This window comes from Salmo salar, chromosome 08, assembly GCF_965601325.2.
Source record: "Salmo salar chromosome 08, fSalSal1, whole genome shotgun sequence".
Lineage (NCBI taxonomy): Eukaryota > Metazoa > Chordata > Actinopteri > Salmoniformes > Salmonidae > Salmo > Salmo salar.
In genome coordinates, this window is record NC_138298.1 from 21,119,043 (window position 1) to 21,225,160 (window position 106,118).

Below are 106,118 nucleotides of genomic sequence, written 5' to 3' on the forward strand. Positions count from 1 at the left end.
CCAGTCATTGTATCATATCAAATCCAAAGTGCTGGAGTACAGAGCCAAAACAAACAACGTTTCACTGTCCTAATACTTTGAGCTCACTATGTAGCTTACCAGCGATTTCTGTCCTACTTTACCGATTATTTGACGGTTAGTTGTAATGGAGCTACAGCATTCCATTTTTTTTTAAACAAACATTAACCCAGTATATTGAGACTAAGCCATATCCCCACAGCCACGTCCGAGCTCAGAGCAGCATTTCCTATTAATGGCACCTGGTTTGTTTTTATCCCAAAATACATTTTTAATCCAATGCTTTGTACAATATTTGTCAGCAACTATCCACAGTACATGAATATCCTTCAGCGTGAATAAAAACAACTAGTTCCTACTACAAACTGTATATCTTGAAGCAAATATTTGCCATAACTGTGTTTGCAAAACTATCAAGAGATTCCAATAAAACCGTTAACAAATGTCATTTTTTGATTTGCAGTTTGTAAGATCTAGTGCGTGTGTGTGTGTGTGTGTGTGCGCATGCATCAGAAGACCCCAATGAGATTGTCTGAAAGAGGAAAACCAGAGGGAATGCACACAGCCCGGGCCACTGGCTTATCCGATCTGTATATATAGATCCAGGACTGGGAAAATTGGAGTAGGAGGATGGGAGGGATAGAGAGCCAGATGACTAATTAAGATGTGCCAGGAAGAGAAGAAAATGAGAGTTGAGAGAGAGAATTTAGCATGTTATCCAAATGCATGTTTATTTGTTTTGCTAATATGAACTGATTGATTTAGCTCATACAGACTTAAGAATTCAATAGATAATGAAAGAGGGATGGAGATGGAAAACAGCAGAGACAAAAACAAGAGAAAGAACGAGAATAAAGAGACATTTAACATTATAACCCCACCCCCCCAGCCACCATTGTAGACAGAATCACCATTAACCTCATTAAAAGCTGATCTGAAAATACTCCCAGATGCAAGACTGCAGCAACAGAACCCGACCAGACAGTATTACTTTTGCTCATTTTTTCTCTCCATCGCTCTCGAAAAATCCACAGCCCACTTCCAAATCTCCCCCAGATTTCCAATAGCTTTCACTGTGTAGTCGTGCCAGATAAACAGAATCTATTGGATCAGTCCCATTTCACGGCTGCACCCGGCACACATGGCGGCTTCTGTGGCCCCCTTTCTCTCAGCTACCTCTTTCCCTCTCTCCCAAAATTCTACACTCTGCTTCACATTTATTTCAGTTTTTCCTCTCATTTCTTCATCTGTTCTTTTCACCCTGCATTGGTTCTTATCGCTTTCATTTTTTGTTGTTGCCTAATCGCACTCTGGAAAAACTTCTCCCACCAAGATAGGTTAATATATTCAGATTCAAGGGAATTGAGATCGTTATCCTAATATACCAGATCAAATCACATTGTGTTCGTCATATTCTTCTAAATGCCTACTTACGGGCTCTTCCCAACAAGAGAGAAAGAAAATAGAGAAATAATACAAGTAATAATAGATACAATGAGTAACAATAACTTGACTATATACACAAGGTACCAGTACCGAGTCGATTTGCAGGGGTACGAGGTAAATGACGTAGATATGCACATAACTAGGAGTAAAGTGACAAGGCAACAGGATAGATAATTAACAGTAGAAGCAGCATATGTGATGAATCAAAAGAAGTTAGTGCAAAAAGGGCCAATGCAGACACACTGGACAAAAACAAACACAACAATTTCAAAGATTTTACTGAGTCACAGTTCATACTGTATAAGGAAATCAGTCAATTTAAATAAATTGAGTCGGCCCTAATCTATGGATTTCACATGACTAGGAATACAGATATGCATGCGTTGGTCACAGATATCTAAAAACGTTGGGGTGTGGATCAGAAAACCAGGCAGTATCTGGTGTGACCACCATTTGCCTTATGCAGCACGACACATCTCCTTTGCATAGAGTTGATCAGGCTGTTGATTGTGGCCTGTGGAATGCCCATCGCCAACATGGGGCACTCTGTTCACAACTTTGACATCAGAAAACCGTTCGCCCACACAACGCCATACAGTACATGCTGTCTGCCATCTGCCCGGTACAGTTGAAAACAGGATTCATCCGTGAAAAGTACACTTCTCCAGCATGCCAGTGGCCATTGAAGGTGAGCATTTGCACACTGAAGTTGGTTACAATGCCGAACTGCAGTCAGGTCAAGACCCTGCTGATCTCGATCCCGCAGGTAAAGAAGACGGATGTGGAGGTCCTGGGCTGGCGTGGTTACACATGGTCGTGAGGTGGCTTATGGTAGAGAAATTAACATTAAATTCTCTGGCAACAGCTCTGGTTGACATTCCTGCAGTGAGCATACCAATGGCATGATCCCTCAACTTCTGTGGCATTGTGTTGTGATAAAACTGCACATTTTAGAATGGCCTTTTATTGTCCCCAGCACAAGGTGCACCTGTGTAATGACCATGCTGTTTAATCTGCTTCTTGGTATGTCACGTGGATGGATTATCTTGGCAAAGGAGAAATACTCACTAATAGGGATGTAAACTAATTTGTGTACACAATTTGAGTAATAAGCTTTTTGTGAATATGTAAATTATCTGGGGATCTTATTTCAGCTCCTGAAACATGGGAACACCACTTTCCATGTTGAGTTTATAGTTAACCAAATAGCAACCCGGACTAACTACTTAGCAGTTTTACGGTTTGGGGTAGAAGCTGTTTAGAGTCCTGTTGGTACTGCTTGCCGTGCGGTAGCAGAGAGGACAGTATGACTTAGGGGGTTGGAGTCTGACAACTTTTAGGGCCTTCCTCTGACACCGCCTGGCATAGAGACCCTGGATGGCAGGGAGCTTGGCCCTAGTGGTGTACTGGGCCGTACACACTACTCTCTGTAGCGCCTTGCGGTCGGATGCCAAGCAGTTGCCCTACCAAGCAGTAAGGCAGCCTCCGTTTCCTGTTGTCCACGATCAGCACCTATGCCTTATTGACGTTGAGGGAGAGGTTGTTGTCTTTGACCCCCTCCCTATAGGCTGTCTCATCGTCGTCGGTAATCGGGCCTACCACCGTCATGTTGTCAGCAAACTTAATGGTGTTGGAGTCGTGCGTGGCCACGCAGTTGTGGGTGAACAGGAGGGGAACTAAGCACGAACCCCTGTAAGGTATTACAGACGGGGTCAGGGAAAAGTTGAACATTTCAGTGTAGACACTAGCCAGCTGGTCACCCACATATTTTTTTCTGAAAAGGAAAGTGTTGAGACTTCTGTAACATTGTTATGTCATAAGCTGAACGCTGTCACTAGGCTAAGTGGTCTGACTGGGGCCATGATGAAATAAAAGTCAAGGTCAACAGGTTAAGGACACCGCGCCGCAGGAGGTGGTAGACAGCTGACGCATGGCCAAAGACTGCTGTCCGAGGAAATTAAAAACATCCAGCTAGATTTTTACTATATCAAAGTACACAACTATAAGTGACAACATGGATGATTTGGGCTATACTGTAAATGAATCTCACGAATAGATGGACGGGCAGAGAGACAGGCAGACAGCCAACTTGTTCTAAGTGAGCAGCAAGACAGGCTCATTTTCATCCCAGCTCTTTCAAGTCCTAATATAAGTAATATTGGGGAAGATCCTCAACAAGAGTACTACAGTAGTATCAGTGATTTTCTTAAATTACCTCAATCTGCAGGGAGAGCGAAATAAGGAGCAAACAGACGCTGAATGAGACTGACAGAGCGAGAACGGGGCAGACAGAGGCTGACCAAAGCTCGCGTTGCAAAATAAATGTACACATGCATGTTATTCAATCGTTGCACCCACACTGCTCATGAGCGTCTGCGTAGCCAGGCGCTAAAATAGAACCTGGTTCTATTTGTGACGCTTGATGCGCTGAAAGTCCCCATCTCCCCGCTGAAAGTCGTCTCTCCCATCTCATCATTGGTTTTTAGGAGCATATACCCATTTGGGTGATTGAAAGATGAACTGAGGTCCACACTCCAGGCCAGTTGGTGGTGGTAATGCACCTTAAAGTTGGTTGCCAACTGTCATATAAAGTACAAAGAAGCCTGAAGGAGGTGCGATTACTAGAAACAAACTGTTCACCCTTTTATCTATGGATTAATTTTCAGACGACTAGAGGACCTTGTGCATTTCAGGTAAAATAACCAAATGTTTATATCCCAGGACAAATTAACTAGCAACAGCAAGCTCGCTAAATTGCCATAAATGTTTGCTTATCGACCTGTCCCGATATTAATATAGTTGGTTCAGAGTTTGTTTTGATATTTCAATCTGTGTGTCCTGATCACGTCTGGTGTGGGGGGACAAAATTCAACATGCGAGCGAGCGGTCTGGTCAGCATGTGAGGCAGTAAGATGGACACAGACGCAAAAAAGAGAGATGACAGACGAAAAGAGAAAATAAACAAAGTAAAGCGAGAGATATAAAGACAAAAGAGAAAGAGACAGGCAGATAGTAAAGACATACAGACAGAGACCGAGATAGTAAAGACAGAGCGAGAGGGAACAGAGGGGCTGTATCGTGACAGTCTGATAGTGAGAATAATTTCACCATCATTAGCTCAGCCTCGTTTGATTATGTAACCACTGCTGTCACAGCCTCCTCTTTTGCCGTCGTCATTTCGAGGGCACATCGAGCCATGACTCCTCCTTCGCCATTACTCCCCACCACCCTCCCCCTAGACACAGACCACCCTGTATTTATTTTTAACCTAAAACATCCGACCCAGCTAGTCAGCATGCCCTGCTCTCCAGGACAGACTACGTAAGAGTGGATGTCTTATGGTGCTTTCAAGACAACTGGGAACTCTGGGGGGGGATTAAAAATTATTTAAAAAACTAGGTAAAATCATGACGTCAGTGATCTTCAGGTCAGAAAGTCAGAGCTCTAGAAAGAGGCCCACGTTTTCGACTTTGCTGACCATTCAAAACAATGTTTCCCAGTCGGAGCTAGTCCCATCTTGTTCCAAGCTGTCTTGAATGCACTGAAGTCAGATTTCTGAGTTCCCTGTTGTTTTGAACTCGGCAAGACTTGGAGGCCAACGAAGCGTAATAATTATTATCTAACACTGCATCACACCCCAGTGGCCCGCTGGAAGCAGTTTGTACATTACGCCAGATGAAATCCCAAGGATTTTCACATGTGAGTGGAGGATGAGGTGGAGGGAGCGTTTGATAGAGACATCACATGGCCTGTTGATACAGCCTATGATCCTTTGGAAAATACTGTAGTCGTACAGCTGCAATAGACTGGGACTAGAGCTTTCAGTCAGTCTATCCTAATGTATAATGCAGACTTAAAGCCACCATTATAAAGTGGAAGACTAACTCTACTGCAGACAGCGGGGCTGTAGCACTGTAGCAGACTGAATCAGTGACGAAAAATCTCTGCAGTGTCTGTAGAGAAATGTCTACTGAATATCCTATGCCTAAGACTCAATAAGTAGAAAGGAAAAATTCAGTAAGACTTCAAATGATTTCAATGTACTTAACAGACACTGTTCATTTCTACCACTAGAACAAGCAGGTAGAGGTTGATTCAGTAAACAATGTCCATTTCTGAATTATTTTTGGGCCCCCAAAATGATAACCTTTGATATATTCTATTCCATTGTTCTTCCACAGAAAGTCCTGACAGTCCAACAAACTTCATTGAAACAATTCAGTAGAGTTGCCATTTTACTTTTTTTATATCAAATATTATTTTGGGAGGACCATTTCAGTCTGCGGTGTCTGTCTACTCTCCAATTATCAGAAGAATACATAACGGGGTAAAGAATAAAAATGTCTTTATTTATTTAACATTGATCAAGAGGACATCAATGTTACAAAATTGAAATGGATGCCAAGACCTTTAGAAATGTCATGAATCACTGTCTTAAATTACTTCAATTGCAATGCAAAATGAGAGAACAAAAGCTCTTAGAAAAATGAAACCGGCTTTGTTGAACGGCTATAGAATAAAAAGTATTGTGATGTGTTTAGTACACTTACAATTGTAAAAACCACTCCAAATGAAACCACTAAAAACGAACTCCGTTGACCACTAAAAAAAAAAGGGCTTTAGAATAGAATATACTTGGCATTTTGTGTGGCCTTTTAAAATAACTATATACACAGCCATAGACAAGATTAGAAAATACTGCATTTGTGGTCGTGGTAATAATAATAAAATAGTCGTCAGTCAATTGGTACAGAATAATAAAAATTATGTGAATGTCATCTAAATTTTCGTAAACGTCGAATATGGATCTATAAAACCGGTTTTCAATAAAACCCCACTTTGTTTTGCACATTCCCATACATCATTGCTGCATTGAGTTGAACATTGTCACATCTAAAGAATTGACTAGAACTTTAGATACTCATTCCATGTCCTTTCAGTAAGCCATTCCTGCAACATTTTGTTGACATTTTATTTGATCACACCCACATTGACCCTTCTAATTTACAAGATTCACATAATATTCAATCAATATAGTACACATCTTATTTGGACCAAATGTTTTCCTGTCATTGAGCAAGACATGAGGAATCCAATAAAAAGATCCAAAGCCACCCAAGGACCCCCCGCACACCAATGATCAGTATTAGTTCTGTCTAACAAGTATTATGGAGCTGCCGGCTTGGAGTATTGCTTCTTCATTCTATGTAATGTATTCTCTCTTTTTCCCCATTCAGAGAAATTTGCCATTTGAAATCACTTGTATTATTTACCAAATAATAGTCTGAAAGTACTAGGTTGTGTCAACTTGATGTTGCTGTTCCTACTACTGACACATCCCTTTGTAAATGTTGCTGGTCTTGTGTTTATTAAACAAATCACATTTTCTTTGCAACTTTGGGTAGAAAACCAATAGCTTTTGCTCATGATGAAAACAAATTGTGTGGTCATCCTCACAAGTGAAGACAGTCCTCCATGAAAGCAATTCAGGTTGTCTGTCTTAGCAGCCTAATGATTCAACCCAACAAAAATGGCAGCTCTTAGTGGGCAACACCTATGGTGCAATTCTCATAAACTTTTCCTACCACCAACACTTTGAAGAAATGGGCTAGGGTGTGACTCAAACCCTAACAAAATTATAAACTATTGCATGGCAGTCGTATGTTTTTTAATATAATTATTTGAAAATATATGTTGTGTGACTAGCAACTTGTACCATTAAACCCAACACCATTGCAAAATACTAGTGTGTGTTTGGGACTTTTCCCATTGAAGAGCATAACATTGAAACCATTACAACTGCTGTAGCCTAATGGTTTGTTTATTCACCAGGAATGGTCAAACTAATCCAGACCTTTTTTTAAAGGGAATAAACCACAGAGGGGCTGTTTCCTGGACACAGATTAAGCCTAAGAGAAGGACAACCTGGACTGCTTTCATAGAGGACTGACTTGAATTATGAGGATGGCCACAATTTAGTTTCATCATGAGCAAAAGCTGTTGGTTTTTCTACCCAAAGTTGCTAAAGTAAATTGCATGGCAATTTTGTGACATGGGACAAATGCTGTGACCCATGTAAGGACCCCACCAGATTCACAGGAAATACATTACATAGGATGAAGTTGCAATACTCCAAGGCCACAGCTCCATACTACTTGCTAGACAGAACTGATACTGGTTGTTGGGGTGCAGTTGGTAAGGAGTGTGAGGGGTATGTGGGTGGCTATTGGATTCCTCATGTCTTACTCATTGGTAGGAGGAATTATGGTCAAATGTTACTATATTTATTGAAGATCATTTAAATCCTATTATTTTAAATGTCCAATTTGGGTGCAATGAATTAGCTTAAATTCTTAGAGATAAAATAACGTTTCAGGAATGCTAATCTTAGCTGTTTGTAACTACAGAAACCATTTCAGCACAATCTGAGATGGTGGGTGTCGAAATCCTCCTTGTGCTTTTTGAAGTGGAAACGACCCGATAACTAGTCTGTTCGGACATCATTGAACGTCTAGGTCAACAAGTATGCAGAGGAAGAGTGTGAACCATAGACATACATGAACCATTCTAGTAATTATATTTCTATCGAAGGAGAACCATTCCAATATGACTGGCATGTCAGTGTACAATCAGACAACGGTGGATACCATACTTTGAAAATAAAATAATATTATTGTGGTAAAAAAAAAAAAAAAAATGCAATCAATGTGCCAATTAAATACATCATAATATACCAAAGCACCTCTTGAAGAGTATTCCAGACATTCTTCACAGAACACAACTCTTTAGCATTTTCCAAACATTCCCGTTCAGTAAATACATGTCAACTCTGTCTTGGTGTTGTAAGGCACCTTAAAATGTTACTTACTTTCCTATATCCAAGATAATGGATTGTACCTCATTGCTGGGGGACATTTATTATTATTCTGCATTAAAGTTGACGAACGTGTTGATGAACGCATAGTAGTCGCCGGGCAGGGAACGTGAGAGTTGAAGGCATAAAAGTATGAATGGGAGTGCGTCAACGTCAACTTCATGGATACCATGTATAAGGTGACCGTTGGGCGAGATACAGCCATAGATGGTGGCAGGCCAGGCGACCCTTGGGTTTGGCATACAGCATCTAGACGTAGATTGTCAGGGATGACGAGACCCCTCTTCCACTAGCCTGGTCCCAGATCTGTTTGTGCGGTCTTCCCAACAATGTTTTGCTGTATAGCAAACTTCCACGGTTTGGTATGTTTGGTAATGACTATGACCATATAAAAGTATACAACACAAACAGCCCTGGGACAAGGCTAGTCTTCCACTGAGAGTATACAGGCTAAGAGGTCTAAGGTTCTGGACTACAGCATCTCCACATAGTTTTCAGGGATGAGCCCTTTCTTCCCCTCCAGCTCTCCTTCCAGCCAGCCAGGTTCCCTGGAAGGTGCCACTGCAGATGGGAACAGAAGGTACCAGGGGACAGGGTGAGATAGGAGTAAACACACAGCATTTCATCAGTGTTAGAAAACACAGATGGTTGTGTCAGTGAGAGAAAGTTTTGCTCAGAGCTTTATAGTTGACATTTTATAGTTGGCATAGATCGAGTATATAAACACAACCATCATCTCTGCAAACACTGAAATTGTGGTGGAAATAAAAATGTAACTTTCTGTGCTCTGGAAATACTCAGCAAATACGGAAAGTGATGGGCAATGTCCCCGTGCCATGTCATCCTCATTTTGTCCGTTCAGGTAATGTACCCCATTTGCTGGGAGAATGACTCAAGAGGGTATCATTGTAGGCTGTATAAAACATGTTTGGCACAGAGAAGCTTTTCAGAGAACAGGGACATGTTAATTAGGCACTAAATGGATTAAAAACAGACATGCAGGGAGGGACTTCTCCAATCAGAATTCTTCATTTCAGTTCTGCATTGCAAAATGTTTGAAAATGTTTTTAAGTTGGTCTTCCCATGGTGCCGGACCATCTTCAGACTGAATGAGAGATGATAGGAGGTAAATTGGCAACAAAATACAGCGCCAATGGATTCCTACCCAAACTCTGTATATTTGACTAAAGTGAAATGGGCTGAGATATGTTGACGCATAACTTTAGTATTTTCTAACCCATCTCTAAAAAATGTTTACTACGTGATATTTGGCTCCCTTGCTTGTGGTGTATATTATTTCATGTGATACGATTTCTTATGGGATGGAAAACCCAATATATTAAAATCAAGCTGTGCCATTATTAAAACTATTGATAAAGTAATGTTTCGACCATGTTTGGTTAGGTATGCGCAAGCCAATATAGGTCTCTAGTCAAGAGATTGTTACCGTATGAGGGAAAATATGGCCACTTCTTTTGACAAGGGTTCTTTCATTTGTCGACCCATGCACTGCCAATTGACAGTGTGTGGCTTTGAGATTGTTGGATTCTCAATACGAGACAGTGAATCATTTTTTAAATATTTTTGGCTTGAGGACGTACATTTTATATTTTCCGTCTGAGTTAGGCACCTCAGTTAAACTCAATTGGAAAACAACCCCATACCAGATAATATTTTATTAGTAGAGTGTCTCACTTGCCTGACTACTCACCCTGAATTTTGTTCCTCTGCTCTGTTACATTGCTATATACATTCAGTCTGAATCTGACATCCTAGAAGTCATTGAGGGGAGTTGTACAAAACAAATTAAATCAGCGATTCAATCTCTAACAAATCAAAGTTGATAAAGTCATCATGGAAGCTGGCTCTGGCCCAACCCATCGGTTTCTGGGACCAATCAGAACGGTCAGAATGTGTTCACATTCTAGAAATCATAGCGCAAATCCAGACTCATCGTGGAGAAGAAACATCAGTTTGGCAAGAGGCATATGGATGGGTAGCTAGGCAAGTGTCTTGCATCTTCAGGAACCCCAGCCCATATGCATACTTGAGTAAGCCCTCAATGATAATTGGCTGGTAATACCCAGCCACGGACCCATTGCATCTTGTCAAGGACAAAATGACATATCCTCCTGTTGTAAAGACTCCTGTGTATCAAGTCCATTTCCCTTCACTGACTAGAGCTCTGTCAAGTCCCATTTCAGACGGACTGGAGAGTCACTCTACCCCTCCTCTCTCCCTCCATCCCCTCTATCCATCACTCAGTCTGATTCAAGATCCTGTTACCGGTTCCCTCACGGAATCCAATATGCCCAGCGGTTCTTTGAGATTTCAGAGTGAGCGACCGACCGTTGTCGGAGCGATAACACTTACCGGCGCTGAATATTGCTCCGACCTGGAAGGATAACTCGGATTCGTGCTCGGCCTCGCACGGGTACACCGCCATGGCTCTCTTGCCGCCGCCACCGGTGACACTGAAAAATGAAGACAATCAGTGAGCTGGCGGGGCTTTGGAAGAGAGAGGGAGATCAGAGGATTACTACACGATTCAATCTGGGCTAGGTGATCAGTACTGAAACAGCAGGGAGAAAATGAGCAAAAGGACTACGGGTATCTCAGGGGCTGGCGCAAACCAAGAGGACTTGTCTGGCCGCTATCTGAACCTGGCGAGCGAGTCCACACACCGTCCCTCTCTCAGAGACACAGGGTCAGCGTGGATAATCTCAGACTGCAGACATGCGTCAGGCCACAGCGATAGACAACCATTATGGTTCTACTGAGATAATTAGAGCGGGGCAATTCTAAAGCAGGTTTCTACACAAACAGAACAGCCGAATGGAATTCCTGAGAGTTCCTCCCCGGCACGGTTTTATGCAAAATTCTACCCGTAGTGGTTACAGACCTAGACACTGAGGCTACATTCTTAAAGTGAATGTGTGGTAAAAGGGTTGTCTAAGAAACTATATGCATGCATAGCCCTGCAGAGGTTAGAGAAGATGCTTTTCTGGCCTTGAGAAAACAATGTGTTTATTCGGCAAGGCTCGTGTTGTTTTGCCCCCTTTGCAAATAGTAATGCCTACTGCCAGTTGAGAACTATGTAGAAAACGCAGCCTTCAATACCTCATACCCTGATAAATATTTCATATACCTACACTCTGCAACAACAACAACAACAACAACGTTGGAGAGCACTGGAGACCAAAACATAATATCTATTCAAACTGAAAAACTTTTGTGGATGCCGAGTTGTCACTGCAACCATCTTCACCTGCACTTTGGGATTTGTTCTTTTGAATAGAGGGTATTCTTACGGGACTGCATCTGGAGAAACAGGCCTTTTGTATATATTAAATAACATAATGGATTGCCCATAATGACTTCGCCATGTGCAATTTCCTCAACATAATTTGAAAGCTTGAATGAATTTTTTGTGTCTGGTAGGTAAGCCCAGCTATGGATAACAGTTATGGGCTACGAGTCTACAGAGTTCCCACAGAGTCCATTCAAATACCCGTGTGTGCGCACGCGCACGCTTACCCGTCCACTGTCTTGTCCCCATCAGAACTGGCTTTGGTCAGGGCACCAGAGTTGAGCCACGAGGCTGCTACAGCGATGCAGGCCCTGCAGTCAAACAGAGGGAACAGAGGGTCAAACATCTATAACCAGATACCAAATACCTACAGTAGCATCCCAATGACACCAGACAGTGGTCTGCCAACACAACGTTAGTGACCACTGCATCCACCCAGTAGTGGGTCTTAGTCTTTTCCCTGGCCTGTGTGAAGCCTATGAATGCAGATTAACCATTCAGTTAAACATGCAACAATGTCCTCCCATCTGTATTTTACTGCAGCGAGAAGGTCTAGGTGACTGCCATCGTTAAGTTGAAAAGGGAATTCACTTCTCAAACACATATTTCAAGTTGTTTAAGTTAAACATTCCCTGTAGTCACCAACATAATAAAAAAAAGTACACAGCCATCTCAAGACAACTGCTATAATTTACACTGAAATCATTAGCAATTGTTGGGAGTGAGAGGTAGAGTGAGGTTTTAATGGCTAGTGCCCTTGAGCTGTGGGGGGGAAAGCCAGAGGGGATTTCAGCAGGGGACAGTGTGTGGCAGAGAGTAGAGGCTGAGAAGAGCACCACACTTAACAGCTAGCTATTTTCGCACGCAGCCAATTAATATTCCACCTCCAGAATCTACACAGCCTTGGCAAGGCTTACAGGAACTCACAGGTTTTGTTCTAATTACCTTTGTTTGAACAGTTTTTGTAAAAACAATTCTGTAGTGAAGGGCACATTTAGAACATTCTACACAAGTTTATTTATGTGAGAATTTAAAAAAAAGAGGACAAATTCAGTGGAGTGTTTCAAAAAAGGAAAGAGCAAAACAAAAGCAGAGACATTTTGACCCTTTGTGAAAAACAGCAGGAAACAGAATCAAGGGTCATCACTTTAGAAAAAAAAATACTGACTGACTATCAGATCATCTAAAATAAACATTAGTCTCATATTGGGGGTGAATAGACACTGGCTGTTTCTTTGATAATGCCCCCCCCCCGTCTGACTACCACACCATCTCAGGACAATTCAACAGCCTTCAACATGCTGATTGCAGAATGCTGGAGAGAGCAAATTTAGACAGAGGAACACACACACACAGAGAAAGACATAACCCCCTATGAATAAAACATTGAAAGCAGGTGCATAATTATTCAAATCTGGGGAAGTTCACAGCTGTCCTCACTTTATTATGAAGCATTGTTAGAATATTTTTGAAAATCAATGTCCTACATTTTAACCACTTATTTTACTGATATTTGACGTACAAATTAGTCCAATGGTACAAAAGAACAAAGTAAACGCAATTGACCCATTCTTCTTTTCCCCATAGGAACAACTTCCACTGTTCTCAGGACAGACACAAAAAAATAAAATAAAAAAACAGTATCACCAACTTAGAAAGTTAGAGAATGTTCTAGAAAACCATTACTAGAGGTCCTTTAGCCTGAACACAGTGTAACTGGAGGGGGAAACAATTCCCTTAACAGTAAAGCCTCCACTTCCCCACTAATTCAACTGTCCTCTATAAACTACCTGGGAGGTCACAGCCCATAACAACATCTGTTCACTAAATGGATATAAGAGGAGACACCCTATAGACATGACCATCCACTCTAAAAACAGCCATACCAATCCTATTAACCATTACTAGTAAAGATGTCGTCTTGTGCCATACGCTCTTTACTGCAAAAGTAGGGGGCAGAGAGTGTGTCTGCGCTCTTTTATGCTCTCTGCGTCAAGTCTTGTCCTACTTTAACCTCCAGAGACGGAGCAGGGCCAGCCAGGGCACAGTGGGGCTGAGGGGGACAGCCAGCGTCAAGCCGCCCTCCTTCCCTGCCCGGGGCCCATGCTAATACAGCGTAATGAGTAAATTGCTTCTAGCCGCTGCTCCCATAGAGACACTAAAATACAATTAGAGGGAGCAGCTTGGGAGGGCCTGGGGGGCAGGGGTTACAGGTGGGATGGGAATGAGGGTACACAGTCCCTACCCCTCTCTGGCCATGACTTCTGCTATCAGAATACGAAGATCGCATTTAAAAGATGTGCCTAGATGCACCAAAGTCTTTGTGGTGTGATTGTGTTCAGATCTGTCTGACCACTTCAGGTGGTGGTCAGGGCTGCATTGTGTGTGGATTTCTCCTCAGTCTGGACGCAATCACGTCATCAGCACTCCTCCCATAAGTCTCCAGAAAACGTGTGTTTTGGGACAGAGTCACCCTTTCATTATAGTCAGAGGAAATGCGTTCCTAGCGTGTGAGGAACGTGTTTGCTGGACTCAAATGCTAGCCAGCTAGCTTACATTTTGAAAAACTTTTTTGTTTGGCTAGAGTTAGCCTAACCCGTTTGTAGTAAGCTAGCAAGCAAAGCTAAATAGATTGCAGAGGTTAGCTACAGTCATCAAGTTGTTGTTGTGTTACCATAATTTGCCTATTCCAAGGTTTGTAGAATGCATACTGGCATTTTAATATAGCGGGAAAAGGGAATCTGGACACACTGTGGCCACATTTAAAATGTAGTTGTAGATGCATGACGTGTTCAGAATTCCACAATCAGAATATGAAAACTGCATTAACTCAAGTGTAGACATGGCCTCTCCTCCATCTATCCATCCCCCCCTCCTCTCTCCAACCTCTCCCTCCATCAGGTTCTAGTCAGGTTCAGTCAGTGCAGTGGATGCCGGATGGTGTGGGTGATTTATAGCTCTGCAGACAGTGTGTGTGTGTGTGTGTGGGGAGAGGGGCCACTGGAGGCTCAGCTGCTCCACATCAGCATGGGGGGGGGGGGCGGAGCGCTGCAGTGCAGCAAATCCACTCATTAACCTCAGTCTCCGTCCGCACAGCACACAGTCTGCCTATGCCAACAGCAGAACAGGAGCACTGTCACATTACCCACCTGAGGGTAGGTGCTGAGATGCACTCTTTACTGCAAAGGTAGGGGGATGGAGGGGGAAAGGGGGCAGAGTGGATGTGTGTGCGTCCACACACAGTATACAGGCACTAAAACAGGCAAACACTCACAATTGCATGTTAGTGTTTACACGAGGGTACACTCACCCACAAAAACAGATTCAAATCACACACTCAAATCGAAATATTCAGTCATAAAAGTCGTGACTTCACTACACAAGAAAAGGTTATTAATGAAATGGCAATTATGAAGATCTGGAAAAGACCTGTCGAGTAAATAGGTACTGAAATGATTACAGGATAAATGGTTGCCCTAGAAACCTGCCAAATGAACAGAGTGGAAAATGTAATTTGTTTTTGGATAAATCCAACTAAGCCAGACACAGGAAAATAACTTTTTGGGCGTGTCTCGTTAATCAAAATATCACAGAGCCTCAAATTACTCAGATTGTTTTTAATCTACAAAATGTGTTTATTGAAATATGATTACATACACTGAAATTTCAATACATTAGGAACACCTGCTCTTTCCATGACAGACTGACCAGGTGAAAGCTATGATCCCTTATTGATGCAACTGGTTACATCCACTTCAAAATCAGTGTAGATGAAGGGGAGGAGACTGGTTAAAAAAATATTTTTAAGCCTTGAGTTGTGTGTGCCATTCAGAGGGTGAATGGGCAAGACAAAAGATCGGACCCCTTTTAAAAAAAATTCGCCTAAAATGACATACCCAAATCTAACTTTGAAGGTTGTGGAAATGTGAAATTAATGTAGTAGACTATAAAACACATTAGATCTGGTAAAAGATATTACAAAGAAAAAAAACCCCGTGTTTTTCTACCATCATCTTTGAAATGCAAGAGAAAGACCATAATGTATTCTTCCAGCCCAGGCAAAATGTTGGTTTTGGCCACTAGATGGCAGCAATGTGCAAAGTTTTAGACAAATGCAATGGTTCATTGGATCAATCTTCAAAATGTATCAAGACTGCCCAAATGTGCCTAATTGGTTTATTAATAACCAAGTTCATAACTGTGCACACTCAAAACAATATCATGGTATTATTATGTTGGTGACTACAGGGAATTAAGCATGTCTAACCTTTCTGGCGCACAACAGCCGGTGAAATTGCAGAGTGCAAAATTCAAATGACAGAAATATTTAATATTCATGAAAATACAAGTGTCATACATCAAAAAAAAGCTTAACTTGTTAATCCAGCCGCTGTGTCAGATTTCAAGAAATGCTTTACGGCGAAAGCACACCATGCGATTATCTGAGGACAGCGCCCCGCATACAAAAGCATGAAAAACATTTTTCAACCAGGCAGGTGCGTCACGAAAGTCAGAAATAGCGATATAATAAATGCCTTACCTTTGAAGATCTTCTGTTGGCACTCCAAAAGGTCCCAGCTACATCACAAATGGTCCTTCTGTTCAATAACGTCCTTTATATCCCCAAAAACTCAGTTTAGCAAGTGCGCTTCATTCAATAATCCACCGGTTTCCCTCCTTCAAAATGCATACAAAAACAAATCCCAAACGTTACTAATAAACTTCGCCAAACAACGTTTATAATCAAACCTCAGGTACCCTAATATGTAAATAAACAATAAAATTTAAGACAGAATCGTTATGGTCTTTACCGGAGATAAACAAAAAAAGTGCTCTCATCCACGTGCATGAACACTACAGCAAAATGGGAGCCACTAAGAAAAACTACAAATTCTAGCAAATTTTCCCAAAAACAAGCTTGAAACTTTCTAAAGACTTGACATCTAGTGGAAGCCCTAGGAACTGCAATCTGGGTGGTTTTCTCATAATAAACATGAAAGGCATTGGAAAGAGTGGTAGGCTGAATTTTTTTATGGTTTGTCCTCAGGTTTTCGCCTGCCATATCAGTTCTGTTATACTCAGACATTTTAACAGTTTTAGAAACTAGTGTTTTCTATCCAAATCTACCAATTATATGCATATCCTAGCTTCTGGGCCTGAGTAACAGGCAGTTTACTTTGGGCACACTTCATCCAGACGTCAAAATATTGCCCCCTAGCCCAAAGAGGTTAACTTGAAATATGCTTTTGAGAAGGGAATTCACTTTCCAACTTAACGATGGCAGTCACCTAGACCTTCTCGCTGCAGTAAAATACAGATGAGAGGACATTAACCATTCAGTTAAACATGCAACAATCTGAGTTCATAGGCTTTACACAGGCCAGAAGTTAGATTTTCAGTGGAAGCATACTTAGAATAACTAGGCTGTGTCCATTTTGTAAAAAACTGAAATTCGTCCAACTGCCCATCTAAACCCCCCACAAATAAACACGCACTTTGAGAAGCACAGGGTAAGCCACAGAGCAGTGCCCTTGGATGAAGAGCAGCTTTGGTGTTAAGTGCCTTGCCCAAGGGCACAACAGCAGGACAGGAGATGATACCTGGGATCAGACACTAGCAGCCCTCCGGTCACCAGTTCAGCTCCCACTCGTTTTATAATCGTGTGGATATGGGGGCAGTCACTGTACAAAAAAAAGAGGTGCACTGCTGGTTCCCATTACTGTATGGCAGGAAAGGAATTCCACCCCACAGCCTCCAGGCCAGGTAGGGTCTGCCAATGGGGCTAACGGTGGACAGACGGAGGGAGGGGGGGACTTTCTACTGCTCCTCTTTCTGGGCTAAGAGAGACTTTCCACATCACTGATTACTGGAGGAGTGGTGGGCAGGGTCTCATATGTATAAACTGTACTCTAAAGTGACTAAGATACCTTAGAAGAGTATAATTGAGTGTAAATATTGCAGCACCCATCTCATATGTACATACTGTATTCTATATCACTCTTAGTCCAATGCTGCCACTGACATATGTATATATTCTTGAACCATTCCTTACTTAGATGTATGTGTATATGTTGTGAAACTGTTAGATATTACTGCACTCTCAGAGCTAGAAGCACAAGCATTTCGCTACACCCACAATAACATCTGCTAAACACGCGTATGTGACAAATACATTTGATTTGAGCTGGTAAGCACCAACAAACTGCCTTCAATCTGGGTGGGCAGGAAACCGTTCTATGATCCACAGCTGTCCGCCAAGAGAGGGATGGGGAGGAAGAGGAGAAGAGGCAGAATTACAGTCACTCTCCAGGTCTAGAAATGACTGCCACAGAGAGATCCAGATAGTGAATTTTGGGGGGGGGGGGGGGGGGGGGGGGGGGAATGAGCTGAGACACTGAAGTTGGCAGAGATGATAAATCACTCTACAGAAAATATTGTCTGATGTAGAGACTTAGTTGAACTTGTGTATAATGTCATTTTTTCCAGGTAAAAGCTTAACAGGTGTACTAATTAGGTACAATTCCAGGTATTGAGCAGTAAGCACCACATCAGTGACTTCAGGTTCCAGTGTTGAGGCTGATTAAGTAGAGTTATTCTAGCCTGGTCCCAGATCTGTTTGTGCTGTTTTGGCAACTCCTATGGTCAATGTCACTGTCAAGCTAAACAGGAATTGCCAAGGCATCACAAATCGATCTGAAAACAGGCTACCTACTGTACACACTCATTCAAACTCCCACGCCTTTTTTGGTGGAGAGTGACGGTGCCGTGGCCTCTGCCAGAAAGGTGCTCCCTGCCATGCTCTCGCACACACGGCAGTCTTCATAAAGGTCAGAGCTGAGCTATAAGAGTGAACTAGAATATCTCCCAAAGTCAATACTATTTACACGGCTGACGCACCGCCACCTGTCTCCCAAACAAATAATGGCAATATTCACGACCCCCTCCCGGTCACTCCTTCCGTTCCACTGGAGGAGAGGCGAAGCCACGAAGTGGGAAAACATGGAAAAAAACGAGTCTTGGTTATGTAACCCACTGTAGCTCCGTCTGTCTACCATGGCGATTTGGAGCCAAGGCTAGAGGTGCGACACACACAGAGTGTGAGAGAGACACACTTTGAAAACCAAAGAGAAATCATATTTTTCTCCTCAGTTATGTGCTAATTTTGTTGTTTTACAGCTCGTGTGTCTTGTGAGAAGAACTCATTGCACTCTGAGCATCTCAGAGAGAGGGAAGGAGGGAAAGTGGGCGAGGGGTAGAGGGAGTCAGAAAAAGTTTTTCACAAGGTGAATCTGCAGACGTGAGACACTGCAGAGAAAGAGCAGCCCAACATCTGCAGTCTAACCCAATATTATTATTAGCTCTCGCATCAGCATTCAAGGCAAGCTGTGGGCTGGAGACAACTAAAAGTAACCAAGGACTTCACAGAGAAGGGTTGGATAGAGACATATGTACGTGGAGACTGGGAAGGGGTAGACAGAGGAGGAAGTGGGCATCAATTTATTTTCTGTGCCACATTTAAAAAATAAAAAACGCATATTTTCTTGGGCAGTTTATGACACTAGCGATATATTCAGTTCAAAGAGTTTCTCAGTGACAGAGATAGAGTTTCAATTAAAGAGATATGATGGTTTGCTGTATGAATAGAGCCAGCAACACCAAAATGTCCCTATCAGTGACTAAGTGGTGTGAGTAGAGAAAACGTTCAATCCCACTGCAACATGTCATCTCTTCCAGACTGAGTTTGAGAGGGTGAAGTCAGATGGCTACAGATCTTAATGTGGATGGTAGTGGGGGGGGGGGGGGGGTAAAATAGTAGGCTTCTCTTTAGCCATGGAGCGATGTAAATGATGGCTGTTCCTATAGTGACACCACCAATCATGATACATTACTTGCAACTGAAGTTACCAGAATATCTGAAAAGACTGATGCTGAGGTTAACCTTTCCACCTGGCTACCCTGGTCAACTGCCCAGCACCCTCCACAGCAACCCGCCAAAGCCCCCACCATTTCTCCTTCACCCAAATCCAGATAGCTGATGTTCTGAAAGAGCGGCAAAATCTGGACCCTACAAATCAGCCGGGCAAGACAACCTGGACCTTCTAAAATGATCTGCCGAAATTGTTGCAACCCCTATTACTAGCCTGTTCAACCTCTTTCGTATCGTCTGAGATTCCCATAGATTGGAAAGCTGCCGCGGTCATCCCCCTCTTCAAAGGGGGTGACACGCTAGACCCAAACTGCTACAGACCTATATCTATCCTACCCTGTCTTTCTAAGGTCTTCGAAAGCCAAGTTAACAAACAGGTTACCGACCATTTCAAATCCCACCGTACCTTCTCCGCTATGCAATCTGGTTTCAGAGCCGGTCATGGGTGCACCTCAGCCACGCTCAAGGTCCTAAACATAACCGCCATCGATAAGAGACATTACTGTGCAGCCGTATTCATCGACCTGGCCAAGGCTTTCGACTGTCAATCACCACATTCTTATTGGCAGACTCGACAGCCTTGGTTTCTCAAATGATTGCATCGCCTGGTTTACCAACTACTTCTCTGATAGAGTTCAGTGTGTCAAATCAGAGGGCCTGTTGTCCGGACTTTGGCAGTCTCTGGAGGTGCCACAAGGTTCAATTCTCGGGCCGACTCTTCTCTGTATACATCAGTGATGTTGCTCTTGCTGCTGATGATTCTCTGATCCACCTCTACGCAGTCGACACCATTCTGTATACTTCTGAGCCCTCTTTGGACACTTAACTAACCTCCAGATGAGCTTCAATGCCATACAACTCTCCTTCCGTGGCCTCCAACTGCTCTTAAATGCATGCTATTCAATCAATCAATGCCCGCACCTGCCCACCCATCCAGCATCACTACTCTGGACAGCTCTGACTTAGAATACGTGGACAACTACCTAGGTGTCTGGTTAGACTATAAACTCTCCTTCCAGACTCACATTAAGCATCTCCAATACAAAATTAAATCTAGAATCGGCTTCCTATATCGCAACAAAGCATCCTTCACTCATGCTGCCAAACATACCCTCGTAAAACTGACCATCCTACCGATCCTAGACTTCGGCGATGTCATCTATAAAAAAAAGCCTCCAACACTCTACTCAAATTGGATGCAGTCTATCCCAGTGCCATCCGTTTTGTCACCAAAGCCCCATACAATACCCACCACTGCGACCTGTACGCTCTCGTTGGTTGGCCCTCGCTTCATACTCGTCGCCAAACCCACTGGCTACAGATTATCTACAAGTCTCTGCTAGGTAAAGCCCCGCCTTATATCAGCTCACTGGTCACCATAGCAGCACGCGCTCCAGCAGGTACATCTCACTGGTCACCCCGAAAGCCAATTCCTCCTTTGGTCGCCTTTCCTTCCAGTTCTCTGCTTCCAATGACTGGAACGAACTGCAAAAATCACTGAAGCTGGAGACTCATATCTCCCTCATTAACTTTAAGCACCAGCTGTCAGAGCAGCTCACAGATCACTGCACATAGCCCATCTACCTCATCCCCATAGTGTATTTATCTTGCTCCTTTGCACCCCAGTATCTCTACTTGCACATCTACCGTTCCAATGTTTAATTGCTATATTGTAATTACTTCGCCACCATGGCCTATTTATTGCCTTAACTTACCTCATTTGCACTCACTGTATATAGACTTTGCTTTCTTTCTACTGTATGTTTCGTTTATTCCATGTGTAACTGTTGTTGTATGTGTCGAATTGCTATGCGTTGCCAGGTCGCAGTTGCAAATGAGAACTTGTCCTGGTTAAATAAAGATGGAAAAAAATTAAAATAAATAAGCAGGCATTTCTCCATGTAGACCCACTTACCCTGGGCTGTCTCCTGTGGTGAGGCTGGCGAGAAGGGGAGCATGGTTGGCCTTCTCCGGAGGCGTCCCCGAGGCAGTCGACTGGGACGACACCGACTCGTTGCTGCCTAGCGACGCCTCATCCGAGTTGGAACCGACATCAGGTGACGTCGGTGACACTGAGACGAGAAGTAAGGCTGTTAGTCGTTGAGAGCAAATTGTTGGACGAGAACGTCTTTGTCCTTTATTTAGGGGAGCAAGGCTAAACGCGGCTCTGTGGATGACCCTGTGACAGCAGCTGAATGGGGCAGTGGACAACCAGGAGATCACCATGACTAAGGGACGCGACGAGGTTCCAGGCCAAGTTCACTGTCTAGTACAACTCTTAGTTCCGGTTTTTAAAACTGAGGGACAGACGATCCTAAGCAGCAATGAAAAGTTAAAGGAAGTTGCTTGTTTAAATTTGGAAGCGTGTAGTTTCCTTTCCCACCACACCGATCAAAGCAACAGGGCAGCCATTCTGGATTATGGGAGTCTATATTAAATGAGTGATGTTCAGGCAGAGTCCCCCTGGACTGCACTAAAAGCTAATGGCTGACAGTGCTGTGCTGCACTGTGGGAGAAAGTGTTTGCAGATTCTGTCGAAGACAATCATGATCATAAAAGGGGCGTTCATAAAATACTGTAGCTTTTCGGCCCGTATACAGTAGGTCTTATAGATCAGATGACACTGATTATATGAAAAAGCCATATATATAATGATTATATGATATTAGCCTCGATTGTATCGAAACAAAATCTACACAACTACAAGAAGCCGTTTCGCTGTCGGAGAAAAGCAACTGTTGCTTTGTAGGTTGCACTGAGCACAAGATGGATGACTGTCTGGGTTTTAGAGCTTCTGGAATCAGTTAATCCAGTTTTCTACCATTATTAAAAACCTTCACTACCTTCAGCTGTATAGAGTTAAGAAGAAGCATCTATCAAGAGGATATTGCAGTCAAAACAAAACTCATGTTCCATGTTTACACGATCCAAATGAGCTATTCAGAATTACTTCATTACTTTTACTAGAAAACACAGCCCAAATAGAAAATAATCAAAACCAGAGACTTCTTGTAAAATGTAACATCTGCTTTGTACACAATGCCTGGGCCATTATGCGGATTAAATTACCTTACACAAAAAAATAATCACAACCGGGTTGATGGAAACAGGAAATGCTGGTACAATTGTATAAAATGCTGGCAGACAATTTGTTTATTCGACCTTTTAATATTATTACCCACATATTTTTGTGTGGGTAAGATGACTTATGCAAGAAATGGGAGGTGGAAACGCCTTTATGCGCAAATATTGATATAATAACCATCAAAGATGATCAATGCTGTTAAGACAAATTAGAAATTATTTTGTTCTTATCCATAATAAATCTCTTTTAGGTAGCCTATCTGCACTGTGAGCTGTTGGCTAGAGCGTACATAATACCAGAATAGGAAAATTTGCTATATAAAACATAACAGTTTGTGTGACAAAACCATCAGTAGAGTTGAAAATTCAATGGAAACCATTTTCTTTGGTTACATGGGAATTTAACCGCAAATGTATTTTTTTTAATGTGCACTACGTCATCCACACAGCATTTTCTGCACAATGAGTCAGTTTGATAGAAACATGTCTGGTGGGAAAATGTGCATATCATTTTACAGATTTGACAATATTCGCATGAAAATCTGTCGCCAATTGGATGGAAACCTAGCTACTGCACAAAAACTTTATTTATACAGAAAGCGCAAGCAAGCGTTTCGTATTGGACAAGTTCAAGTAGTCTTCCATTTGATGACTAACGAATACAACTCTGGCTAATGCTAAAAGCAGGATTGAACAGGCCCATAAAAATATCAAAGCACCTGGTTCATTCGCCTGCAAATGAGACCGGATTTTCTTCCAAACCCTGGCAGTCATATCTTTTAATAACGTGTCAACATATTGTTAAAGTATTTGTTCCGCTTCACCTGAGTTTTGGCAAAATGTAAGATTTCCCATCAGAGAGAAAATAGAGTAAGGTATAAAACAAAACTTGATCGCGAATGATTTGATCCAGGAAAATATGATATTCCTGGCCCTCCAAACTGCAGTGTCCTCGGAAATCCAATACCTGTTGGACAGTTGCCCCATTGCAAATGTGTTAACACACTTCCCTTTCAAGGGGCTGAAGTTACGGCCACACAAAGACGGGTGAAAATGGATGAGAAACATCTTCCTCATTGTCCATTGTAGTTCCTCAAATGTTTAACTCATTTCATCTTTTAACACACGAGCAGCATATGTAAAAATAGACAAATCTATTGATGCCCTCAGTTCTCTCCCTTGTCCTTCAACCATTATCAGCCCCATAGAAAAAAAGCCCTTGGCAAATTATTTTTCCATGGATACAAAATCTAGGTGCGGCCGCAGCCTTCAACGTGGTCATCCATACCTACCGGGTATATTTGCCCACACATACATTTACAAATTAAAACGTTCTCCGCCAGGTAGTTAGACATCTCACTTTAAAAACATCATCCACAGATTCAGAACACAATATGGTTAAAGAGAGGACTACATATTTTTCATCCCAGATATTAAAATACCCCAATGGTAAAAGCCTGGAGCAATATGAATGAAGTGAGGGGAGTCAGTCTGATAAGCAGATTAGGCCTCCTTTAGGTCATGTTCCAGGAGGAGGATCTGATGGGGCTGGGGATCTGGGATTTACAGTAGGGCAGCAGGTCAAATCACCAGGCTCTCCTGGTAGAGCAGTGTGGGAGGAGAGGCCTGGTACAGTAGTGGTACAGCTGTCCCTTTTATATAAGTGATGATCTATAAAGCTATTGTGCAGGTTTACAAAGGCGCAACACTAGCTTCATGACTGCTTTATATAGTACGGGAACCTTTACTGGGATCGTTGAGTCACATACTTGTCATGAGAGTAGGGGTCCCTCATTCCAACCCAACCTTTCAGTAAGCCTGGCTAAGGATGTAACATTAGGACTGTCTCTTACCTGTCTGCAGGTCCACTGTCTGTGGTTATAGATGGCCAGGGGTTGGTTCTGTCTCTTACCTGTCTGCAGGTCCACTGTCTTTGGGTTATAGACGGCAAGGGGTCGGTTCTGTCGAACCGACAGTTTCTTGGACTGCCTGGTGGGGGCAGAGAGCCCTGGGGAAGACGCGCCTGGGACATCTCCAAAGATCTGAAACAAGAAGAGTAAGCGTGTGTGTGTGTGAGTGGTGGGGGAAATTACTACTCCCTCAAAGCAAAGATGGCGCATATTGAGCCGAGGCATGTCCTCGGCTGACCTTAGTAAAACGTGTGTTTTGAAGAGCTCACATCTTTGACGCAAGTCAGATAGCAAAGCACTTTAGCCCAGCAGCATGGTATCTCTAGGGACAGTTGAGATGCTCTTTGCTCACTTGTAAAACACATTGGATCTTCCTTTGCAACTTACATCAGGGTTAATATAAAGTTAGACCCCGAAACACTAAGACCAAATCCAGTCTAGGGAATAAGGAATCTGCTGAAAGCAGCATCGTGTTTATTAGGGCACCCAACAGAAAACATTTTGAAAAATGACCCTTTTCATTGGACAAACTCTGTTTCAGCTCCGTTTAGTGCCTAATGAACAGGGGCCAGAGGTGGCTAGGCGCTGCTGACCCACTGACGCGCAGTAGGTCTGGAGGAGGCTCACTGTACAGCGTGTTTACATAGGATGCGTTTACATACAGACTAACTTCAGGATGTGGAGTTGAAAGACATTAGGCAGAGAGGATCAGAGGGAGGGAAGAGAGCGAGGTAAAAGTAAAAGAAAGTTGGGAGAGAAAAAAGAAAAAGGACGATACAGTGAGAGAAATCTGATATGGTTGAGAGCAGCAGAGTTTCAGCAATCTCTCCCCCGCCCATCTCTGCAGATGGATGTGAATGTAAAACACTGTCTGCTAGCATCTGGGGGTATCAGTCTGGCGAGAAGGAGAGAGGGGGAGGGAGAGAGAGAAGGGGAGGGAGGTGCTGGGCCTGAGAGGAAAGCTAATGTCTGTCTGCAAAACTCCCTCACCTCTCGTTTCGCAGCTCAGCACTTTACTTTTCTTAAAGCTTCCAATGGTATTACATTCTGGCTCTGACACCATGTCTTCCATCACCTTGTGGTGTGTATGGTGAAGTTCTAGAACATTATTTATATGGAAGTGTCTCCTCACCAAAACTTTAATTGCTTGGTGGTTGAAGGTTGAGCGCTTTCTATTATTTGGACAATTAGAACTAGAGGAGCTCAAAATTGACGAGCAATCCATGGTCAATTCATGTTTCAGAGTTTAGGGGTACTCTTGGCATGTTATAGCTGGCCCGAATATTTAGCACAGATCACATACTAATTAGAGGTCGACCGAATAATCGTAATGGCCGATTAATTAAAGCAGATTTCAATAACAATCTGTATTTTTGGACACCGATCTGCCGATTTTTTTTTACACCTTTATTTAACTAGGCAAGTCAGTTAAGAACACATTCTTATTTTCAATGACGGCCTAGGAACGGTGGGTTAACTGCCTTGTTCAGGGGCAGAATGACAGATTTTTACCTTGTCAGCTCGGGGATTCGTTTTTGCAACCTTCCGGTTACTAGTCCAACGCTCTAACCATCTGCCTTACATTGCACTCCACGAGGAGCCTGCGTGGCAGGCTGACTACCTGTTACGCGAGGGCAGCAAGAAGCCAAGGCAAGTTGCTAGCTAGCATTAAACTTATCTTATAAAAAAAACAAATCAGTCACTAGTTAACTACACATGGTTGATGATATTACTAGTTCATCTAGCGTGTCCTGCGTTGCATATAATCGATGCGGTGCCTGTTAATTTCTCATTGAATCACAGCCTATTTCGACAAACGGGTGATGATTTAACAAGCGCATTTGCGAAAAAAAGCACTATCGTTGCACCAATGTACCTAACCATAAACATCAATGCCTTTCTTTAAAATCAATACACAAGTATATTTTTAAACCTGCATATTTAGTTAATACTGCCTGCTAACATGAATTTCCTATAACTAGGGAAATTGTGACACTTCTCTTGTGTTCCGTGCAAGCAGTCAGGGTATATGCAGCAGTTTTGGCCGCCTGGCTCATTGCGAACTGTGTGAAGTCCATTTATTCCTAACAAAGGCCGTAATTAATTATGACATAACATTGAAGGTTGTACAATGTAACAGCAATATTTAGACTTAGGGATGCCACCCGTTAGATAAAATACGGAACGGTTCCGTATTTCACTGAAAGAATAAAAGTTTTGTTTTCTAAATAATAGTTTCCGGAGTCGACCATTTTAATGACCAAAGGCTCGTATTTCTGTGTGTTATGTTAGACTTAATTCTTTGATTTGATAGAGCAGTCTGACTGATGGTAGGCACCAGCAGGCGCGTAAGCATTCATTCAAACAGCACTTTCGTGCATTTGCCAGCAGCTCTTCGCAATGCTTCAAGCATTGTGCTGTTTATGACTTCAAGCCCATCAACTCCCAAGATGAGGCTGGTGTAACCGATGTGAAATGGCTAGCTAGTTAGCGGGGTGCGCGCTAATAGCGTTTCAAACGTCACTCGCTCTGAGACTTGGAGTAGTTGTTCCCCTTGCTCTGCATGGGTAACGCTGCTTTGAGGGTGGCTGTTGTCGATGTGTTCCTGGTTCGAGCCCAGGTAGGAGCGAGGAGAGGGACGGAAGCTATACTGTTACACTGGCAATACTAAAGTGCCTATAAGATCATCCAGTAGTCAAAGGTATATGAAATATAAATCGTAGAGAGAAATATTCCAATAACTACAACCTAAAACGTCTTACCTAGGAATATTGAAGATTCATGTTAAAAGGAACCACCAGCTTTCATATGTTCTCATGTTCTGAGCAAGGAACTTACACGTTAGCTTTCTTACATGGCACATATTGCACTTTTACTTTCTTCTCCAACACTTTGTTTTTGCATTATTTTAACCAAATTGAATAGGTTTCATTTATTTGAGGCTAAATTGGTTTCATTGATGTATTATATTAAGTTAAAATTGTTCATTCAGTATTGTTGTAATTGTCATTACAAAAAAAGCCAATTAAATCAGTATCGGCGTTGAAATATCATAATCGGTCGACCTCTAATACTAATCTCAACCCTTTGTTTTGGCTCTGGGAATTGAGCCCCTCTATAGATGTAGGCAGATGACTATTTACATTAAAAGCAGATTACAGTTCTGTCATAGCATGGCTCAAAATGGGACTTAAACCCTGTAGGTTAGGCAATGGATCTTGCATGTACCCTTGTAGATGTCATCAAGAGTACCATGACATACTGGATATCGTTTTGAAGCACAAAAAGGGGCAAAGTGAGAATACCTGCTTTGTAAGTCAACTGCTGGGCAGATGGAATGATGTCAGCCAGGTACTGTAGTCAGCTCAAAGTGATCATCTCTACATTATGTAAAACACATAGATAAAAACTAATGCTTCTTATCAATAAGCTGCTTTACAGTTTCATTTGTCTTAAGAGCCCTAGCCCAAGACAAACAGGGATTTCAATAAGTTTTACTGTACTCAAAATCAGAAGAATATCCCAAATATATATATATCCTAAAATGTCACTGAAAGCAATGTCCTTAAAATCCCATTGCCAGCACTGGAGAAAAGTCTCAGCAGTGCGTTTAGCGGTGGGTTTTAGACAAGCTTTCCTCTGGTTGTAGCTTTGAGGAACAATATCAGAGGATGGGTCTATAGATGTTACTGTGGTCAGGGGGACAAGCTCAGGAGCAGTGGTGGAAAAAGTACCCAATTGTCATACTTGAGTAAAAGCAACAATACCTTAAAAATGACTCAAGTAAAAGTCACCCTGTAAAATACTTCAGTAAAAGTCTAAAAGTATTTGGTTGTAAATATACTAAAGTATAAAAAGTAACTTTAGTATTCAAATTCCTTATATCAAGCAAATCAGACAGCATCATTTTCTTTTTTCAAATGATGGATAGCCAGGAGCACACTCCAACAGACATAATTTACAAATGAAACATGTGTTTAGTGAGTCCGCCAGATCAGAGGCAGTATGGATGACCTAAAGATGTTCTCTTGATAAGTGCGTGAATTGGACCATTTTTCTGTACTGCTAAGCTTTCAAAATGTAACCAGTACTTTTGGGTGTCAGGGAAAATGTATGGAGTAAAAAGTACATTATTTTCTTAAGGAATGTATTAAAGTAAAAGTTGTCAAAAATATAAATAGTAAAGTACAGATACCCCGAAGAACCACTTAAGTACTTTACACCACTGCTCAGGAGTGCGTTCGGACGCCTGTTTCGTTCAAGAGAACAACCCAGCGGTTACCTTCTCGTGTTGCTCGATGAGGATCTCCACCACAATGTTCTGGAACTTGAGGTCCATGATGGCAGCCACAGTATCCTCCTGGGGCCTCATCAGGGTGGGACCAAACACCACACCCAGGTTGGCCACCGTCATCAGGTTCAACTTACTGTGGGCCGCCACACTGCATGGGGAGACCAGGGATGATAACAATTCAGACAATTGATTTAGAGTGCTTTTCCCTGATGTTTAAAATGTTTTACAAAAGGGGATACATACACTTTAGTAGGCCTGTATACTGTAAAGAATTTGGCTAGAAAATTCGAATTCGCTTTTGAAGATCTGATTACTCCACGTCTGACGGCTTACTAACGTCTGACAGTTTGCCAACGAAGGAAGGTGTTGCTACCACCTCGTTATGTCAGTCAGAGGTGTCTAGAACAGCATCTCTGGCTTGGCCTCATAGGTGTTAGCTAGAGTTCTGACTGACATTACCCAGTTCATCACCACTCCATAGACTGACCTTCTCTCCTAAAACTTTTCCTCACTTCAAACTCTGAACTTTTTCAGTTGCATTTCAGCCGATTCACAGTAAGTGGACGCTAAATTGGGTTGTTTTTTTTTCAATGGGAGGAATTTTATCTTGACTTTAGAATGACTGAAGAGTTGGCAAAAACTGCAGAGATGAGATTTTTTGGGATTCCCATTAGCCTTAAGACAATTGCCAAAGCTAGTCTTACTGGGTTCCTGCACACAACGAAAATGACATTAGACAAGACTACAATTTACATACATTTAAAAACAACAACATGTAGTGTGCGCACACTATCAATTCCACATACATGTCAGTACATACACACAACAAGTAGGTCACATGTGGGAGAGGCATTGTGCCATGAGGTGTTGCTGTATTTTAATATTTTTTTTTTAAACAGACCTCAAATTCAATCAATCCTTTTGAGTTATGACGAATCAAGTGAAAAGTCTAAAAAGTTAAAACACAAATTAAAATCAAAGTCATATTAGACCGGTAAAGATGCTCCTTAAAATGTATAAAATGACAAATTGTCATTCAGCAGAGTGATGTTTGAAATGCATGAAAGGGAGCCTTTGCAGACCTAAATATGTCTCCTAGTGACAACCTTCCTTTATCACATCTCTCAAACCATTTCAGACAGCGGTGTGAAATTTCAGCTTTGCCTCTCTCCCTGCAGGACAAGCTCACACATACAGTCAAACACACCCCCCCCCCCCCACACACACAGCCAATTTAAAAAAATAAAAACCCAGTCGGAAGAATTTCATGCTGGATAATCCAAATTCAATTTCAATTGCTGCACTTCAATGCCTTTTTACTTCTACTCTGAGAACCCTGGGGCAGGTTCTAAGAAATAAGATCCTCCAGACTTTGATTGCCTCAGGGAACGAGGATTATGTACTTATCTTCAATTTGCTACTATTTAGTTTGTCGTAAAAAATAAAAAGCGAGTTGCTGAGGTAAAACCTTGTAATGTTAGCAAAGATTATTTTGAAATCTCAGATCCTATCTAATCTCTGAAAGGGCGAGTTGTGTAAGCTAATGGTCCAGTTTGGAGAGAGGGGTAAACCCAGAGGAGCGGGTGGGAAATGGAGGGAGCAGTCCATTTCATTACAGGCATAGAGAACTGGTGAAGCAGTTCAAACTTCTGACTACTACTGTGGAGGGTGCTGGGCTGTTTTAAGACAGGGTGGGGAGTTCTCTGCCTGCACTTAGTTGGAACAGAAGATGTGAGAAAGGAAAGATTGATGGGAAGAGACAGAAGAGACAGGAGAGAGAAAGATGGGGGGGGGGGAGGAATGGAACAAGGATAGTGGAGAAAGAGTATGAGACCGAGGACGAGTGTAAGGATGCTAACTCACGTAGCCAGGTGTTTCATCAGTAGCCCCAGGACCAGGCGGTTCATCTCAGGCAGCTTGTGGACCAGGCAGTGGATGGCTTGGCTACGAGACTCTGGACTACCACCCTCTGTTTAAAAACAGGACAAACAAGGTTATTTGACAGTTGCTTACAGATGTGCCATCATTCTATGTGGACCATGCGGGACTCAAACCCACAACCCTGGTGTTGCCAGCACCATGCTGTAGGCGTCACCTTTATTGCTCTGCAGAAATCATTTGTTGAACCTAAATTGGCTTATAAATATCTGCGCAACTGGATTGACAAAAAGCTATTATTCTAAAAGTATGTTGAGTTAGTTAAGGAATTGAGAATTAAAAGGCTTCTATGGGAGCAGGTCCTGCCTTTTGTTTAATAGCAGAAAACCAACGAGTACGTCGACATTCATTCTGGTTATTGACTACCGTCTATGAATGCGGCTGCCACTGTATTGAAGCCATTGGACGCAGTTTATCACAGTACATTGCACTCGTCTATAAAGCCCTCTTGCATAAACTCCCACCACACCTCACTGTTAACCTTTAGACGTATAAGTTACTAGACTCCGGGATGGCTAACCCTGGAGATCCCTTCAATCTCCACAGAGTCAGGAAGCTCCGCTTGTAGTTTTTTTGCGCCGCATGTGGAATGATATGCAAAACTCCTTAAAGCTGGTGGAGTTGGTGCCTTCAGGGCAATTCAGATGGACGTTAGAAGGCTTTTTAAATGAAGAATGCGTTTCATGCGATTGTGCTTTGCTTTTCATGTTTTGTTTGCGCTTTTCATTTAGTGTAATGGGTGTATATGTATAGTGTCATTGTTGTTGATTGATGTGTATGCAGGGCTCATCTGCGAAAGAGACTGTCCTAGCCTGACTCCCTGGCAAAAAAATAAATAAATACAATTGGAATCCACCAAAAACACTTGTTTTTACAGTGCTGTACTATCCTTAGGTGGCAAGACTCCACAACGGAGAAACTGTACAGCATAGAACGAGAAGGACTTGGATTTCCCCGTGGTAATCCAACCATAGACATTTTGGATTGAGCAGCAAGCGCTCTGGTGAAGTCAGATCTCACCCTGGAAGGAGCGGTCACAGTAGGAGATGTGGAACCACCAACTCCATTCACTGGAGACACAGGGTCGTCCGTTTAAAATTTGTCAGTAGCTTTAGTCAATATTGGTGTAGTTACAGTAAGGCAATTCCACGGCAACAGAATGTGGAGACTACCATTTTATTCACTTTAAAAATATATGCCAAACAAAAACCGATGATTGCTAAGTTAAACAAAGTACCACACAACTCAATGCACAAGGACAACTTTGGAAATTGTTCACCGAAAAGGTTACAAATATACATGTAGTTGAAGAACAGCGCAGATGAAAAGTTTGGTAACAGAATGATGGCACAAAACAGTCAGTCACTGTTTAGCCCAGTACAAGCTACCATACAATAAAACAATGGCTGCCGTTTACATTGGATTAAATCAGCTAGTGTAGGCTACAACGGGTTGTTCCATATTTAAAAGAAAACAGTAAAGGGTTAACAGCAAACAAAAAGAGTATGGAGATGAACAGCAAACTTCCTGTTTGACGCTGATATTAGACATGAGTGAATTTTGCCAGAGGATATGTAGGCTACTGTTGCTGGCTATAGAGAGATAGCATTATACTACAGAAGCTACCGTGTAAAAGGGTTGTGATAAAACCCACAAGATCATCCCTTAAACATTTCCTCACACACCCACACACAGGCATCTGATGGCTACTGCCCACACACAGAAACAGCCGGCATGCACACACCCCCCATTACTAGGGGAACGACACAAATTTGAATAAGGGAATAAAGCTTCTTATGGATGCTGTCATCTTTCAGAAAATATTTATTGCTAATGCATTTTTCTGTACCTGCATTATGAGGGCATTGCAAACGGCTGATAAAAACACTCCATCATGATCCAATTATGTATGGGACTTGAGGGTAATTCATGTTAGGAGGATCACTCAGGACATGTCAGGCAGGCTATTGGAGTATATAGGGAGAGACATGTCATGTCTCTGTTCAAAGTCACTGGGCCATTTGAGGACGTTAGTGTAGGATACTAGGATTTATAGTGTTTAACAGGTGGTAACATTTCCTTTTTAAGTTACCTTAATTGCAAAGAACCAAAGGTTACTTCAAAGGCAGATGAAGGTTGAAGTGTGTGTGTGAGAGAGATGAAGACATCTCTGGGTCACATGAAAGGCTTTATAGGTACATGCTGAGGCACTTTAACTGAGGAAAACCATGAAAACATGCATTTGTTTAGACTCTAAAAGATGTGGAACATTCAAAACAGTTACGCTGGCATCCGTTTTCCATAGAACTACTGAGCCAATGAAAATGATTCATAACCAACCTAACTGAGCTGGGACACTTAGACGATGAATTGTCTCACAGACAAACACTTGCTAGTCATGCACACAGCATTTCACTCATTGATAACGTGCAATAAAATAGAGAAGTATTCCTTTGCTCTGCTCCTACACATCTGGTTTGAGAAGAGCTGTATTGCGAGTGAGGACGGCCCAAACTTACTAGCAGGGGCGATAAAGTCTTTGTAGAGTCCATAGGTCATCAGTGGCTCAGGAAGACTCCTAGAGAGACAGGAAAGAAAGAATGCATAATAGAGCAAAAGTGAGAGAAGAGCGAGTAGAAGAGGTGGAGACCAAAAGAGAGCGCAGAAGAGCGGTAGAATGGGGGGGGGGGGGGGGGACAGAAATAGACGCAGCACTGTTTTATAGGGTCTGCACACAACAATGATTAATGTGGCCGTGTCGGGGATGGAATTAGATGGCGCACCATGCCACAGTGAGATAACCAAGTTCTGAAGGTCCTTTCACGGTGCTGCACCAGGCCCTGTGCCAAGGCTACTTAGCTTCCCCTGAGGAACCAGAGGAGCAGGGGAGGAGAGAGGCTGACCCTCTGGCTCTGCAGCAGGCCAGAGGAAGACAGATGGAGGATGGAGCTGCAGGACGATTTACAGTAAATCTACTGTCTCTACTGCAGACTTAAGCCCGTAATAAAGGTTTCAGTTGACTCAACAGATGAGTTTAATTTCATCATATGATTGGACGGTTTTCTAGATTGCTTGTGTAAAAAAAAAAAAAAAAAAAAACATTTTATCATATGATGTGTGCAATGTATAAATGACAGTCACGTTAACAGCTGTAATATCTCAGTAGCAATCTAAATGTTGTCTTAATTATAATTTAGCGAGTGCTTATAAAAGTGTATTAATATGCATGGGTGAGTTGGAAATGTGTTTTTTTTTTGCATATCCCAACTCTCCCTGAGACACAATTGGAGAAAGTGGCAGACCCTGCCCCAAACAGAGACCCTGGAGAAATTAGGGTTAAGTGCCTTGCTCAAGGGCATAGACAGACTTTCCATCCTGTCGGCTCAGGGATTCAAACTAGCGACCTTTCCGTTACTTGCCCAACACTAATCCCACTGGTTGACTGTCAAGCGTAATTATGAAACAGGAAAAACTCCTTTACATAAACAAGGCAGTTCGCTGCCTGGGACCAGATCCATTTCTGCAGTCATGCCAATTTACGGACATTTTTTTATTGAACCTTATTTAACTAGGCAAGTCAGTTAAGAACAAATTCTTATTTACAATGATGGCCTACCCCGGCCGACACTGGGCCCAATTGTGCGCCGCCCTATGGGACTCCCGATCATGGCCGGTTGTGATACAACACAGGATCGAACCCGGGTCTGTAGTGATGCCTCTAGCACTGCAATGCAGTGCCTTAGACCACTGCTCCACTCGGGAGGCCAACGAGCATAGCAGTAGGCAAGAGCTCACAAATAGATCTGGGACCAGCCTGGGAGAGAGTCAGTCCCATGACCCACAGCAAGCAACATCAAACTACTTCCTGTAAGGGTTGCGGGTGGGCAGCAAAACCTGGCCAGTCACAACACACAGTGCCGTGACTTCTGACCTGCTAGCCTATCAGAGGACAAACTGACACCATTTCAGTTCCCATGCTTTTACATTGACCACTAAGCTAAAATCCTCTTTATTTATTGTCGTTCAATTGATGGAAAAAGACTTGGCTCACTCAAAGTTTATTATTTAATAGGCTATATGGCAATTGCACTGGTGAACTTGCCAATGTTTTATAATTTAATTTTGATAACTAAACCTTTTACAGCACATGGAGTACTGAACAAGCGTAATGAACTAATTCCAAAACAAGTGCAGAAGAAAGTGAAACAGACTGGCCTGGTTTAACGATAAGATGGCTATAATTTTATTCAGTAAAATAGCTCCATAACGAACCAAACCTCTAACATCCCTTCAGTTTATGCAGCACTACAGTATGCAAATATCACTCATTAGTTTCCGTTGGATACCGTAATTGCATTGGCGTCAGAATATGCAGTGCGTGTTTAAGTTAGCTAACAGAACTTTGGCTTAGCTTTTAGGGTACATTTAACTTGTTACCTTGCAGATAGTGTTTTTACTTCAAATCTAGGACTATCAGTTAAATGAATTGCTATTGGAAAAAGCAAGCAATAACTTAATCTATATAATCGATTGACACATCATTGAACTAAAAAACAGGATTCCTTTAATGTGGCATCCAACCTAATTTGAGTGATTTGATCAGAGGAGAAACAATGACACTAAAATCCCTATCATGCTAATGTATTCATATCACTGCTTTGTTGTGTGGCGGTAAATTATTACAGTTAAAATACCTGCCAAAGGCCACCATTTTGTTTTTTCACCTGGTCACCTAATCAATACATTCAAAGATGGATGATAAACTATGTGAAGCCAGGGATGCCGCTCTTCTTCCTAGAAAGTGGCCAAGACTCCCTACCAATTACGTCTCAGGTCAACAACGGATTTCCTAGAACACACAGCGAGTGGGAATAATGAAGTCAGAGAGACGGGGTCGGTTGATGAAGTGGATTGATTATGTGTCTGAATTTAAATGCATGGATGTCTATGCGGCAATGTGAATGTCCTGTTGCATTGCAGGAGTTGAGCTCCAGGAAATGATTTTATGCTTCTACCCCCGGAGTAGAATAACTTCAAACTCAGACAATGACAAACATTTAGAATAAAGTCTCCACAGCTTGCTAATTTCTAATAAGACCGACTACATGAATACATAGTCTGCTACATAATCACTAGAATATGAGTGATTGATACACAAAAGGATCCTTACCTCAAATACAGCTTTAGTGTGCTGGTGATCGTTTTCACATCCCAGTCCTCACACGTAGACAGATCCACATCGTTACTCTTCTCATCTGTAATGAAACATTCCAAAAGGTTTTAAACTACAACACACAATTAACAAATTATACAAAGCACCAATATTTTTTTTAAAAACTTTAGTAGAGTACACTCCAATTCCCATAATACCCAGAGCCTAAACTTGTTTTGTAAGTCAACTAGTGTATTGTAACTAAACCCTACGGTGAAGTGAACGGCTGCAAAGAAGCTAAAATATAAATAACGTGAATTGTGTCTTATGTGGATAAAAGCATTGCAGTAGTCTTGAGGAGCAGTTCTGCCCAGTGGCGATTGCTGGCTGGCTTAAAGTATACCCTTCTCACACTACTGAGTCAAACTGGACCGAGCCAGGCTTAACTTTACTGGGCTGACCTGATGAATAAACATGCACAACTATGGTGGATTGAGTCAGAGGTTGGTGCGAGGCCAAGCCCCAGGTCACCAGGAGGTCTCCAAGGGGTTAGACTTGGTGGGAGGTAGGTTGCTGCTCTGAGCCATTTATTTACTTCATTTGACTGTATCCCTTCAGTACTAAAACCAGAAGGGCTGTGTTTATTTACCCACAGAACAGTGGCCTGTCCAACATCAACGGGCTGGACCAAATGTTTTCCTAGAAGGCCAACAGCCAAATGTGTGTGTACACAGCTACAGATGGTGGGAGAGTGGTGTGTCTCTTAGCTACTGTAATGCGCACATCAAAATATGAACTAACCCACATAGTACTCTGTTACAGATGTATTGGGACATGACTAACTCTACACTAGTAGTAGCCAAGTCCTTTTACCTCTTTATTCCCTAGCAGTGAAATTCCCAGCTGTAAAATATCCATTCTCTATGCTAAGCTTTATGAGTTCTGTCAATCCACTGTCAGAGATTTGTGAGCACAGTGGGAAGATAATGTGATCCACTTCTGCTGCTTTGGCCTCGTTCTAACCCCTCCATTGAACTGGAGTTTTTCCCTACGTCTGTTCCAGTGAATTGTCAACTGTGCACAGGGTGGCGATCTGGTCATGACTAACTGTAACCCTCCCATGTTAGTGGGTGAGACATGAAAGGAGGTGAGGGATGAAGTAAATCCAAAGCCTTTCTTCAGGGTCTCAGCCCAGTGCTGTGTTTCGTTAACCCACGCATCATACTGAACATACACTGATATGGCTGTTGGTGAAATGCTTGTGTTTTATGGTTAACAGTGTGAGGGAATGAAAGAGACGGTTAACATGCCAAAGACAGCGTATCCAAATAAATGACTGGTGACCTAAATCTCAACTATCTCACAGAGTTACCTGCATCCATATGGTATTTGTCTGCTGGTGTAGACTGGGTTCAATTAGTATGTTGTCTTTCAGTGTGCTAATGGACTGTGAAGTATGAGTCGGCGGGTTCAGGTGGGAAGTTCGGAGTGGGCTCTGGGACAGCCTGGTGGCAGACTGGGTTTGTTGCCATTCAGATTCAGAACACACACAGCCGACTAGACACAGATGGTGTCTACTAGAGAGGGCAGTCGTTGAGGGAGAAGGTAAGAAAAAAAAAGGGGGGGTAGAGGATAAAGGGGGATAAAATAAGAACATGAGAGGATGGGGGTAGAAAGAATAGGAGAGAGAGCGTTTAGAGGAGAGAGTGGGAAGAATGGCGAGGAAATCTAATTTCCAGCGCTCCGCTGAGCGACTCAAGTGAAGTCCCTGCTAGGACGGCCGGGTGCGAGCAGGAAGGGGGCCTCTCAGGCACCCCCTGGCTATCTGAATGCCAATGCCGTACCAGCAGCACTTGTTGCACACTGAGCCTTACATCGTCGTCTAAGTCACAGGAAACCATTACTCTGAATACTACTAAGTAGATCACACAGGGTGCACAATGCCTACTGGATCAATTTAACTGTCCAGTGGTTCAAGATTTTTATGAAATATGACCTATAATTAATTAGAATATGAGTGAAATCGTTTTCCGCACCCCCTAAAATGTAATTAAGTATGTTTAAAAAAAAGCAGCTTTTGTGTGTTGGAATGGTGTGGTCATACCCCAACAGAATGGTGTGGGCGTATACCAGTCGTTAAAAACATTCATGCGAGCAGACCACCGATTGGCCAGAAAATCCTACACAGGATGACATTCTCTGACAACATAGCAGGCCTTTGTTGGAGATACAAGTTTGAGGTGGGATTTTAAAGTGTTTTCCCCTCCAATTTATGCTTTCGCCTCATACGAGTATAGGATGGAGTCAACAGCATTATTTGGACATGAGTTAACAGAATATTAACTTTTAAAAGTGATTTTCACTGGACAGTTACTTTAACGGGTGATAAATGAGCATGTCTTACCGATCATTAGGGTAAGGAGCTTCTGGACCTTGGAGCTGACCCCCACCACTCTGTATAGGCCCTGGTCATTGATACCTGACAACAGATTACATGGCCCTTAATAGCACAAACAATCATAAGAAGATGAATGGATAAACTTTGAAAATACAGTTTTACTCAAATCAAAAGGTGGGCTTCTTCACTGAGTGTACAAAATATTAAGGACACCTGCACTTTCCATGAGACTGACCAGGTGAAAGCTATGATCCCTTATTGACGTCACTTATTAAATCCACATCAAAATCAGTGTAGACGAAGGGGAGGAGACCTGTTTAAAGAACGATTTTTAAGCCTTGAGACAATTGAGACATGGATTGTGTATGTGTGCCATTCAGAGGGTGAATGGGCAAGACTAAATAGTGCCTTTGAACGGGGTATGATAGTAGGTGCCAGGCGCACCGGTTTGAGTGTGTCAAGAACTGCAACACTGCTGGGTTTTTCCACACTCAACAGTTGCTTCTTTATCACGAATGGTCCACCAGCCAACTGTGGGAAGCATTGGAGTGAACATGAGTCAGTATTCCTGTGGAATGCTTTTGACACCTTGTAGAGTCCATGCCCTGACGAACTGAGGCTTTTCTGAGGGCAAAAGGGGGTGCAACTCAATATTAGGAAGGTGTTCTTAATTTTTTGTACACACAGTGTACATGTTGCACCACTACCTGGAAACTATGAACAGTGGCCACAGCACAAGATATTACTGGATATTGGTCCAAGCCTGCCCTCATGTGTTAAATGGGAGACATCACAACATTTCACAAAACCCTCTTTACCGCTCTACCCTCTAGCCCTGGGGGGAAAATTTCAGCACGAGGGAGGTTTGAGTAAAAAAACTAAAACACAACCATTGGCCACTCTTGAACCTCTAAAACTTGATATAAATCTGTTATTTATATGTACTTTCTATGTTCAAATAACTGCCCCTTTTCTGGCCCATAAATTGCTTTTGACAGCGAAATCAGTCCGGGAAAAAAATGTGCAGCCTTCCCCTGAAATTTGAAACCCCAATCCCCCCCCACCGAGACAAAATTAATACCCACCCCTGCTCTAGCCAGTCAGCTAACCTCACAAAGTACACTTCTGTAGGCTTTATATTGTCATCATGCATCGTCTTACCTCTCGTCTCAATGGCGTTGATGGCATTCTTCAAAAATGACAATCCTACGTCATCTAGCTGTGCATCAACTGCAGAGCCATGACAGTTATTTTAATTATCCCCATGTCATTTGAATTATCACAGAGATTACATTGAAATGATTGAGATCAGGGGCTTCTAATCATTGTATACTTACTTCCACGTTCTTTTGAATAGGTTTTACCCAAGTACTGCCCAGCCTGTAAAAAATGCATTATATGTAGCGTTCCACAGTCACATTTGATATCCAAGAGGTTACCACAAACCAAGAAAAGACTTCTGTTGGCATTGATGTACCACTTTCATAGAATTGTAGTATCATTCAATAGACAATATAAACTACAGTGGATCTGTCAGGATGATGTGGTTACTCACTGGTTCTTTCCCACCCATGGCACGAATCCAGAACTTGTGGTCATCTTCCGACAGCGACTGGACCGTGAGGACCGTTCCCGGTCTGGGAACAGAACACACCGCACAATTATTTATTGTAATAGCCTTGTGATTGCTTTTTTTTTTAAATGGCGTGAGGGTTTGTTCCGTTTTTAATTATGGCTGCTGTATGACAAACTAATTCCACCCTTGGGGATTGTAAAGTACAGTGAATCTCATCTAATTCTCTATGTCAGACTGGGCCTGGGGTTCCAACAAACTACTAAGTCAATTCATGTGTCTAAGACTGATCTAGAGTCAGTCCTAAAATGTGGCAGAGGGGCTGGGCTCTTAAATAGCAAAATTACAGGAATACCTGAGCTTCATTTACCCCACTTTTTATAATAGGCTACCACATCAGGCTAACCCTAACCTGTTGCACTCCGATACCAAATACCTTACATCTGCAGGCTGACAAGCAGGCACCAGGGTTGCAACACAAATTGCTGTTGCTAATAATACCGCAGACAGAATAGCAGTTTGGTTTTGCGGAGTGACAAAAGAACTGTATCTATTACAACCAAGTGTAGCGGAGGAGCATAGAGAATCCTCTCAGCTATGTGGAGGGGCCATCTTCCATGACAAATCCTCTCCAACCCAACCCCGTGTTAGGCTAGGGAGAGCAGCTCTCTCAGCTCTACTGTACACAGGACCTGTGTGGAGCGAAGGCTCCAAGCAGAACTGTTAAATGGGGAGTGTTACTGTGTATTTGGGAAGGTTGCCAACAGTGCATGAATAAGCTACAAGTGTGGCAATGCAATCACATTTTCCAGGTCTAATGGCATAGACCTCGCCCCCCCCCCCCCCAGATGGTACTGACCGACCCCCTGGTTTATGTACTAAATGCATGAGTCCCCCTTAGTTCCTTGATGAGACGAGATACTTTAACAGGTGGTTGTGGAAAGTGTGTCTTACCACAGAGAATACATGATGACTAAAGTGATTGAGAAGTGTAATGGGTGTAGTGCGACACGACGACATACCGGTCTGTGATTTCTATATCGAGACAGAACCGCCTGTCCAGCATGTCTGTGGTTTTGCGGACGCAAGACTTGAGGGTGACCGACTCCGTCTCGCCCTGAGGGAGAGAATCACTGTTCAGACAGCCTGTTCTGATGGCAAGAAAGAGACAGTTGTTCCTTATAAAATGACTACAGACTGCACTTTTAATGTGGGTTTCAAAAGTAATTTTCGATTTGACAAATTATGACTTTAGATGTATTTGAATAGGGATGATACACACATTGAATAATCAATAATTTGATGTGCTACTTGGACCGTAATCTGTATAGCTTCCAAAACCTGTCTTTGATTGTATGGGTCACGACTCACCATCTTTCCTCCTGACCTGTGGTCAAAGGTGACCATGTGTAGGATTTTCTGTTCCTTCACAAACGTGCAGTAACGCTTCACCCAACTGGAACCAAAAGGAGGGGGCCCTGGGGACGAGAACACACATTTCATTGGAGCACAGTTTAAACTGCCCTTCACCCCTCTTGGACACACGTTGTTCCTCTATCCTTACGTTTCTCCTGGACATAGAGGTATCCTTCGCTGCTGATGGGGCTGGTCTGTCTGTACTCCTGGGGAACCTCCCTTATCCTCTTCATCAGCTCAAACACCTCCACCCGCGTGCCCTCAAACCGACTCCGTGTCTATATGGGGGGGGGGGGGGTCTTGTTACTATTGGGCCAAGCTGCAAAGCCAGCAGTAAGGTAACTTCTCTCCAAACTGATTTAAAAATGAACCCCAACCTTGTCTATTCCCCTGATATTATACTTAACCTTCATTTAAGGTTAGGGTTAAGTTTTTTTTGTCAAGTTTCACAATGTAGTACATTTTGACTACAGGGAGACACACCCAAGGAAGGAAGACACCCCTTGTGACCTTAGCTAAAATGGTTATGCAGGGGTCAATCACACAATGCAAAGCCACTGGAAAAGAAAATCTGCAGAGCTCCCTCTGGAAACTACCCTGACATCCCAGAGTGGGTGAAAGTGAAAGCTTAGGGTCAAAGAAAAGTCAAAACACTAAGACTAACCCAAACACAATTAACAATAGTGAGTGAGTCAAAAAGAAAGCGCCTCGAGTACCTAGGGAAAGTCCCAGTAGAAGCAGACCAACTTTATAGATATTATATTACGAGCCAACATTCAAATGTAGGATATGGATAACGTGGGGTGTATGTACAGTTTTGGTGATGAGTGTAATCTATAGTATTTAGAGCAATACTGTGTGTACAAGACATGTCCCTCTAGACAAAAACTTAATATATAATCCTAAAGTTGAATGATCACCTCATTTAAATGTTTGTCAGTTAGCGGACACTTTTATCCAGAATGATTTACAGGCAATTAAGGTGGCGTGCCTTGCACAGACACCTACCACCTACATTTACACCACTTTGTTTCATACAGTATACTGACATCCTTGTACTATGTGGTTAAAACTGGAATCCCTAATGGTGAAAAAGCCATGTTAGTTTGGGCTATTACAACAACAAAAAGTTACTGCAAATCACAAACACACCCCCCCGGACGTCATTGCATCTCGATAGAATAGCAGAATCTGCACTTCAAAAAATGTTGAACAAAAACAAAAAGGTGCTGGTGGTGGACAGTGGCGCTGTTTCCCCTAATGGGGATTCCATCTTTAAATAGAAATCTAATAAGACGCGGGTGATGACTAATGTCTCACATTTTGTATATTGATCTGTAAGGCTTTCTTGTAGTGGTTAAAGTCATTGGCCAGCTCAAATCCCTGGTGGTAGAAGGTGAACACGGTCTGAAAGAACGCCAGCATCTGAGGAGAGAAAGAAAACATGGGACATAAGTGTATAAATGACATTTTAATGCATTATAACCTGGGGCCGTCTACACTTTCCACTTTCATTTCTAAGGGGTTTACAGGGAATGAAGACATTGTTCTTGTTGACTTCAACTGATTTTTCACACTCACTTTCAGAGCTGGTTTATAAAACACTTCATTTGACTGCTAGGGAACCTATATAAAACACTGTAGTGTACACTACTTTACATTTTAGTCATTTAGCAGACGCTCTTATCCAGAGCGACTTACAGTAGTGAATACATACATTTATTTTTTATTTTTTATGTACTGGCCCCCCGTGGGAATCGAACCCACAACCCTGGCGTTGCACACACCATGCTGGCGTTGCAAACACCATGCTCCACCAACTGAGCCACAGTTACGAGCACTAAGTTAATGAGCACTGTAAAGGAGAACTGCTGACCAGGCTAGACAAGTACTAAAGGTGCATTCGCCAGCAGTTCGTTCACTCACTGGCTCCAAATGTCATATGATGCAAAACTCATCATACTGGCTGTGTTTCTGCCTGCTTGAACGCAGAACAGCTTTTTAATCACTCAGAGGTACAAATACAATGTAACAACAAAAAATAAGGGTGAATATTTCCTTTAAAGCACATTGGGAGTACACCAGACAGAGTGTACAAAACATGAAGAACATGACAGACTGACCGGGTGAAGCTGTGATCCCTTATTGAGGTCACATGTTAGATCCACTTTAAAATCAATGCAGATGAAGGGTCAGAGATGGATTAAAGAAGGATTTTTAAGGCTTCGAGACATGGATTGTGTATGTGTGCAATTCAGAAGGTGAATGGGCAAGACAAAAAAGATTGAAGTGCCTTTGAACGGGGTATGGCTGTAGTTTGTGTCGAACTACAACGCTGGCGGATTTCACACGTTCAACAGTTTCCTGTGTATCAACAATGGTCCATCACCCAAAGGACATCCAGCCAACTGTGGGCTGTGCAAACAATATTAGGAAGGAGTTAATGTTTTGTCCACCCGGTGTAGAGTGTGTGATTATGCATTTTCTAACACTCACTGGCTCCACACAGTCAAACTTCTTCCTCTCCTGGATCTCCTGCAGTTTACACACGTAGTCCAGAGACTCCTCCTGGAAGTGCTGTCTAATGCTCTCCACCTGGCTGTCCGCCTGCACAACAGAGGACAGAGAGAGAAAGCGAGAAAATGTCAGTTATTATTATACAGTAGAGTCAGGTCTCTACACAGACAGATGGAGATCACAGCCTAGCTTCAGTTGTACTGGATTCAGACAGTCCCAGACAGAGAAAGGATGAGCTATAAGAAAGTATTACTTTTTTGATAACTTTGGTAGAGTTTTAAGGGCTAAGACACTGATGACATTTGGTGTATGACAGCCCCCCCCCCCCAAAAAGTGACCAATCAACTGGCGAGTTTATTGTTTGGTTGACTAATAAGCTAACTGATTAGGCTACATGGTTTGTTGACTGGATCTTCACATCATCCCAGTATTTAATGTTATTTACCACTTTAGTGTAGTGTGTTCAATATGTTATTGTGTTCAATCCAGTGCATCAGTTTTTCCATTAGCGGCTGGTAGTTTCCATTAGTGCCATAGGTCGGGACTGTGCCTCGGGCCCGTCACATGACGAGTGTACAGTATAACAGATTAGTTGAGGGAGTTCAGACGGTGCCTCGCGGTTACGAGGCGGTGAACACTATATATTGTACTGTGCCCTGCTGACAATCTCTGTTCCAAACACAGAACCCTGGGGTCTGTTTAGGAGGGTATCACAACACAGAAATGTAATGCATATAACAGATGATTGGCTCTCAGGTATAATTTGGAATTGTGTCAGCTCTTTTCTTTACATTTCTACCTGAAATGTTCAGAAAGTTTAATCTCACTGAATACACCACAAGAGTCAGTGAGGGAAGAACAGAACAGTTCCCACAAGGGCAATCTATAGGATACAAAATAAATTGTTAAGTGATGGGAGTTTAGGTTATATTACATACAATCTAGTACCAGACCGCATGTCTCTAAGGTACTATATGTTAAGTTTAGTATATCCTTATACAAAGGATAGCTCCACAAGCCTTCATAGTGAAATACATAACTTTAATGATAATCAAAAGGGTTTGTTTTTCCATTACCAACCCCAATATAATCCACACTGGGTCTGTAAAGCTTGATACTGTATTTACATTCTCAGGATATCTTGAGGCGCTCCAAAAGCTACTGCCTCAGAGGTACGACCTTGGTGGCTGGTACAGAAACACTGAACATGACTTTCCTTTCCGAGCAGGAAAGAGAAACTCACTCCGTACTCTAACCCTAGGCCTGTGGACACTCACACCGCTCCACACACACACACACACACCGCTCCACACACACACACACACACCGCTCCACACACACACACCGCTCCGCTCCACACACACACACTCCGCTCCACACACACACACACAGCTCCACACACACAGCTCCACACACACACACACACACACACAGCTCCACACACACACACACACACACACAGCTCCACACACACACACACACACAGCTCCACACACACACACAGCTCCACACACACACACAGCTCCACACACACACACAGCTCCACACACACACACAGCTCCACACACACACACAGCTCCACACACACACACAGCTCCACACACACACACAGCTCCACACACACACACAGCTCCACACACACACACAGCTCCACACACACACACAGCTCCACACACACACACAGCTCCACACACACACACAGCTCCACACACACACACACACACACACACACACACACACACACACACACACACACACACACACACACACACACACACACACACACACACACACACACACACACACACACACACACACACACACACTTCAGCACAGTGATACAGAGATGAGCCAAGTCTGTGTGCATCCCAAATGTCACCCTATCCTCTACAGTGTATAGGGCTCTGGTCAAAAGTAGTGCACTATACAGGGAATAGGGTGCCGTTTGGGAGGCATCCTATGGGTCAGGATTCAGGAACTTCTCCCTAAGCAAATATTTTTCCAGACATTTTGGGGTTGGGAAGACGTTGGGGCCAGTCTTTTCGGCCTGTTTTCCATAAATATACGCACGAGAGCGAGAGTAAAAGTATTAAACAAAGTACCTCCTGTAGCTGCGGTTCCTTCTTCTTCGCTGACATGTTCAAAAGCTTCTCCAAGGAGCTGTAGTACTTCTCAGTTTCCTTCTCATACTTCTTCCTTTCCGCCTTAAAAGGGCATAGTATAGAGGAACAGAACGAGAAAGAGCATGGTAAGAGAGATAATAAGAGAAGTGAGCAGGACAAACGTCATCTTAATATTGCATTAGTTTCACTGACCAAAGGAATGTTCAGAACATGATATCAAGAGGTACACATTACAATTAAAAAGGGAGTTGGAACTGTCTCTAGACAGGCATTTTGATAAAAGATACTGTAATACCCTTTTCACATTATCGTGCCGACCCAAAACGTACTTATCTGGCTCTGATATTTTCATTTCACATTCCTCTTTGCAGCATGGTTTCTGCAACTACGGTGGATACACAACCAGGCCAGTGCAGTACAGCTTGGTTTGTCTCAGTGTTGTGAAAAGGGTATTACTTTAAATCGGTGTTCAGAGCACACAGGATTGTGCTTGTATGAGATCATTAACAAGCAGACTGCATTAAGCAGTGTAATGGTATATGATAAGAGTACCTTGGCTGAGCCCAGTTGCTCTTTTCTGAACTTCTCCAGTGGTTTCATTAGCGTTTCTGTAATATTCCTCATCTAAGAGAGCAAGAGATAAGACATGACCATATTAGGACATATTCCAAAAAAAGTGTTTCATGTATTCACAGGTACAGTGTTAGGCTGGACTTACACTCTACTAGGCATTCTCTGTAGAGGCTCCACAAGCTCAGCATGGAGACTTCAGTGCATGCCAGAATTTCTAACTTTACGGAAGCATCAGTGACGTATTGCCAAGAGGACCGCTTGAGTGTAAACCCAGCCTAAGAGGCCGCAGATAACCTAGCGGTTAGTGAAAAAGGACAAATATAAGCACCTTCCGATTAGACCTTTGGCTTTCCATTGGAATGTTACGTCAAAGGTCACAATACTTGCAGTGGGTTAACGACAGCATAAAGTCAGTGAAAATTGCCTGTTGTTGTATAACTTTTTACAAGCATCCACAACACATTCGAGTACACTAGTCCCAGTCACATGACAACTGGAAATCAACGGCGCTGTCCTATTGATCTCTCCCTGCCATATCTCCCCTCAGAATCATACCTTCCTCTCTCTCTGCTAAAGGTCCTGTTGCTGGGGGTCATGTCCATGTAAAAGGACCCACGAGCACCAACATGTGAAGCTCATAGGAGCATGTCAAATTTGGTGTCAAATCAAAGCTAGAGTTCTATATTTTTTTGTTGTTGAAATCAAGGCATATATAGTTTTGTCAACCATTTTCCCATCCTAAAAACGTTGATTAAGCAAAAGGTTTTGATTTCTGGTTTTCTTAAAAGGTATTAGAAATACATCAAAAACAGCATAATGTTGAAGTAAAGACCCCTGCCAACTAATATCAACACTTATATTTTGGAGAAAGAACTTTGCCTTGTGACTTGAAATTCCATTACTAGAAACTCACATCTTTAAGATATTTTCAAATTTCTCTCCCTCATGAGGGAGTATAACGAAAGTTCACAGAAGTCATAAGGTAGACCCATCAATTGTTTATGAAATATGAAGTGATTAAAACTTGAAATTCCATTACCAAATCAGTAACAGAGTTTCTGCAATTGAATTGGCACAAATGGGAAATCATAGTCACAAATCAGAGTTGGGTTCACAAGTTTGGACAGCACAGTAGAGTACACAGCAGAGAACACACTATAATGTACTGTACACTACTCACTGACCTCTACTATATTGAGGGTAAAAACATTAGGAACACCTTCCTAATATTGAGTTGCACCCTTTTTCCACTCAGAACAGCCTCAATTCGTTGGGGCATGGACTCTACAAGGTGTCGAAAGCGGCATGTTGATTCCAATGCTTCTTGCAGTTGTGTCAAGTTGGCTGGATGTCCTTTGGGTGGTGGACCATTCTTGACACACAGGAAACTTGAGCGTGAAAACCAGCAGCGTTGCCATTCTTGACAAACTGGTGCGCCTGACACCTGCCATTTCCAGTTCAAAAAGCACTTAAATATTTTGTCTTGCCCATTCACCCTCTGAATGGCACACACAATCCAGCTCTCAAATTGTCTCAAGGCTTAAAACCACTTCTTTAACCCATCTCACCTTTATCTACACTAATTGGTATTTTGACCAATCACATGTTTTTAGATCAGAGCTGATCTGATTGGTCAAAAGACCAATTAGTGAAGAAAATGTCAGAATTGGGATGCCTCTAAATGCAGCCATAGACCTACGTCTATGATCGGTTCAGATTTGGTCTTGTTTGGGGGCAGAGATCATTAAAATAATAGCCAGCGTGTAGGATAGGATATTGCATATTTATACCTTTGTGTACCTAGTTAGGATACATCACCATGAAGAGAATGACATATCCATAATTATTCATTTCTGGGTAGTACAGATCAGGGACCCATGATGAAATTCCGTTCCCGCAATTCCACTAGTGTAACTCTACTTCACTTACTGTAGTTCAATAACCAAAAGAGATTCTCAAAGTCAATGTGTCATGTCATAGCTGACAATTATTTTTGCAAACATCATTGAATCTTAATTCGGAGCAGCTATTTAAGAGTTTTGGGAAAACGTGAACCTAAACTTTGCATCTGCACAGTTTTTCCCAGTAAAAGTGTTTATGTAAAATGTTCAGTGTAAATTGTTAAAAGTTGTTCTTGTGAATAGAGTTGTATGGTTTGTTAAACTTTGAAATCAAGTTTGGCATACATTTTAAGTGAAAAATCGGAGTCTCAGCGCAATTCCGTTACCGTGGAATTGCCCTAGGTTGATTCCAGGACATGTCTGGGCCTGCCTGCCCACCCCACAGTCCTCTGCTGTGGCCTGCGATGTCATCCCATTCTGCTATGCTATGCTGGGGCTGAACCAGGCCCTGGTAGAGAGGGTCTATCCTTACCATGTAACCATATCTATAGCGCAAACAGTACATAACATGCATTGTAAACATTCAGAACATAACCTATTCTGATTGCAAGGGGTCAGGGAAGTAAAACAATAATGGGGTTTCAAAATGCCATACTGCATCTGTAGCTAGCTATCATATTTTAAGGGTCGCACACATTGCACCGAAGATGGATCTCCCATTCGTCTAGCGATTGTTCAGCGCGCTGTTGTGCGACTCTACACGTAAAATAGGTTTGCACTAGGTTCGCAAGTACACACTGCAGGCAAACACTATTGGTGTGTACGAGCTCTTAGAACTCTCAGAACAAGCCATAGGCTGCATTACAGGAGAATATAAATAACACTACATTATCTATGTTGCATGAGTCACCAAGAGACCACAAGATTTAGCCTAGCCCTTGATTAAAACATTGACTCCGCAACACCTACAGTAAATAGAGGTATGGAGGAATAGGGACAATAGAGCCAGGAGCCTTGAGGGATATTATTCTGTGAAACGGAGACGCCCATCTGCTGACACACGAACACCGTGACTCAACGAGAGAGGCTGGGTTGGTTGCAAACTCCAGGGTTACCCTAGGCTGCATCCCAAATGGCACTCTATTCCCTATGTAGTGCACTACTGTTGACCAGAGAAGGAATAGGGTGCCATTTAGGACACAGACCCAGTCTTTTCAAGCATGGGTAGAAAACACTAACAGGGTAGAAAACACTAACAGGCTACATTTACAACATTCAGTTCAGCTGTAACGTCCTCTATACAGTATAGCAGATGTAACTGAACTTTAACATGTCACTGTAGTGTACTAGTATAGCACTACACATCACAGTGAGTGTTGAATGACTCCATTGACACTGGTATGCCATGTCTTCTGAGGTTGTGTTTAATGGTTCTGTCCCACCGCCTCCAGAGGAGAGGTGGGGAAAGCAGACAGTGACCCTTGGACAGGTGCAGTAAAGGTGGCTCTGCCTCCTCTCCTTTGGGGCATGTTCATTAGACACCAGTCAGAAGAAAACAGACAGCAGGGACTACCCAGACTTGTCTATTAAGAAACAAATGGTTTTCTTTTCCAATACGTTTTGCTACGGTGTGCCCTAATGAACATGACCCTGGTGTTACAACAGAGGCATCGCTCAACCCTCCACCCACTGAAGAACTGTAATTTACTCACACACAGAGCAGACTTTAGTTACGCACACAGACAGAGGTATTTCCCCTGGCTTTTAAAGCAGGTCTCGACTAGTTACTGCTTACCATCAGCTCTCTTTGGTCTTCCAGATTCTTAAGGAAGTTAGAGAACTCCTGCAAGGATTCATCTGCAACACACAAAAACACACTAATAATGGAACACTAGTCACTTTAATAATGTTTACATACAGCTTAACGCATCTCATGTATATACTGTATTTTAGTCAATGACACTCCGACATTGCGCGTCCTAATATTTCTTTATTTCTTAATAACATTCTTTTACTTTTAGATGCGTGTATTGCTGTGAATTGTTTTTACATACTACTGCACTGTTGGAGCTAGGAACACAAGCATTTCGCTACATCTGACATAACATCTGCTAAATATGTGTATGTGACCAATAACATTTGACACACTGCCCCACTCCCCCCAAATAGGAGGCGAGACAAGAGACAGAACACACAAACATAAGACCACACAGAGAAAGAGAGACATAAGTACTGGTGTTTCCATCCCTCTAAAGAAGCCAAGGGTTTGGGAAATTACACATGCAAGCACTTCATTTGGTGGTAGACATAAAACCAAAAACAAAGGTTTTCAGTCTGGTTACGCTGGCAGAACCACCCAGCTGTAGGACGTAATAGCACCACACTCACCAATACACCTCTCATCGTCGGTCTTCGCGTCGCCGATGTACTCAAACTGGAATTCTCCCAGGGACTGGGCAAACTTGCGCTGGGCCAACGCAAGCTCTGAAAACAAAAAATAAAATCATTTCAAAAACAACCCTATGGATTGATGCGATTTCGGATGAGACCTTCCCTTGACGACCATATTTCGACATCAAATGCACTGCGGTCACATGTGCTTCCAATTTACAGGCTTGTATCAAGGTTTTTTTAATTAGTGGATATACTAGCTTGATAGATATTAAATCACATTTGAGTTGGACCAAAGCACAAATACCTCAAGACTGAAAAAAAACAAATAAAAAAAACAGAACAGTCATTTATTCAAGGCCTGGCTGACATGCAGGCAGTAAGGCACCTACTGTAACCTAGTGGTTAACCCACTCTGCATACATCCTGTTGCCTCTGCTGCCAGCAGACTGTAGCATCCTGTCCCTGTATAGGTTCTAAAAAAAGAGACAATGCCTACTGGTCCATTGATGGTGACAGGTGTTTACATTTGAGCAACACATTAAACATACGACCCTATAGAAATTAGCCTATATAGGCCTGGTTTAACTATGGGGGTGTGGTGGGTATTGGCCCAAGGGTTTATAATGAGCCAACTGATTTACAAACATACATATTAGTCTACATAGGCTAACCTTTGCTCTTGACCTGCTTGTTGTGTAGGAAAACCATAATAACATTATTTTTTAGGATACTAGTTTAGGCCATGCGCTAGCCTTACCATGTTGTGAGGAGGAGAAGATGGGCTGAACAACCACATTCGGATGTAGCCTGACGCCCACACGCTGCACCATAGTGAACTTTGGAGCGTTTGTTTTCCAGGCATATTGAGCCCGCTCTGTTTTCTAAACAGCGTAGACAGATATTCCCAGCGGTGTGGATCTCGGACTGGTGACAGTCCCATAAGGACAGCATGGGAGAATGTAGCAGGGTATTTTTAAGACTGGAGCTATGACTGGTATCCAGAGGAGCAGTATCATTAGCTTTGGGAGCTGGCTGGGGCTCTATGGGGAGGATCAGCTGGGAGTCTTGAATACAGGGGCTCTCAGATTCTCACTGACAATGGCGGTAGGAAGCCTGTGTTTTTATTCTAACAGTTATATTACCAGCAGGTTAACATTTTTTGTCATGACCTGGAAGCCAGCCACAACTTACGACTGAAGTCAGCTTGCAGGCGCCCGGTTGGCTACAAGAAGTGGCTAGAGCGAACCCCAGGCTGTAGTGGCGCCTCAGCACAGCGATGCAGTGCCTTTGACTGCTGCGCCACTCAGGAGGGCCCTTTACATACATTTTTATAATAGCAAATTTTGACTTTGCAGCTGGCCTAAGTGGAAATCGCTCAGTTCTGCCTCCAGGACAAGACTCTTGACAATAATAAAAGTCAACCTGCATATTGCCATGAGTCAGTGTCTGCAGTATCTTCCACACAACAAAGTATTCACTCAATACTGGGGCCTATTGATTACGTTAACATCTACAAATGATTGTAAGTCAATCTTTGAACAGAAGTTGAGAGAATTGCCACATTAAAATAAGTCACAGCCCATCACCCTCATATCAACATTGTCAACTCAGTGCATGCGGATTATAACGACGAGACCCAAAGCTAATCATGTGACTTCTGCACAATGACTGGCATAAAGTGCCTAGCCCTAACCTCTGCCTGACTGCTCCCAAGCCTGTATTTGTTTCAATCAATAGTCAAGTAAACTCCCCAAACTGATCTCAGAGCTGTGTGGACCTTAGACAAGGAAATCGATGTAGGCTGGCTAACCCTGTGCATGATTGGGCTTGTTCAACATTAAAACTGCTGACTGACCTACAAAATCATCTTGCATCATAACTAGCATACACATATGTAGATCAGTCAGGCAGTCAATTTACCCACAACGCATCATGCATTTGATACTGTTAAACAGCCACATTCTGAAACCCCACCTACTCAGTTTTGACTGATCATGTGTAAATACATTTTTACACATTTGGAAACCATTTTTACGTAGTGCTAAGACCTTGGTACGTTTGTTGTCCAAGTTACTACAGGAAACACTGTTGCCCTCTGCAGCAGCTGGAGCATTGTTTACCAGTGCTAGCTCTGAGTTAGGCCCACTTTAAAATAGCACCTGCAGGAAGCTAGCTTCTTTCCTTTTTTTTTCTCTTTTTTTTTTAAACTGGTGAGGTTATGTAATGTCGTTGTTAGAGAAGTTCAGTAGTGATGACGACACATTAAAATATGCAGAAAGTAAAGTACAAGCCAATGCACTCCTGAGCTGTTATCAAACTATGACAGATTAGCAATAGGCCAGGGGTCTTCAACATTCTTGCCCATGGACCCCCTCTGGGCAAACCAGCGACCCCCATCATTCTTTAGCAAATATTTTTAACATCACGACATCTTATCAATATCATCAGGTGAATGATAATGACAAGGAGAAGTAAAACATTTAAGTAAACAGATTTAGTAGATAGTCATTATTTTGACGTGCCTACATTACAACTAGAAGAGTAAACTAACAGCTAGAAGGGTAACTCCAAACACATTTTTGCTAAGAGCTGCTGTTTAAACAAAAGGTCAGCCATGTGTTGGCAAAAATGTATGTCCAATTTAGGAAAGCTTACCAGCAGCCAGTGGCACTTGCCACACTGGCAGCCTATTTGCGGGTGCTTATTCAAAGCCATACCCCAGCAAGTGTAATTGGCTCCAATGAGGGTAATTTGCTCAATATTAGGAGTTGAGAAATAAAGTTGACATTAGAAAGATGATATTCTCCTTTTGTACCACAGGTATATAATAACAAAATATATTGTTGTTGCTAGCTATACTCAAGAGAAAATATAAAAAGGTAAACGGCACTTATATTAACAGACCCCCTGCAGTACCCTCAGTTGAATGGGGACGCGCAACTATAGTTTTCCTTCACAGAACATGCATTAGTGCAACACATTCGGCACAAAATAGCTTCATTTTCATCAGATGACTGATGTGCAAAGCCATTTGCCTGGCAGCCACAAGTAAATGAGCTTATAATGAAAAAGGTATTTTTTAGTTAGAAACATGATGGCCATGCATAGTTTAATGTTTATCATAGAAAGAATGTAGCCAGCTACATTTCCTGATGTTTTGCTTAAAGTTCTTTCATTTTACCAGAGAGAATTAGGCTGGCTACATTCAGAAAAGTACAGGAGAAAAGTAGCTACACATTCAGAGCGCCATCTGCTGATAGAATGTCCGTTCGTGAATTCTTATCTGAGTGGAAAGTACAACTGGAGCACGAAATAGATTTTTTTTTAATTTGAACCTTTAACTAGGTAAGTCAGTTAAGAAATAAAAATATATTATTTACCCTCGCGCCAAACCTTAACGACGCTGGGTCAATTGTGCGCTGCCCTATGGGACTCCCAATCATGGCCGGTTGTGCCTGGAATCGAACCAGGGTCTGTAGTGACGCTTCTAGCACTGAAATGCAGTGCCTTAGACTGCTGTGCCACTCGGGAACCCAATAAAAAGCATTTAACATGCGTTTACAAAACGCAGCACGATACTGCGGTTTTATCTTCTAGCATAAAAACTGAATTCTGCATCAACGCGACCACTAAGTTTAACTTGCTAGTTAATCTTAGTAAGTGGCTCTTAACAAGGTGACAGGGCATCATATTGTGTTAGCTTTCTGACATGTTTGAGAAGTCAACACCCTTTGGATGGATTATTTGTACAGCTACAAAAGCTGAAGAACATGCACACATCCAGGTACTTATCGCAGGTGCTGGAGTTGTAGGCAAACTCATGGAAAACAGAAAGGACATCAGGAAGCACTGGTACATTGATACTGACCCACAATTGAAACCCATTTTTTAATATGCCCCACATATGGTTTTAAAAAAACCCAAAAACAAAACATTATAGTGGTTAAATCAGATTACCCACCAGAGAAAAAGGGGAAGGGTAATAACAAATGTGGCCAATGAGCTCAATGCAGCTTCACATACAAATGCAACTCATTTACCCACCCAGGACAAAGATTAAAGATCAAGGGCCTGATTACCTTCATGTCCACCAATGTTTACATGTTGAAATGTCCTTGTGGTCTGTCTTACATAGGGAAAGCCCATAGAAGCCTTAATAAGACACAGACCAGTGTGCACCGCAGCAATATACGGACAGGTGAGACAAAAAAAATATGAAAATCTGGTTCCTGCTCATTTAGTACAAGCTGGACATCCTATTAGTTCGCCGAGATACATTGGAATAGAAATGGTCAAGATGTCATGCAGGGGAGGGGACATTGAGAGGAAACTTCTTCAAAAAGGGAATCTTTCTGGATCCACAGTACCAACACACCGTCTCCTCTTGGCCTTAACTTGAAACCGTTTTTATAGTTTCAATGTCTAAATTGTGTTGTTTTTTTTAATCCTAATTTAATATTGTGTATGTATTATGGTAAATATTGATCACATACCCTGTGTATGATCTTATATATTGATACATTGAATGTTAATATTGCAAAACTGTTAGACATTTTTTAACTCCTGTTTCAGGAAGTGATGTCACTGAGTAATGCCCCTAATGGATGCCTGATGAAGACCTAACGGTCAAACCGTTGTTGTAAATTAATATTATTTGTACAGCTGCCACCATCTTGATTTTTTCTCCTCTCCATTCTCAGCATGGCTTCTCCTAGCCCCTCTTCTCAGCAGAGCAGGCATGCCCGTTGGCCTAGCGACTCCAGACAGACAACGTACATGTTGCTTGAGCCAGTACCGTTTAGACAAGCATGCTTCAAAACTGTGTTCATTTGCATAATGTGTATCGTTCACATTCGCTAGTAAAATGTTCAAACTCACCATTGTTGACTTTCCCCCAGAATTCAACCATGCTAAGAATTCTTTATTACACCATATTGGTGTATGAATGACATTTAAGATTAGATCTCATATGCTTCTCGATATGGCCCAACTAATTTCCCCTTAACATTACACAAAAATACATTTACTTTAAGAACAGCGCAGATGCAAAGTTTGGTAACAGAATGACAGTTTGTGCCATCATTCTGTTACCAAACTTTGCATCTGCACTGTTCTTCAACTACATGTATTTTTGAAAGTTTCAGTGGAAATTGACAAGTAATCCTTGTGCATAGAATTGTACAGTTGAACTTCGCAATTACTGGTTTTTGTTTGACATACATTTTAAAGTGAAAAATCTGTCTCTGGAAAAAAATTAAATGAGCCCAAGCCATCGTAATTAAAGACGTCTCAAGTTGGACCCAATCCATGCCTTGCTTTGACAACAGACACTTGAGTAGAGAAACATAATGGGATGGTTAGGCCTACTCATAAGCACCTAGACACTAGCCTGCTATGCCAAAGGTCCTCTAATTCCCTTACTGGTGGTGTTCATGCCAGTGTTTAACCACTGATGTGGGGACAGGAGGAATGTGACAGACAGAGACATCCCAAAATACTGCCTCTATGCTGGAGTAATAATCAGTCACAGCCCATCTTGGGGTGGGTGACTACAACTAGGCTAAATTACACAGGGAGGGGGAGAGGAGACCACCTCTCACAAACACATGATTGCATGTAAGCCGCAGCAGTGTGCTTCCTTCCTCAGACAGGCTGGCTGAGACAAGGCTCAACGAGAGATCTGACCACAGATTTTTGCAGCCTTGTGCCTGACTACTAAAAACACACCAGGGCACAGGTTGAGCATCTGTTTCAGACAAAACCCACCAACCAAGAAAGACACTTGAAGTAGTTTAACACTTTGAGAGGATCAAATCTCGAAAAAGTTACGATTCGTTAAGATTAAATAACAATAAGCTAAATAACAAATTAGCTGCTGAACCTATACGCCATAAGCCAAGGGATTGGGCATTACTGCAGTAATGTTAAAGCTCATGTTATTGCCCCGTCATGTCAGTTGTTGAGATCTGGAGGCTCCTCGTACGTCTCCTGTACACAGTGAACATCACCTTCTAGCAGACTTCTACACAGACTAAGTCGATCATCCAGTAGACTGGTAGTCCCAGTGATGTACATATGAACTGTGGTAGTAAAGTATGGGTTAATTGCCTCGATGAAGTGTTGTCAAAACAGAGGTATGGCCAGGCCAACAAGTCAGACAGGTCATTATTTTGTTAGCAAACATACCCTGCTGAACATAGCAATTATCTTTCTATCGACTGTGGAACTCCGGAGTGAGTCCAAACCACTTAGAGGGATCCAGACCTCTGAATCTGGCCAGTCCTTCCTCTGACTCTCATGGAGTCAAATTACCACCTAGTAATCAGGTTCCCACTGATTAGTTTGACCAGCTTTCATCCTCAGTCACTCCCAGCTCCCACCGAGGGCATTCCATCCAGATGGCCTAACTAACCTGTTGCTAGACCAGTCTGCCAGTACCACAGCGGGCATCAGTGCTGTGGCTGTGTTGCACAGGCTGATCCAGATTCACAACAAGCAACAGAGTCAGTGTTTGTCTCAGCCCCAGGGATATATGAAGAGATATTCTACCTAACAGAGCCAGTGTCTCATTACTTTTTGACATATGCAATAGACACACCTCATTAACATGGTATTGCTACAGTATCTGTTTTGTGTTATCACCATTATGTTCTTCGAGGTACTTTAGCTCCAGTTGGCTAGCTCAACTGGCTTAGGCTAAATGTCAACACCATGGTGATGCGGTTTTAAACCAGCACTTCATTTGTGCAACCTGAAGCAAATCAAACACTAGGACACCCTATGTGTAGCCTACCATCTGTATGTGGCAGCTCTTACCAGATAACAGGCCTAGGGGTAAACAGAGGCAGAATCCATCTCCAACAAATCTGAAGGTTTCCCTGTGTAAAAACAACTATATGCATTCTGGATAGAGTTGAACTTTTCCTCCCTAAACACGTTTAACTAACGCAGGAAAACATGTTTTGACAACATGCCACAACACCCTAAGTTAATGTCTCCACAGCCTACACTATCTGGAGAGAAGTCAGGACGCCATTTTGTTACAGCAGTGTCACATCAGCAGTGAGAAATCATTTAAAAGGCCTGATTCAGTGTTGAATTCATTTATTGACGTCATTGGGAGAAAAATCTGAATTTGTGGTTGGGAAGAGAGCTCATGGTTATGACATAGAATAGGCTAACGTAATATGATGCCCAAGCATTGAAGACATTCCTTTAAAAACGTCAGTGTTTGAGCAGCAGAAAGAAGACAAACTAACAGAATCCATGGTTTGGTGGGGGGGGGGGGGGGGAAGACAGCTGTTGGCCATTATAGGCTATTGGATAATGTGATATGACATCCCAAACAAGTGTATGCTTCCCCATGCAAGCATTCCTTTAAAAAAGGTCCAAAGGACAGGCGTAAAGAAATGACGCATTCTTTAACAGATAAGAGAGGAGTGCCTTGAAGTACTCAGCTGAGCGGAGGAAGACACTGGAGGGAGTTAGACATGAGCCAAGTGGGCCACGCTGAATTCTAGATATGATATCGATCACAAGTTCTACTATCATGACATAAAGTATATTAGGGCACAAAGGGCAGGCGTAGTGTGGATGGATGTACTTCAGATGTCCCTGTGCTTAGAAATGGCCACTTGGTCATCCAACTGGTTTCTCACTTCTTTCTGACCCGTTCCTTTCCATTCCATGTGGACTGTTCAACGAAAGTCCCGTTTCCTCCCCGCTCTTTCTCTGGTGAGGGTTCAAGGACACGGTACACAGTTTACAGTAAGAGAATGCACATGGGAGGGTGATGTCAACTGAACTGTTGAATTCCGATGACATTGGCTTGATTAGCCCCATGTGTGGTGTGCGTCCTCACCGTGACTCGCTCCCATTGATTCCTACTCTGGTTACAGCTACAAGTGGTGTCACTGACTGAATCATTCCCTTTCCCTCCCAGAAGGGTGGGTACTAGCAGAGACAGGAAGAAAGCAGCTAGCTCAACCATTACATAACACCCTTCACCCTAGCATTCTTACATCATTTGTAATACTTGAAATGGTGGAAAAACAAACCTGGCAACTGCATGTTTGGTGGTATCACAGGGTGTATAACTGCAAGACAATTGGACAGAGCAGCTGCAGGCACACATCAATGAGATATCATCAGCGGAGCAACAACAAATGTGACAGGCAAGAGGTCTGTATTTATTCGATCCCAGAGATAACGGTTATCCTACAGTGACAGAACAAATACCAAAACTTCCGCCAAAGGAAAATACATCTTGTTCCTGGTCCTAGCCATGCTGCCTTTAAAAAAAGGCAAGGCGTTTCAGTAAAACTAGCAAATAATTTCAGTTAACTGGGAACTGTCAACTTTCAGCCCCACCACTTGTCCGTGTAAAAACCAGAGACCCTGCTTGGCTGTGTGAGTCATGATGCTACGACCTTGCATTAAGCTGGTATCGTGAGCCAAGTTCTAACAGGAAAAACACTTGTTGCCGTGTGTGTGTGTGTCCATTAAGCCGGGAGAGGAGACAATGGAGTGCTACAGCTCTGGGAGTGTATTGCGTCACCTTCTAGCCAGGGTTCTCTCTTTGGTTACATTAAAACATGGAGGTGCTCTAGTCTACAGTACAGCAGGACTGACCTATCAGCATCCAGGCTGGAGCGAAAGACAACTGAAGTACAAATGGTGGGACATTTTAAATGTTTGTTGCTGGCCTCGGTCCTGGTCAGATACAGCCTAGTCTAGAAGAGAACCTACACCTACACTCGATCACTCCGATGTCAACAACTACAGACCAGTATCCCTTCTTTCTTTTCTCTCCAAAACTCTTGAACGTGCCGTCCTTGGCCAGCTCTCCTGCTATCTCTCTCAGAATGACCTTCTTGATCCTAATCAGTCAGGTTTCAAGACTGGGCATTCAACTGAGACTGCTCTTCTCTGTGTCACGGAGGCTCTCCGCACTGCTAAAGCTAACTCTCTCTCCTCTGCTCTCATCCTTCTAGACCTATCTGCTGCCTTTGATACTGTGAACCATCAGATCCTCCTCTCCACCCTCTCCGAGTTGGGCATCTCCGGCGCGGCCCACGCTTGGATTGCGTCCTACCTGACAGGTCGCTCCTACCAGGTGGCGTGGCGAGAATCTGTCTCCGCACCATGCGCTCTCACCACTGGTGTCCCCCAGGGCTCTGTTCTAGGCCCTATCCTATTCTCGCTATACACCAAGTCACTTGGCTCTGTCATATCCTCACATGGTCTCTCCTATCATTGCTAGGCAGACGACACACAATTAATCTTCTCCTTTCCCCCTTCTGATAACCAGGCGGCGAATCGCATCTCTGCATGTCTGTCAGACATATCAGTGTGGATGACGGATCACCAGCTCAAGCTGAACCTCGGCAAGACGGAGCTGCTCTTCCTCCCGGGGAAGGACTGCCCGTTCCATGATCTCGCCATCACGGTTGACAACTCCCTTGTGTCCTCCTCCCAGAGTGCTAAGAACCTTGGCGTGATCCTGGACAACACCCTGTCGTTCTCCACTAACATCAAGGCGGTGACCCGATCCTGTAGGTTCATGCTCTACAACATTCGCAGAGTACGACCCTGCCTCACACAGGAAGCGGCGCAGGTCCTAATCCAGGCACTTGTCATCTCCCGTCTGGATTACTGCAACTCGCTGTTGGCTGGGCTCCCTGCCTGTGCCATTAAACCCCTACAACTCATCCAGAACGCCGCAGCCCGTCTGGTGTTCAACCTTCCCAAGTTCTCTCACGTCACCCCGCTCCTCCGCTCTCTCCACTGGCTTCCAGTTGAAGCTCGCATCCGCTACAAGACCATGGTGATTGCCTACGGAGCTGTGAAGGGAATGGCACCTCCATACCTTCAGGCTCTGATCAGGCCCTACACCCAAACAAGGGCACTGCGTTCATCCACCACTGGCCTGCTGGCCCCCCTACCTCTGAGGAAGCACAGTTCCCGCTCAGCCCAGTCAAAACTGTTCGCTGCTCTGGCACCCCAATGGTGGAACAAGCTCCCTCACGACGCCAGGACAGCGGAGTCAATCACCACCTTCCGGAGACACCTGAAACCCCACCTCTTTAAGGAATACCTAGGATAGGATAAAGTAATCCTTCTACCCCCCCCCCCCCCTTAAAAGATTTAGATGCACTATTGTAAAGTGGTTGTTCCACTGGATATCATAAGGTGAATGCACCATTTTGTAAGTCGCTCTGGATAAGAGCGTCTGCTAAATGACTTAATGTAAATGTAAGAGCAAAGGCCGGGTACTCTTTAAAGGCTGCGCTGTTCAAATCTAGGTGTAGTCGTCAAGAGAACACAGAAATGGCCCTACACTTTATAAGGACTCGACCCGACTCTACAAAGTGGAAGAGATAAGCTACAGTAGAGCCTCTTTGAACCTAAGTGCTGTGGAATATGACAACAAAGTGCTATGGATGCATGTTTGTGTTCACACAGAGCTGGGCAGTATACCGTATTTAACGATCTACCAGTATTGATACACAGACCGGTTTGAGTTTAACTTTACCTTCTATAAACGGTGTTTGAATGTTAGGTCTGTTAAATGTGATACGCCATGTGTAACGTCCATTTGTATTGTTCACTTTGCTACTCGAGTCATCCCCCTCCACTCCCTCTCGCCATGCCACTTCCCACAGCCCTGCCGTCACTCAAGGAGCGCATGTTGTTCCGTGACCATGAGACACTTGTGTTCAGTCTATGGTCAATGCAGCGCATGCAACAATGCTGATAACGATGCAGTTTTCACAAGCGTTCTATACATTACACTAGTTTGTTTCTTTTACATCTGCAAACAGCTAGCTTGTCTTTTCTTAGCAAGTTAGGCCTAAATTGTGTTAGTCACTAATGCTAAATCGCTAGTTAGCTTGCTACTGAGTCAGTGCAAATGTAAATGGCTATATAGCCTGATAATACCAGTGACGGCATAGACCTAAAATCAGCATGTTTGTGCAACAGTATCTTCTAAATCAAAAGAGGAATACCAGAAGCATGAATATGTTAGCAACATGAAGTAGCTAAGAGAAAACATACAATGTAGCCAAAGCTTACAGGGTCCCCTAGGTAACACTTAGCAACACTTTAGTTCCTACCCTGTCACAACTCCTTCCTGGCATTTGAATTCGTTGTCATCTCAAACACTTTATTCAAAGTGTCCACTATTATATTCTAACTATAGAATTAGAATAGTCATTCTATTTCAGTGATTCCAACAGTTTTACTCTAATTCTCAAGTCAAATCGCAATTGCTACATTTGGTGAAAAATAAGTCCTAGATTTGCCCATATCGTGCAGCCCTATGTGGCAGTGTGGAAATTCTCAATTGAGCAGTGGTGTAAAGTACTTAAGTTGGCATCTGTACTTTACCATTTTTATTTTTGACAGCTTTTACTTCACTACATTTCTAAAGAAAATAATGTACTTTTTACTCCATACATTTTCCCCCTGACACCTAAAAGTACTCGTTACATTTTGAATGCTTAGCAAGACAGGAAAAATGGCCAATTCACGCACTTATCAAGACAACATCCCTGGTCATCTGCTGCCTCTGGTCTGGAGGACTCACGAAACACAACTGCTTTGTTTGTAAATTATGTCAGTGTTGGTGTGCCCCTGGCTATCTGTAATACTTTTTTAAAAAGTGCCATCTGGTTTGCTTAATAAGGAATTTGAAATTATTTACACTGATACTTAAGTATCAAAAGTAAATGTACTTAAGTATATTATTTAAAACCAAATACTTAGACTTTTACTCAAGTAGTATTTTACTCAGTGACTTTCACTTGAGTCATTTTCTATTAACATATATTTACTTTCACTCAAGTATAACAATTGGGTACTTTTTCCACCACTGTAATGGAGTACAGAAAATGCAGAAATGATAAGTGCTGAAATGTGTATTGCTTGAAGTTGAATTGAACAGTATAAAACAAAATCAGAATGGAGAAAGACTTCAAATGTTTGTGATGCCACCCTAGGATCTCTCACTACTCATAAAGCAAATGTACAACTTTTATTATTTAACTAAAAATACAGTGATATTATATTTTGGCCATATCACCCAGCCCTACACTTAGCCTCACTTAAACATTCAGCAGCATAATCCGACTGCTTATTCATGCTTCCTTCAACCCTAGAGCGCACTGCAACCGGTTACACATGTTTGTGCTGTACCTTCAGTACCACCCCAGTGTACAACCTGTTCCTCATGACGTGATGGTTTCCCCTCTGAGCAGCAGAGGAAATACAACCACACCAACCAAGCCAGTTACGGTCCGGACACAAACACCCCGTAAAGTCCCATAGTGAATTCAATGACGCCATGACAATCTACAAGCTAGTAGGACTAATATGCATTTTGACGCATCCTTTTAAAAAGTTCCTTGGATTGCTAATGACTCACTCCATGCACAGCTGTTCTGAAGGAGGAGTGGCAAACATAAGCAGCCTAGTGAAACTGGGGAGGGTGGTGGCAAAGCTGAAAAATAGCTCAGTGCATCTTAAGTGTTGAAGTGACCTCACCTCAGACTGTAGCAGGGCGGGTGAATCATTAATACATTTGCCTCACAGACAGATGTATTCATGATATTTTTCTCCGCAAAGCTGAATTTCCTGAGATGGTATTCCCAAGTAGGCTAGCTTTTGGATACTGTAATGGTTGGCCCACTGTAGCTGCAGCCTAATTAAACTACTGTACTTTCTAAACTCTACCAACTGAAATAACTATCCACTAGTCTAGTCCTTGTAGTAGGCAGAGTAAAGCCTAACTCCTTTACCCTTTTGGGAAGAAAGTATCAAAACAATAGCAACCAGAACAGCCAACACAAACAAACCTTACTCCACTGATACATTAAAATACCTGTTTGGATCAGAAGCTTTTCTATAGAAGAGTCATTGACATTTAGTGGTATATTATCAACAAAGTGAACGCTGTGTTCATTGTGAGCACTTTGTTATGATTACTACAGAGGGGTATACTACAAACAGGATCAAGGAGTTAGCCAGCTTATCTGATGTGCCACTTGGGTCAGCTGTCATCAACAGGCAGAGCGAGAGAGCTGCAGGGCCCAGGGCCTCCCGGGCCAATGAACTGTTTACACGGCCATGCCTTTCCCAATCCTTCCTGTTCCACTCGCCCATCTTTCCAGTCAGGATCCACACGCCGCTCCACTCACAGGCACCACCACTTTCCTCTCTGGAGGCCACCCTCGTTCCCCCTCTAGTTTGTTCAGAGTTCTGGGGTTTTTCTACCCCCATCAATCTTCCATGGTATTACCCTTCATGACAACAGCAGCATTACCTCATTTCTACCCTCAGGGTTCTTTAACATCAAAACATGTCTAAAAAGGTCAGCAGAGTGATTTAAGAAATTCCAGGAGCTCCTTTTGTCTCCCAGCCCCTGTACTTCCAACGGACAACTACGACAGGATCTTAATCTGAGAACTCTAGCTTTCACTCTGACTGGTCAAACTAGTTGCATAGGCTGAGTGAGATTTCCCTGTCCTTGTGTCCACATTTCTAGATCTCTGCATTTATTTTTAAATGGGAGAGGCATAGGGAGAGGCTTCAAGCAGATATGGCCCATCTGGTTTTACCTTGAAGTAACCTTCAGAGTCAGGCATTTGAAACAGTGGTTTTAAATAATTAATAAAAAAAGGTACAGGAGTTCAGAGCCACCCAAGGGAAGGAGGGTGGAGCCTTCAGCAAACTGAAACACCTGCACCATAAAGGGGACTCCTGAGTGTCATGACCATGATCAAACCCAGGTAATATACGCTGGTATCAGTTTCATAAAAGAACCTCGAGTTTTGTTTAGAATGGCACTAGACAGATAGAAAAAGTTCCTCCTGCATGACCTCACGTCTGTGTTAATGCGATTTTAATGAAAGATTGTGATGTGGCTCTTCGGCAGAATCAGTAATACGATTATAGGGGAGCGAGCCTGAGCAGCTTGCCAGACCGAATCATGGCCGTACACTCGCTCTGGCCTGCCTGCCAACACCCAGCAAAAGCTGCAAAACCTCTTGGCGTGTTTATTTTTACAAGGAAAATGTGGGGGAAGGAAAAGACAAAACATCTTAATTTGTGAGTAGTCATCAATTGACCAGAGGAAGTGTTGCCATGGTGGACTGAATATGAGGTAGGGCTGGGCGATATGGTGTAAAAATCATAACTAATGGGCGATTCATGATATACACTAAGTTAGGCCTGCCCAACCCTCTTCCTGGAGATCTACGTCCTGTGGGTTTAGTCCAGCCCTAATTTAATACACCTGATTCTACTAATTAGCTGTTCAACAAGACCTTAACTAGCTGAATCAGATATGCTAAATTATGGTTGGACTGAACCTACAGGACAGTAGATCTCCACGAAGAGGGTTGGGCAGCCCTGCACTAAGTGTACAAAACATTAGTAACACCTTCCTAATATTGAGTTGTACCCCCTTTTGCCCTCGGAACAGCCTCAATGCATTCCACAAGGATGCTGGCCCATGTTGACTCCAATGCTTCCCACAGTTGTCAAGTTGGCTGGATGTCCTTTGGGTGGGGGACCATTCTTGATACACACGGGAAACTGTTGTGCATGAAAAACCCAGCAGAGTTGCAGTTCTTGACACACTCAAACGGGTGCACCTGGCACCTACTACCATACCCCTTTCAAAGGCACTTAAATATTTTGTCTTGCTCATTCACCCTCTGAATGGCACAAGCCATGTTTCAAGGCTTAAAAATCCTTATTTAAAACAGGTCTCTTCCCGTTCATTTACACTGATTGAAGTGGATTTAACAAGTGACAAAGGGATCATAGCTGTCACCTGGATTCACCTGGTCAGTCTGTCATGGAAAAGAGACACTCGGTGTATATCTTGATATTTTCAAAGTTATGGGCGATTCACAATATATTTTTTATGTTCTCTAAATAAGCTTTGCTGCACAATTAATGAACAATGCACTGCATTTCAAACAGCCTGAGATAATCTATGCATTTAGGGTTTGTTAAATTATACCAAGGCTAAATATAAGCCTTCAACCGTAAGACCCACCAATAATTACAATATTTTATAAAAATAGTTAGTGCTTTTTGCAATAATCACTGATCTGGTTTTGAAGTTTATGAAAATGCCCTTTGTTACTAAAATTTACCAGAGCCATGCACAACTTCTGGTAGCAGCCATTATAGAATATGGACACGTCTCAAACACTCAAGCATAAGCCCAACTGCTAGTGCAGGGGTAGGCAACCCTGTTCCTGGAGCGCCACAGGTACTGACAGATTTTGTTCCAACTAGGCACCACACCTGACCTGAGGTAGAAAAAGTACTCAATTGTCATACTTGAGTAAAAGTACAAAGTAAAAGCTGTACATCAAAAGTATAGCTTTTGATGCACAATTTCCATTAACTTTATTTTTACAGCCAGGGGCACACTCCAACAAATGCTTCCTTTGTAAATTGTGTTTAAATTAGTCCACCAGATTAGAGGAAGTAGGGATGACCAGAGACCTTCTCTTGATAAGTGTGTGGACCTTTATGTCCTGCTAAGCATTCAAATTGTAATTAGTACTTTTGTGTGTCGGGAAAATGTATGGTGTAGAAAGTGCATCATTTTCTTTAGGAATGTAGTCAAAAATATAAATAGTAAATACCCCAAAAACAACTTAAGTAGTACTTTAAAAGAATGTTTACTGAAGTACTTTACACCACCTGACCAAATTGATCAGTTCAGTGATTGTCTAAATTCAACACGACTAGGGTTGCCTACCCCTGTGCTAGTGAGTAGCCAGCTAATCTTTATATTTAAAGTCTTGCCAACTTGGATCCATTTGCTTGCTAACAAGGTAGAACAGTTTAACTGTTATGAATACACCATCCTAACATAGCCTGTTCACTTTGTTTAGATCAAGTGGCCTACCTGGATAAGAAGATGCTCATTTCTCTGAATGACAACGAGTTGCCAATGCCTTATATAATGTGTCTTTCTATGCTCATTGCACATCTAGAACGCATAAGTCTAAAATGCTGCTAGCAGTACCGCAATGCTGCGTGCGACAAACTGAGCATTATTTTCCAAAATCATGTTCATTGGGAGTTGAGACATAAAAAGGGCATTGTTAAAAGGTTAATTTCCCCTCTATTACAGTAAAATAATGTCTTGTGTTTCAGTTTCCATATGACTGATTATGTTGGACGAAATCTGAAACGCAAATAGAGAGTTGAAACTGCTTGTTGTCAGAGAGGAAGAATATGCTCTCATTGTTGTTGTGTGGCAGGGGAGGTGCTTGGTGTCCGAGTGTGAGTGGGAAGGTGCACATTAGAGGTCGACCGATTAATCGGAATGGCCGATTAATTAGGGCCGATTAAGTTTTCATAACAAACGGTAATCGGTATTTTTGGCCACCGATTTGCCGATTTTGTATTTAAAAAAAAAAAAAAAAACTTTATTTAACTAGGCAAGTCAGTTAAGAACACATTCTTATTTTCAATGACGGCCTAGGAACGGTGGGTTAACTGCCTTGTTCAGGGGCAGAACGACAGATTTGTACCTTGTCAGCTTGGGGATGCAACCTTACGTTAACTAGCCCAACGCTCTAACCACCTGCTTTACGTTGCCAAGGTAAGTTGCTAGCTAGCATTAAACTTATCTTATAAAAAAAAAAAAAACAATCATAAACACTAGTTAAACTAGTAATATCATCAACCATGTGTAGTTATCTAGTCTGTCCTGCTTTGCATATAATCGATGTGGTGCGCATTCGCGAAAAAGGACTGTCTTTGCTCCGACGTGTACCTAACCATAAACAATGTCTTTCTTAAAATCAATACACAAGTATATATTTTTATAACCTGTATATTTAGTTAATATTGCCTGCTAACATGAATTTCTTTTAACTAGGGAAAATGTGTCACTTCTCTTGCAAACAGAGTCGGGGTATATGCAGCAGTTTGGGCCGCCTGGCTTGTTGCGAACTGTGAAAACTATTTTTCCTAACAAAGACAGCAGACTTCGCCAAACAGGGATGATTTAACAAAAGCGCAATCGTTGCACGACTGTACCTAACCATAAACATCAATGCCTTTCGTAAAATCAATACACAGAAGTATATATTTTTAAACCTGCCTATTTAGCTAAAAGAAATCCAGGTTAGCAGGCAATATTAACCAGGTGAAATTGTGTCAGTTCTCTTGCGTTCGTTGCACGCAGAATCAGGGTATACAGAATCTGGCTCGTTGCGACCTAATTTGCCAGAATTTTACGGAACTATGAAATGACATTGTAAGTTGTGCGATGTAACAGGAATATTTAGACTTATGGATGCCACCCGTTAGATAAAATACGGAACGGTTCCGTATTTCACTGAAAGAATAATGTTTGAGATGATAGGTCATTAATATGGTCAAATCCTTAAACTAAGGTTTATTATATTATAGTTAAGTCTGATTTGATGTAGCAGTCTGACTGAGCGGTGGTAGGCAGCAGCAGGCTCGTAATAGTCAAAGGTATATGGTTTAGAGAGAAATAGTCAACGCGTCATAATTCCTGTAATAACTTGCGGCTGAACTTGAAAGGGGTTCCTTCGTTATTTTACCGTTCATGTCTTCCATAGAGAATGTCTTGATCTACTTCAAATAAGGTCTGTTTCGTGCTTAAACCGCCTCGGCGTTTTGATACGTGTAAATCTCACTAGGTAACGTTTGTCAACATATTTTCATGAATCCACTCTACAAAAAAAGTGCTTATATTGATCAGAGTTATATCCTATGGATATCTACACAGTTATAAAATTGGCAAGGTGGTGTAAGTCTAAACCAAACAGACCTTATTTTAAGTTAATCTAAAAATATCCTATGGAATAAATGAAGGAACCGCTTTTCAGATTTTGCTAGAAGGTGTCATGGGAATTGTGACCCGCACTTTGGTAGTCAATTCTTACCATGCCCATTATTAAAATAGGATTTCCTGCATATAGAAATTACAGTTTTTGTTTACAGCATTCATCACAGGTAACTTAAACTAAATTTTTATTATTCAAACAGTTGAGTATTTGTCTCCTAAGCAGACTCTTCAGTATCGTTGTCACTTCAGAGCTGTGTGTATATATACACACACACTAAAAAAAACTATAATAAAATCAGCCGATTAATCGGTATCGGCTTTTTTTGGTCCTCCAATAATTGGTATCGGCGTTGAAAATTCATAATCGGTCGACCTCTAGTGCACATCGCACACAGCAGTGAAGGAGACGAGACCAAAAAGAAACCCCCATAAAAATTTAAACAAATAACCTTGATTCTTGCCATACAGGCATTTGGAACATTGCGCTAAAACATTAGATAGATCACCCAGCCCTAATAGAAGATACCATTATCTGAAATCAAGACAGTTTTAGTGGGTAATACTTTCTCACAAGACAAAGCTCCCATGGAGATTTCAGGATGTTCTTTGAAAAGCAGACACTCAATTATGAGAGACTAAACCCTAACATAATGAAGGGTTAAAAAAAAAGAAATAAAATGACTGACATGTTGAGTTGGGGTTGGGTAACAGGGGGGTACAGAGCAGGCAGACTTCCTATGGAGGAAACCACTCTTGAAACAGGAGCACATCCTCTGGCCTGTCCCTCCTCTAGTGGGCACTTCCATGTCACAGGCTAGCTCCCTGGCCAAAGGCCCTGTTTGCACGTTTCCTTCCAACAACAAAAAAATACATATATTCTAAGACTTTCCGTTGCGGGACATCCCCTCAGGCGTAGGACTGGAAAGAGTGGCCCAGGGCCAAAGCTGGACCAGAGTAACTTGGGATTTTGGAACTTGAGCAAGACAGGGAATTCCACTTGAAGATCCTACAGCAGTGGCTGGCCCAAGAGCACAACATTCCTCCTCCCTAGTCCCTACCTTATTCAAACTTCAGCCTTCATTCAGCCTGGTTTCAGATGTTTGTGCTGTATAGCCAACTTCTACAGATCTGGGACCAGGCTACAGTTCATCATTCAATGAATGATATTTATACAGGCAGTGACACCACATCTCTGGATGTTTACTGAAGATTAGCGTAATGCTGAATCTGCCCTTGACAAAATTGCTTTTAATGTTGCCAGAAGCTGATGGGAGGCTCACATGCCTTGAGGATTATATGCCATATTAGAGAGCCCGAGTCACTCCTCTGATCAACAACATGGTCTGATTTCAAATGGTGATAAATGACGATTATCTCACTGAATCCCAGCCAAGCCTCTTCTTGTCAACCACAAAAGCAGAGAGGCTAAAGGCAGATAAAACAAAGTCAAACAAGTACAGCCAATTGCTGAGACATTTTACTCTGATCTCAGACACAGTAGGCAGGTTTCCATTGACCCAGGTATATTTCGACAAAGCAAGGTGGCAATTTTTTTTTAACTAAAAACAGCAGATATGAGAACATTAACGCGCAATTTGCCTAAATGGGTAATGGACACACTTCAAATACTGCATTTTTATTTGAAAATTGTTTTTTGCGAGAGAAAAAAAAATGTTAAGGTGTGACGTCATTACGTCCAGCTGTTTTTAAATGGACGGAAGATGGTTAAATGGAATCGCACCCTAGCAGGCAATTGTCATCCATTTTCTATGCAAACCTAAATGCCATCAACAAACAAAAAGTTAATGGAAACATAGCTAGTGAGGGACTACAGATGGGTTAGCTGACAACGTCACAAAAACAATGCACACGCTTCAATGGGGCAGAAGTTTGAGTTGTTGCGATTCTGGAGGGCCAGATAGCTACCAACAATGACGAGGAACTGCCATGTGGTGAATCGTAAGTGACTCATTTCAGCTAGTTATGGCCATTGTTGACAATGACACATTTCATGTCAATGCTAACAAGGCAACAAAAATGCTAGCTAGCTAACCAACAACTGCAACGATGTATTTGAGACAAATACATTTGCTCAAGGAGCACTTATGTTTTCAATGAACATTGAAGACGAAATATAGTTTACATGTTATCAACAATCTAAGCCAACCCCGTCTGTTTTGCCCCATAGTTGCGCACACGTCGATTGTTGCGGCTAAACAACCAACCCGTCTATTCACTGCAGTCGGTCTCACGAGACCTAGCAGCTGTCAGTCGATATGCTGCTGTGTCTTAAACACAGTAGATCTGAAGTCAATGTAATGAGAACTTGGCGTTGGCTCATGACTGACTTCACGCAGAGAAGTGAGTGAGTGCACAAAGCTGACACTGTATATACTGGAGCAGCTTAGAGGTGTAAGAGACAAGTAAAGACACCACATGCCACTTTACGCGGGCCCAGACTGCCGATCCCATCTTATTTATCGCTTAATAAGGACATAAAACCAGGTACACACTGCTACCTAAAATAAACGCTGTTCTTGATCTCAGACAAAGATGATCTTGACCCTCTGTTCAACCCACTTTGTATCAACTACAATCACGTGTCTAGCTAGCTAACTTGGCTAAGGCTATAGTGTAGAGCAGCCATATACAGTAAACACATTAGGAAATAGGCTAGGCCTACAAGTCAAAGTTGATGCACAGCCAACTGCCACATGAGTTTATTATTTTTTTTCATTGTTTGTCATTTAGCAGACGCCCTTATCCCGGTTGAATTATAGGAGCAATTAGGGTTAAGCGCCTTGCTCAACGGGACATCTACAGATGTTTTCACCTAGTCGGCTCGGGGATTCAAGCCAGCAACCTCTAGGCTATCTGCTGCCGTTTTGCTCTGCCTCTTGGTAGTTGAGTAATGTCAGAATAATTTGGTAGACATCCACAACACTAATAACCTAGCCTATTTCTGTTCATTTCCATGAAATAAAACACAGTAGCCTATTCACTGATTTGACATTCTAAAGGGGTTGTCGATTAAGGCAGCCCCCCGCACCTCTGATTCAGAGGGGTTGGGTTAAATGCAGAAGACACATTTCAGTTGAATACATTCAGTTTTACAACTGATTAGGTATGCCCCTTTCATCAAGTAGGATATTAAATCTGCTCGTGGTCTTTGGTCTCAACAAATGTCTTCCAAAGACGCATGTTACTAGCGGCCTACCCAGAATCCAGACATTAAAACAGATTTCAACAATACTCAAATGTATTGAACTTAGTAGGAAATCAACTAAATGTATTTAACATGTATGAATTTGCCAAGTCATGAACAAATTGAATCAGTGATTTGTATTTTGCACGCGTATGCCTACAGTACACTGTGTAGCCATTGGTAATGTGGCTAATGATAACTGTCTTCTGGTAGAGATGGAAAGATTTAAACCTTTTCAATGAAATGTTAACTAAAACGTAGCCTAAGCCTTTCTGGCAGAATGATATGATTATTTGCATCAATCCAGTGGACATTTGTTTAGCAAATTCTGAAATAACATAAGGGCTACAGAAACATTGATAAAAAAAAATTAAAATACATTCTCTGGCTGGTGCTCACCTGCAATACAAGGTAACTTCACCAAAAATAATACATTTCTTATATTTTTCCACAGTTCTCAAAAGTAGTCTCTTGGTGTGGTTTAAACCTGTTACGGAACATCCGGTGAAATTGCAGAGTGCAAAATTCAAATTAGAAATATTTAACTTTCATAAAATCACAAGTGCAATACACCAAAATAAAGCTTAACTTCTTGTTAATCCAGCCATCGTGTCAGATTTCAAAAAGGCTTTACGGCGAAAGCAAACCATGCGATTATCTGAGGACAGCACCCCACCATACAAACACATGAAAATCATACTTCAACCAAGCAGGTGCGACACAAGTCAGAAATAATGATATAATTCATGCCTTACCTTTGAAGATCTTCCATTGGCACTCCAATATGTCCCAGAAACATCACAAATGGTCCTTGTTCGATAAACTCCTTTATATCCCGAAAATGTCCATTTATTTGGCGCGTTTGATTCAGAAAAACATTGGTTCCAACTCAGCCAACATGACTACAGATTTAATAAATTACCTGTAAACTTGGTCCAAACAACTTTCCTAATCCAACTTTAGGTATCCTAAAACGTAAATCATCGATAAAATTTAAGACGGAATATACTGTGTTCAATAGCGGATAAAATCAAAGTGGAGCGAGCTACAGGTCAAGCGCACCCAAAAAATATATATAATAAAAATAAAAAAAATAAAGTGTCCACTTGGCTTGACACTCATACTGAATAGCCATACTTCATTTCTCAAAGGTAAAATATGAACCAATTTCTAAAGACTGTTGACATCAAGTGGAAGCCATAGGAACTGCAACCAGGTGCCTCAAATCTAGTTTCCCCATAGAAAACACAGTGAACTAAAAAATAAATTAAAAATTTAAAAAAAAATCTTGGATGGTTTGTCCTCGGGGTTTCACCTGCCAAATAAGTTCTGTTATACTCAGACATCATTTTAACAGTTTTAGAAACTTTAGAGTGTTTTCTACCCAAATCTACCAATTATATGCATATCCTAGCTTCTGTGACTGAGTAGCAGGCAGTTTACTTTGGGCACGCTTTTTGTCCGGACGTGAAAATACTGCCCCCTATCCCAAAGAGGTTTTAAACATTGTTGAGGACTTACAACATCCAATTGTTTTTCTAATAAAAAAAAATATATTTACTTAAGTGTTATTTTAGAGCAAAAACTGGGAAAGTGGAAACAAAACTGAGAAATATAAAACAGATTTATAGCTCGATGTTACCAGCCCACTTCAACACAATGCCTGCCACACATACATCCACTGAGCCCCCTGCAGAGAGCCAGCCTAGCAGGGTGATGCTCCATGTGGAGGAAGAGGGTGTGTGCTGCCTGCATTATGAAATAAGCTCACCTTCCTATTCTAGAACCTTCAATTCTTTGGAATAACAATAGACCTAGGGTACATCAAATATATGTTATTGTTACAGTTATGAAGCACAGCAGCAGGGCTCTCAGATGTCATCCCTACTGCCTAAACAGACAAGTCAATGTTTGTTTTCTTACAGTGGGAGTGTGGCCTACTGCAAATTAACCTCGGAAACACTATTTTTAGTCTGCTGCACTGAAGGTTAAGAGGTTGACCTGAGCTGCATCACCGATTGTAGTGAACCGATAAACTCTTAACAAGCTCATCACTGGCTTCTAATGAGACCAGTAGAGTACCAGTTGCACTAGGAAGGGACAATCAATTGTCAAAGCAAGCAAGCAATCTTTCCTGGCCTGAACAACTAATTGTGTGGGCTACCTACAGCTACACTACTCTGCATTGTATTAAAGCTCACATGCAATGTGAATAACAGAGGTGGTTCTATTCCAAACAGTCCATCTGAGGCTGCCCCAGAGAGTTCCACTGCACATGTTGGTCCCTGATAACTCCCAAAATGGCCTGCAAAACAGAGAGGACAATCTGTGAAAGTCACGTTACTCTTTATTTTTAGAAATATTCTGTCTCTTCACTGGCTTTTCCAAATGGAACATTCTATCTTTGCACCTAGAAAAGGAGAGATGAAAGTACACCAGAGTTTTGAGTGTAATGAAACACATTGGCAGGCCTTGCTAGAAATCCTTCACTTCTGAATGAAAAGGAAACCTCAGAGGCTTGCAGTGGGCTAAAAGCAGTATGCTCCTACAGCACTGCAACATTTGCACTCTAAAGCAATATAGTTAATCAGCTAACAGTGACTAAATTAAGTTAGCCGGTTTGCCTGACAGATATCAGTGGTGTCTTCAGGGCTTTGTTCCAGCAATGAACAGGTAGCTGATTGCCTCAACTAACCTGACTCTGTACCGGTACCCCCTGTATATAGCCTCGTTATTTTTATTGTTTTATTTTTTTTACTTAAGTTTCTTTAATAAATATTTTAACTATATTTCTTGAACTGCATTGTTGATTAAGGGATGGAAATAAGCATTTTACAGTAATGTCTAAACCTGTTGTATTCAGTGCATGTGACAAATAACACTTGATAATACCAGAGTTCACAAGGCACCTGACCAATTTGACAGACCCAACCCACTGGGCTGGAGTGCATGGAGATTATATTTGCCCAGGTGAAGGTGTGCTCACAAATCAATCCATGATGACAGCAATTTATGTTTCAACCTTGTCACACTGCCATAAGTTATTTGGATAGGTTATTGCCTCTACATTCTTTCTTCAAGGAAAAACCTTATCATTTTTGCAAAGTACTCCACATGAATCGTGTTCTGGCCTCTAGACAATGGGTGAATGTTAACATCTGGGGATTTTGCAAGTTCATGCACAACAAATTGGGTTGACAACAGACCTTACCTGTCAGCAATGTGTTCCAGTTTATTGAATAATGAAGGTATTGTTTCCAGAACTGACTACTGGTCCATGTACAAAATGTTGAACACAGCTGTTCAGAGAAACAAACTTTTGGTAGCTATAAACAAAGTTTAGGGCGATTGGATACAGCTGGTTGCAAGAAAAGAGTGAGCCCTAACGTTATAACCTTAACCATACAGCTTGCACAGTCCAAGAGGCAAACTTGAAACTGCATAGGGAGACCTGTCAACTAGCCAGATAGTCAGCAACTCAATTTAACCATTCCAGGGCAATAAACTCAACTGCATAAAAACTCACGTTTTGTGGCATTGATGAGATTCTTTCCATCCTTGTAGAGTTCCTTGATAAATCTGTTGGTTTTGTCCAACTCTGCCTCGTGTGCCTTTATTTTCTCCCTGAAAACGGGACTGTCCAGGTAGCATTCGCTAAACTCCAACGGGTGTAATCCCATGTCTTTAACGTTAGCTAGTTGACTAGGTCAGCTAGCTAGCATAAGAAGCTGTAAAGCTGCTTTATAAAAACCACGCACTAACTAGTTAGCCACCACCAACAAGTTGCTTGGTGTCAAGCGAAAAAAAAAAGTATCTTTAACCAACCAAAAACAGATTTTTAGGGTGAGCAACTAGCTTGTGCTGTCCTCTAACACGTTAGCTACGTTTTGCTAGCTAGTGTTCCCAAATCATAACGTGTTGGCTAACTACAGCTATTTCAAGAAGTAACTTGGCTAGCATGTTACGAGTAGTTGAAAATGAGCATTGCATTCCTACATTAGCAACTATTTTGTTAGAGCTTGTTCAAGAGTAACCGCAAACCATTATTTAGGTCGGAAAAACTCAGTATATTCTTGTGTCAATCCAAGTTGTAGTCCACGTCGTCCAATATAGACATTCAATTGACAGGCGAAAGGAGAAACTCCTATTTGACAAGTAGGCGTTGAGCTCAAGCCCTCCTCCCCAGACGCGGGATAGGGCGTTTATCCATTTGGCTTCCACCCACCTTCTGATTAATTCATACATTTGCCAACAATGTAAAATATTTACATTTTCTACAAAATACATACTTATAATATATCTAGCCGGTGATCGTTTTTTATTATAATATTTCAGACGCTCTAATTTGATTTTCTTCACTCAGAACAGCCACAACTTTACACAATGGAATCATGAAAGATATCTTTGTTCCTACCCGTACTTATTTACTCAACGGACATGTGCCGCAGTTCTTATCATACCTAAGACAGTACAGTATAAAGATAGGCAGAAACTGCTACACCAATAGAAATCCCCGATCACGCTTTGTAGGCTAGCTAAATTCGTGAGAAGAACGCGTCATCGTGTATAACGGTCGTTTCGCGCCAAACTGCGCATGTTCAGGCCGTCAAATCAAAGGGACTCCTTCGATATAAAGTTTTTTTGGACAAAAATGAAGACGTGTCAGTTTGTCACGTTCGCGAGGTTAGAGTAAACATGTTCAACTACTTGAGACATTGTCTTCCATCTAGGTTGTGCCTTTAGATTTCGAGAAGATTAACAGCTAAGGAATAATTTTTCACTTCTCTTATTGATTTCTCAAAACCCAAACCCCGGCCTGGTATGTTGGTCTGCTTCGCAAGCGTTCCCGGAAGTCTGGCGATGTTGCGCCTCTGGGTTTACAAACTCTTATTATACTTCACTGTCAGTGGTCTTCAGCTAACGGCGCTATCAGATGTTGCTAGCTCTACATTTTATACTGTTAATGTCATCATCGTTTATAGCGTTACTCTTGTATGCACGATTGTGTGATACATATATATAGTAAGTCATCAGCATCACTGAAAATGAAGTTTTACACAATTTGCTGGCTATAGTTAGCTAGTTAACATACAGTAGTAGCTAAGTTAGCGACTAGTTTTGAAAATAATACCCAGTAGTTAGCTAGTGATATTGCATGATGAACACAACACTGCTAGTTAGCTATACTCTTATCATTTGGTGTGGCATTTTGCACCGATAGTCTAGACTTGTATAATTTAAACGTTAGCTTGCTAGCTACAGCTATTGATAATGACATTGTAGCTAGTTATGTAATTATCAAAATAAACTGCTCATCAGTGTGATGAATGTTGTTTGGCTATGTGTTTATGTTTCTGTGTGTTCCTAACATGTGGTCTCCTAACTTCCTGTGTGATAGGAATGCCCAACACCAGCACCAGGCCTAAGCGTGGCAGACGGAACCGTCGGGTGCCCAGGGAGGACCCTGCCAGGAATGAGCTGGTGTCCAGGTCACTGGAGAGTGCCCAGCAGTGTCTGTTCAACCAAGACTATGGGACCGCCTTTGTCCACTACCTTCTCGTCCTCAACCTGGCTCCTGTGCTGAAGGACTTTGCCAGTGTGGGTAGCAAAGGAAAACCTGTAGGCCAGGGCTCTTCAACCCTGTTCCTAGAGTGCTACCCTCCTGTAGGTTGTAACTAACCTGATTTATCAACCAGCTAATTATTAGAATCAGGTGTGCTATATTAGGGATGGAGCGAAAACCTACAGGACGGTATCTCTCCAGGAACAGGGTTGGAGAGCCCTGCTGTAGGCTATACACCATTCAGCCTGTCTGACAATTGACATTCCCTTTGAACTTTCAGATTTTTTTTAATTAGATTTGTATATGTTTTCACATACACCAGATAGGTGCAATGAAATGTATTATTTTACAGGGTCAGCCATAGTAGTATGGTGCCCCTTTAGCAAATTAGGGTAAAGTGCCTTGCTCAATGGCAAATCAGATTTTCTAACCTTGTTGGCTCGGGTATTCAAACCAATGACTCTTCGGTTACTGGCCCAAAGCTCTAACCACTAGGCTACATTTCGTTTTGAAGTTGAAGTGTGTATTCTCTCTGCACGTTATAATATGAATGTTTACCACGGAAGGAAAAAGACAAGTGATTTCTTTTGTAGATTAGTCCAATACATCACCAATAAAGTTTTTATAATGTGTGTGTTTTCAGGAGTCCTTTAGGTTCACTCTGTTCAAATGGGCAGATGAGCTCGACTCTCTGGGGCGCATCCAGGACCTGTTTGACTGCTACGAACAGGCTCTGGAGCTCTTCCCTACTGATGAGGTCATCATCAACAGCATGGGGGAACACCTGTTCAGGTAGCCCTCACTCAACAGTCTGACCGGTGTCTTGTCTGTAGGCTTGGGAACTGGGAAGACTACTAGTCAGGTTTACTAGGTACTATTGTACCTTAGGTTGTGCTCAATGCCGGATCAAGACTATAGTTATCTTTTCTTTCATGTCTTGCCAATGAATTGTTTGTTTGCATGCAGTGGTTGAACTAGCCAGACAGCGCTGTGTCCTAGTAAATGTGTCACAGTATTCGTAGGTTGCTCACAATTGTTCCGTTCCAATCTTCCATGCACGCTCCAGAATGGGATTCAGGGATGAGGCCGCTGGTCATTTCCACAAGGCCCTGAAGCTGAAGCCGGACTACCCTGAGGCCAAGGAGAATTTCTACCGCGTGGCCAACTGGCTGGTGGAGCGCTGGCACTTCCTGATGCTCAACGATCGCAGGAGGAACCACAAGTACCAGCAGGCCATCCAGAAGGCTGTTGAGGGAGGCTGCAACACTGTGTTAGATATAGGCACAGGGACAGGTATCCTCGGGTGAGATTTCTTTCTGCCTATTACAGTTAAAGGGATAGTTCATCAAATGAAAAAATTACATATTGCTTTCCTTAACCTGCAAGAGGTCTTTGGACATTTGTGCCGCAAATGCTAAAAGTGTAGCATTTGGAAATAGTGCCAGCCACTGCCAGTAAAACTAAACCAAAGCATGGATTGCTGTCATACCTTATACATTCCTTACAGGGTAAGGAAACCAATGTCATTTTGTAGTTTGGGTGAGCTATCCTTTTAAGTGCATCCTTTGTTTTATTACAGTGGCTATGTTATATGAAGAATTAGGTTAAAGTTTTACAATCTTAATGGTTAGTATCTGTCCCAGAGAAATCTACACAGCTCTGTTAAAAACACTAACTGTCATGGCTGTGGTCTGTCCATTTCTATTTGTTTGTTACTGCTTGTAATCCTTGTTCCTCTCCGGTCTCTCTATGGACAGAATGTGTGCTAAGAAGGCAGGGGCGGCTGAGGTGTACGCCTGTGAGCTGTCCAAGACCATGTACGAACTGGCCTGTGAGGTGGTCACCGCTAACGGAATGAACGGACGCATCAAGATCCTCCATATGAAGTCGCTGGAGATGGAAGTGCCTAAAGACATCCCTAAGAGGTGACCTTTCACCTTCCCTCTTACTCTGACATCTGTATGGGCCTAGTCCTGGACTAAAAAGACATGGAGACTCTCCATTGAGCATGGGCATCAGTCCAAGACTTGATTTAACCCCGTACAATGTCAAGAGGGCAGAGTCGCTGTCCATCTTCCAAAAACATCTGAAACCCTACCTCCTTTAAAGAGTATCTTGAATAAATTCCATGTCCTCTCCCAAAATAAAATACAAATAATGCACTTGTCTTTTCCTACTAGAACTGACTATGCTGATAACTACTTTGTTGAGGGAAAATGTACTTGCTACGATTGTGATGTGTTGTCTCACCTAGCTTACTTTAAGATGAATGCACTAATGTAAGTCGCTCTGGATAAGAGCTTCGGCTTAATTACTAAAATGTGGCCTGGAAACTGTCCCTATGCGTCCTCCTAATGTGTATGTACCGTTTGTGTGATGTGTTTTCTGTGGTAGGGTATCGCTGGTTGTCACCGAGACTGTGGATGCCGGCCTATTTGGTGAAGGTATTATAGAAAGCCTTATACACGCCTGGAATCATCTGCTTTTGCCTCCACAGGTAATTAACTAGCATAGGCAGCCATTTTGAGGATGGATTTTGTGTTCATACTGAGTTCCAACACTGTAGTGAATACAAGCCACCCTTTAGTGTAAGTCTGAAAGCATTACCATGATTAGTGAGTAACATGAATTGGTTTTAGTATTGATTATTTATTTCCCAACACTTTCTCATAACATTTTCAGTTTCATTACAACCATGGATTTAGATGCCAGTCATGTTCATGTTTTTCATTCATTTAACAGGATTGTCTGTCTCTCAATTCAACACAAGTGATCGCAAAGTAATCTTCATAAGAGGCTTTACCTATATTTTTGTGTCACAATCACAATTGTAAAACATGATTATGGAGCATCAATCCTCTTTATATGAAATGTCCTTTATCCAGCCAAATCCTTTGTTTATTGGCAAAGAGATTCATCCAAAATCATTTTAAAGGTTACAGTAGGAGGCTACAGTGCCAATCAACCACCTTCCTCAATATCATAATGCTGCAGCCAATATAGGTCAACATTGCCATCTATGGTCTCAATGCAATACTACATTTGAGGTAAAAAAAAGAAGAAAAAGGATAGATGAAAATCCTTTACATAAAGATTCCCTACAGACAAGTGCATTAAGTAAACATATAATATAAATTGCACCAACAACCAAAATCCTATTATAGCAAAGTTAATGGCATGAGGCCTGATGTATGAACATGTGAAGGCTCACTTTCTGCTCCTGCTACTGCAGAGCACCCAGGACCCATCCAGGCCTCCCTCCCAAACAGGCCGGGTCATCCCTGCCGGAGCCACTGTGTTTGGGATGGCTGTCCAGTGCCTGGAGATCCGCCGCCATCACAGGTGACCTGTCCATGTGTTGTTAATAAAGGCTAACTTAAGTCAGTCAGACGTTGTTCTTCAATGATGGATTTAGTTGTATAATTTATTTTGCGCGTTTCACCCTCAATGCCTCAGCATTTAGAACAGTAGACCAAACATCAACAAGTTCAACATGTTGTTCACCTTTTCGTGTCCTTATCTGTTGGAATATTTCATTGTCGACATGGAACAACAGCTGAAGGCCATATGTGTGTGTGTGTGTGTGTGTGTGTGTGTGTGTGTGTGTGTGTGTGTGTGTGTGTGTGTGTGTGTGTGTGTGTGTGTGTGTGTGTGTGTGTGTGTGTGTGTGTGAACAGACACCGGTGTTAATATTCATGTCATACCATCTATTTATAACCATGTGCCTGCAGGCTGTGTGTGTCTGAGGTAGGAGGCCTGGCCACGGCTGCAGCCGGAGAGCTCCACAGCCCAGTAAGCTGCAGCTCAGAGGATGACTCCACAGAGCCCTACACCACAGAGAGACTGAGCAGACTGCCTGGAGGCTACACGCCCCTCACTGAACCCTTCAATGCCCTGGACATAGACTTCAACAACGTTCAGGTCAGCGGCAGTAGAGCGTCTTTATGTGTACATAGATAACGTATAAACCAGAATTACATCTCCACGGGGAACTGTTAGTTATGATCAACAACTACGACGTACAGCCTCACAGTGGCATTGCTGTGTGTAGATTCTGTATATTGATAACGAAACAATATCTCGTATGTCAAAAGCCTCATACTCTCTCAAGCTTTTCAAAATCGAACAAGCTCGTTAGCGTGATGTTTGGCTATAGGTTCCAAGAATACAAGAGCCGTGATTGTGTTATGCTATGCTAACTGTACCCCAGGAGCTGGAGGGTCTGTGCTCCAGGGAGGTGAGCCGGGTGCGTCTACCTGTAACTGGGGAGGGTCTGCTGGACGCCCTGGCCGTGTGGTTCCAGCTCCACCTGGACCAGGAGAGTAGCCTGTCCACCGGCCCTAAGGAGGACACCTGCTGGGAGCAGGCCATCTACCCCGTTCAGACACCACACAGTAGGATCATTTATATAAGACGTGTATGTACACTGAGTGTACAAAACATTAGGAACACCTTCCCTTTTGCCCTCAGGACAACCTCAATTCGTTGGGGCATGGACTCTGTAAGATGTCGAAAGTGTTCCACGGGGATGCTGGCCCTTGTTGACTCCAATGCTTCCCACAGTTGTCAAGTTGGCTGGATGTCCTTTGGGTGGTGGACCATTCTTTATACACACAGGAAACTGTTGAGTGTTAAAAACCCATCAGTCTTGCAGTTCTACCATACCCCATTGAAAGGGACTTAAATCTTTTGTCTTGCCCTTTCACCCTCTGAATGGCACACATACACAATCCATGTCTCAAGGTTTAAATATCCTCCTGCACTTCATCAACACCGATTTGAAGTGGATTTAACAAGTGACCTCAATAAGGGATCAAAGCTTTCACCTGGATTCACCTGGTCAGTCTGTGTCCCTCAAACTCAACTCTGGACCTTGAAGCCAGTTCCACTGCTTTTTTTCATTGTTCTCCTCTAATCAGACGGATTTAGACCTGGGACACCAGGCACGTGCAATGAATTATTAGATAGAACAGAAAACCAGCAGGCTCTAAGAGTTGAGTACCCCTGGTCTATTTGATGGAAAGAGCAGGTGTTCATAATGTTTTGTACATGCAGTGAGGTAGTATATTTAGACAACTGCACACTACTCCTCTGTAGGAGTATGATGTAGTGTTGCAGTGCGTAGGGAGCACTGCGTAGGGAGCAGTGTGTATAAACATCTCTACATAGAGCCCTTCTAATCATACAGTAGAGATGCACAGAATGCACTGTAGAGACAGATTCTCCTGACATCCACTCAGAGCAACTATTGCAGTAATACATTACACATATATTACATACTGTACATAATATATACAAATGGTGTTCTTGCATATTCCGCTGTAATATTTGTCCCCTTCTGATGTTTGCAATGCAATTCCCCATTCCGTCAAACGGGGGCAGTAGGCTACATATAGAAGAAACCTATTCCATTGAAGACAGTAGGCAATGACCTGAAGTCAACTTACACTGTAACCTCAAGGCTGTTATTGGTTGTCTTTGGTTTGCCTAGCTGGATTCCACAACCATGAACATTCAAATGGATTGAATGAATTCTACGCAAATAGGCTTGACCTTTGTCTGCAAACAATTCTGTACTCCTTTATCCTGTCAGGCTATTGTGCTCCTTCCAGACGTAGAACAACAAAGTGAAGTTGTGGCGTTGTCATTGAGATGCACCATCAGTCAGCTGCCGAGCTCAGTGTTTCTGTACAGCAGTGTTGATAATTGACAGGGGTAGTGTCCAGGGACCCGCCAGACACCATTCCCGCTATTTTTCCCGGTGATCATCCACATCCGTTTCCCGGCTGCCGTGGCGAGACAGACGGGTGCACCGGGATCGCCTGTGACACTCTTTAGTGTTCATGAATCTCTTGTAGGCTCTACATATGTATTTTCCCCAAACGCCCCCTGACAACGACAGGCCACACGCTGACGTGATGACACAAAGAGATGTTATTCCTACAGGAATGTCTCTCTGTCTCTCTGTCTCCCTCCCTCCCTGAATCTCATTTCCCTCGCTCCCCTGCTCCTACCCCTCTTCCTCTCTCCCGCTTTCTTTTTGTGCATTGACAAAGCATCTTGTTCCATGCCAGTTCTGTTTTACTTATTGTTGTGGTTCATGAATAAACAGTAATGTGTGCAACAAGGCCTTATAAAAAAAGAAAGAAATCAACTTGTTACTTATGATATGCCAAGAATTTGTACGTCATTTGCAATTTTACGTGCTTTATTTATTAGACTTAAAAAAGGGTCACACACTTCAAAACAAATGTACATAGTGAGTATATAAAACATTATGAACACCTGATCTTTCCATGACACAGACTGACCAGGTGAATCCAGGTGAAAGCTATGATCCCGTATTGATGTCACTTGTTAAATCCAATTCAATCAGTGTAGATGAAGGGGAGGAGACAGGTTAAAGAAGGATTTTTAAGCCTTGAGACATGGATTGTGTATAAAAATATTTATTTCAAAATATTTAAGTGATGGTGCAACGCATTGGATGGTTGTTTATTCAATGTCAATAGGTTTGTATCTGTCCTTCTTCAAGTGAACCATAAAATGAAATGTCTCGTCAGATTTTCCCCTGAGGCCTGGTGACGAGCTCATCGTGGAGATCTCCTGCCGGGACGCCTACCTGAGACTCTGCAGCGTTGCCGTGGCGAGAGACGGACGAGAGTTCTGTCTAGACGACTGTCTGGATCCAGACAAACCTAGAAACAACCCAGGTCCAAGCGGCAATCCCAACCCAAGCCTTAACGCCGAGGCAGAACTGTGCAGCGCCCTAGCTTGCCTCGGGACAGAGCAGAGCAGTGGACCTCGAGACTACACCATGCTGGAGTGTGCTGAAATGGCCCTCCTCAACAATCAGCCCTACCACGATAGTTTCCGCAGGGCACTGGCTAAACTCATCACCAACCTGAAGGACGCTCGTTCGGTCCAGGGTCCCATCCAGGGTCAAGGGTTAGAGGTCATGCCTCTCACTGACCCTCCCAGTGGCCCTATGGACCCTGGTCCCGACCCCTTCTACGTGCTGGACGTGTCCGAGGGCTTCTCTGTTCTCTCCCTCATGGCAGCCAGTCAGGGCCAGGTGAAGGCCTATAGTTCGGTAGAGAAGACCCAGCACCAGGCGGTGCTCAGGAGGCTGGCCAGGGCCAACGGTGTCCCAGAGGAGGCTCTCGAGTTCTGGCTGAACCAGGTGGAGGATGAGCAGGCGGTGCTCCAGAGACCCTCCAGGGAGAAGCTGTGGAGCGCCATTATATTAGACTGTGTGGAGACCTGTGGCTTAGTGAGGCAGAAGCTGATGGAGAAAGCCACCCTAGCCAGGTAGGAAGATGGAGGAAGTGCTGCTGGGAAAGGTAGTTTTGGTAGTAAACGGGTAGTATGTATGAAGTGCTGGTGGAATTTGATAGTGTTTTAGGAATGAGGTGGGATTGTGGATCATATTGCAGCATCTCGAATGTTGATATTGAATCTTCAGTGTTGTCACATTGGGAAAAATAGACTATTTGGGTTTGGAAGAATCTGTCCCTTTTTTGTACAATTGTTTGATTGTTTTGGTGGGGTCCATCCATGGCAGGTGCCTGCTGGAGGACGGCGGTCAGATCTTCCCAGAGAGAATAGTGGTGTACGGGATGCTGGTGGAGTCTGACACCCTGCTGCTGGAGAGTGCTGTCCAGGGCCAGGAGCCTACACTGGGCTTCAACATCGCTCCGTTCATCAACCAGTTCACTGTGAGTTACTGACACACCTCCCCACATCCGCTGCATGCATACTGTATCTCCCCACCTGCCTTGCATATGTCGTCACTAGGGCCTGAGGTTTTAATGATATGGTTAAGCAGTAAGGCCAGAGGGGTTGTGGTATATGGCCAAGGGCTGTTCTTATGCACAATGCAACACGAAGTGCCTGGATACAGCCCTTAGCTGTGGTATGTTTGCCAGATACCACAAACCCCCGAGGAGCCTTATTGCAATTGTAAACTGGTTATTAGTGCAGTAAATATGAATGTTTTGTCATACCTGTGGTATAGTCTGATATACCACAGCTTTCAGTGAATCAGCATTCAGGCCTCAAACCACACCGTTTATTTATATATATATATCTCTTTACACCGTGTACAAAACAATAGCAACACCAGCTCTTTCCATGACAGACTGACCAGGTGAATCCAGTTGAAAGCTATGATCCCTTATTGATGTCACTTATTAAATCCAATCAGTGTAGATGAAGGGGAGGTGACAGGTTAAAGAAGGATTTTTAAGCCTTGAGACAATTGAGACATGGATTGTGTATGTGTGCCATTGAGGATGAATGAAGACAAAATATTGAAGTGCCTTTGAACTGGGTATGGTAGTAGGTGCCAGGCGCACTGGTTTGAGTGTGTCAAGAACTGCAACGCTGCTGGGTTTTTCGCACTCACACACGGGGAACGATTATCAAGAATGGTCCACCACCCAAAGGACATCCAGCCAACTTGACACAACTGTGGGAAGCATTGGAGTCAATGTGGGCCAGTCCATGCCCTGACGAATTGAGGCTGTTCTGAGGGCAAGCGCCATGCTCTACCAACAGAGCTACAGAGGACCGAGTCCGGTCACATTGTCAGCAAAACCTCCTGGCTGTAGTCACACTCCCCAGCTCTAAATGTGCATGCACTATACTCTGATAACTAACAAAGTCCTATTGTAAATTTACTGCATGGTTAGGGGGAAAAGTATGGTCAACTCAGAAATTCATTCTACGTGACACAACTCCCAAGCCTTTCTCGCTCAACATGTCTCCTCTCATATCTGGTATTCCCTCTCATGTCACTGATGCAATAGTCATAGTATTGACAGCTGCCTCAATGTTCTTTGTACCTTGCATCATTCTTCTGATTCAAAGAACAGGCTCCTGAGACACACCAACATGTTGCCTGAGGGTTGTAACATCTTCACTCAAGATGGCTGCAGACATATAACCCCCCCCCCCAAAAAAAATATTCTGGCGAAAGCTAAACGTTGTTTTCTTATAGTTTCTTTCGCAGTACTGTTAGTGGTTCTTGGTCTTCCGTATTGCAGTTGAGCTCAAGTGAACCAATTTGAAAGGGCACAATGCGTTTAAACGGACCTTTTTACAGTGCTTTTTTTAAAGTCAAAATGGGTTTTAAAACCCCATTTTGCTTGCAATGCAACCTTCTACGTTGAGACTTCTCATGTTTTCTTTTATCTGGCTTTCCGTCCGTATTACGGGGAGCTGAGAAATCCTTTTAAGTCGTCTGCCTTTTCCGGTGTCTTGTTGGCGCTCTAATTTTCGGCGTTGGCTCCCGCGGGACGGCAGTTTGTTTAAACAGATGTTGTCTCTGAAGAGCTCAGACAAGGGCACGCCGTAGCACGACTGTCACGCTGGGGAAAAGCATTCGCGCGGCTTCACGTAAGGACATCCCTACCTGGATCCATCGGTAAGCATTACATCAATGACATCAAACGGAGAGCGGCGGAGACACCGGGCGCTGTGACGGGGAGGAGGAGGAGGTGGCGGCATTCGTTTGTTCTCCGTGACAGTGACACTCCCGCTCTGTCGCTTGATGAGAACTCTCCTCCTGCTTTCTAGAGTGTAGCTGTGCGATGCGTTGCAGCAGGTCACATGATGCACATGACTCTAAAAGAGTTCTAAGAGTTGGAGATTTAGTTAAAAACACCTGACAACAAACTAGCAGGAGAGGTTTGGGAAATACTGAACTAGACTACATGGACTGCCTTGTTATTCTGTTTAAAGGGGTTGAGTTAGTCTCAGATGTAGGGTTGTATAGATGTCCGTTGAATGGACATCTAATATGGAACAATGATATGATCTCTCTCCTTCCTAGGTTCCAGTCCATGTGTTTCTGGACTTGTCCACTCTGCAGTGTAGACATCTCAGTGACTCTGTAGAACTCTTTATCCTGGACCTCATGAACACCAACGCCAACTATACCAACAGAGACGTCAAGGTAAAGACCCAACCCGACAGATTCATTTAGTTATAGATACATTATCAGATATTGTCTGAAACATTCATATAAAAATAACATGGTAAATGGCACCATTGTCTGCTTACACATTATACTGAGGATAACACTGAGTTGCCAGATCCCTTGGCAGTGTTAGTACTTCCACTGAGCTGTGCCCCTGACCATAGAAATAAACTCAGCAAAAAAAAGAAACGTCCCTTTTTCAGGACCCTGTCTTTCAAAGATAATTCGTAAAAATCCAAATAACTTCACAGATCTTCATTGTAAAGTGTTTAAACACTGTTTCCCATGCTTGTTCAATGAACCATAAACAATTAATGAACATGCACCTGTGGAACGATTGTTAGGACACTAACAGCTTACAGACGGTAGGCAGTTAAAGTCGCAGTTATGAAAACTTAGGACACTAAAGAGGCCTGTCTACTGACTCTGAAAAACACCAAAAGAAAGATGCCCAGGGTCCCTGCTCATCTGCGTGAACGTGCCTTAGGCATGCTGCAAGGAGGCATGAGGACTGCAGATGTGGCCAGGGCAATAAATTGCAATGTCCGTACTGTGAGACGCCTAAGACAGCGCTACAGGGAGACAGGACGGACAGCTGATCATCCTCGCAGTGGCAGACCACGTGTAACAACACCTACACAGGATCAGTACATCCGAACATCACACCTGAGGGACAGGTACAGGATGGCAACAACAACTGCCCGAGTTACACCAGGGTACGCACAATCCCTCCATCAGTTCTCAGACTGTCCGCAATAGGCTGAGAGAGGCTGGACTGAGGGCTTGTAGGTCTGTTGTAAGGCAGGTCCTCACCGGACATCACTGGCAACAACGTCGCCTATGGGCACAAAGCCACCGTCGCTGGACCAGACGGGACTGGCAAAAAGTGCTCTTTACTGACGAGTCACGGTTTTGTCTCACCAGGGGTGATGGTCGGATTTGCATTTATCGTCAAAGGAATGAGCGTTACACCGAGGCCTGTACTCTGGAGCGGGATCGATTTGGAGGTGGAGGGTCCGTCATGGTCTGGGGCGGTGTGTCACAGCATCATCGGACTGAGCTTGTTGTCATTGCAGGCAATCTCAACGCTCTGCTTTACAGGGAAGACATCCTTCCTCCTCATTTGGTACCCTTCCTGCAGGCTCATCCTAACATGACCCTCCAGCATGACAATGCCACCAGCCATACTGCTCGTTCTGTGCGTGATTTCCTGCAAGACAGAAATGTCAGTGTTCTGCCATGGCCAGCTAAGAGCCCGGATCTCAATCCCATTGAGCACGTCTGGGACCTGTTGGATCGGAGGGTGAGGGCTAGGGCCATTCCCCCCAGAAATGTCCGGGAACTTACAGGTGCCTTGGTGGAAGAGTGGGGTAACATCTCACAGCAAGAACTGGCAAATCTGGTGCAGTCCATGAGGAGATGCACTGCAGTACTTCATGCAGCTGGTGGCCACACCAGATAATGAATGTTACTTTTGATTTTGGCTCCCCGTTTGTTCAGGGACACATTATTCCATTTCTGTTAGTCACATGTCTGTGGAGCTTGTTCAGTTTGTCTCAGTTGTTGAATCTTATGTTCATACAAATATTTACACGTTAAGCTTTGCTGAAAATAAACGCAGTTGAGGACGTTTCTTTTTTTTGCTGAGTTTACAATTACTATTTTATAGCTTACAATAGTCTATTTCTATGGCCCTGACTGTGTTTCTCCCAGGTCCAGGCTAGTGCCTCAGGCAGGGTGACTGCTGTGCCCTTCTGGTACCAGATCCACCTGAACGAGGAGATCAGCGTGAGCACCTTCAACCAGGACTCCCATTGGAAGCAGGCTGCCGTGGTGCTGCACCAGCCCCTGGCAGTGAGGGAGGGAGACTGGGTACGACTGGCCGTCACCCTGCAGAAGAGCTCCATCTCCATATCAGCCAGTATAGAGGAAGAGGCTGGTGAGACCGGGACTGTGGATTCGGTTAGAGAGTCCGCTCAGTGACTGTGAGAAGTAGATGTCTGGTGATATGAACAGTACAAGAGTCCACTTCATTAGTGTTTTAAAGGAGGGAGTTGTGGTGCTTTTGATTCTACAAGAGCATCAAGTCCACTCAGTCTTACTGGGAGAGAGGTCAAGGTATCACTCTGGATTCTATATTATGAGTGAACTGCATATATGTTGAGGGGAAGGGATTGGACTATGGATTCTCCGGAAGCGCCAGCTCTAAAATGACCCCACAGCTACCATCTCAATATGCCTTCTCTCAGGACTTTCACAAAGACATTTACATGTTTTATGATGTGCTCATCTTGAGACGTTTTGGTCTTCAGTGTGTTCATAATCTTGTTTTGGAATGAAGTCTCTTGATTATGGTTGCAGTCCTCATTAAAATGTTTTGTATCAGCACTTGCATTTTTCTCTCAAAGATTAATTTAGAAATCAAAGAAAATCATAATGAACAAACAAGGGACTTGGTGTCATCTCAACAACATTGTGTCAATTTCTTATTGACACTAGCAAAAACTGACAGCCACATTGAATTTAATTTCATTTATTGGAGGTTGAATGTTTGGAACCTTGAGTTGAACTCTCAAAGACAAAGGTGCTGACACGTTTCATGTAGTACTTCCCTCTGAAGGTTAATGCTTTGTGACAAACATCAGGTAAGGCAATAGCTACACACATTCCTGATAGGAAGACATTCTACTAATTGATGACAATGAAACCAGTAAAAGACTGAAATCAATCCCTTTCAGTACAGTAAATCACAACTAATATCCCTGAAAAGCTTAAAACAGAAATTAGAATGGTAAGAAAATTGTCAGCAACACTGGTCCAACAAAATCTATAACCATGAAAGCATCAGTTTATATTTACAAATGAGAGGCAGACGTGAAATGTGTGAATTACTTGATAGTGGACATAGTGTGGATACACTAGGACCACGTACGGCACATAGAAGAACAAGGCATCCGAGAAGACTATAGACTGTTAGCGTTAATGCCAAAGTGAGAGACAGCTTCATGCTTCAAAATCTGTAACATAGGTTCGAAGACCGTATTCAAGCATGTGCAAACCAATGATGTTCAGTACCAGTCAAAAGTATGGACACCTACTCATTCAAGGGTTTTTCTTTATGCCAAAAGTGTGCAAAGCTATCAAGGCAAAGGGTGGCTACTTTGAAGGATTCCATGTGTGTTATTCTATAGTTCTGATGTCTTCACTATTAATCTACAATGTAGAAAATAGTAAAAATAAAGAAAAACCCTAGAATGAGTGGTACTGTATATAAACCAATCATTGGTGCAAACCAGTATTTTGTATAAGTTTCAGTTTAAAAGCTACATATATAATACTTTGAACGTTTTCGTAGTAACAACTAAAACCCTTAGTAAATGATTAACAAGTTTGTAGTGATATCACCCAGGTGCTATTATAGAACAAGTATACTGGTAAAATATCTCACTGGCTTTTGACCTTTAAGTCCAGACCCATTACAATGAAGAGGGGTTATACTAAAATAAGGTATTGAGGTACCGTACTTTACCATTATGACTCAGTAGTACAATACAGAAACAAGAAAAAATATCTTAAGTGTCATGAGACCCTTACAAAAGCTTATGAACATTCTTCGAGCTGTCATTGACAGAGGTCCATCTGCATCAGCCCTGGTGGACGAATGACTCACTACAATATTGCTTGATTAACGTGTGCTTTATCATCGCTTGCTTTAAATTTGTTATTGTGCAGGTTAGCCAAATATCGTCTGTAGGGGAAACGTAGCCGAGTCCATACTTGGTTCCTGCCCAACTGTGTTTGGTATAACGTGCATTCAGAGTTCCCATTGGAGGATTTTAGCGATGACGCTAAGCTAGGTGATAACGACAAGGTCGTCTGTAACCGAGTCTGTTGGCTCGTTGGTGGTGTTTCTGGGCTCTGGAGCTTGTCTACCATCGTCTTCCCTCTCCTCTCCATCCCCCTCTCCAATCCACTGAGCATTGCTGAGCCCGGCGGGGGCTGATAGGGAGTGGGGCGTTTGGGTTTTGCCCAGGCCCTGGTACCGACCCTTGGGGGACGCCGGGTTGGACAAGGTCTCCGTGGGACCGATGGCGTCTAGGGAGCCTGGAGAAAGCAAGCCTGAGCGCTCGCCGTCGTCCTCCGCCTCACCGAAGTAGGTCTTCCTAGGTCGGCCCATAACCGTTCTCCCTGTATCAGGAAAGAAAGAATGTGTTTGAAGATATGTGAGTGTATTGCCATTCTCATAAGGAAATCTATCAAAAAGTCTTGAAGATTTTGAGGGTAGCCATTTTCTATTCTCTCATGACATTCTACTAACATAAATTGAGTAGCTAGCCAATGCATTTGGTTTTGAGATTAAACCTTTTCAAACAAAGTTCTTAACAGTGGCTTCTTTGATTCCATCCATGCATGACTGCTATTGAGTCAAGCCGAATGGGATGAGAACTAACCGACATTGCGGACTTGCTCAGAGATGTCAGCCCTGACGTCAGAGATGTCCCACATGGCCAGGAAGGAGTCGAAGCAGGATCCCTCCTCAGCCTCCTGGATGTAGGGCTTGTAGGTGAAGCTGAAGTGGTGGGCGATGGCCGCCAGGAACATTTCCACACAGATAATGAAGTCCTGGATGAAGCATGGATGAAAGCTTGACTGTTTAGCAAAGCAAGTCTATTCTCACACCCGTTTCATGTACTTAGTATGTAACAAACCATCATATCTACGTTATTTAGAAATCTTGCACAGGATAGAAGTCCTTGAGATGAATCATCTCGTTTTCTAGGGGCATGAGACCACAAGCCTCAACAGATATTACCTTATACCAAACAAGTAATTTTACAACTGCATTACTACAGCATTATGTAGCATTGTAGTAAAAGTGTTACTATGACGTTATACAGTGTTGGTATTGTCTTGCATTACCTGTAGGCCTGTAGCTACAGCCTCAACACTGTCCCAGTCCCACGTGTGTCTCTCTGAGATCACTCCAACCTTGACCAGGAGAGCGATGAATGCAGCTTGCCTAAGATAGATTCCAGACAACAGAGTGGAAATAATCAATCCTATACACTGCAGCCAACACAGGGAACACATTAACCCAATTACTGGCTATAATTCACACAGCTTTAAAACATACTTTGTTAACAAGTCCTACACATGCAATTCTGAAAAAAAGTTGTATAAGAAATACAAAAATGGGCAGCCAAAACTGTGTTACTTTAATGGATAACAATGCTAGATCCATGAATGGCAGACACATTGACTGGTCCCAGATCTGTTTGTGCCATGTCAATGGCTTGACATTGACCACAGGGGTTGGCAAGACAGTACAAACAGATCTCGAACCAGGCTAGGAGGTAGATGCAGGTGATCCAAAATGGCAGCCCCAAAAAAAAGCACTCACCAGAAGGAGACGAACACCACCATTTTGACACACAGGAACTTCCCCACTGGTCTGATGGGGGCCAGTTCCTCTCTTAGGGCCTTGTAGAACAGGACCAAACAGTACATGGCAAACTGGGAGAGAGAGGAGAGAGAATGATAGAGAAAGAGACCACTTACTGAATGCTAAATATTTAATAATGTTATCTTTGTGGTGGTGGTATGGTGACAGGAAGTTTATAGAAATGTGGAGACAAGTGTGAATAATACAGAACCTACCAGCTGGGACATATTGTTGAATATCACCAGGTACGTCCATGCATTGGTTGAGCTGAAGTTACCTTCATCATACACACCACAGAGCTGACATATCCTACAGGATAGTGAATGGAGACATGTGATATGACTTGATACAAAAAGTTAATTTATATGTGGTGAGTGTTAGGGAATAGGTTAGGTAGTTTAGACCGCACACTACAGATCACTACCACTTCCACACCCCAGTCCCCCAAGGGGTGGCAGCTTGGAGAGCCGTAAGGCTGCTGGTTGGTTTGGTGGCCATGATACTTTTTTAATTTTAAAATCTTTAGGTTTGGCCATGCCTTTGGTATTTTTCCTTTTTGTACATATTTATGTTTCGCCACCATCTGAACAAATGATAATCTGCTTGGACTGGCCGACCCAGAAGTCAAGAGAGACAGAGCTGGCCCTGGACCAAGGTAAGGTTGCTGTCTCTCTGGGCACATGTACATTCAACACTTAGGCATATAACATAAGTCCATCCTGAATGGAATAACAGATCCTGTGCAAAACACTTACAGGGCAATAACTGTTGTGACTGGTCTGACAACCGTGTACTGCAACACTCCCAGCTTGCATCTCAATAGCAATACCCTGCAATAGGAAAACACGGTACACATTATTAAGGAAAGACATTCACACAAAATGTTAGCTTTTTCCCACTATAAAATAGCACTAACATCTTACTAATCACCAGCTTTGTTTTTCATGAATTTCTTCCCTTTCTTAAAATCAATAACATCCTATGAAGAAAGATGCTGCAATACCTGTGGCTAAAATCGCAGATGCACAGCATTAGTTAAAATGCAGAGTAAACAAAACAGATGAGCCTAATGCTGTCTTTCTGTTCTTTAAGCTGGTGCATTTTTCCTAAAATGAGAACACGTTGTTCCACTTGCAAACACTTCTGGTTCTGTTCTTAATCAACTACAGGCAGACATGCTACATATTACTATTGTTGCCTGACTGGGGCTCGTTTGGAGCTGGCGAGTAGCAATGGAGACTTCAAGCAGCCAAACAAACACCTTGAAGGTGAACCTTCTAGAAAGAGACTCAAAATGGAGGCCACACAGACTGGAGCCACTTTAACACCCAACTTCCTGTTTTGATTATGAGTCTGAAATATAAATGTATACTTAAAACACATCAATGTGGTATAAAAACATGTTATTAATCCTAAAATATCCATTCATAACACGTAAAACAAAGAAGTGTTCGTTTATTGCTGCACAAAAACATAGACCTTCATCCTAAAATGTAAACTTAACACATGGTATGGATAATATTATAGCTCCTTATTAGCCTGGCTGATTGTGCAGTAATGCCATAGATATTGACAGAGGACTCTAATGGCCAAAAGCCAGTTTTAGCATGGACAGCGCAATTAAGGACTTTCACCATTCTTAAGTAGTCAATTGGGTGGCACTTCCTACGGATTAAGGAAGGATAACATAGATCCATCCAGGTCATAAGGAGGCTTCAGCCAATTAATTATAAGTGATCAAACACTCCATAACCACAGGTGGCAGTACATTTGTCAACCTTGGCTTTATACCTGTTCAAACAACACATTCCAGGTGGCAGTATGACCATTTAATTTTGTATACCAACTTAAAAAAGTAGTAGAAGAAAATTCACTATTTCAAAATGGAGATAGCATCAATGCCCTGCCCATGCTCCCACAGACACCCTAATGGGACAGATACAATGTTGCATCCTCTATCACTGAGTAAAGCCAACCCCTATGTTTGTTCTCATGCCAAATGCACAGCACTAACATATCTGGTACATGGGGCCTGTTCATTATAGCACACATACACTTAAAGAACTACAAAAACTATAAAAGCAACAAACTCACTCTCCCATGGGCCATGCCGGGCAGCAGCAGAGGGGAGGAAGGTGTTTCTGCTGCTCCTGCACTTCCAGCATCAGTACTAGGCTGGGGTACTGGTTACCCATGGTTGAGAGAGTGAGAGAGAAATAAAGAGAAGAGAGGAATTACAGTGTGAGGATATTGAAATAAATGTAGGCTACTCAGTCTAGCCTGGGATCCAGATGTGTTTGTGCTAGACTTATGTTTGGCATAGGACAAAGAGTGGCCATGATTGGAATGTTAGAAGAAACAGGTCTGGGATCATTCTCAGTCAGGTCATGGCAAGAATGTGTACCTGGTTTCCCAGGTAGTTGAGCAGGAAGATCATGAAGTTGTAGATGACGTATGCCTCGTAGCACTCCCTGCACGTGTCCACGTAGATGGCAATGCTGGGGTACTTCAACGCAATCCACTGGGAGAGAGAAAGGGAGAGGGTGGGAGAGGAAGACAAGGAGAGGAATGGGATCATAGATGGGCCATTACATTATCTCAATGATACGTTGCATGATAATAGTGAACACTTGAAACTATTGAAAACATTTACTCTGAAAAGTCAGTCAGGGAGTGAGGCATTTTTTTGTTTCTCTGTTTTGTTTTTCTAAAGGAGCTCTGTTCTCATTCTTTGGGAAGTAGGATAATGGAAATTGTGTGATAGGGGGAACACTGAGCGTAGCAGATGCTAATTAGCATAGCGAAACGAATTGAAGTGCCATGCTCATGTCAGGCGCTTTTCAGTTTTACTACTGTCAAAGCTACAGTGACTTCTGTTAACTTCTTTTGTCAAATATTTGTAACTTAACAATAAACCAATGTTGACTTTTAAGAACATCTTGCTACATGATCAATAATTGAAGGCATTACTTACACTGTCCAAACTGTAAATAGGGACCATCCATAATATTCTGTAAAAAGAAAAAAAGGAGACGAGATCATTCACAATCAGTTAGGTTATATTGTACATCATGCAAGATAAAGACACAAACCCATGACGGTAATGAAGTAATACTATCCTACTGTTGTGACCGAGTAGCCTTTCACTTACCTGATAATTGGCTTCTGTAGCTCTGGTTGAGTATAGTTTACAAGATGCTGCAGGATCCCCCATAGTGATATGGGTATGGTCATGAACACGAATATCCCAGCTATGAACCATGCTTTGTTATGGGTACCAACCTGAAAGGTATACATTACGTATATAATCAACATCCAAACAACAAAGCATGGACTAGGCTATTCAGTGTCAAGTAACGATATTATTGGGCTGCAATGATACCAACTGACCTCTGATTTCTGTAGTTCCCAGATACACAGGGGTAGTAGGACGACAAGCACAACCAGAAAGTATAGAAAAACGACCAGAGGCCGAATCCATCTCCTCCAGTTGCCACAAGTACAAGGCATATTTGTAATGGTAAGCTAGTTAGCCACAGCAAGTTGGCCAGCGTCCTACACTCACTGGGTCAATAGCTAACAACTAGCTATTACCGCTGCCAGCTATAGCTTGGTATATAAGAGTTCGTTTCAAATGTGCTTTGGGAAGCATGAATACTGAACGACAATTTCCAAACACATTGTAACGTTAGCTGCTTTGCTAAACCAGAAATTGGTAGCTAGGTAGCTAACGTTAGTCAGCTGATCTCATGATTCAATATGTAAACAAACAATGAATCCACGCTGCATCCATTCCGAGCGAAAGCTCTTGATAAAATTAAAAACAAAAATGTATCATCTAATAAAATCCAACTGGTCAAAAACAACGCAGTTCTTGTATTAATAACGATATATTCATTTCTAAAACTTCCTAAACATCTAAATAAGTTGTACAACGTAACTGATGGTTACTTCATGTTGACGTTCTCGACAAATGCCGCCCATGCTTCAATCTGATTGGATATGGAAAAGATCTCAATACTTTCCATTGCTCATTTTTTAAATCCATCACATTGGAAGACTTGAGCACAAGATGTAGTTCGGTTGATCTGCAATCTGAGTCATCATGCAAGCTCCACTAGATGGCAATGCAAATCAATCATTCTCAGTATTTCACACAAGTGGAAAATTATAATTCATTTAAATCACCAAAAGTTGTTAAGAATAACTCAACTGTATAAATAATGACAAATTATAAATGTGACATCCACTGTGGAAACTCACTGTGGAAACGCATTCAATGTTCCACATTGAACTAGCCTAACTTCTCACATTTATTCATAGAAAATACCACAAATATGCATTTGTTGAATATTATTTGTGTATCCTTTGCCTATATATAAAAAAAAACATACTGGAGTTGGCTTCTCTCTCTCTCTCTTATTTATATTTCTTTCTCTCTTTCCTTGCTGTAAAACATGTGGCCTGTGAATACATGGTTCTAATTAAGATTCTTAAGAAGTGAGAAATGGTGTGAGAGGATTAAGTCCAAAAGCTCCACTAATTCCTACAAAAGCTTTCAGAAAGGTGCAAGTCAGCACTAAATATTTAGTCAAGTAAAGCCATTTGTCCAAAGAAAGATAAAACATTGAAGATGAATGACAACAGGAATGTATTTAGCTGGAGTTGCTTACAAAAAAAATCTCTAAAATCTCACAAGGCCTTTGTTTGAAAAACACAACGACCATCTGTGTATAGTACTAGGATAACTATTTCAATACAGATCTGTTATCCTTTAGACAATTTAAATTGTTAAACAATTTCAGAGAAGCATCCGTTGCTCCGTTAATTAGAGTGGAGTAAATAGGCCATAGTCAATTAGGCTCTCTTTTCTTTGTCCAATTGAAGGTTTTCAATTGATTTATTCCAGTTGAAACTTGTTTAGTTGAACATTAGGCTCCACATTGAATAAATTAAACCACAACAGAGAATGTGATCTGGGTCTAGCTCGGTGCAGGGAAGCAGAGAAAGTCAAGGATGTGGGATTTGAGCTTATGTTTATTAGAGATAGTTGTTAACAAATTGTTTAAGGAATCTGCTTGTTGTTTTTTTTAACAATGTATGTGCATTTACAGCAGTGAAGACAGGGACTGCATTTCTTACCACAGAGTGCAGATATCAGGGAAACTTCTCAATTTAAATATATTTATTGGAGTGACAATCTTCTTATACCTCAAAATGCAGTGGGGTTGAAGTGAAGGTCACTATACTTACTTCATGACTTGAAGCCAGTGCCGGGAACTAGGAACTGTTTTAATGTGTTGGCCTGATCTGCTATGTATCATTGGAGACCTGCTCTTTTAACAAATAACCTCTCTTAGTCACGAAACCAAGAATCCTGGAGAATGTGAAACAGACAAGTTTTATAACCCCTCGGCGGTCTGCTTCAATTACTCTCGCAGCGGTGACGAGGAGTGAAATAATGTTTTACGCAGAGAAGGTTGTCGGCACAAACTTTTCCATGATGAGGGCAGATGGTGGGTTGAATTGACTAGGCTTGTAAAACAAAATAGTAATCATTCTCCCTCATTGTTCACTCATTGTTTGTTTAGTTCTGGGAATGAATTACAAGATTTCAAGGAGTTTTAGGCCTCTTGTTGCCAGCAATTTGTTTCACGATAGCTGTTCTGACATTTTTCTAAAGGATTTTATACTCAAACAGCATTGAGTATGAAGAAAGTTATAGAAAGAGCCTAGGGAGGAGAAGTACGACTATGAATCTCTCTCTCCTCTCTTTCGTTCAGAGTGCGTTTCCCTGTTTAATGAGTGGAGGCAGAACTTTCCTTTGTGTTGCACCATCCGTCCCCATCGTTTCACTAGCTACTGCCCCACAGTCACAGAAATCACTGGTTGTTACCAGACAGATTGTTCATGAATTTTGAATTTATCCTTTTGGCTTTTATAAATTAGAAATGGTCTTTGCCACCACAGTCATGCGAGCGAGCTGGCGCCTTGGTGGGTTATAGCTTGGAGAGATTGCTATGCAAAATGGCATTAGGAACACAGCCATGTTAGGGCTGGGTAGGATAAACATGTGCTGTGTTTGATCAAACTGAAAACATATTTGAGCATAGACAATGTGACGTCGATAAGATCCCACTGAAGCATAATTTTACAGTTCACAATAAGGTTATTTGGATGGCACATAGAACTGTAGGAGGATTTGATAAGAAATGTGAATGATCGGGGACAGTGGCACAATGGAAAATGTGTCTGACGACGGATTAGAAGATTCTAGGTTCGACTCCTGGCTGTCTCGCCACTGTATTTAAGGGCCTCCCGAATGGTGCAGCGGTTTAATGCACTGCATCACAGTGCTAGAGGCGTCACTACAGACGCTGGTTCGATCCCGGTCTGAATCACAACCAGCCATGATCGGGAGTCCCGTAGGGTGGCGCACAATTGGCCCAGCGTCATCCGAGTTAGGGGAGGGTTTGGCCGGGGGGGCTTTAGTTGGCTCATCGAGCTCTAGCGACTCCTTGTGGCGGGCCGGGTGCCTGCAGGCTGACCTCGGTTGTCAGTTGAACAGTGTTTCCTCCGACACATTGGTGCGGTTGGCTTCCAGGTTAAGCAGGCGTGGTTCGGTGGGTCATATTTCGGGGGATGCATGACTCGACCTTCACCTCTCGAGCCTGTTGGGGAGTTGCAGCAATGAGACAAGAACACAAAGGGGTACAAAATATATACAGTGGCAAGAAAAAGTATGTGAACCCTTTGGTAATACCTAGATTTCTGCATAAATTTGATCTGATCTTCATCTAAGTCACAACAATAGACAAGACACAGTCTGCTTAAATGAATAACACACAAACAATTAATGTTTTCATGTCTTTATTGAACACACCGTATAAACATTCACAGTGCAGGGTGGAAAATGTTTGTGAACCCTTGGATTTAATAACCTCCTTTGGCAGCAATAACCTCAACCAAAGTTTTCTGTAGTTGAGGATCAGACCTGCACAACGGTCAGGAGGAATTTTGGACCATTCCTCTTTAAAAAACTGTTTCAGATCAGAAATATTCTTGGGATGTCTGGTGTGAACCGCTCTTTTGAGGTCATGCCACATCATCTCAATCGGGTTGAGGTCAGGACTCTGACTAAGCCACTCCAGAAGGTACATTTTCTTCTGTTGAAGCCATTCTGTTGTTGATTTACTTCTGGGTTTTGTGTCATTGTCCTGTTGCATCACCCAACTTCTGTTGAGGTTCAATCGGGGGACAGATAGCCTTATATTCTCCTGCAAAATGTCTTGATAAACTTGGGAATTCATTTTTCTGTTGATGATAGCAAGCTGTCCAGGCCCTGAGGCAGCAAAGCATTCCCAAACCATGACGCTCCCTCCACCATACTTTACAGTTGGGAATAGGTTTAGATGTTGGTGTGCTGTGCCTTTTTTCTCCACACGTAGTGTTTTGTGTTCCTTCCAAACAACTCAACTTTAGTTTAATCTGTTCACAGAATATTTTGCCAGTAGCGCTGTGGAACATCCAGATGCTCTTTTGCTAACTTCAGATGTGCAGCAATGTTTTTTTGGACAGCATTGGCTTCTTCCGTGGTGTCCTCCCATGAACACCATTCTTGTTTAGTGTTTTACGTATCGTAGACTCGTCAACAGAGAAGTTAGCATGTTCCAGAGATTTCTTTAAGTCTTTAGCTGACACTCTAAGATTCTTTTTAACCTCATTGAGCATTCTGCGCTCTGCTCTAGCAGTCATCTTTGCAGGATGACAACTCCTAAGGAGAGTATCAACAGTGCTGAACTTTCTCCATTTATAGACAATTTGTCTTACTGTGGACTGCTGAACATCAACGCTTTTAGAGATACTTTTGTAACCCTTTCCAGCTTTATGCAAGTCAACAAGTCTTAATCTTGGGTCTTCTGAGATCTCTTTGGTTTGAGGCATGGTTCACATCAGGCAATGCTTCTTGTGAATAGCAAACTCAAATTTTGTGAGTGTTTTTTATAGGGCAGGGCAGCTCTAACCATCATCTCCAATCACGTCTCAATGATTGTACTCCAGGTTAGCTGACTCCTGACTCCAATTAGCTTTTGGAGAAGTCATTAGCCTAGGGGTTCACACACTTTTTCCCAATCTACACTGTGAATGTTTAAATGATGTATTCAATATAGACAACACAGAAATTATTGCATTTTTCTTATTAGTTTAAGCAGACTGTGTTTGTCTGTTGTTGTGACTTAGATGAAGATCAGATCCATTTTTTTTTTACCAATTTATGCAGAAATCCAGATAGTTCAAAAGGGTTCACGTACTTTATCTTGCCAATGTATATTTTTGAATGAACTGAACAGGTCTTGTTACTTAGTTACAAAACATCTGAGTAGGAGTGCTGATCTAGGACCAGGTCTCCTTTGTCCATCTAATCTTATTAATTATGATCTGAAAAGCAGCACTGATCCCAGATCAGTGTTATGAATATGGGCCCTGCGGAGTTACTGTATGAAAATCAATGTATGCAGAGGTGGAGCCATACTGTCTGATTGTTGACTGGCACCAAGTGATACAGTATCAGCCAAAGTGCACCGCCCTCATCAGGGGAATACACAAGTCTGCAATTATTCAGAGATTATTTATTTATCTTAATACATCTGCCTAAGGTCTCTGTGTTAGGAAGTGTTCAAATTCACCCAGGGAACTTACTTCAGCTGTGCTGTTTCTTCTCCTGAACAATAACTAACAGATTGGAATAGAATAGATTTTTAGCCTGACCTACAAAGTGTTCTAGATTAGAATGATATGCATTCAGAACATTTTATACATGCAGTATGTATTGGCCTATATGAAAACAAAGCAAAGGTATATCATTATAAGAAACAGACATTCATATTTCTAATCACGAAAGTGCTTCATCATTCATCCTGTTTTCTGTCAATTTTCTGGATCCGGTCTCTGTAGACTGATATTTCTGGATGCTGTGTGTTTCTGAGATCACTTGATGAGGTCACCCATACACCTCCTGAAATAGCCCAAAATAGCCTTACAATCTGATTGGCTGGAAGAGTAGGCCTCTAACATGATGAACCAATAATATCTCCCAGACCATATCATTATCCAATCATCAATCCAGTTTGATACAGTTTATACTGGTTCCAGGTTACTCTGTGTGGCAGAACTCCACGGGGTATTAGAAATGTGTTATTGATATTATTATGTGATTGAGGGGGGATTCTTTAGAGGAAATGCAGAGCTAAGTCGATGTCTGATCTAACTCTTATGGCATGAGGTAGGGTTGACCCTGAAGTGTGATGTGCTTGTTTGGACTCAACACCAATCCATTACCTCAGTACTAAACCTGGGTTCAAATAGTATTAGAAATCTTTCAAATAATTTAGCTTGGCTTGATTGAGCTGGCCTGGCACAACGAAACCAAATTGAATAGTCCCAAAAGTGCCAACCCCTGCCTTCTGTCTTTTTAGGCTGACTAAAGCCGCTAAAAGTATTTGAAATCATTTCAAATACTTCAGTGTTGGCTTTTGTCAAGCTAAAAAGCCGGAAGGCAGGGGTTGGCACTTTTGGGACTATTTCATTTATACAGACAGACATGGGTTCGAAAAGTATTTGAAATCATTTCAAATACTTTTTGCGTAGGCTTTAGTCAACCTAAAAAGCCAGAAGGTAGGGTTGGCACCTTTGGGACTATTCCATTTGGTTTCAAATAATTTCGCTGGGCTTGATTGAGCTGGCCTGGCACAACGAAACCCAATGGAATTATTTCAAATACTATTTGAACCCAGGTCCGTCAGTACATCTGTGTAATGCTGAGAGACAAGTAGAGAAGCCTGACAAAGGGCACAGGCTATTATTAAAGTCTATGGTGGTATGTTTCAGAATAGCTATTCTCTTCTTGCATCTGTCTGTAGCCATTGATGTTTACTTAGAACTCAGTTGGTGATTGAGTTGTTGATGTTGTGAAATCTCGCTAGTATAAGGATTTCAACACAGTTGTATCACGTTTTATCTTAATTCCTTACTCTGTGTACACAGTATGTAGCGAATACAATGGCCTAATTAAGAATGAACAACGTACAACCCATTATAAACTATTCAATTAAGATTGACTTTATATAACATTTATCCTAGTTTCAAACCATAGTGCATCTTCCCAAAGTATCTCTTCACAATTTTCTCAGCTCCCTTTCAAAACTCATAGACATTCTCATTATCGACCCACCATAGTTCAATATATGTAGTCCATCTAGTCCTCACTGTTATTGTGTTGTATGCATCTTATGTCTGAGTGGCAGCTGAGAGCATGGGTTTGAACACTGCTGAATAAAGAGAGACATCCACACATCGTTCTTCAGCAGAGAACAGCCTGCACTGTATAATAACCCTCTGATGCCTCTCCACACACACACACACACACACACACACACACACACACACACACACACACACACACACACACACACCACACACACACACACACACACACACACACACACACACACACACACACACACACACACACACACACACACACTTAACCCTCCAATGCCTTGTCATTCGTGAACAGTGTTTGGCCTTCAACATTAAGGACTTGGCTCTGTTCACCATGTTCTATATAGAGGAGACTTTTTGGCCCTTTGAGGTCCTCTATTTTTTGCCTTTGAGCTTTATTCATTTCACTGCTGGCAACAACCAAGTTTCCCACCAAATTCAACAGACCTAAAACCATCCTCTCTCGCTTGCTCTCTCTCTCACTCTCACTCTCACTTTCTTTCTTGTGCTCTCTCTCTCTGTCTCTCTCTCTCATGGTCGTGCCTTTTGAGTCTCATGTTATTTTTTTGTCATCCATTTCATAAAAGTCAGACATTTTTATATTCTTCAACCACAGTTGTGAGAGGAATTCAGTGTTTTCAAGTTTACTGGAAAGAGACAAAAAAAATGTTTTGCAGTGAATATGGAACACTTTGGTAAGGATTATAACTTAGAATGACCTGTTATCACCAACCCACTGAAACAAGTAACAAATTAGCTCTCAACACTTCTATGACACTGACATTACTATTGGTTTTGAGGCAGAAATTATTTTGGCTCAGCTTATTTTGGTCTGAAATCAAGAATATAAATATTAAAAATACTTTGTTTCCTTTTCTGTCTCCCTCTCCTCCAACCCTAGCCACTCAGCCCTTACCCAGATGGTCAAGCAGCATCACAATCTTTGCTTTCTCTCCCACTACTATCTCCTCTTCTATCCTATCATCTCTCCCTTTTGCTAAATCCTTCTCCCTCCTGTCTCCTGATTCTGCCTCTTCGACACTATTCTCCTCCCTTTTCTGCATCCTATGACTTGCACCGTCTCCTTTCCTCCCGGCCGACTCGGCCCTCCCCTCCTGCTCCGTGGAGGAAAATGGAGGAAAACTTTTGGAGGACCAATCATCCTTTCACTCCCTCTTCTCTACCTTCTCTTCCTCCGTGTCCACTGACTTCTTTCTCCCCTCCCTCTCCAGTCGAAATCCTGCGACTAGTGATGTCTGGCTGCCCGACATCCTGCCCACTCAACCCCATCCCCTCCTCAACCAAGACCGCTTTTCTCTGTGCCAAAGCTGACTCTCTCTCCTCTGTTCTCATCCTCCTAGATCTATCTACTGCCTTTGACACCGTGAACCATCAGATCCTCCTCTCCACCCTCTCACGGCTGGGCCTCTCAGGCTCTACACACTCTTGGATTACATCCTATCTGGCAGATATCTCAGCTTGGATGTCGGCCCACCACTTCAAGCTCAAGCTCAACCTAGACATGACGGAGATCTTAAGATGAATGCAACAACTGTAAGTCGCTCTGGATAAGAGCGTCTGTGTCACGACTTCCACCGAAGGTGGCTCCTCTCCCTGTTTGGGCGGTGCTCGGCGGTCGTCGTCGCCGGCCTACTAGCTGCCACCGATCCCATTTTCCTTTTTTGTTTAGCACGGTTTTACACACCTGTGTCTAGTTGTATCTGATTCGGTGGGTTTATATTTCCCCGCTGCAGGTTAGGCTGTGTGCTGGATTGTTGCTAATCAGTACTGTAATTGGTGCGTGCCCGCAGAGGTTTCTCCTCTGTGTGAACCTAATTCCTATCCCTGTGGGTGGATGCTACATTTTGTGCGGTTAGCCTTTGTATTTGTGCTGTGCCTTTGGGACCACCTGTAATAAACTTTTGATTCCCTGGAACCCATCTGCTCTCCTGCTCCTGATTCCACACTAAATTACAAAAATGCTAAAATGATTAAAAACGATATCGGTCACAATGTTTAGGTTGTCTAAGAAGATTTCATGGTGTTCACTTTAAATGTCCAACACAACCTTGTAACTAAAGCCATTGCACTGATCTCAAGCAAAGAGTTGAGATCCTGCTGTCACGACTCCCGCCGAAGTCGGTCCCTCTCCTTGTTCGGGCGGCGTTCGGCGGTCGACGTCACCGGTCTTCTAGCCATCGCCGCTCCACCTTTCATTGTCCATTTGTTTTGTCTTGTTTTCCCGCACACCTGGTTTACATCCCCTCATTACTCTCCGTGTATATTGTCCTCTGTTCCCCCCATGTCTGTGTGTGGTATTATTTGTTTGTTACGTGTGTGACGCTACAGGCTGGTTTTGCACCGGGTATTGTTTGTACCCATGGCTTTGTTATTTGTACCATTTTGTGAAATTTGTGCGCTATCGCTTTTTCCTTTGGGCCGGAGTGTTGTGACGCAGTTGCGTCCGGCTGTTTTCCTCTGCATGAATAAAGTGTGCCTTTTCACTCATCTCTGCTCTCCTGCACCTGACTTCCTTCGACCAGTTGCACTGTGACACCTGCAGATTTGATTAAAGTCGTTCTACATTCTCCTTTTCACCTCCTTTTTCACCTGATTTACTTCACAAAAGGCACATCTCAATAGGTGGTCCAGGTATCCTCTTTTGTTCTGTATGGCTCCTCAAGAAAGGGGAGAGGCCGATGACATCACATCTCCCCATCAGACCAATTCCTTGAAGTTTGCAGTTTTGTCTAAAAAACACAATTTTTCTCAATGTATTACACCTGTGTACTTTACTGTATTTATACTTGGGATATAGCTTTTCAACAGTAAAAATTCTGAAATCGCTGGAGGATGTCTTTAAGTTAACAAGACAAGTTATGTTTAACAGCTCCTCTATTTGGGAGATCTGATAACAGTCATTCATATGGGCTGGCTTGATTACCTTCCCTCTCTCCAAGCAATTCAGTTCACATCCTCTCAGTTGACATGGTAACCTT

The 106,118-nt window shown here is 42.6% G+C and overlaps 3 protein-coding genes across 6 annotated transcripts; 1 reads left to right on the forward strand and 2 right to left on the reverse strand.

Moving 5' to 3' along the window:
* Positions 1 to 5,792: 5,792 nt before the first annotated feature.
* Positions 5,793 to 76,016, reverse strand: LOC106610191 (rho GTPase-activating protein 10). 2 transcript variants are annotated; one of them, XM_045722755.2, is made up of 23 exons: positions 75,377 to 76,014; positions 50,783 to 50,878; positions 50,190 to 50,251; positions 46,533 to 46,604; positions 45,960 to 46,061; positions 43,837 to 43,947; positions 42,661 to 42,765; positions 41,489 to 41,618; positions 41,296 to 41,402; positions 40,947 to 41,041; positions 39,907 to 39,988; positions 39,689 to 39,731; positions 39,513 to 39,581; positions 38,358 to 38,432; positions 35,972 to 36,056; positions 33,321 to 33,379; positions 30,727 to 30,832; positions 28,852 to 29,011; positions 24,572 to 24,701; positions 21,491 to 21,647; positions 11,876 to 11,959; positions 10,712 to 10,812; positions 5,793 to 8,899 (listed from the first exon to the last, which is right to left on the reverse strand). In XM_045722755.2, the coding sequence occupies exons 1-23, from the start codon at positions 75,528 to 75,530 to the stop codon at positions 8,811 to 8,813; spliced, it is 2,274 nt and encodes a 757-aa protein (XP_045578711.1). In that variant the 5' UTR covers positions 75,531 to 76,014; the 3' UTR covers positions 5,793 to 8,810. The 2 variants fall into 2 exon arrangements, 1 of the variants encoding a protein (XP_045578711.1); XR_014393075.1 differs by lacking the exon at positions 5,793 to 8,899 and having other exon boundaries at positions 24,513 to 24,701; positions 75,377 to 76,016.
* LOC106610226 (protein arginine N-methyltransferase 9) lies at positions 70,450 to 89,783 on the forward strand. Of its 3 annotated transcripts, none has more exons than XM_045722752.2 (13): positions 70,450 to 70,604; positions 77,249 to 77,448; positions 78,057 to 78,205; positions 78,480 to 78,716; positions 79,171 to 79,338; positions 79,808 to 79,910; positions 80,646 to 80,755; positions 81,145 to 81,334; positions 81,624 to 81,807; positions 83,977 to 84,724; positions 84,978 to 85,131; positions 87,249 to 87,371; positions 89,109 to 89,783. In XM_045722752.2, the coding sequence occupies exons 1-13, from the start codon at positions 70,577 to 70,579 to the stop codon at positions 89,376 to 89,378; spliced, it is 2,664 nt and encodes an 887-aa protein (XP_045578708.1). In that variant the 5' UTR covers positions 70,450 to 70,576; the 3' UTR covers positions 89,379 to 89,783. The 3 variants fall into 3 exon arrangements, with proteins under 3 accessions (XP_045578708.1, XP_082834563.1, XP_045578707.1); XM_082978437.1 differs by lacking the exon at positions 70,450 to 70,604 and adding an exon at positions 76,363 to 76,533; XM_045722751.2 differs by lacking the exon at positions 70,450 to 70,604 and adding an exon at positions 76,723 to 76,872.
* Positions 89,784 to 89,912: 129 nt separating this feature from the next.
* Positions 89,913 to 96,816, reverse strand: LOC106610229 (transmembrane protein 184C). Its single transcript, XM_014209444.3, has 11 exons — positions 96,229 to 96,816; positions 95,990 to 96,120; positions 95,813 to 95,849; positions 95,243 to 95,359; positions 94,933 to 95,021; positions 93,594 to 93,668; positions 93,054 to 93,147; positions 92,797 to 92,909; positions 92,316 to 92,415; positions 91,847 to 92,018; positions 89,913 to 91,583 (listed from the first exon to the last, which is right to left on the reverse strand). The coding sequence occupies exons 1-11, from the start codon at positions 96,346 to 96,348 to the stop codon at positions 91,249 to 91,251; spliced, it is 1,383 nt and encodes a 460-aa protein (XP_014064919.1). The 5' UTR covers positions 96,349 to 96,816; the 3' UTR covers positions 89,913 to 91,248.
* Positions 96,817 to 106,118: the final 9,302 nt, after the last annotated feature.

Bases quoted from the DNA above. Each gene is read 5' to 3' on its own strand.
- LOC106610226 (XM_045722752.2), top strand. From the start codon at position 70,577: ATGACGAGGAACTGCCATGTGGTGAATC. The intron at 79,339-79,807 runs GTGACCTTTCAC...TTTCTGTGGTAG, and splicing joins CCTAAAGACATCCCTAAGAG to GGTATCGCTGGTTGTCACCG. The intron at 81,335-81,623 runs GTCAGCGGCAGT...ACTGTACCCCAG, and splicing joins TAGACTTCAACAACGTTCAG to GAGCTGGAGGGTCTGTGCTC.
- LOC106610191 (XM_045722755.2), bottom strand. From the start codon at position 75,530: ATGGGATTACACCCGTTGGAGTTTAGCGAATGCTACCTGGACAGTCCC. The intron at 46,062-46,532 runs GTACTCTTATCA...TGCCCTTTTAAG, and splicing joins AGCAACTGGGCTCAGCCAAG to GCGGAAAGGAAGAAGTATGA. The intron at 29,012-30,726 runs GTGAGTTAGCAT...CTCCCCATGCAG, and splicing joins CTGATGAAACACCTGGCTAC to TGTGGCGGCCCACAGTAAGT.
- LOC106610229 (XM_014209444.3), bottom strand. From the start codon at position 96,348: ATGCCTTGTACTTGTGGCAACTGGAGGAGATGGATTCGGCCTCTGGTC. The intron at 95,850-95,989 runs GTAAGTGAAAGG...TTCTTTTTACAG, and splicing joins CTACAGAAGCCAATTATCAG to AATATTATGGATGGTCCCTA. The intron at 92,416-92,796 runs GTGAGTGCTTTT...AATCTATCTTAG, and splicing joins GTGGTGTTCGTCTCCTTCTG to GCAAGCTGCATTCATCGCTC.